Source organism: Bufo gargarizans, chromosome 8 (genome assembly GCF_014858855.1).
Source record: "Bufo gargarizans isolate SCDJY-AF-19 chromosome 8, ASM1485885v1, whole genome shotgun sequence".
Lineage (NCBI taxonomy): Eukaryota > Metazoa > Chordata > Amphibia > Anura > Bufonidae > Bufo > Bufo gargarizans.
In genome coordinates this window covers 150,743,891-150,883,802 of record NC_058087.1, presented here as the reverse complement: position 1 = coordinate 150,883,802, position 139,912 = coordinate 150,743,891, and the positions used below count along the sequence as shown (strand labels likewise).

The 139,912-nt window shown below is 44.1% G+C and overlaps 1 protein-coding gene across 2 annotated transcripts; it reads left to right on the top strand.

Annotated features, from left to right (window-relative positions):
- Positions 1 to 18,652: 18,652 nt before the first annotated feature.
- On the top strand, positions 18,653 to 88,711 carry NAGA (alpha-N-acetylgalactosaminidase). 2 transcript variants are annotated; one of them, XM_044304833.1, is made up of 8 exons: positions 18,653 to 18,736; positions 28,089 to 28,252; positions 70,678 to 70,852; positions 76,463 to 76,640; positions 83,826 to 83,920; positions 84,015 to 84,176; positions 84,545 to 84,742; positions 88,346 to 88,711. In XM_044304833.1, exons 2-8 carry the CDS (start codon positions 28,098 to 28,100, stop codon positions 88,622 to 88,624), a joined length of 1,242 nt encoding a protein of 413 aa, XP_044160768.1. In that variant the 5' UTR covers positions 18,653 to 18,736; positions 28,089 to 28,097; the 3' UTR covers positions 88,625 to 88,711. The 2 variants fall into 2 exon arrangements, with proteins under 2 accessions (XP_044160768.1, XP_044160769.1); XM_044304834.1 differs by lacking the exon at positions 18,653 to 18,736 and adding an exon at positions 18,754 to 18,774.
- Positions 88,712 to 139,912: the final 51,201 nt, after the last annotated feature.

The window sequence follows — 139,912 nt, the reverse complement described above, 5'->3', positions numbered from 1 at the left end:
CGGATCCGATCCATGTATCCATGGATCCGTAAAAATCATACGGACGTCTGAATGGAGCCTTACAGGGGGGTGATCAATGACAGGGGGGTGATCACCCTGATCACCCCCTGTCATTGATAACCCCCCTGTAAGGCTCCATTCAGACGTCCGCATGTGTTTTGCGGATCCGATCCATGTATCCATGGATCCGTAAAAATCATGCGGACGTCTGAATGGAGCCTTACAGGGGGGGTGATCACCCTGATCACCCCCTGTCATTGATCACCCCCCTGTAAGGCTCCATTCAGACGTCCGCATGTGTTTTGCGGATCCGATCCATGTATCCGTAAAAATCATACGGACGTCTGAATGGAGCCTTACAGGGGGGTGATCAATGACAGGGGGGTGATCAGGGAGTCTATATGGGTGATCACCCCCCTGTCATTGATCACCCCCCTGTCATTGATCACCCCCCTGTAAGGCTCCATTCAGACGTCCGCATGTGTTTTGCGGATCCGATCCATGGATCCGTAAAAATTATACGGACGTCTGAATGGAGCCTTACCAGGGGGGTGATCAATGACAGGGGGGTGATCAGGGAGTCTATATGGGTGATCACCCCCCTGTCATTGATCACCCCCCGTCATTGATCACCCCCCTGTAAGGCTCCATTCAGACATTTTTTTTGGCACAAGTTAGCGGAAATTTTTTGTTTGTTTTTGTGTTTGTTTTTTCTTACTAAGTCTCATATTCCACTAACTTGTGTCAAAAAATTAAATCTCACATGATCTCACCATACCCCTCACGGAATCCAAATGCGTAAACATTTTTAGACATTTATATTCCAGACTTCTTCTCACGCTTTAGGGCCCCTAAAAAGCCAGGGCAGTATAAATACCCCACATGTGACCCCATTTCGGAAAGAAGACACCCTGAAGTATTCCGTGAGGGGCATATTGAGTCCATGAAAGATTGAAATTTTTGTCCTAAGTTAGCGGAAAGTCAGACTTTGTGAGAAAAAAACAAAAAAAAATCAATATCCGCTAACTTATGCAAAAAATAAAAAATTTCTAGGAACTCGCCAGGCCCCTCATTGAATACCTTGGGGTGTCTTCTTTCCAAAGTGGGGTCACATGTGGGGTATTTATACTGCCCTGGCTTTTTAGGGGCCCGAAAGTGTGAGAAGAAGTCTGGGATCCAAATGTCTAAAAATGCCCTCCTAAAAGGAATTTGGGCCCCTTTGCGCATCTAGGCTGCAAAAAAGTGTCACATGTGGTATCGCCGTACTCAGGAGAAGTTGGGCAATGTGTTTTGGGGTGTAATTTTACATTTACCCATGCTGGGTGAGAAAAATATCTTGGTCAAATGCCAACTTTGTATAAAAAAATGGGAAAAGTTATCTTTTGCCAAGATATTTCTCTCACCCAGCATGGTTATATGTAAAATGACCCCCCAAAACACATTCCCCAACTTCTCCTGAGTACGGCGATACCACATGTGTGACACTTTTTTGCAGCCAAGGTGGGCAAAGGGGCACACATTCCAAAGTGCACCTTTCGGATTTCACAGGCCATTTTTTTACAGATTTTGATTGCAAGGTACTTCTTACACATTTGGGCCCCTAAATTGCCAGGGCAGTATAACTACCCCACAAGTGACCCCATTTTGGAAAGAAGACACCCCAAGGTATTCCGTGAGGGGCACGGCGAGTTCCTAGAATATTTTATTTTTTGTCACAAGTTAGCGGAAAATGATGATTTTTCTTTTTTTTTCTTTTTTCCTTACAAAGTCTCATATTCCACTAACTTGCGACAAAAAATAAAAAATTCTAGGAACTCGCCGTGCCCCTCACGGAATACCTTGGGGTGTCTTCTTTCCAAAATGGGGTCACTTGTGGGGTAGTTATACTGCCCTGGCAATTTAGGGGCCCAAATGTGTGAGAAGAACTTTGCAATCGAAATGTGTAAAAAATGACCGGTGAAATCCGAAAGGTGCACTTTGGAATATGTGCCCCTTTGCCCACCTTGGCTGCAAAAAAGTGTCACACATGTGGTATCGCCGTACTCAGCAGAAGTTGGGGAATGTGTTTTGGGGTGTCATTTTACATATACCCATGCTGGGTGAGAAAAATATCTTGGTCAAATGCCAACTTTGTATAAAAAAATTGGAAAAGTTGTCTTTTGCCAAGATATTTCTCTCACCCAGCATGGGTATATGTAAAATGACACCCCAAAACACATTACCCAACTTCTCCTGAGTACGGCGATACCAGATGTGTGACACTTTTTTGCAGCCAAGGTGGGCAAAGGGGCACATATTCCAAAGTGCACCTTTCGGATTTCACTGGTCATTTTTTACACATTTCGATTGCAAAGTTCTTCTCACACATTTGGGCCCCTAAATTGCCAGGGCAGTATAACTACCCCACAAGTGACCCAATTTTGGAAAGAAGACACCCCAAGGTATTCCGTGAGGGGCATGGCGAGTTCCTAGAATTTTTTATTTTATGTTGCAAGTTAGTGGAATATGAGACTTTGTAAGAAAAAAATAAAAATAAAAAATCATCATCATTTTCCGCTAACTTGTGACAAAAAATAAAAAGTTCTATGAACTCACTATGCCCATCAGCGAATACCTTAGGGTGTCTACTTTCCGAAATGGGGTCATTTGTGGGGGTTTTCTACAGTTTGGGCATTGTAGAACCTCAGGAATCATGACAGGTGCTCAGAAAGTCAGAGCTGCTTCAAAAAGCGGAAATTCACATTTTTGTACCATAGTTTGTAAACGCTATAACTTTTACCCAAACCATTTTTTTTTGCCCAAACATTTTTCTTTTTATCAAAGACATGTAGAACTATAAATTTAGCGAAAAATTTATATATGGATGTTGTTTTTTTTGCAAAATTTTACAGCTGAAAGTGAAAAATGTCATTTTTTTGCAAAAAAATCGTTAAATTTCGATTAATAACAAAAAAAGTTAAAATGTCAGCAGCAATAAAATACCACCAAATGAAAGCTCCATTAGTGAGAAGAAAAGGAGGTAAAATTCATTTGGGTGGTAAGTTGCATGACCGAGCGATAAACGGTGAAAGGAGTGTAGTGCCGAAGTGTAAAAAGTGCTCTGGTCATGAAGGGGGTTTCAGCTAGCGGGGCTGAAGTGGTTAGAAAGGATCGCCAAAACCGGAGAGGGGGAGGGGTCTGCCTTTATGTAAAGTTCTGCTTAAAGCCCACACGCCCACACAAGATATAAGTGAGGGACATGAACATGTGGAGTCACTGTGGGTAGAAATACATGGAGGCAAAAACAATAATAAATTACCAATAGGAGTTTATTATAAACCTAATATACCAGAGTCCACAGAAAATCTACTACTAAACGAGATAGACGAGGCGGCAAATTATAATGAGGTGGTTATTATAGGGTTCTTCAATCACACAGATATAGACTGGAAAACTGAAACTTGTATATCTCATAAGGGAAACAGGTTACCTTTCCCAACTGGTTCAGGACCCGACTAGAGGGACGGCCATACTGGACTTAGTATTAACCAATAGGCCTGACAGAATAACAGATGTGCAGGTTTGGGGACACCTGGGAAATAGTGAAAATAAAGTAATAACCTTCCAATTATCATTCAAAAGAGTATTTTTTCAGGGTGGAAAATACTAAACTTCAAAAAAGCTAAATTTAACCAACTAAGAGAGGCCAAAGACCTAACTACTGGGACAAAGTCCTCAAAAATAAAAATACAACCACAAAATGGGATATTTTTAAACGCATCCTAAAATCAAATTGTGAGCGGTACATACCTTATGGAAATAAAAGGTTAACTAACAAGAAAAAAACAATGTGGATAAATAGAACTGTAAAGAAATAAATAAATGACAAAAAGAAAGCATTTAAATCACTAAAACAGGAGGGTAGAGAGGAAGCACTGAAAAACTATGAGGAAAAAAATTAAATAATATAAAAACTAATAAATAAATAAAAGCAGCCAAACTAGAGACCGAGAGATTAATTGCCAAAGAGAGCAAAACTAACCCTAAAATGTTCTTCAATTATATAAATGGTAAAAAGTATAAATCTGAAGGTGTCAGCCCTCTACAGAGTCAGTAGAGGGGAGTTGCAGAGAGCGATGAGGCGAAAGAAAAGCTATTAAATATTTATTTTCTCCACTGTATTCACTAAAGAAAATAAACTGTAGTAATGCAGAAAGTAGAAGTAAATTCCCCATTAAAAGTGCCCTGTCTGACCCAGGAAGAAATGCAGTGGCATCTTAAAAAGATTAAAACAGACAAATCTTCAGGACCAGATGGCATACACCCCCGTATCCTAAGAGAATTAAGTAATGTCATAGCCAGACCCTTATTTCTGATATTTAAGGACTCTATACTGACAGGGAGTGTTCCACAGGATTGGCACATAGCAAATGTAGTGCCAATATTTAAAAAAGGCCCGGAAACTATAGGACGGTAAGTTTAACATATGTCGTGGGTAAAATGTTTGAAGGTTTTCTAAGAGATGCTATCTTGGAGTACCTCAATGAAAATAAGCAAATAACGCCATATCAGCATGGCTTCATGAGGGATTGGTCATGTCAAACTAATTTAATCAGTTTCTATGAGGAGGTAAGTTCTAGACTTGACAGCGGCAAATCAATGGATGTCGTGTATCTGGACTTCTCCAAAGCATTTGACACTGTACCACATAAAAGGTTAGTATATAAAATGAGAATGCTTGGACTGGGAGAAAACGTCTGTATGTGGGTAAGTAACTGGCTGAGGGATAGAAAACAGAGGGTGGTTATTACCGGTACACACTCAGATCACTGTCACTAGTGGAGTACCTCAGGGGTCAGTATTGGGCCCTATTCTCTTCAATATATTTATTAAAGGGGTTGTCCATGTTATATTTATTGATGACCTATCCTCAGGATAGGTCATCAATATCAGATCGGCTGGGGTCCGACACCCTGGCAACCCCACTGATCAGCTGTTTGAAGAGAAGGCGTGCGTCGTGCCAGCGCCGCCTCCTCTTCACTGTTTACCTTCTTGCCGTTGCATCTGCAGCGGTGAGCAGGTGTAATTACACCTAACAGTCCCATTCATTTCAATGGGACGGATCGTTCCCATACACTTGTATAGGAGCGATCCGTACCATTGAAATGAATGGGACGGCTTGGGTGTAATTACACCTGCTCACCGCTGCAGATGCAATGGCTAGAAGGTAAACAGTGAAGAGGCCTCCTGGCACGGCGCGCGCCTTCTCTTCAAACAGCTGATCGGTGGGGTTGCCGGTTGTCGGACCCCAGCCGATCTGATATTGATGACCATACTCTGTATGTCTTCCGTATCCGTTACGTTTTTTGCGGAACCATCTATTGAAAATTTTATGCCCAGCCCAATTTTTTCTATGTAATTACTGTATATGCCATACGGAAAAACGGAATAAAAAAAACAGAACGGAACTGGAAACACTACTGAAAAACGCTGAAAAAGCCATATGGTCGTGTGAACGAGCCCTAAGTCTTGGAAATCCCCTTTAAATGCCTTAATACTGGAAGGCAATTTTTTAAACCAGCAGAGATAGGAAAAAAATTGTAATTCCAAATGATAACATTCCAGTCATTGAAGAGAGTACTCAGCCTGGCACCTGGATTTATGAGCCACCATATGGGCCCCCTCCAGACTGACTCCAAATCACCTTAATAAATCTTAACCCCTATGGCCTGTCCTTCTGTAACAGTCAGCACAGTTTTATTGCTCTCTTATCTTGATGATGTGTCACCCCATGTACAAATATCTGTAACATCTCTTATGTGTTCTGCCTTTCACACAGTCCTCCATTGTATACTGACTGACGAAGGAGCCTCCGTGCTCTGAAAGTTTGCAAACAGATAAAAAAAAGTTTTTGGGTTAGCCAGTAAAGGTATCACTGCTATAATACTTTGGTCTTTTTTAAAACAAAAGTATTTAAAGGGTTATCTAAAGTCTAACACATGCCCGCCCAATGCTTGGGCCTCTCATATAGATTATACTTACCCTGCTCCCTGACACCCGCGTCACTCCTAACCCCCTGCACTGCTGCCACTGCATCTCACCATCGCGCGGATCAAAACATCCTGTGACGGAGGGGACAGCCAATCGAAGGCTGCGATGGGGACGAGCCTCTCTAGTGTCACCCGTGATGCTAGGGAGGCTCATCTCCATCCCGGCAGCTGTGCGGGGATCAGGAGTGACGTGGGTGCAGGGGCGTGGGGTAAGTGTCATCTATATGAGGGGCCTGGGCATGCTTTAGACTTTGAATAACCCCTTTACCATTACATAGATCTTTCTGGCTAACACTATTTTGGCTATTTATCATTCTGACACAGGTAAATACAATGGCCCCACATCCACAACAGGTTACTGATGCTAACTCCACAACAAATGGTGATAAAATGAGAGAAATACAATAAAATTAAAGCTAAAATGGAGTCCCTGGAAAGGACCTTAAAGAGGACCTTTCACCGCTCCTGACACACCTGTTTTATTAGCTTCATGCATTCCCCATGTAATAACAATTCTGGAACATCTATTCATATGGCAGTATGTTGTCCCATTGCATTATTATTTCTACTTGAAGTTATGAATGAACTACTAGCAGTCTGCAGTAAGGGTACAGAGGGGTGGTAACCACTTTGGGTGTGTACCTGCAAAGCCTCACTCTATCCAATCAGTGCTGCCATTTTCAGACTGTACAGGTACACCCCCCCAACTTATTACCGGTCCGATGCTCTTATGCTCATATCGCAGGGACTGCGGGGGTGAAAATTTGATTATGTCCAGGTTCAGCTCAGAACTCGGACAACCCCTTTAAATGGTGCTTTAGAAACCAAACCTAGACAGATGTTAGTTTGATCCACCGCCAGCTTAGGGGTTTAGTAAGACCGGCGTCTGAAATGCCTGTATTACTAAATGTGCCCCTGTGTCTGGGGGCGTCAGACCAACCTAGAGTTAAAGGCCAAACCTCATGACAGCCAACACACTGCCCATTCAATTGCAAGTTCGCTTGTCTGCCAAAACAGAGCATGGATCTCTGCCGAACCCCATCATACTTAATGGGACTGGCGGGCATTCCGTTTGTATCCAGCAGCGCTGGATCCGGAGGATACTGGCAGGCTGTTCTTTGCTGGAACAGCCTGCAGGAATTTACAATGAAGATGTGAAAATGTCCTAAGTTCTCCCGTTCAGCTTTATAATGTAATTGCAGCTGAACAGGAACACTTAGGAGCACATCTGTAGTGTTCTATTCCAGGTGGATGGGAACACTCCAAAATTGTTTGTGCCATCCTATGTCATTTTGCACTATTTATTGTATTTTCCTTTGTCAATGCTGTTAAATTCCCATTTCAGACTGGTTCAATGCACTACACATATCTACCTCTATGTGTCACTGTAATACCATTTATATAGGTCAGACACAGGAAGTTAGAGATAGTAGGAGTGAGGAGTTAGGAGAGGAGCCAGACTTTGCTCTGCCCTCCTGGGCCTAGCCTAGGGAGTGAAGCTACTTCAACCTTTGTAGTCCAAGACTAGGACTGATCGGTCCATTACTGTAATACCCCTTCCAGGGACCCTTCCGGGGACTAAGAGCGTAATTGCTGTATATTACGCAACCTTTTCAAAGAATGGAGCAGAGAGTTTGCCTGCCATGAGGGAGACCGCCCTTAGGTTGCTGAATTACTGAAGCACTGAATATTGCTGAATTGCTAAGTTCAGAATAGAACTTACAGAGGATCCAAAGTATTACTGAAAGGCTGAGTAACCAGAGCAAGATCAGGAACCAAGTACAATTAAGATCATCACTTCTATACAGTTGAGCTGAAACCTACATACACCACCTCACTGAGCCTGTTATTGGGATTTACAGCTTTACCATCTGTATTTATGACAAAGTGCTGCTACAGGATGATACTTATTGCAAGACTACAATTTACAAGTAAAGTTCCTGTTTGGTTCAACTACTGCCTCTCTCATCATTCAACTCTATCTCCTAATTGCACATTACGGTGCTGGCGTCATGAACAACACAGGGGCCCAGCGACCAAAGCACCCTAAGCATACTCATTACCATCAAGGGCACCTCAACCTCCATCTGGCTGGTGTTCCCTGCACTAGAGTGCCCCGGAGGATTTAGTGCTGTCTTCCCTTCCACTGCATGCCGACCCAGGGAGCTAAAATTGGTGCAGTTAAAGTCGAGAAGTGGGGTAATGAACTGCCTGCAGTAGTTCACAAAGCCTATAAACACTGGATAGCATGCTGGGCTGGTAGGTCATAACCAGTTTAACACAGCGGACAACTTCTCGGGATCCATTTGTAAGCATTGATCAGATATTATATAAACCAGGAAATCGTTTTTTTTCGAAGACACATTTTTCAAATTTAGTATAGAGTATTCTCGAACTAACACTGAAGTACAGTGCGAACATGTCTTCAATGGGTGACCAAGTCTGGCGAGAATATCAAGATGTACACAACATAGGTATAGAGGAGATCGCGGAAAATGTTTACATAAAATCCTGGAAAACTGCTTAAGCATTGCAGAAAGTTCCTGGATGCTTGAGCGAGATTCTGCTGGAGAAGTGCAGTGTAAGGAAAAGTGCTTTAAAGAGGACCTTTCATGGGTTTGCAGTAAGTGAGATAAGTATTAAGTACTTGTGTGAAACTAGCCTTAAACAAATGCGCTTTCCACATTTTCTACCAATGCGCTTTTTTTCCCTGGCTCTAACGCTCTGCGTGGCGATTGGACAGCGCTACAGCCAGGGAGAAGGAGAAGCCGACAGAGAAAGACTGCGTCTCCTCCTAATTGCTCCGATGCTCAGTATTAGCATACTAAGCGCAAAATTTGCGGGGGGCCATAACAGGGTGCAGGAGCGCTATTTTAAATAACCAGGCAGGGTGGCAGCATCAGTGGGGGGTACCCCGCAGGCACAGATATTTATCTCACTTACTACAAACCCATACAAGTACAACTACTGCACCCATTCGGAACACCACCATTCTCACTCACTCACTCACTACACCCCTGTGGACCGGTCGTTGCACATCCAGTTAGGACGTCAGAGGAAGAGCCTGCAGTCAGTCATGAGATGTGTACAGGCACTGTGTCTCTCACACTGCTGCTGTTATGGATCTGGAGGCCCAGACCAGTTGTACCTCCCCTGCCCTATCTACAGGGGGCCGGCTGCCAGAATTCCGTCTGTTCCATTACAGGCTGTATCCTGCACTTCTCAGCCAGGTCCTCTCAGTCTGCCCATAGGGAGCGCATGTGCTCCCCAGCTCTTAAATGGTTAGTAATCCCTAAATCTTCCCCAGCCTACAGCTGCCCACCTCAGGGGTTTTAAGGCACCTTCCCCTAGAACAGGGTGCTTGAGCTTTAGGTTTTCTAGCTTGCTAGTTCCCTGCAAAGGTGTGCTGCTCTGTTTGTTTGCTTGTGTACCAACCCCTGCCCGTTTACCAACTGCACGACCTGACCATTGTTTGTTCACAATATTGACCTTTGCTGCCGGCCGTGACCTTAGACTACTGGTAGTTCACCGATTTGCATGTGCCCAGGAGAGGATAGGAGTGTCAGTAGAAAGAATGTGGTAGCGGTGGTTACTTACTCTAATACTCCCCTGGGCTGTGCAGTGATGGGAAGGGTGCACCTATCCTTCCATTCAGGGCACACTCTGGACTTGGGGTTCCTGCCTGATGTAGGTTGGGGTGACCTTGGTGTTAGTGGTTTTGAGTTGTAAAGCAGCATTGATGGAGGCAATAATGGGACAGTTTTGCACTACAACAGTTCTTTACTGAAGAATTAAGTTCAGACACATTAGTTACAGTTCTCAGCATACAATGGACAAGCAGATTTTCAGCTGGTTTCACACTAGTGTGTAATATCCGGAAAGCTGTTCCAGCGGGGAACAGCTTGCCGATTCTCTGCATATTTGCCGGGTTGCGGCCAGATCTCCACCAGTCTTCATTATAGTTGATGGGGCTTGACAGCGACGCTTTAGTTTCTGGAAATGCCGGAATGCAAAGAGATCCAGAAAGCTGTTCCCTGCCAGAACAGCCTGCTGGATATTAAGTACTAGTGTGAAACTAGCCTTACACAAATGCGCTTTCCACATTTTCTACAGGTTACATGGCTTCAAAGTTAGTCAATAGGCCAAAATGTTTCCTTAAAGAGGACCTTGTATGGGTTTGTGTCTGTACCTGCGGGGTACCCCCCACTGATGCTGCCATCCTGCCTGGTTATTTAAAATAATGCTCCTGCGCTCCGTTATGGCCCCCCGCAAATTTTGCGCTTAGTATGCTAATACTGAGCATCGGAGCAATGAGGAGGAGACGCAGTCTTTCTCTGTGGGCGTCTCCTTCTCCCTGGCTGTAGCGCTGTCCAATCACCACGCAGAGCGTTAGAGCCAGGGAAAAAAAGCGCATTGGTAGAAAATGTGGAAAGCGCATTTGTTTAAGGCTAGTTTCACACAAGTACTTAATACTTATCTCACTTACTGCAAACCCATGAAAGGTCCTCTTTAAAGCACTTTTCCTTACACTGCACTTCTCCAGCAGAATATCGCTCAAGCATCCAGGAACTTTCTGCAATGCTTAAGCAGTTTTCCAGGATTTTATGAAAACTTTTTCCACGATCTCCTCTATACCTATGTTGTGTACATCTTGATATTCTCGCCAGACTTGGTCACCCATTGAAGACATGTTCGCCCTGTACTTCAGTGTTTCTGGTTTATATAATATCCGATTAATGCTTACAAATGGATCCCGAGAAGTTGTCCGCTGTGTTAAACTGGTTATGACCTACCAGCCCGCATGCTATCCAATGTTTAATAGGCTTTGTGAACTACTACAGACAGTTCATTACCCCACTTCTCGACTTTAACTGCACCAATTTCCGCTCTGACCCTGACCTGTCAATAGGGTGAAAGCCAAGAAGTGAGAGGTCGAATCCGCCTTCCAGACCCTAAAGCGGGTCTTCTTCTCCCCACCTGTCATTCATCGCCCTGATGGATCTAAAAAGGCATTTTCGAGACAGATGCGTCCTCTATTGAAGCAAGAGTTGTTCTAATTCAGTAGGACACTTCCAGCAAGATGATTACCTGTCACTTCTATTCCAAACATTTCTGCAGCAGAGCAGCATTAGGCTATCGGTGACAGAGTTACTGGCCATCAAGCTCTAGAGGAGTGGCATCATTTATTGGAGGGTGCCAATCACCTAATTATTATCTACAATGATCATAAGAATTTGACTTATCTCCTGTTCGCCCCAACAACTCAACCCTCATCGGGCCCGATTGTCCTTGTTTTTTTTTGCTTGTTTCAATTTTATGTTACATTTTCCTTCTAGAGACAGGAATATTAAAGAGGACCTGTCACTAGTGTGGGGCGAGCATGCTCGGTCGAACACCATTTTGACTCGAGCTCAAGCCGGTGTGACGTCATTGTGATGCCTATATACTGGCACAATATGGAGGGGCACTATGGAGAAGAGGGGAAGCACTATAGGGGCCACTATGGAGAAGAGGGGAGGCACTATGGAGGTCCTATATACTGGCACAATATGGTGGGGCACTATGGAGAAGAGGTGAAGCACTATGGGGGCCCTATATACTGCCACAATATGGGGGGGCACTATGGAGGCCACTATGGAGAAGAGGGGAAGCACTATGGGGGCCCTATATATTGGCACATTATGGGGGTCTCTATGAGGGCCCTATATACTGGCACATTATGTGGGGCACTATGGAGAAGAGGGGAAGGAGCACTATGGGGGCATCTACTGGGGGCCCTATGTACTGGCACGCATTATTGGGGGCTCTATGGAGAAGTGGGAGGGAAAGGAGCACTATGGGGGCATCTACTGGAGGCCTTATATACTGGCACTCATTATGGGGGGCTCTATGGAGAAGTGGGGGGTAAAAGAGCACTATGGGGGCATTTACTGAGGGCCCTATTGACTGGTACGCATTATGGGGGGGCACTATGGAGAAGTGGGGGAGAAGAGCACTATGGGGGCATTTAATACTGGCACCCATTTTGGTGCCACTATGGGGAAGGGGAAGAGGAACATTATGTGGGGCAGTCTATAGGCGCATTTTATACTGGTACATTATGGAGGACACTATGGGGACTGGGGAGAAGCACTATGGGGCATCTTCTGGGGGCACTATATAGGAGTATTATATACTGGCACAAATTATAGGGGCACTATGGGCACCTAAGCTCAACTGGGGGCACTTTCTAGTGGCACACAGTACGGGTCATTGGAACACATATGGGCACTCTGGGGACATTGGCTCTACTGGGGGCACTAAAAGATGTATTTTTTTTTGTTTTTTTTTACTGACACACAACAGGACATATTTTGCACTGGCGCACATTATAAAGAGAATTATTACTACCAAGGGCATTATGGTGGGCTTTATTACAACTGGGGGACTATAGGAGCATTATTACCGTACTTCTGGGACACAATTACTGTTGGGAGCACTGAAGAGGCACTATTACTACTAAGTGCACTCTGGAACAGAATTATTACTATTGTTGGGATTTTGGGGAGCACTATTACTGTGGGGGCACCCTGGCACAGTATCAGCTTAGCACACTTATTTTGGGGGACATTATGGTTACACTATTAGTGTCAGGGACACTATTTGCTGGGTGCAGTTACTTTTTAGAGCATTGTGTTCCAATAATTATTGAAGGGGGCGCTATCTGTGTGTAACTAGTGTTTTCAGGGGGTTTATTAGTTTATGCAGTATAGTTTTGGGGGTGCATGATGGGATGTTGAGAAGGTGGGAGGATGATGGAAAAGTAGGAAGCTAAGATGTCTGTCAAACTCTGCAAAGAGAAGAGATGGCTGAAAGAAATCATCATGGCGGTCTGGTCTGAATGGAGAAGATAAAGAAAGAGAACATCTACATCAAAGGAGACATCACTGGATGTATGTGGGGCTGTATTAGGCTACTTTCACATCTGCGTTAGTGATTCTGGCAGGCTGTTACAGCAGAGAATTCACTGGATCTGGCACTGCAGAAAAATTTCATGATTTTCCTATTCCATGACATAAAGTCATGATTTTATTAAAGACACGGAGGCGAGTATTGCATCAACTCCTTTTTACTGATACCATAGCAGCAAAGAATGAACAATTAATCATAAAGAGAAAACCTTAGCAACCAACTCCTCCCCTCCATCCCAGTATATCATGGCTCAACCTCTGGGATCTTCCTCTTTCTTTGTACAGCTACTCCAAACTGCAGAACATTCCGAAACTGGTCACTCCGGCTTGGACCCCACAACATTAGAAAACCTCAGGCAACTGAACCCTCAACGGAAGGGGAACACCAACTGGCGTTGAAAACGAACTTGGATGTGCGTCTGGACGTGAATCCTCACCCGAACCGACATCTCAACCTGTGGAGTAGAAAAGGAAATCCAGAAATAGAGAACAATAGATTGTACAAGGTGTTCATGAGTGCTAAAGAGACATATGAACTCTTAGACAAATACATATGAAAAACAAAAGATGAAGAAGATAAAATCCTACAATACATCTATAATATGGACTTAAAAGCAAAGGGGGGGGGGGGAAGGGAGGGCAATACTCGCCTCCGTGTCTTCAATAAAATCATGACTTTACGACATGGAATAGGAAAATCATGAAATTTTATAACAAGACACGGAGGCTCCTATTGCAAGTTTAAAGCTGAGAAACAACAGAAGCAAAAGCATGCGACAGGGGACGAAAATAGAATTCCCGAAAAGTGGATACTCTAGACCAATCCGCTAAGCGCATGACATCCTCCAGGCGCGCCCCAGAGACAGCCATGGAAGTAGCTGAAGCACTGCGGACCGAGTGAGCTGTGAAAAATACCCGTGTCAATGCCCGCCTGGTCGAGAATCCACTTAACCCAGCGCGACAGAGTTACACTGGAGACGGGTCTGTAGGGTCTACGAAAAGAGATAAACAAATGAGGAAATTCAGGGGAACGCAGAGCAGCAGTACGGGAACTCATACTCCTGTAAGCAAGCCACCGGACAAAGTTGAGGCGAGTGTTGGAAATAAGGGTAAGCCACTGAGCGGATATTGGTTTTTGTCCGCCTAGAGATGTTGAATTGGACTCCCTCCGGGGTGAACGAGCGTGCATCGTAATCTAGGGCCCGAACGTCCGAGACCCTCTTACAAGAAATTAGACACAACAATGTCACCAGCTTCACCGATAATTGGCAGTAGGGATAGTTGTGAGTTAGGGGACCAAGTAGAAATAAAATTTAACACTAACCCGACATCCCAGGTAGTAGAAAAACGCGGTCTGGGAGGTCGAGACAGACGAGATCCTTTAAGCAAACGACACACAAGGGAATGTTGGCCCGCCGGGCAACCCTCAAAACCCTCGTGCCTAGATGAGATCGCCGACCTGTAAAGATTGATCGTACGATATGCCTTCCCCGCGTGGTAGAGGGAAGACAAAAAAGACAAAACCACGGTTACAGGGGCACGAAAGGGATCTAGAGTGCGCTCTCCACACCAACGAGCCCAAGCGTCCCAGACGGCTCTATAAGCACGTCTGGTGCCAGGGGCCCATGCGCTTTCCAGTATGAAAGCAGTTGTCTGCGAAACTTCTGATACCGTGCCGGAACTCCCGAGATCCTGCATGCTAGAAGGCGCAGCAACCCCGCCAGCAGCAGAGGATGAGATTCCCCTGACGGGCCCTGGAGCAGAGAGAGATAGTCTGGAAGGAGAAGTGGAAAATCCACTAACAGTTCCAGTACCTGCGGGAACCAAGGCTGTGACCTCCAGAGGGGCAGGACCAAGACTAGTTCCGCTGATTGACGCTGAACTTGTAGGAGAACCCGAGGGATCAGAGCAAATGGGGGAAATGCGTACATCAACGCTCCTCCCCACTGCTGTAGGAACGCGTCCACCTGCCTCCGCCAGAGGGTCCGGTTGCCAGCTGAAGAATATGGGTAGCTGGGTGTTCAAACGGGTCGCGAACAAATCTATAGAGGGTGGACCCCAGTGTGATGACAAACTTAGGAACACTCTCTCGTCTAGCTTCCAGTCGCTGGAATCCGAGATATAGCGCGAATTCCAGTCCGCCACATTGTGGAGGCCAGGGAGATGTTCCGCTATTACCACAATACCCCTGGCGAGACAGAACTCCCAAAAATCCTTCGCCAGATAGGTCAGAACTGAAGAACGTGTTCCGCCCATACCGTTGACGTATCGGACCGCAGAGATGTTGTCAATCCGCAGTCTGATACAAGTTGTGACCGTGCCATTGGTGAAACTGCGTATCGCCAGTGACCCTGCCAAAAACTCCAGGCCATTGATATGGAGGTGAGCCTCTTCTGGGGACCAAGGACCTCCTGTGGACACCCCATTGCAGTGTGCCCCCCCAGCCGTGTAAAAGGGTTAAAAGGCTCGGGGAGGCTACTAAGTCTATTGTGAAACCCCTGACAATGTTCAACACCCACAGGTCTGAGGTGATTTCGGACCAGGCATGAAAAAAGAAATGGAGCCTTCCCCCGACACAACTTGTTGAAAAAGGTAAAGGAGGAACAGGGTAGGGACTTACTGACTGGTCGTCTAAAGGTGGGAGCCCCGCGAAAACCTCTGGAACGTCCTGAACGTCCTGGGGTGCCTCTTGAGGGAAAGAAGGAAGGCTGGTGTCTGGGATCCTGAAGTGAGGATCTGTAGGTGTAGGAGCCTCTCCCCGTGCCGCGGGGATGGAAGTTAGAACAGCCAGACAGGCGGCCCCTTGAGCTGCCAGCCCTACTGGGGAAACGGTTTTGAAAGACCTTTCTCATGGACGTCTGGGCTTTGTCCAGTGCTGTAAAGCCCCGACATATTTGCCCAATTCTTTTTATAAATGATTCCTCAAACAAAAGGCCTTGGGCATCTTTGCCCGCCTCAGATAAGGCCAGGTTGAACAGTTTGGGTTCCACTTTCATTAAAATGGCCTTGCGTCTTTCTATGGCCAGGGAGGTGTTCACATTCCCTGTAATGCAAATGGCCCTCTGGATCCACCCTCCTAATTCTATGGGATCCGCTGATTTACCTTCTGCTTTGGTGGACTCCGCCATATCAAATATTCTGGCAAGAGGGCCTGTAATGTCTAGGAGCTTGTCTAACCCTTTTTTGGGGTTGAAACCCGTTTTGGACAGAAACTGTACAATTTTTGGGTCCACTGTGGGTGTTTCAAACACCTTGTGAGGGATAAGTGGGCGTGGGCACTCTGCTCGTAACTTGTTACGCGACTCCTTGCTTAGAGGAGTGCGGATCTTAGATTCTAAATACCGAGCCATGTGAGTGGCCGGGAGCCATTCCGCAGAGCGGGGGTGATGAAGTTCGTCGGGGTTGAACAAGGGTTCCCCCAATGGGTCAATCAAAAGGTCTTCCTGCATTGTCTGTCCCTCCAGAGGAGTGGCCGCAGTTCTAGAGGCTATGGGGTTTGCTACCAAGCCTGGGGGGTCAACTGTAACGTCTGCCAGCTCCTCTTCTGAGTCATAATTAGACTCGTCCGGTGCCTCCTCTATAGATTCCCTTTCTGAATCAGACAGTGTGGCTCAGGCTGGGTCCTGGCCGTCTTCCAAGCGCAAGATTTTTCTGCCTGTCGCGGGCAGGCTCTTTTACGCGGGACAACCGCGTGATCATGCGATGGAATTTGACCATCAGTCATAGATGTTCTGGAGGCTGAGGGCATATTAATATCAATACCTAAACCCTGAGTAGACATGCCTGACTGAGAACACAGAACCTGGGAGATGGAATGTGTCAGGGCTGAGGACATAGAGCCCATAGCCGAAATGATAGCGTTAGAAATGGATTGATGCAGTGAGGCATTCTGCATGTCAGTTGGAGGGACATTTGTTCTGCTATCTAAAGTAGGGGAAACCTGAACAGTAGAGGGGTTATTCTGTCTAGGGGTAGTACTAGTGCTATGGACAGACATGATGAATTGTGGCAGGAGTAATTCACCCCAGACCACAAGAGCACAGTGCAGGGAAGGAACAAAAGAACCTGAAAGGCAAAGGAGAAGAGAAAAACTAATGAGGAACTATACCAAAAAATATAAGAGAGCAATAAGGAAGAAAATGAAAGGTGGACTCACCAAGGAGCACAACGGAGAATCGATCGGTACTCCTGAGGTAAATGTGACCGGAGTACGATCACAGAGGAAAATGGCGCCGAGATTTAGCGAGATCTCGGCTTATAACGATGGCCGCCGCAATACCGCGAATTCTCGCGATACCCCGGTCGGATCAAGAAGGAGACCTAAGATGGCGCCCGAAGAGCTCGGGCAGGGAAGAAGATGAAGCGCGGGACAGGCGGACCCTCACAGGAGAAAGCCGGACAATGGCCGGTAAGCTCAAAAGGTAACGGAAAGCGCGACAGGGGTGAAGGTGATAAGGTGATGGCACAAAACGCCGCACCCAAAACGGAAATCGCGAAAAAGCGCTCTGGAAATATAGGATAGGAATAATAGCCCGGCCAGAAGGGGGGCAAGGTAATTAGTTAATAAGAAAAACACCAGGGTAATTTTAACCTCGAGGTCGGAAAGAAATAGGTGAATGCATACGTCATACAGATACAATCTAAGAACAAGAGTACTTATCTGCCATGGTAGCAGCAAAGAAAGAGGAAGATCCCAGGGGTTGAGCCATGATATACTGGGATGGAGGGGAGGAGTTGGATGCTATGGTTTTCTCTTTATGATTGATTGTTCATTCTTTGCTGCTATGGTATCAGTAAAGAGGAGTTGATGCAATAGGAGCCTCCGTGTCTTGTTATAAAATCATACAGTTATGTTCTGCTGACAACCAATCAGATTCCAACTTTCATTTTTCAGAGCTCCTTTGGAAAATAAAAGGTGGAATCTGATTGGTTGTTCTGGGCAGCAAAGCTACTTTTCCTTTACACCAGTTTTGATAATTTTTTCCGAAGGGGTCACTTACTAATTCCAGTTTGCAGAGTTAAAAAAAAGTTGCAAGACCCCTTTTTGTGGCGTTTTAAACGCCTGTGTAACAATTTTTCTGACGCACAGGAGTGTTTATTACCCAGTCCTTGAGAGTTGTGGGGGCTGAGCCAGGGCCAGGACAGCGCTCCCTGCAAATTCACTAGCATAAAAAAAAAGTATTTGATAAATGCATCTGTTCTGTGTTTTTGACCCGCACCTGATAACTGATGGAAACACTGAAGTGTGAACTACCCTTAGTAAATCTGCCCCCCCAGGCCCCAACCCAGTCTTTACGGATCCATTCACACAACTGTATTCATGGGTCGGCATTCGTTTCAGTGGGGTCACAAAAGATGCGGACAGCACACTGTGTGCTGTCTGCATCCGTACTTCCATTTCGCAGCCCAGCAAAAAAATAAAAATAGAGCATGTCCTATTCGTTGTTTTGGATGCGGATCCATTCACTTTAATGGGGCTGCAAAAGATGGTATCTGTGTTTGTGGTATCTGTGTTTTGTGGATCCGCATTTTGCAGAATGCAAAACACATACTGTCCTGTGAATGAACTGTAAGAACTGCCTATCTAGACGTTATGACATGAGATGCACAGCAGATGGCGCTAATGATCCACCGTTTGATATCAGGCAGGACATGTGTGACTAGGAAGTGCCCGGCAGTCTTGTGATCAGTTCCTACTTCCTGCTAATTGTTTGTATCTCTTGGACTTGCAGGGGCAGCGCAGAGCACTGGACACAGGTAGGTCTTGTTGCCATACACCTGAGCACTGGACACAGGTAGGTCTTGGTGCCATACACCTGTATTAGGCTTTGCATTTATTATTCTACGCATTCTGTGATGTGTGGACTGAGAATGATTAGTTATGCATAACAGGCAGGTATTGTACCATTCAAAATGATGTCATGCTATGTGGTTATTATTCAGGACACAGCCCTTCCTTTTTATGTCAGTAAGGCTATGTTCACATTGACGCTTTTTATTTCCATTGGTTGCAGAACAACGGAAGTAATGAAAGCGTAAGCGTTGTTTCTGTCAGACTGATGGACGCCATTGACTATAACGAGATCCGGGTTGCTTTGCCCAGCAGTTCTAACAGACCCTCGGACGCCGTTGTGAACATGGCTTTATATGCTTATGTGGCTGAGCACGTATAATAGACTGCAGTGCACTGATTTGGGGGACTGTGGTTGCATTTATTTCACATCTGTATAGCTGGATATGTGTATGTATATTTGAATACTATACAGTATGCATAGAGTGATGAGCATTTGGAGAGCGAATCCAGATGATATGTGCTACATTAGCCATCTTAACTTCCATACAGATGCATCTGTGTTCTCACTTGTGAACATTGCAGATGCAAATCCGTAGGGTTGTACAGCAGCAGCGAAGATCTCATCCACGCGCTGCGGAGAGTGTCTGCACGTAACTTGGCCTGCCGTGCGGATTTTAAATCTGCAGGATGTCAACAGCTGGAGTGCCGAAGATTGCTGACCACTGATGTAGGAACATACCTTAACCACCTCCGGACCGCCTAACGCAGATTCACGTTCCGGAGGTGGCAGCCCTGCGCACAGTCACGCATATATGCGTCATCTCGCGAGACGCGAGATTTCCTGTGAACGTGCGCACACAGGAACGGAAGGTAAGCGAGTGGATCTCCAGCCTGCCAGCGGCGATCGTTCGCTGGCAGGCTGGAGATCTGATTTTTTTAACCCCTAACAGGTATATTAGACGCTGTTTTGATAACAGCGTCTAATATACCTGCTACCTGGTCCTCTGGTGGTCCCTTTTGTTAGGATCGACCACCAGAGGACTCAGGTAGCTCAGTACAGTCGCACCAAACACCACACTACACTACACCCCCCCCCCGTCACTTATTAACCCCTTATAAACCCCTGATCACCCATGATCACCCCATATAAACTCCCTGATCACCCCCCTGTCATTGATCACCCCCCTGTCAGGCTCCGTTCAGACGTCCGTATGATTTTTACGGATCCACGGATACATGGATCGGATCCGCAAAACACATGCGGACCTCTGAATGGAGCCTTACAGGGGGGTGATCAATGACAAGGGGGTGATCACGCATATAGACCTCCTGATCACTTCCCTGTCATTGATCACCCCTCTGTCATTGATCACCCCCCTGTAAGGCTCCATTCAGACATCCGTATGATTTTTACGGATACATGGATCGGATCCGCAAAACGCATACGGACGTCTGAATGGAGCCTTACAGGGGGGTGATCAATGACAAGTGGGTGATCACGCATATAGACTTCCTGATCACTTCCCTGTCATTGATCACCCCTCTGTCATTGATCACCCCCCTGTAAGCCTCCATTCAGACGTCCGCATGATTTTTACGGATCCACTGATACATGGATCGGATCCGCAAAACACATACGGACGTCTGAATGGCGCCTTACAGGGGGGTGATCAATGACAGGCGGGTGATCACCCATATAGATTCCCTGATCACCCCCTGCATTGATCACCCCTCTGTCATTGATCACCCCCCTGTAAGCCTCCATTCAGACGTCCGCATGATTTTTACGGATCCACTGATACATGGATCGGATCCGCAAAACACATGCGGACGTCTGAATGGAGCCTTACAGGGGGGTGATCAATGACAGGGGGTTGATCACCCCATATAGACTCCCTGATCACCCCCCTGTCATTGATCACCCCCCTGTAAGGCTCCATTCAGACGTCCGCATGTGTTTTGCGGATCCGATCCATGTATCCGTGGATCCGTAAAAAATCATACGGACGTCTTAATGGAGCCTTACAGGGGGGTGATCAGGGAGTCTATATGGGTGATCACCCCTCTGTCATTGATCACCCCCCCCTGTAAGGCTCCATTCAGACGTCCGCATGTGTTTTGCGGATCCGATCCATGGATCCGTAATAATCATACGGGCGTCTGAATGGAGCCTTACCAGGGGGGTGATCAGTGACAGGGGGGTGATCAGGGAGTCTATATGGGTGATCACCCCCCTGTCATTGATCACCCCCCTGTCATTGATCACTCCCCCTGTAAGGCTCCATTCAGACATTTTTTTGGCCCAAGTTAGCGGCAATTTTTTGTTTGTTTTTGTTTTTTCTTACAAAGTCTCATATTCCACTAACTTGTGTCAAAAAATAAAATCTCACATGAACTCACCATACCCCTCACGGAATCCAAATGCGTAAACATTTTTAGACATTTATATTCCAGACTTCTTCTCACGCTTTAGGGCCCCTAAAAAGCCAGGGCAGTATAAATACCCCACATGTGACCCCATTTCGGAAAGAAGACACCCCAAGGTATTCCGTGAGGGGCATATTGAGTCCATGAAAGATTGAAATTTTTGTCCTAAGTTAGCGGAAAGTGAGACTTTGTGAGAAAAAAACAAAAAAAATCAATTTCCGCTAACTTATGCAAAAAAAATAAAAAATTTCTATGAACTCGCCAGGCCCCTCATTGAATACCTTGGGGTGTCTTCTTTCCAAAGTGGGGTCACATGTGGGGTATTTATACTGCCCTGGCTTTTTAGGGGCCCGAAAGTGTGAGAAGAAGTCTGGGATCCAAATGTCTAAAAATGCCCTCCTAACCCTGGGTTCACACCTGAGCGTTTTACAGCGCGTTCAAACGCGCTGTAAAACGCTTAAGACATGAAAACCAATGCTTCCCTATGGGAAGGGTTCACACCTGGGCGTTTTACAGCGCGTATGAACGCGCTGTAAAACGCCCGACGCTCAAACAAGTACTTGAGCTTCTTTGGGGCGTTTTGACGCGCGTTTGTGGCCATAGGACACTGCAGTCAATGACACAAACGCGCGTCAAACGCGCGTTTACTATTACAAAAAACGCGCATAAAAACGCGCGACAAAAACGCGCGTAAAACGCGCGTTTGAGGAACGCTCAGGTGTGAATCCAGGGTAAAAGGAATTTGGGCACCTTTGCGCATCTAGGCTGCAAAAAAGTGTCACACATCTGGTATCGCCGTACTCAGGAGAAGTTGGGGAATGTGTTTTGGGGTGTCATTTTACATATACCCATGTTGGGTGAGAAAAATATCTTGGTCAAATGCCAACTTTGTATAAAAAAATGGGAAAAGTTGTCTTTTGCCAAGATATTTCTCTCACCCAGCATGGGTATATGTAAAATGACACCCCAAAACACATTCCCCAACTTCTCCTGAGTACGGCGATACCAGATGTGTGACACTTTTTTGCAGCCAAGGTGGGCAAAGGGGCACATATTCCAAAGTGCACCTTTCGGATTTCACAGGCTATTTTTTACAGATTTTGATTGCAAAGTACTTCTTACACATTTGGGCCCCTAAATTGCCAGGGCAGTATAACTACGCCACAAGTGACCCCATTTTGGAAAGAAGACACCCCAAGGTATTCCGTGAGGGGCATGGCGAGTTCCTAGAATTTTTTATTTTTTGTCACAAGTTAGCGGAAAATGATGATTTTTCTTTTTTTTTTTCTTTTTTCCTTACAAAGTCTCATATTACACTAACTTGCGACAAAAAATTCTAGGAACTCGCCATGCCCCTCACGGAATACCTTGGGGTGTCTTCTTTCCAAAATGGGGTCACTTGTGGCGTAGTTATACTGCCCTGGCAATTTAGGGGCCCAAATGTGTAAGAAGTACTTTGCAATCAAAATCTGTAAAAAATAGCCTGTGAAATCCGAAAGGTGCTCTTTGGAATATGTGCCCCTTTGCCCACCTTGGCTGCAAAAAAAGTGTCACACATCTGGTATCGCCGTACTCAGGAGAAGTTGGGGAATGTGTTTTGGGGTGTCATTTTACATATACCCATGCTGGGTGAGAAAAATATCTTGGTCAAATGCCAACTTTGTATAAAAAAATGGGAAAAGTTGTCTTTTGCCAAGATATTTCTCTCACCCAGCATGGGTATATGTAAAATGACACCCCAAAACACATTCCCCAACTTCTCCTGAGTACGGCGATACCAGATGTGTGACACTTTTTTGATGCCAAGGTGGGCAAAGGGGCACATATTCCAAAGAGCACCTTTCGGATTTCACCGGTCATTTTTTACACATTTTGATTGCAAAGTTCTTCTCACACATTAGGGCCCCTAAATTGCCAGGGCAGTATAACTACCCCACAAGTGACCCCATTTTGGAAAGAAGACACCGCAAGGTATTCTGTGAGGGGCATGGTGAGTTCCTAGAATTTTTTATTTTTTGTCGCAAGTTAGTGGAATATGGAACTTTATAAGAAAAAAAAAAAAAGAAAAAATCATCATCATTTTCCGCTAACTTGTGACAAAAAATAAAAAGTTCTATGAACTCACTATGCCCATCAGCGAATACCTTAGGGTGTCTACTTTCTGAAATGGGGTCATTTGTGGGGTTTTTCTACTGTTTGGGCATTGTAGATCCTCAGGAATCATGACAGGTGCTCAGAAAATCAGAGCCGTTTCAAAAAGCGGAAATTCACATTTTTGTACCATAGTGTGTAAACACTATAACTTTTACCCAAACCATTTTTTTTTTTTGCCCAAACATTTTTTTTTTATCAAAGACATGTAGAACAATAAATTTGGCGAAAAATTTATATATGGATGTCGTTTTTTTTGCAAAATTTTACAGCTGAAAGTGAAAAATGTCATTTTTTTGCAAAAAAATCGTTACATTTTGATTAATAACAAAAAAAGTAAAAATGTCAGCAGCAATAAAATACCACCAAATGAAAGCTCTATTAGTGAGAAGAAAAGGAGGTAAAATTCATTTGGGTGGTAAGTTGCATGACCGAGCGATAAACGGTGAAAGGAGTGTAGTGCAGAAGTGTAAAAAGTGCTCTGGTCATGAAGGGGGTTTCAGCTAGCGGGGCTGAAGTGGTTAAAGGGGGTAGCCCCGTTTAATGGACACTAAGGCTGGGTTCACACTTGAGCGTTGCGCAAACGCGCGTTTTTGACGCGCATTTTTATGCGCGTTTTTGTAATAGTAAACGCGCGTTTGACGCGCGTTTGTGTGATTCACTACAGTGTCCTATGGCCACAAACGCCCCAAAAGTCGCTCATGTACTTTTTGGAGCGTCGGGCGTTTTACAGCGCGATCGTACGCGCTGTAAAACGCCCAAGTGTGAACCATTCCCATAGGGAATCATTGGTTTCTCCTTGTTGAGCGTTTTACAGCGCGTAGGAACGCGCTGTAAAACGCTCAGGTGTGAACCCAGCCTAAAGAAGGAGTCCTTTCCATGAAAAGTGAGCTGCTGGAAAAGTCACTTCAGCTATTTAAATGGGCCTCATGTAATACTACATTTCTCCTGTAGTGGGCACCAGCAGCTCCCCTCCGTCATCATTGAGGGTTTGATTAAAGGGATTATCCAGTAATTAAAGGGGTTGTTACTATTTTACGATCAGCTGTATGAGGAGACGGCGTGCGCACGTGCTGTCTCCCTTCTTTCTTCCTGTTCACCGATGCTTTGTTATAGACAGCAGCGGTGAACGAGAAGGGAGACGGCACATGCGCACAGTGCGAGCCATCTCCTCATACAGCTGATCGGCGGGGGTGCCGGGTGTTGGACACCTGCGGATCTGATATTGATGACCTATCCTGAAGGTAGATCATCATTAGTGAAAGCCTGGACAACCCCTTTAATATTGATGGCCTATCCTCTGGTCCTCCCAGGACCCCCACCAGTCAGTTGTTAGAAGAGAATGCAGCAGCCTCTTCCTAGGCCATGTGATGTCCCCGTACATCGGTTACGTGGACAAATTGCAGCTTAGTCCCATTGAAGTGAATGGGGTTGAGCTGCAATACCAAGCACAGTCTCTGTACAATGTAGGGCGCTGTGCTTGGAGAGCTGCCGGGAGCCCATTGCATTCACCAGAGCTCAGGGAAGTGCACTGGTTCCCAGTAACAGCTGATTGGTGGGGGTACCGGGACTTGGAGCCCGCCGAACTGATGAGAATGACCGATCCTGAGGATAGGTCATCATTATTCATTACTGGATAACCCCTTTATAATGTACTGCATGTACTTTTTCAATGTTCTAGGGAAAGAATTTGGGAATGTTTGTGCTTCTTTTTAGAAAGTGAGTTGGATTATCCCATCCATCTTTTATCTCCTATGAACCAAATTTTTTCATGCTGTTAATTTTGTATTAGTTGCTAATTTATGGTCGGTGCTTGTTTGTCCTTGTTGTTATTATTAGAGAATCTTGAGTAATTTTGAAACATTGCTTCTATTACTGTAGTAACCTATGATGCTGTGTGCTCCCGTGTACACGATATATGCCGCTCCGGGACATATGGCCCGCTCACGGACCGTATTTCTCGGAAGGCATATGGTCGTGTGCATGAGCCCTAAGGATGAGCGAACTTTGTATTTTCAAGTTCGGTGTACAAGGTTCGGGATATCTAAGAACTCCGTTATGGATTCCGCTACCACGGACTATAATTTATAGTCCGTTGCAGTAGAATCCATAACGGAATTCTTAGATAACCCGAACCTTGTACGCAGAACTTGAAAACAGAAGTTCGCTCATCCCTACACGCAATTATTTTAGAGCTGTGGTTTGTCTGTAAACTCACAGCCAAGTTACAGGCGCGTTGCAGTCGTGACATCATTCATGATCATTAGATCCAATGTTGTGTGAATTCAATGTCCTGTGACACTTTACCTTGTAGCCCCAGCCTTAAAAGTGTTGACCATGAATAACATTTATTGACAATCCCCTGGATAGGTGATAAATATGTGATGGCTGGTGGTCCCTACCTATCATGAGTATAAGGGTACGGCTACACGACGATATTTATCTGCAACATTTGACATACTGCGATGCAAAAGTCACACAAAACTCCAACTTGGATAGATTTTTGTGCAACTCTCGCATCGCATTCGCTGCATGTCGCAATGTTATGTGACACCATTGACTATCATTATAGAAAAATTTGCGCAACATTACTGCAGCAAATGTCATTGTGTAGCCTTAGCCTAAGGTTCTCGGAGTCCCCTGTGGGAAAGGAGGGGTAGTACACATGCATGACCAGCGCTACATTCGCTGTCTATGACACTGTCGAGTATAGAAAGTTGCTGTCTCTATCAGTCTCACATACAGTATACGGAGGTAGAGTAAAAGCACCATGCACTGCAATGGCCAGCCATATACAGCTCAATACAAGACTCTGCCATAATACAGCTGTTTGCGCAAAGCCTTAAAGGTGTTGTCCTGGTTCAGAGCTGAACCCGGACATATCCCCATCTTCACCCCTCCGGCCCCCCGATATGAGCATCGGAGCATTTCATGCTCCAATGCAGGGCCATTTTTTTATATTTTTTTTTTTTTATATTGGCACACTGCTAGGCGGAGGCTTCTGCCTAACAGTGTTCCCTGCTCTGATTGGCAGGCTTTAGTGCTGCCCTAGCCGTTTTACAGGCAGGAAGCCTCTGCTTAGCAGTCCCGATGGAGAGCCCAGTATGTCACCGAATCTCAAAAAATGCCTTTGTCTTGCGCGATTCAGCGCAGGGCAAGGGAGGGCATCAAAGCATGAAATGCTCTGATGCTCATATCAGGGGGGCCGGAGGGGCAGAAGATGGAGATATGTCCGCGTTCAGCTCTGAACCCAGACAACTTCTTTAAACAAGCGCTGGAGGAAGCCTTGTCTACAGTATTAGTCCAGATCACTATTCTTTATTTTCCTACTGCCCCCCGTTCATCCAGTCAGCGCTCAGAGGTGCATTGAAATGCATTGTCAGGACTGCTGTGCATGTGCGCGAGTCCTCTCCATTATGTTAGAACAGCGCAGCAGTCCTTACTGTGTATTTCAGAGAAGCTTTGAGAGCTGGGGGTAGTAGGAAAATACTGTAGATAATAGTCCAAAATCGGGGGGTGACAGATTCCCTTTAACAAGCGGATATTAAAAGTGCATCAGCAATTTGTTAATTTTTCTTTTTGTACAAAAAGTAAGAGCAACTGAAAAATAAGCGAAAGCAGCACAAATCCAAGCTATGGAGATGCTAAATTTAATTTAACTACATCGCTATTATGCAAAAGGTAAAGCAGATTTCCACGTGCCACACCTTGTGCACAGCCGGACAGAGCTCAGTCAACATCCGACAAGTCAGGAACATGTGATCATTCATCTCGTGACTGTTTTAGCAGCTGTATTAGTAAATGGCGATGTCGCCACTAATCACCTAATTCTCCATGAAAAACCTGTAAATCAGGCTTTTCTACAAACAGCCATAGCGCTAAATTTTACTAAGCCTGGAGGATATTTGATATAGCGAAAAGCCTATTGTTCTAAACAGATTGAAGTGCTGAAAATTGCTATGCAATATTTGTCGCGATTGACTTGCATTGATTGCAGATATCTCCATGTTTGGCAGAAAAAACAACACTGCTGGAAATAGTCAGCTCTCAGTTATTATTAGAGCTCCCTGGAGAGAGGCCGTGCTGCAGCAGTTTTTGTCCAGCCGAATCACAACATATTTGCCAGGTGGTGGCGAGATCTCTGCTGGACCCCATTATAGTCAATGAGTCCAGTGGGCATTGCGGTAACATGTAGCAATGCCGGATCCAGAGAGACGTATTTGTGAGTTATCCCCTCACTTCTGACACAGCTGGGGATCAGAAGGGAGGTTATAACTCACAACTACAGTCGCTTTATCCCCTCACTTCTGACACAGCTGGCGATCAGAAGGGAGGTTATAACTCACAACTACAGTCGCTAGAAAGATTCTGTTCGCTACAGTTTATATTGTGTACCTTTCTAACAGGTCAGAGAATAAAATTTTTAGTGGGAGTGGTACTTTAGGAGAACGTCGATGTAAAGGAAGCCTAAAATGATTATTCCTTGTTAAATTTCAACCAATGACCATTTGTTTTGGTTGAAATAATCCATTTTGATCAACTTGCCAACCTTAGTCATGAAGGGTCTGTTGGTCAATCTTGCAGAGCACTGTGTAGTAAATGGAAGCCACCATGCAGATGTGAATAGAGCCTAAAGACTCACATCAAGAATTCTGGACAGCTAAAGTAGTTTTGATCTTGTAGACAATATGATATAAAATACATCATGACTTTATAATCATTTTCTCACTTTTAAAGGTAGGCAAAATGCACCTGGTGTCTGTGGGCATAGTCCTTGCCCTGTCAACTATCTGCTCGTCCTTGGACAATGGATTGGTCAGGACACCTCCCATGGGCTGGATGACTTGGGAGCGCTACAGATGCAACATTGATTGTAAAACTGACCCAGAAAATTGTATAGGGTAAGTCTTATTGTGAAGAGCATGTGATTTATATTTTTGCTTTATTGCAGCTACTGTATTATCAGAGGGAACCTGCCAGCAAGTACCTGACTGCAGATCTAGATCACATCATAGCGAAGGGTATATCCAGGACAATCACAATCTAAGGGTACTTTCACACTAGCGTTTTTGTTTTCCGGTATTGAGTTTCGTCACAGGGGCTCAATACCGGAAAGAAAACTGATCAGTTTTTTATCCTAATGCATTCTGAATAGAGAGCAATCCGTTCAGGATGCATCAGTTCAGTCCGTCTTAAGTTTTTTGTCCGGAGAAAATACTGCAGCATGCTGCAGTTTTCTCTCCGGCCAAAAATCCTGAACACTTGCATTAATTTCCATTGAAACGCATTAATGTCGGATCCAGCCCCAAGTGTTCCGGCAAAATGGATCAGTTCTTTCCGTCTGCGCATGCTTAAACCATTAAATCTGTGAAAAAAATAAAATAAATACCGGATCCGTTTTTCCGGATGACAACCGGAAAGACTGATCCGTTATTGCAATGCATTTGTGAGTTGGCAGCATACCTCACCCTCCACGCAATGTTTCGGGGGCAACACCCCCCAACCCCTTTGTCGAGAAGGGAGCCGTCCCATTGAAGTGATTTGGATGGAGGAACTGATCGCTGAGAGTCCTGGCAATCAAACGCCCGGCGATCTGATATTGATGACCTATCCTGAGGATAGGTCATCAATAAAACAAAAGCAGAGAACCCCTTTAATAGTGAACATTGTAACTCTGTCATAAAAGAAGACAATTGTGCACCATCCTATGAGTGGTAAGAAAATATGTTTATAACATTTTTGTCCCCGAGATGCAAGATGAGTCCTTTTTTTTTATTTGGTAACATTGCCTTTGTGGTCTTTGTTACATCGGGCAAACATCAAGGTCTATGAAGATAAGAGTAATATGAACATAAATCCTCTATTAGGTTATATAAGCATAAAAAGAGAAAAGAAGATCTTTTGGAACATGCTGAGAAATAAGGTGAAACCGGTGTCGCTAGACATTCTTTGGAGATGCAATATAATGTCAGGGTATTGAGATGGCAGATACTTTAATATGTAGAGAGTAATGGAGGAGTTAATTCTAAGAGGCTGCTGCAGAGGTCGGTGTATTGGAACCGGCCGTCTTGAGAAGCTGAGTCCAAAGGACCTGAATGAACTTTGTAATTTCAGTGTGGTTTTTATAACTAATTAGTCAAAGATTAACTGATGTGTTTTTACATGTATATTATTGTTTTGAGAATATCTGTTATTACGGTATAGTCAGGTGACCTGGCATTTAAATGTTTGATCAGACCTAATGATGACGTATGCTTGACAAAGGGGGCGTGCCCCCGAGACTTTTGCGTGGCGTGTGCAGTGTTCTGCTGATGGATGCTTAGGAGGCCACCATCTGAGAAAACGCAAGCGATCCTGAATAGGATGAATTGTTGCAGAACACATGGGGCGTTATATTCATGCTCATTTGTGTTTTAGAGTGCGATTAGATTGGCGCAAGACTCGCACAGGAGATGATGAATGAGGCGAGGCGTATTTGTCAGGGCACAGGTGAATCAGACTACTTGTTATTAGGTGCAAAAGTGCAGCAAAAAAGTTGCATATTAGATATCAAAAGCTGCAGCCATGTACACTTGCATTGTGTTTAACAGGCGCACGTCTACCAGAAGGCGCAAAATTGCACGGCCCCACACAAAGCAGACGAATAGAATGACGCCAACCCTGGAGCCGAGTAAAAATTAGAATGTTTGAGCACTAATTAATGCGTAGAAAAAAAATCTGTCTACTGAAAATTGTCGAACGAGGTGGAAATGCCTCTAGACGCACTTCATTAGTAAATGCGCCTAAAAAAAACGGTCTAAAATACCACCAATTACTCTAAAATAGGCACAAAACACTTTACTACTCATACTCATTTTTAATTTTTTTTACACATTTCATATGAGAAGTTATTCAATATATTTATGAGAAGTTTGACACCTTCTGAGGCAATTTTTGATTGCATTTTACTCATTTTTGCATAAAAATTGTATTTTCAATTGGCCTTTATTAAAAATATTGAATCTTTTTAGCTCAAAATAAGTACAATGCAATAATTTTAAAAAATTGCCACCAAAAGTGTACATAGCCTTTACCTTGTGATTGTCCTACACTTTGCTGTGCTGTGATTACGGAGGAGTGGCGCTCCTTGTGTATTTGGCCACAAGCCTGACTGCGATTGCATAGTGACAGCGCCTAGTGGATGATGCTGGTTTTGCAGCGTTGTGCCATTAGAGGTTGTTGCTGGAAGTACTGCAAAACGACAGATCGAGGGGGTGCAGGGTGTCCGACCCCACTGATCAGATATCGATAGGTCATCGATATAAAAGTACCAGAAAACCACTTCTAGTTCCCGACTCGGGGTGACGTGTCCAAGGGGCTGCTCTTTTCTGCCCGCCTCAGCTTTGACAGGTCTCTCTACCTTTTTTCTGTAGAATCAGGGAACCTGTCATTAAATCATGCTGGGCCCAGCCATGGCAGAATATACTTGCTGACAGGTTCCCTTAGCTGTATGATGATTAAAGGATAACTGTCACATTTAGACCCTAATTTCAATTTTCATATATGTAGTTACTAATAACATGATATTCTAGAATCAGTTACTATTAGACTGACTTACCCCATATTTAATAAGATTCCGCCCTTAGCAACCAGTCTGCATAAAACTGCAATTTCACTATTCAGTTAAGATGGCCGCCACTGCCCTCACCCTGAGGCTAATCCCGCCTGCCCTCACTAGCCAGTAACCATAGCCCCCCAAAAAGTGTCAGTAACCAGAGCCCTCCCCCCTAAAGGGTTAATCTCCTGCAGCACAAAGGGGTCCTCTTACCACATGTTGCTTTCATTTACAGGTCCTTCTAAAAAAATTAGCATATTGTGATAAAGTTCATTATTTTCTGTAATGTACTGATAAACATTAGACTTTCATATATTTTAGATTCATTACACACAACTGAAGTAGTTCAAGCCTTTTATTGTTTTAATATTGATGATTTTGGCATACAGCTCATGAAAACCCCAAATTCCTATCTAAAAATATTAGCATATTTCATCCGACCAATAAAAGAAAAGTGTTTTTAATACAAAAAAAGTCAACCTTCAAATAATTATGTTCAGTTATGCACTCAATACTTGGTCGGGAATCCTTTTGCAGAAATGACTGCTTCAATGCGGCGTGGCATGGAGGCAATCAGCCTGTGGCACTGCTGAGGTGTTATGGAGGCCCAGGATGCTTCCATAGCGGCCTTAAGCTCATCCAGAGTGTTGGGTCTTGCGTCTCTCAACTTTCTCTTCCCAATAGCCCACAGATTCTCTATGGGGTTCAGGTCAGGAGAGTTGGCAGGCCAATTGAGCACAGTAATACCATGGTCAGTAAACCATTTACAAGTGGTGTTGGCACTGTGAGCAGGTGCCAGGTCGTGCTGAAAAATGAAATCTTCATCTCCATAAAGCTTTTCAGCAGATGGAAGCATGAAGTGCTCCGAAATCTCCTGATAGCTAGCTGCATTGACCCTGCCCTTTATCAAACACAGTGGACCAACACCAGCAGCTGACATGGCACCCCAGACCATCACTGACTGTGGGTACTTGGCACTGGACTTCAGGCATTTTGGCATTTCCCTCTCCCCAGTCTTCCTCCAGACTCTGGCACCTTGATTTCCGAATGACATGCAACAGTCCAGTGCTGCTTCTCTGTAGCCCAGGTCAGGCGCTTCTGCCGCTGTTTCTGGTTCAAAAGTGGCTTGACCTGAGGAATGCGGCACCTGTAGCCCATTTCCTGCACACGCCTGTACACGGTGGCTCTGGATGTTTCTACTCCAGACTCAGTCCACTGCTTCCGCAGGTCCCCCAAGGTCCGGAATCGGTCCTTCTCCACAATCTTCCTCAGGGTCCGGTCACCTCTTCTCGTTGTGCAGCGTTTTCTGCCACACTTTTTCCTTCCCACAGACTTCCCACTGAGGTGTCTTGACACAGCACTCTGGGAACAGCCTATTCGTTCAGAAATTTCTTTCTGTGTCTTACCCTCTTGCTTGAGGGTGTCAATGATGGCCTTCTGGACAGCAGTCAGGTCGGCAGTCTTACCCATGATTGCGGTTTTGAGTAATGAACCAGGCTGGGAGTTTTTAAAAGCCTCAGGAATCTTTTGCAGGTGTTGAGTTAATTAGTTGATTCAGATGATTAGGTTAATAGCTCGTTTAGAGAACCTTTTCATGATATGCTAGTTTTTTTAGATAGGAATTTGGGGTTTTCATGAGCTGTATGCCAAAATCATCAATATTAAAACAATAAAAGGCTTGAACTACTTCAGTTGTGTGTAATGAATCTAAAATATATGAAAGTCTAATGTTTATCAGTACATTACAGAAAATAATTAACTTTATCACAATATGCAATTTTTTTTAGAAGGACTTGTATACACTGAGCAGACGGCAGATCTCCCTTCCCTGGTTTGCGCTGCTCCAATTCTGCCTTCTCCTGCTCTGCTGAGTGAGGGAGCGTCTGCCAAGTGCAGGGACAGGGAGAAGTGCACACAGCCCAGGCACTGTTATCAGCTGCTGGGGAGGACCTGGCTTTAATCATTTACTTACAGTCCCTGGCTGTCTGTAATGTGACCTTGCACACAGCCTGCTTCTGCGTGCTCCGTCCTTCAACAAATAGACGGACCCTGCCTAGCAACCCTATTTTTAGCACAGGTAAAAGCAGGCAGTACAGGGAACAAAAATGTGGAATTAAGGGGTAATTGAATACACAGTGAAAAGTTGAAATAGGGCCACCAAGGAGATCTTAATCACCACAATCCAATACTCCAAAAAAAAACACGACAGTTATCTTTTAAGGAATAGTTTGTTTTTGATGACGGTTAGAGATGGACTACAAGTATCAGAAAGATAATGAGAATAACCAACAGAAGGTCTGTACGTTAGCGTGACCGTTATAGACGGTTTAACATGTTATCAAAGGGGTTATCCCTTTTCCACAGAAAAAACTAAGATAAAAACATCCTGCACGATATGATATACAAATGTGCGGATGTCACTGGCCATATTATTGAAGAAAACCACAGAAATAAGATAATTAATGCACTTAGTAAAGTAGATGCAGGCATTATATATGGACAACGTCCTCACTCTGATATGATAATATCTGAGACACTTAGTCGATATTGGCTAAGTGTCTCAGATATTATCATATCAGAGGGAGGACCTTGTCCATATATAATGCTTGCATCTACTTTACTAAGTGCATTATTATCTTATTTCTGGGGTTATCGGAGTTATGGAAACAATTTTTTTTTTTATAAAACTCATCAACACATACATATACATTAGTTAAGCTTGATTTTCTTAAGAGAAAAACCCACACCTTTTGCATAGTTCTGTTATTGGTGCTTTGTTTACGTGCTGCAGCAAAGCTGTGGGGACGTGGAACAACAATGACCGAGCTCTGCCTCATGAATATTTGTGGGTGCGAATAATCTGCCCTTATTCATGACTTCATGCTCTCCTGCCCACCTGCTGATGGCTGACAGACTTCTACCTAGTTTTCTCCCTTTCTCTCTAGGAGGGAACTGCCAATCATCAGCAGATGGGTGAGAGAGCATGGGTGGCAGAGGACACATTTTACTGAAAACTTATAACTTTACCAATTAAATAATTAAACACGCAACAAATCAGTTTGGGATAAATAGGCCGTGTTGCTTTATTTGGGGTTTACCAATTTATCATACCAAATTAACCAAATATTGAATCAATAAATACCAATAAATAAACCAACCATAAAATATAAATAATTGAATAAATACTTAAAAACTCATTAACTCTTTATGGACCATTAAGTCCACCCAGCACGAGCTGGGTGACCGATCACCCCCAAAATATGCAACACGACAATAAAAGGGGAGGGAGGGCGGGGCGCTGCTCCTTTCAGGTTGCTCCACTTGAACTGACAGCTGGGCACCTGTGCGCTGTCATTTTATCCACGCTGCCAATCAGCTGTTCAGCATTTCCCGCCGGAGAGAAAAACCCACCAAAACACCATCTTTTTAACCCAAAACCTTAAATTTTAATAAAATGACTCCAGTGCCCCTGCCACCATGTGCCCCCCAAGCTATACGCTCTGGAGGGGCCCCTTCAGGAGATTATGTATAACCAGGACTCTTCTCAAGTAGATTTGACTCTTCTCAAGGCCTGAGCTGCAATGATTATGATGCTGGTTCTCGGCAACCACTTACTTTTAGCTCATGAGCGACACACCACTGAAATCAGCATTTCTGTCGCTATTTTATGCTGCCCTTAGTGAGGTCAGCATACGGTTGATGACAGTTTCCCTCTAGGCATATTTGCTGAATGTTATTTGCTAGTGTCACATGTTTTCTTAGTGCTATCAGGTGGTACCATATAGGTTGTCTTCCACATGCTGTGTATATAGAGTCACATGGGGTTCATGCTGGTGTCCTGTATGACCCCCATCTAGCGCTTTTCTCTCCTCTTGTTAGTATTTCCAGACGTAAGGCTGTTCTGGGGGGTTAGAATACAGAATAAGTGTCTCATCAGTGAGGGGACCTACTACTTTGACCCCCACTGATCATGAGAAAGAGGGTCCTGTGTCTCCCCACATGGCATGGCACAGTGCAGCCCCATTCATCCTTCCGGGTAGGTCATCAATATCTGATCGGTGAGGGTCTGACTCTTGGCACCCTGCTGATCAACTTTTTGAAGGGACAGTGATGCGCAGTTGAATGCTACGACCTCTTTCTTGGTCACATGACCTTTGTGCAGCTCCGTCCCATTTAAATGAATAGGATTGAGCTGGAATACCAAGCACAGCCACTATACAACGTACGGCGAGGAGGCTGCACTGCCCACCCACCACTGTGGCCCTTCAAACAGCTGATCCTCGTGAGTAGGGAGGAGCGAATAGACTTTGGCTGCTTCATCCAAAATTGATTTGTGTAAAACTTCGTTGTAATACTGTACGGAGCAGGAGCTTGGTACAGTATTAGAATGTATTGGCTCAGATGAGCCAAAGTTATTACTGCTCCAGTGCATCTAAAAAAGGTCTTGATTAAAGGGCATCTGTCAGTAGCTTTGTACCTATGACACTGGCTGACCTGTTGCAAGCCCTCTCCTGTATTAGGCTTCATTCACACGATCGTGGAACACAATCTGTGAGATACCGGACTGGCATCCTGATAGTGTAGAAGCGCGCGGCGTCATTAATTGCTATGACGCCGTGCGCTTTGTGCTGCCGCCACAATACAGTAATACACTCAAATGATCTATAGGAGTGTATTACTGTACTGCGACAGCAGCACAAAGCGCATGGCTACATAACAACCAACGACTCCGCGCGCGCCAGCGCTAAGCAGAATGCTAGTTCGGTATCTTACAGACCGTGTTCCACGGACGTTTGAATGAAGCCTTACACAGATGTATTGTAATGCATTGCAGAGGGGATTAAACCCCCAAAGGTTGAGGTCCCAGAGTGGGACCGAAATGAAGTAAAAAAAAAAAAAAAAGTTTAAAAAAAAAGTTTTTTAAAATAAAAAATAATTTCAACTAAAAAACAATACCTTTTTCTCCTGATTTTATAATAAAAAAAATAGAAAATAAAACACATATTAGGTATTGCCGCGTCTATACCGACCAGCTCTATAACTATATCACATAATCTAACCCGTCAGATAAATACCGTAAAAAAAATATTAAAGTGCAAAAAAGCCATTTTTTGATCACCTTACATCACAGAAAGTGTAATACCAAGCGATCAAAAAGTCATATGCACCCCAAACTAGTACCAATCAAACCACCACTTCATCTCGTAAAGAATGAGCCCCTACATTAGACAATCAGCCAAAAAATAAAAAAAACTATGGCTCTCAGACTATGGAGATACTAAAATATGTTGTGTTTTTGTTTTGTTTGTTTGTTTCAAAAATGCTTTTATTGTGTAAAACTTAAAGGGACTCTGTCACCACTTTCTAACCCCCACTTTTTTAACTATCGTTTTATTCATGGTGCCCTTCTGATTACAGTTGTCATCTTATATGTTAGATCTGCGGTGCCGTTTAGGTAAAAAATCGATTTATATCACCTGTCAATCAGCTAGATAAGGTGCCCAGGGCGTTCCTCTCCTCTTGAATCTGCCGCCTGCCGCCGCCGCCGTTGGTGCCCAGCTCCTCCCCCGGTCTCGTCAGCGCTGCCTCAAACAACACAGATCCGCCTCCGGCTCTCCCTCAATGCCCCCTCCTTTTTTTCGGAAATCTCGCCCGTGCGTACGCATCCTTTCGGCATCATCGCTCTAAGTTCGCGTTATGCGCATGCGCGAGAAAAGGATGCGTACGCACGGGCGCAGGCCTGTGCGCACACGCGAGATTTCCGAAAAAAAGGAGGGGGCATTGAGGGAGAGCCGGAGGCGGATCTGTGTTGTTTGAGGCAGCGCTGACGAGACCGGGGGAGGAGCTGGGCACCAACAGCGGCGGCGGCAGGCGGCAGATTCAAGAGGAGAGGAACGCCCTGGGCACCTTATCTAGCTTATTGACAGGTGATATAAATCGATTTTTTACCTAAACGGCACCGCAGATCTAACATATAAGATGACAACTGTAATCAGAAGGGCACCATGAATAAAACGATAGTTAAAAAAGTGGGGGTTAGAAAGTGGTGACAGAGTCCCTTTAAATAAGAAAACATATACATATTATGTATTGCCACATCCGTAACAACCAGCTCTATAAAAAATATTACGTGACCTACCCCCTCAGGTGAATGCTTTAAAAAATAAACGGTTCCGAAACAACCAATTTTTTTGGTCACCTTGCCGCATAAAGTGTAATATTAAATGATTAAAAAATCATATGTACCCAAAAATGGTACCAATAAAAACTTTTACTGCAAAAACTGAGCCCCTTTATTTTTGTTTATTTCAGTTTCATATAATAAAAGCATATTTTTTTATTTTATTATGTTTTTGTGTCTCCATTTTCTGAATGCCATATATATATATAATTTTTTCCGCCGATCAAGACGATCGGCTGAAAAAATTATATATATATATGGCATTCAGAAAATGGAGACACAAAAACATAATTAAAAAAAAATGCTTTTATTATATGAAACTGAAATAAACAAAAATAAATAGACCCTGCTCTATAAAAATAGCACATGATCTAACCTATTAGATGAACATTGTAAAAAAACTAGTTTTTTGGTTACCTTGCCTCACAAAAAAATTTAATATTGAGCGATAAATCACATATACCTTAAAGTAATACCAATAAAACTGTCAGCTTACCTCGTAGTTTCCAAAATGGGGTCACTTTGAGAGTTTCTACTGTAGGGGTGCATCATGGGACATGGTGTCTAAAAAACAGTCTAGCAAAATCTGCCTTCCAAAAACCATACGAAAACCAAACGCCTTTTCTTCTGCGCCCTTACAACAGTTTACCACCACATGTGCAGTGTTTCTGTAGACTGCAGAATCAGGGTAATAGATGTAGAATTTTGTTTGGCTGTTAACCCTTGATGTTTTACAGGAAAAATTGGACTAAAATGGAAAATCTGCCAAAAAAGTGAAATTTAGAAATTTCATCTCCATTTTCCTTTACTTCTTGTGGAATATCTAAAGGGTTAACAAAGTTTGTAAAAATCTGTTTTAAATAACTTGAGAGGTGTTGTTTCTAAAATGGCGTAATTTATGGGTGACTTCATAACTGAACTAGTCCTTTTAAAAAGTGGGTTTTTAGTAATTTTCTTAAATATTTATTCAAAAATTATAGGCCTTCTAACTTCCTAAAAAAATAAAATGACATTTACAAAATGATGCCAACATAAAGCAGACATATTGGGAATGTTAGGTATCACTTTCTGTTTAAAAAAAGAAAGCAAATTTTTCCCAATTTTTATTTTTTCATAAATAAAGGTGAAATATATTAACTGACATGAAGTACAATGTGTCATGAGAAAACAATTTCAGAATGGCTTGGATAAGTAAAAGTGTTCAACAGTTATTACCACATAAAGTGATTTGCAAAAAAAATGGCCTGGGCAGGAGGGTGAAAACTGGCTCGGGGTAGAAGGGGTTAACCACAATTTAGGGAACTTTTTTTTTTTTTTTTTTTTTTTTGTGGGGGGGGAGAGGCTTATATAGGAAAAGAAAATAGAGAGATGTGGTGAAGCACGATTATGAAATCCTCAGCAGTCTGTACAAAAAGTTGCTGACGGAATCATTTTTTTTCTCACAGTAAGGCCTAGTTCACACGAACGTTTTTTTTGCGGGTGTACGGGCCGTTTTTTTGTGTTCCGTATACGGTCCGTATACGGAACCATTCATTTCAATGGTTCCGCAAAAAAAACGGAATGTGTTCCGTATGCTTTCCGTTTTTCCGTTTTTCCGTTCCGTTGAAAGATAGAGCTTGTCCTATATTTGGCCGTAAATCACGGGTCGTGGCTCCATTCAAGTCAATGGATCCGCAAAAAAAACGGAACACATCCGGAAATGCATCCGTATGTCTTCCGTTTCCGTTCCGTTTTTTCGGAACCATCTATTGAAAATGTTATGGCCAGCCCAATTTTTCCTATGTAATTACTGTAAACTGTACATGGCATACGGAAAAACGGAACGGAAACGGAAACACAACGGAACTCAAAAACGGAACAACGGATCCGTGAAAAACGGACCGCAAAAAACTATAAAAGCCATACGTTCGTGTGAACTAGGCCTAAGGGTGCATTCACACGACCGCGCCGTGTCTTGCAGATTTGCAACGGGCGGCCTATAATAAAAATACACTTACGGGTGGGCTCCGGCTTTTCCCAGCACTTCAGATGAATCCTGACCATGGCATCTGAATACTGAAAACCCGGAACTGCGTGCTTGGGCCCCTTTCACACGAGTGAGTTTTTCGCGCGGGTACAATGCGTGACGTGAACGCATAGCACCCGCATTAAATCCTGACCCATTCATTCAATGTGTCTGTGTACATGTGTTGTTTTTTTTTTTTTTTTTTTCACGCATCAGTTCAGCTTTGCGTGAAAAACGCAGCATGTTCTATATTCTGCGTTTTTCACGCAACCATAGAAGTGAATAGAGCTTCAGTGAAAAATGCATTGCATCCGGAAGCAAGTGTGGATGCAATGCATTTTTCACTGATGGTTGCTAGGAGATGTTGTTTGTAAACCTTCCGTTTTTTATCACGCCCGTGAAAAACGCATTTCGCCCATGCGGAAAAAGCTGAACGCAATCGCAGACAAAACTGACTGAACTTGCTTGCAAAATGGTGCGAATTTCACTGAACGCATCCGGACCTAATCCGTCATGCTCGTGTGAAAGGGGCCTTACGGGTGTGCTCTGGCTCCCCCCACCTGTGCGACAGGAGGCTGCTGCTAAGTCATTTCTATGGCGCCCCTGCAGGTAGCAGGGCTCCATAGAAATACAGTCAAATCCTCATAGACTCCAATGCTAATGCATTGGAGTCTATGAGGAAAGCAATCCAATGATTGCTATTTATAGTTCCCTATGTAAATAAGTGTAAGACATTTTTTTTTTTCTAAATTAAATAAAAAAAAATATTTAAAAATTCAAATTGCCCCTCCTTTCCCCAAAATAAAAATAGGTGTCCCAGATTGCAAAAATGCTATATGTAAGAAGGACATATGTATGTTCCATGATCACTCAAAAACGCAACTATTCATTTCAATGAAACTTGGTATACACGCCCCTTGCTACCTGGAAAGAAATCTTGTGGGGGTCACAGCTTTCTAGAACTTACCATTCCTGAGATATTCCCAAAAAATTATCTGCATTAGCCAATACAAGCCTGCAAGTCTATCTCTTCATATCCCAACTGCCATACACAAGGTCACGTGTCCCTTATCAGCCAATAGAAGCTCGCAGGCCCTGAGGCTCCACATACACACAGTTTTACTCCAGGTTTCCATAACAACCCAGCCATTTTTCTTCACTGCTGTAGGTCAGCTTTAGGATACGGCTGCACGACACACGGGGCACAACTACACTGCTACATCCATCCATCTTGGATGGATTTTTTTTTATTGTTGTGTCGTAGTCGCAGCATGTCGCAGTGCGGCACCATAGCCTATCATTATAAAAATTATTGCACGACATTGGTACGACAAAATGTCGCGCAAAACATGTTGTCATGTAGCCCTAGCCTTAAAGGGGCAGGGCACTGTGAAAATCACTGTTAAGGGCGCAGGGGCCACTATTAAAGGGGCAGCTGCTGTGGAGGTCGCTGTTAATGGGGCAGGGCCACTATTAAAGGGGCGGGCACTGTGGAGGTCACTGTCAAGGGAGTGGGGTGCCGTGAAACTCGCTGCTAAAGGGGCGGGCTGCTGTGAAGGTCCCATTTTAAGAAGGCTGGGCACTGTGTGGGGGGGGTCGGTGTTAAGCGGTGGAGGGGCTGGGAGTTCGCTGTTATGGGGGATACTGTCAATATCATTTAACAACACACACAAACATTAAGTGAACTAGATGAAATATACCCGTGAGAAGCCAGGTCCTTCAGCTAGTTAAAATATAATTTTTTTTAATCCCCTACAGAAAAAATGGCCTATTCGTTGTTTGCAATAAAAAATATACGGTTGTGGTATTGCCAGATTCTTGCTGACCTGGAGAATGAAAGTAACTGGTCAGTTTTATGATCTAGGGAACGCCGTAAAAACAAAACCCCAAAAAACTGTTCTGGAATTGGTGTTCCCCCCCACTTCACACCACATTGTATGCAACCGTCAATAGTGCCATTAGGGCATCGTGTCCCACAAAAAAAACAAGCCCTCATACAACCCCTTAAAGTGGTTGACTTTTATATTGATGGACTAGCCTTAGGTATGGGTCGTCAATATCCAACTCCGAGCAACCCCACTGCTTTGCAGTTCTGCAGTAGCTTTGGTACCAGAATTGCACAGCTCCAGCCATTGTGCAGTGGATGATGCTGGTTTTGCAGCGTTGCGCCTTTTAGAGGTTGTTGCTGGAATTACTGCAAAACGGCAGATCGAGGGGGTGCAGGGTGTCCGACCCCACTGATCAGATATTGATAGGTCATCTATTATAAAAGTACCAGTAAGGCCTCTTGCACACGACCATATGGCTTTTTCAGTATTTTGCAGTCCGCAAAAAATACGCATGACGTCCGTGTGCATTCAGTTTTTTGCAAAACGGAACAGCTGGCCCCTGATAGAACAGTACTATCCTTGTCCGTTATGCGTACAATAATAGGACATGTTCTATCTTTGAACGGAAATACGGAAACGGAAGGTGTACAGCGTACCTTCCTTTTTTTTTTTTTTTTTGATGTTCCATTGAAAGGAATGGATCCGTATACGGAACGCAAAAAACGGAACGTAAACGGGGAAAAAAAGTAACGCCCCTAGGAGCAATGGGGGCGTTACTGTTACCCCTAGTGGCTCTGCTCTCTCTGCAACTGCCGCACCCTATCCAATTTTATTGACCGGGCCAGGTGCAAAAACATAATAACCCCAGGTCCTCTCAATCAAAGTGCAGAGGGCGCGGCAGTTGCAGAGAGAGCAGAGCCTCTAGGTGTAATGGCAACAGAAGGATGTTTTCAGTCAAGACTATTTGCAAAGTTACTTCATTTTGTTATTTTAGATTCATTGTAACAATCAAATTACTTGCAAAGATGGGCATAGCTGCATAGTCTTTAAAGGGAGTCTTTCACCTAATCTGAGTGTTTTAGACCGCTCATATCAGGTTATAGACTCTTTGACCCTTATTATAATGGTACCTTTGTTTTCCATAGCATCATCACGACGGCATGCAAGGAGATTGACCCCTGACCTTTGTAGGGACAGGAACAGAGAAAGGTTAAATACCCCCCTCCCACCAACAACACCAGTGTTTCCGGTCGCTACAGAGGACAGGGCAGAGAAAGGTCTCCCTGTATGCAGGGAGATGAAGCTAGGAACTACAATGATTTCTTTATTACCTGACAAAATCGCTGGCATCCTGCCATGGCGTCCCCCTCCCCTCCCGCAGGGACTGACGCACGCTCTCCTAAGGAGACCGAACTGCCGCCATCCGTGTCCAAGGAGACTCAAAAATGGTCAAGAGATCCTTCAGATGTATCTCCTGTAATGGCAAACTTCCAGACAATTATCACAAGAAGCTTTGCAAAAGTTTTATATCAAATATTGTACGTGACGAAGCACCCTCTCTGAAAGAGGAGCTTAAATCTATGATGCAGGATGAAATTCGATCATCTCTGGCCCACTAATCCCTCTGATTTACCGCAAGCCAAGAGGAAGCGTGCTAGGTCACCTTCGTCTTCTGACTCTGAGGCCATAGCGGACGAGAGCGTCCATTCGTCCAAGTTATGGGAAGAGGGGGAACGAGTCTCCGATTCGGACTCTGTGGACAGTGGCTGCTGATTCTATTTCTCTATGGAAGATATGTCCGACCTACTCAGAGCAGTCAGATCCACAATGGGTGTGGAGGAAGTACAACGCACCCACTCCATACAGGAAGAAATGTTTGGAGGGTTAAGAGTTAAAAAAACACGTGTGTTTCCCATAAACGAGAACATTAGGGACATGGTTTTGGAGGAATGGGCAGACCCTGAAAGACGACTGGGAGTCTCTACTTCCTTTAAGAACAGGTTACTATTTGATCCCGAAGAATCCAAGATCTTCAATGAGATTCCTAAAATGTTCAGGTTGCTAAGGTGAACAAAAATACATCCCTCCCATTTGAGGATGCCTCCCAGCTCAAGGATTACATGGATCGTAAAGCCGATAGCCTCCTCAGGAAATCTTGGGAGGCTGCTATGTTTAATATTAAGACTAACATTGCGGCTACTTCCGTCGCTAGATCCATGTTTCTTTGGCTGGGAGAATTAGAGGATCATATAAAGAAAAAAATGTCTAGATAAGAAATCCTCATATCCCTTCCTCTCTTAAAATATGCTACTGCCTTCCTGGCGGACGCCTCGGCTAAGTCGGTCCGATTCTCCACCAGAGATGCGGTGCTTTCCAACTCAGCCAGACGGGCACTTTGGATGAAGTGCTGGTCCGGGGACAAGACTTCAAAATTTAAAACTTTAATCAATAGCCTTTTCCAGGAAGTATGTTTTCGGCCTAGTCCTGGACAAAATTTTAGAAAAAGCCGCTGGCAAAAAGGAATAGTTTCCGGGGGATCGTCCCTTCAGGCGCCGATTTCCCTTTTGCTCTTCCTCCGGTCAAGAGAAAAGCTACAGGGGGAAAGGGAAGTAGGGGCGCTGGAGTTACCACAAAGGGGGAAGAGGGAAAGGTCAATCCTCTTCCCACCAGAAACCATCCGGCAAGCAATGATGCCGGAGTGGGGGGAAGACTCTCAAGTTTCCTGGCGGAATGGGAATCTATTTCCCCAAATCCCTGGGTCTCCAGAATAATCAGAACAGGTTTTCAAATAGAGTGGTCTTCAAAACCCCCAAACAAATTTTCGCTAAGGGCTGTTTCACACGAGCGGATGCCGTGCGTGACATCCGCTCCGTGAATGACAGCCAAGACCCGATGCAGACTGCAGCGGCACGGAGCATTAACATGATTGATAATGCTCCGTGCCTCTCTGTGATCTCTTTACTACGAAATCACAGTGAGATAAAGTTGTCACTGTGATTTCGTAGTAAAGAGGTCACAGAGAGGCACGGAGCATTATCAATCATGTTAATGCTCCGTGCCTCTGCAGTCTACATCGGGTCTTGGCTGTCATTCATGGAGCGGATGTCACGCACGGCATCGGCTCGTGTAAAACAGCCCTAACCCGATTTCAAACCAACCTTTGGCAGGGAGTCCAAAATCTTCTTCTGATGAATGTAATCGCCCCAGTTCCACTTCCAGAAAGGGGCCAGGGATACTATTCAACATTACTCCTAGTCAGGAAAAAAAGTTGGCACATTTCGAGCAATCATAAACCTGAAACCTTTAAACAAATGTATTCTTTACCGGAAACTCAGGATGAAAACCCTTGCATCTACGATACCGCTCCTAAACAAAGATGTCTTCATGTGTACAATAGACCTGCGAGACGCCTACTACCATATTCCTATTCACATCGACTCCCAGAGTTTTCTCCTGTTCGCAATCCAGGATGTAACGGGAAAAATTCATCATTATCAGTTCAAAGCCCTCCCCTTCATCTCATCGGCCCCGAGGATCTTTACCAAAGTGGTGGAAGAGATGATTGCTTTAATCAGGAGAAAGGGACTTATGGTGGTACCCTACTTGGATGACTTTCTCCTGATCAGCGAAGATCTCTATCAGATCAACTGGGATCTGAAATATTTTCTCTCCATCCTAAACGACCTCGGGTGGATTATAATTATAAACGAAAACAAGTACGTCCTTACCCCCTCAAGAAAAGTCAGTTTTCTAGGCATGACCTTGGACTCCCGAAGGCAAGCAGTATTCCTACCTCAAGACAAGATCTCGACTATTCAGCAAAAAATCTAATCCTTTCAGAAGAAAAGATCATGCTCAGAGAAGCAATGAGTCTGCTAGGTCTGTTAACATCCTGTATCCCGGCAGTTCCCTGATGCCAGATTCACTTCAGACCTCTTCAGTCTTGGATCCTGGGCGTCTGGAACAGGTGTCAATCCTCTCTGGATCATCGAGTAATCCTACCAATTCGGGTACTTCAGTCCCTAAACTGGTGGAAGAACCACAAGAACTTATCCAAGGGGACTCCCTGGCAGAAAACTCCCCTAATACAAGTAGTAACGGACGCAAGTCTGTCCACCTGGCCACAATCAATCAAATCACAGTCGTCAAACTTCAGGGAACTCAGAGCAGTCTGGGAGGCATTGAAGGCAGCAGAGGGAATACTACGTCTTCACCATAAAGAGTGCTATCAGACAACACTACTGCCATCGCTTACCTCTCCCATCAAGGGGGAATGCGATCAGCAACTCTTAGAACGTTGACAACGAAAAAAAAATCATGGGCAGAGCAGAAAGTGGCCTCCATCTCTGCAATTTATCTGAAGGGAACGCTGAACCTGGAAGCGTATTTCCTCAGCCGCCACAGGATCAATCATACGGAATGGTCCCTAAGCTCAGAGACATTCAGGTTGGTGGTAGACAAGTGGGGGATGCCCGATGTGGACCTATTCGCCACCAGGGTACAAACTCAAAGGTGGAGACATTCTGTTCCTTAAACCCCAGGGACAGACCTCACGCCTTGGACGCCTTCGCCAACCGCTGGCATTGGAAGCTATGCCTTCCCTCCGTTTCTTTTAATTCCGAAGGTAATCCAGAAAATTTGCCAGGACAAGGCCACAGTAGTCGTGATCGCTCCCCTATGGCCGAAGAGGAGCTTGTTCGCATCTCTCCAGAGATACTCCCTCCAGAATCCCTGGCCCCTTCCTATACGGGGGACCTACTCAATCAGGGTCCGGTTCTACACCCAAATCCACAGCTTCTGAAACTAGCAGCATGGATCCTGAGACCCAGACTCTAAAACGACAGGGCTTATCAGATAAGGTTATAACTACCTTGAAAGCCTCCAGGAAAAAAGTAACATCCGCAATCTACCGTAAAATCTGGAAGCGCTTCTGCTCCTGGAGTGGCGAAAAATCTCCACACCTGCATAGACCCAACATTCAAAGAATCCTGGATTTCCTGCAAAAGGGTCTCGACCTGGGGCTTAGACCCTCTACCCTGAAGGTCCAAATCTCAGCCCTAAGTTGTTTTTTTGACCAAGATATAGCTAGTCATTGTTGGGTCAGAAGGTTCATTAGAGCAGCTACCAGACTTTGTCCAACAATCACCTCCCATGTCCCCTCCTGGGATTTAAATACTGTGCTTACGGGTCTCACTCTACAATCATTTGAACCCATTGCCGATTGTCCAATAAAATTATTGTCCCTAAAAACCGCCTTCCTAGTTGCAATAACCCCGGGCCGCAGATTAGGCGAGTTACAGGCTCTATCCGTTAGGGAACCCTACCTTCGTGTCCTGGATGATAGGATCATTCTCCGACTCGACCCAGGCTTTCTCCCTAAAGTTGTATCCAGCTTTCATTGGAGCCAGGAAATTACCCTGCCTTCCTTTTGTCAACACCCCTCTAATGACAGAGAGTCTTCCTTCCACTCTCTGGACGTTAGTCTTCCTTCCACTCTCTGTGTGATTTTGGAAGCACTGGTGTTGGTGGTGGGAGGGGGGTATTTAACCTTTCTCTGTTCCTGCCCCTACTCAGGTCAGGGGTCAATCTCCTTGTATGCCGTCGTGATGATCTCATGGAAACTGAATTACTGGTAAGTCTAATTCCGGTCTTTGTGTCCCTCGTCCAGATCATGAAAAAAAAAACCTTTTTAAACGTATTCAAATGAGCTTCTGAAGGCGCCCAGGGGTGGCGTTACTGGGCGATGTGCCCAGAAAAAACACACCCTCTGGCCCGCCCTTCTGTCCTATTATTACCTCCTCCTCTGCCTCCAGCCAGCGGATGTCTCAAGCGGCAAGAGAAGTTAGGCTGGGAACTGGCCCGCACCTGCGCACTGCTCTGCCCATTATGGGCAGAGGAACAGCTTTTCATATTGCACATGCATGGGCCGGCTGTCTTTAGTTGGCTGACCCATGCACAATAGGAAAAGCTGTTCCTCTCCTCATAATGGGCAAAACAGTGCGCAGGTGTGGGCCAGTTCCCAGCCTGACTTCTCTTGCCGCTCGAGACGTCTGCCGGCTGGAGGCAGAGGAGAAGGTAATAATAGGACAGAAGGGCGGGCCAGAGGGATGAAAGAGGTGTGTTTTTATGGGCACATCGCCCAGTAAAGCCACCCCTGGGCAACTTCAGGAGCTCATTTGCATATGTTTAAAAAGTAGTTTTTTTTCATGATCTGGACGAGGGACACAGAAGACAAAGGTACCATTGTAATGAGGGTCAAAGAGTCTATAACCTGATCTGAGCGGTCTAAAATGCTCAGATTAGGTGAAAGACTCTTTAACTCCTTAAGGACCAGGCCATTTTTTGAAGATCTGACCAGTGTCACTTTGTGTGTTGATAACTTTAAAACGCTTTGACTTATCCAGGCCATTCTGAGAGAGTTTTTTTTTTTCATCACATATTGTACTTCATGACACTGGTAAAATGGAGTCAAAAAATTCATTTTTATTTATAAAAAAAAATACCAAATTTACCCAAAATCTTGGAAAATTGCAAATTTCCAAGTATCAATTTCTCTACTTCTATAATACATAGTAATACCTACAAAAATAGTTATTACTTTACATTCCCCATATGTCTATTTCATGTTTGGTTCATTTTGGGAATGACATTTTATTTTTGGGGGATGTTACAAGGCTTAGAAGTTTAGAAGCAAATTTTGAATTTTTTCAGAAATTTTCAAAAATCCGCTTTTTAAGGACCAGTTCAGGTCCGAAGTTACTTTGTGAGGCTTACATAATTGAAACCACTAAGAAATGACCCCATTCTAGAAACTACACCCCTCAAGGTATTCAAAACTGATTTTGCAAACTTTGTTAACCCTTTGTGTTCCGCAAGAATTAATGGAAAATAGAAATAAAATTTCACTTTTTTTGGCAGATTTTCCATTTTAATTATATATTTTTTTTTTCCAGTTACAAAGCAAGGGTTAACAGACAAACAAAACTCAATATTTAAAGGAATGCAATACTGTTTTTGGAAGGCAGATTTTGCTGGACTGGTTTTTTGACACCATGTCCCATTTGAAGCCCCCCTGATGCACCGCTAGAGTAGAAACTCCAAAAAAGGGACCCCATTTTAGAAACTACGGGATAGGGTGGCAGTTTTGTTGGTACTATTTTAGGGTACATACTTCTGTATTGTAATGCATTGGCTATATGAGTAATACAGTGTGTATTACTCATACAGCTTCCTGCCTGTGAGATCTAGGGGGCTGGATCTCACAGGCTCTTCACCAGAAGGCAGCGCCGATGCCTAAGGAAGGCATCGCACTGCCTTCCACCCCATCTGGTCCCCATTACCGCACGGGCACTCGATGGCACCACCAATCCCCACCGGAACGACCCATAAACGCTGCAAACTGCAGGACCCAGGGTGCCTGCTGATTGATTTCAGCAGGCACCCAGTTCCGATCACCTGCGCGGCGGTGATCTGAACTACACATGACGTACCGGTACGTCCTATGTCCCTAAGAGGTTAAAGAGGTTGTCCAGGACTGGTTGGCTGCAGCTGGTCTTGCAGCTCATCCATAGTAAAGTGAATGGCACAGCACTGAGACAGTCCATGGACAGATGCAGTGCTGCTTCTGGGGGGAAAGAACTGGGGGGAAAGAGAAATCAGATCTTTTCTTTTATCCTGAACAAACCCTTTAGGGTACTTTCACACTAGCGTTTTTGTTTTCCGGTATTGAGTTTAGTCACAGGGGCTCTATACCAGAAAGAAAACTGATCAGTTTTATTGTAATGCATTCTGAATGGAGAGCAATCCATTCAGGATGCATCAGTTCAGCCCCTCTTAAGTTTTCTGGCCAGAGAAAATACTGCAGCATGCTGCAGTTTTCTCTCTGGCCAAAAATCCTGAACACATGCCAGATCCGGCATTAATTTCCATTGAAATGCATTAATGCCGGATCCGGCACCAAGTGTTCCAGCAAAACGCATCCGGTTTTGTGGTCAGCGCATGCGCAGACCTTTAAAAATGAGAAAATAAATAACAGATCAGTTTTTCCGGATGACAATCGGAAATATAGATCTGGTATTGCAATGCATTTGTGAGACGGATCCGCATCCGGATCTGTCTCACAAATGCATCAGTTTCCATCTGGATTGCCGGATTCGGCAGGCAGAATCCTCTGCCGCAAGTGTAAAAGTACCCTAAGTCAGAATAGCAAGGATAGCTGTTGATCAAGTATGTTGTGAAAAGAATAGACTGATTATTCCCTATAACATATTAAAAGTGGTTTTCCAGGAGTAAGTTGTTGTCTGATTGATGCGGGTCCAACTATTGGCACCCCCACCGATGGGTCCACAGTGTTGCAGTGACCACCGCAGCCTCCTGACAGCATGCCAAGCACAGCGCCGTAAATTTGGTAGTGGCTGTGCTTGGTATTGCAACCCAGGCCCAATCACTAGAATGGGACTGAGCTGCACATAGGCCAGAAGCTGGACACCCACCAACCAGATATTGATGACCCATCGGGAGGATAGGCCTCCAATATTGTACTCCCAGAAATCCCCTTTAACTTTCGTCTCTGCAAGAAGAGGCACACTGACATAATTACAAATTTTTGTAATTTTCCAGCTTTACTTTCCTATATACTGATTCTTTAACCACAGTTTAGGGAAACATTTTTCTTTTTAGTTTATGTGAAAAAAAAATATATAGAGAATTGGTGAAGCACGATTAAGAAATCCCCAGCAGTCTGTACAAAAAGCTGCTGACTGAATAATTTTTTTTTCTTACAATAAGGGCGCATTCACACGACCGCGCCGTGTTTTGCAGTCCGCAAATTGCAGATCCGGAAAACACAGATGCTGCCTGTGTGCAATGGGTGGCCCATTATAGAAATGCCTATTCTTGTCCGCGGATTGCGGACAAGAATAGGAGATGCTCTATATTTTTTGCAGGACCGCGGAACGTAAAACAACGGATGCGGACAGCACACGGTGTGCTGTCCACATCTTTTGCAGCCCCATTGAAATGAATGGGTCCACACCTGTTCCACAAAAGCGGAACAGAAGTGGACTCATTCACATGGTCGTCTGAATGAGCCCTAACACGATAGAAAATTTTTGCACCAAAATACTAGATTATTTTTTACAGGAAATATGATAAAGTCTAATACAATTGCAAATGTTCTTACAATTGGCAATGTTACATGCATGGGCCTTTGATGGCTGCACACACACTCCTCATTTACCATATTTTTCGCCCTTTAAAAGACATAAGGCACACCTAAGTTTTAGAGGGGAAATTATTATTTTTTCATTAGACCTCAGCTCAGAGCCCCAATCAGACCCTAGTGTTAACCCCTTCCCGACTGCCATATGGCTGCCCGCTCCTGAGCGTAGCAGGCACTATAGCCATGGGTTGCTAATATCCATAAACGTTGGTAATGCCGGTCACGGATATTCAACACTTCAGATGCTGTGGTCAATCCTGACCATGGCATCTGAATACTGAAAACCCAGACAGGAGGCTACTTAGTAATTTCTATGGAGCCCCTGAAGCTACTGCATTGGAGCCTATGAGAAAAGCAATCCAATAATTGCTTGTTATAGTTTCCTATGGGAACTGTAAAAATAAGTGTAAAAAAAAAAAGTTTTTCAAAATTTTTAAAAAAATAAACAAATATAAAAATTCTAATAACCCCCCTTTCCTCAAAAAATAAAAATAAAAAAATTAGGTACCCAAGCTTGCAAAAATGCAATACTAATAAAATGAAATATAAAAAATTTCATCCCCTACGGAAAGCGGCAAAACAGAAAAAAAATAATCAAAATGACCGATTCGTTGTTTTTCGGTCTTCACATAGGTCCGCATACATAAATACAAAAACGTTATAGGGGTCAGAATATGGAGATTAAAAACGAAATTAAAAAAAATATACAAATGTGGTATTGCCGGATTCGTACTGACCTGGAGAATGAAAGCAACTAGACAGTTTTATGATATGGGGAACACCGTAAAAACAAACCCAAACCTGTTCTGAAATTGTGTTGTTTTTTTTTTTTGTTTTGTTTTTTCAATTTCACCCCATTTATAATTTTATTTCCCGCTTCCCACCACATTTTATGAAATTGTCAATAGTGCCATTTAGGGCATCTTGTCCCGCAAAAAAAACAAGCACTAATACAACTTACCGTAAGTAAACAGAATAATAAAAAAGTTATGGCTTTAGGAGGGCTGGGAGTAAAAAAAAAAAAAAACTAAAAAAAATAGGAAATCGCCTGGTCATGAAAGGGTTAATCAAACCTCAGCTCAGTCCCCCAGTGTTAATAAAAACCCCAATTGGAACTCAGCCCAGACCTCCAATGTTAATAAGACCCTATTCAGACCTCAGATCAGATCCATATTAATAAGACCCCCATGTTAATCAGACCTCAAATCGGACAACAACAAAAAAAAATCCATTCGCTCTCCTGTTCCAGACGCCGATGCTCCTGAGATTCAGCACTTTTCCTCTTCCACTCTGTGCTGTGACCCGACGTCGCGCATTGTGAGGTCACAGATTGCACCGACGTCCTTTCTGTACTGTGCGCAGGTCACAGCACTACGTGCAGAGCCCCGCAGGAGAAGATCAGGAAGCGGTGAGCACAGAGCGCTGCATTCACAAAACACACTGACATTTTTCCCCCACTTTAGAGGGGGGGGGGGGGGGGAGTGCATCTTATACGGTAATCCACAGACATTAGAGGAAGGCCTATGAACATTGGGAATTGAAATAAGAGGACACGCTGGAGTGGTGAGCGGAGTATTAACACTAAGAGGGAAATTTATCATTTCCCCCTGTGCTATTTTTCTGATGTAAAAATAAAAATAAAAAAATTACCCACCTTGTGGTTTTGACTTTTTAAACACCACTGGGACAAAATATTGTCGCAAGAGGTGTTTCTACACCAGCCTTGCCATGTTCCTGAAAATGGATGGGCCCAACATTCTTCGCTCATTTGTCTTAATTTACGCCAGTTTCCTGGCGTAAATGAAGTCTGAAAACTACAGCAGCTCAGAGCTGGCGTTGATTTCTGTTCTGGTGCCCACACTGCCTGAAGATGCGCCTTGTCATAAATTATATTGTACAAAGTCCCTTTTAGAGACCCTCGGGATATTTGTATTAGGGCAATAATGGTCTTGGAGACCTAGAATCCCTATAGGGGTCCCTAACTAATGTTAAAATTATATCTTTATTGGTTACTTCTTAAAATATAGTGAACACACATTCTAAAGAAGGAAACTTGTTAAAATTATCAGTGTCAAGTGTCTTCTGGGATAGTTACAGTTGGAGTTTGTGTTGTAACAGTCTCAATTGGTTTGTGAAAGTCCCTTGGTTGGTGTGTCTCATCCAACCTTTTTCTTATGGGACGGTGCTCACACTGATAGTATGTTTGTATTAATTTTGTATCGTGTAATCACATACGGAGCACCAGTGGATGTGTCACTCCTGCAGAGATATTCCACTGTCTGTCCCCTATGAATAGGGTGACAATACAACTGACAATGTTGCTACCATTAAATGGTTGCCACTGCTTATCTCCACCGCAGGTTGCCCTCTCTCCACTGGGGCTACACAGAATCCTCTATTATTGATAGAGGTCTAATTGAAACCGTAAACACCTGTTAGCCTCACTCTAACACTCTCCTATTTGATGTGCTGCTGCAGCGCGCTCTAAACAATTGCTCCCTGCCACTGAACACTGTATAAAATGTAGCCACACTATACCACCCCTCCCGACATGTTTCGCCACATACTGTGGCTTCGTCAGGGGATGTGGGGTATATGTGTGCGCGCGCTCTCTACGACCTTCCTTTATGCTTTTGTAGGTCCCGCCCTCCTGTCCAAGCCGTCACTTGCGGCCAATCACAACCACTTCCTCCGAACGGCTCCACCATACGCAAACAGGACCCGTCTGCCGACGCATATCCTGTGCGCTCCCCTATTCCACCTCGTCACTCGTGCCGCCAGGTAAACAACGCATCTCACATGAATGGGGGGGGGGGGGGTTTAATCTGTCTATGATGGATGTAATCGTCACTATTCTCCACCCCTATTGTCTATCATATCCCCTCCTACTCAATCGAGCATTAACCCGTTCATACCTGTCTGTCACCTTCACCTGCACGTATTGTACTTTGTTACTCAGACTAAGTTATCACTTGCCATTCTTAGTCGCCTACTATCGCTCCAATTCCAGAGGGATTTGCATATTACAATTGATGAGGTGTCAGATTGAGACTGTCATTCACCTGCGGGCAAAGATATATTTACGATGGGGCTTGTATTGTCACCTGATGGTTGGGGAGAGGTCCGAATTTCTATCGGAGTTGTCACACTGCAGTCCATCCTCCATACTTTATATCATTCTATGGAGGTGACACTGTGACTGGCCTGAATGATCTACTGTTGGTACATATGACTGTCCTACAGTTATTGGGCGGTGCCAATCTATAAATATGCTGAGGTCTATAGTGATATTCCTCCTAGTTTGTTATTTAACTGTAATGTTTTTTTGCTTTTTATACTTTTTTTGTTGTGCTATATTCAATTTAAATGAAGGCCGTATATGAAAAGCCTTCATTTAGGCCTCCTGGGCTCAGGGTCTGTAATTTGTGTATCTATCTGGCCTCTTCCTGCAGAAGTTTTGTATCCAAATTACCTCTTCTTGGTCCCAGAGTTTTTTTCATCAGTCCCCAAAATCTTAGGACCTCCGGATTACCACCATGGGCATATGTAATATGCCTATATAGTAACGTGTCTTTGCCCGTATTTATGGCACTTATATGGCCAGATATTCTCCACCTCAGCTCCTGTGTGGTTTTACCCACATACAATTTGGGACAATTGCAAGAGGCGATGTAAATAATGCCACTACTCCGGCAGTTGAAGAACTCTCTAATCATGTACTCACGTCCATCTATGGGGTTTTTGATTTTTTTTTTTTTTTTACTCTAGGTAGATATTTACAAAAGGTACAGCTTCCGCAAGGAAAGGAGCCAGTAATACTGGATTTTAACCAATTTGTATTTGTCATCTGTCTTTCAGGAAGGAAGCTATGAACAAGCTTATCCCTAAGGTTTGGCCCTCTCCTATATGTCACACTGGGATATGATGGTAGTACAGCTCTCAATTGTTCATCACTGGTAAGTACCTTCCAATGCTTCTTTAGGATCTTCATCATCTGCTGATTGCCACAATCATAGGTCCCTATGCACCTAATCCTTTTTTCCTCTTTCCTCTGATTTACTCCACAATCCTGAGATATTAAATCTTCCCTATTTATGCTTTTGACACGATTAAATGCCTTTTTGATGCATTTTCGTGGGTAACCCCTACTCCTGAACAGATTGTAGAGCTCATCAGCCTCTTTCTTAAATGTCTCTTCCGTGGTGCAGTTCCTTCTGGCTCTCAAGTACTGCCCTACTGGTATTCCTTTCCTCAATGCCACTGGATGCCAGCTTGTCCAGTGGAGGAGACTGTTCGTTGAGGTAGGTTTTCGAAATATTTCCGTAAGGATCTGCCTATCCATGTCTTTGTGGATCAGCAGATCCAAAAAGCATATTTGACTAGGGTGGATTTCGAAGGTGAAGTGCATACCTATTTCATTGTGGTTTAACCTATCAACAAAGGTGGCGAACTCCCGTTCCTCCCCCTCCCAAAATAACAAAACATAGTCGATGAATCGACCCCAAAATAAAATGTGACTGGTGAATTGTGTCATGCTGTCATTAAAAACAATAGTGTCTTCCCACCACCCCAAAAAACACAAATTTGCAAAAGTCGGTGCACAAATTAGGGGGGCAACTAAAAGAAAGGTGCGATATAACAGATTCAGAAACCAGAAAAAAACTGGTAATCCAACAAATAATATATCGGAATGTACTCAGCCCCAAACAAGTGGGGCACCTTCCTTCTTGGGTGGTTTTGCATTCTCTAATACAAATATGGGAGCCCAGAACAAGACAGACCAGGTGGTCTCAGTGAGGTCAAAAATACCTTCCGCCACACCGACCCCCTTGGAAAAACCATCATCAGTACCTACATATGCAAGCATGAGTGGTACAAATGCAGTGACATCACAAAATCAAGGCCCAATTATGCCAGGGCAATCAAACCTCTTTGGCACACCACCCATAGCCCCTCTTTTTTTAGGACAGAGCAATGTCCAGTTGAGGGACAGGGACAAGTGGGGATACAACACGAAATAGCTCAGAATGGAAATGTTGAATCCACCCAAATTATAAATCTCTCATCACTGCCTCTCACAAAAGCACAAGTCACCTTCAGTTACCGAATTTTGACAAATTCAACTGGATAAAAGATATAAATCTTTTTGCACGTAAATTAGCACTGCACAAGCAATTTTACAGTACAAATACAGAAACTGGAAAACTTATCCAGAAAGAGCAACAAGCACTAGACATATTGGAGAGCCTACATTTGGAGAGTGAGGGCTATAGTTTAGAGATCATACCTCCACTAACAGACCTCAAACCAAGGTCCAAGTGGACCCCCCCCCTTCTCACAGTTTCAAAAGATTGACACCTTCGTACAGTTGGTATCTCAGGACATCAATAAAGTTAGAATAAACAAGGACTTGATCCCTGGGAATTTGACAAAGGAGGAACTTGGGTCATTGGATGAACTGAGAACCAACAAAGATATAATAGTGAAACCAAGTGACAAGGGGGGTAACATAGTGATCTTGGATAGGGACGACTATGAAGATATGGTAAACAGGTTATTGAGGGATAAAGAAGTCTATCAGATCCTACAGGAAAACCCAACCAGAAGATACCTGGAGGACCTCAAAGGGATTTTGGGAACAGCCAGAAATAATAACCGCCTATCTAAAGATGAGTTGGACTTTCTTTATAACAAAAGCCCCACGATCCCTACCTTCTATGCGCTACCGAAGATGCATAAGAGGAAGCACCCAATACCTGGGCACCCGATAGTTTCGGGGAATGACTCTCTAAGCCAACCTGCCAGTGAATATGTGGATGAGATACTGAGGCCTTTTGTGTCATCTCTCCCTTCGTTCGTTTATTAGAGATACGACTGATGTACTAACAAAAATTAGGCGGAATCTCTATATCTTCATCCACATTCCTGGCAAGTTTGGATGTGGAAGCCCTCTATAGCAATATAGATCATGAGATGGGCATTCAGGCTACAAGGCACTTTCTGGACACTAAGAGCACCAATTTTCACGAGCACAATGAGTTTATTTTATCTTTAAGATTTATCCTAACTCACAATTATTTCCTCTGTAACGGTACCTTCCATCAACAGATGAAGGGTACCGCGATGGGGACTCCTTGTGCACCGACTTTTGCAAATTTGTTTTTGGGGTGGTGGGAAGACACAAATTTTTTTTTTTTCATGACAGCATGACACAATTCACCAGTCACATTTTATTTTGGGGTCGATTCATCGACGATGTTTTGTTATTTTGGGAGGGGGAGGAACGGGAGTTTGCCACCTTTGTTGATAGGTTAAACCACAATGAAATAGGTATGCACTTCACCTTCGAAATCCACCCTAGTCAAATATGCTTTTTGGATCTGCTGATCCACAAAGACATGGATAGGCAGATCCTTACGGAAATATTTCAAAAACCTACCTCAACGAACAGTCTCCTCCACTGGACAAGCTTGCATCCAGTGGCATTGAGGAAAGGAATACCAGTAGGGCAGTACTTGAGAGCCAGAAGGAACTGCACCACGGAAGAGACATTTAAGAAAGAGGCTGATGAGCTCTACAATCTGTTCAGGAGTAGGGGTTACCCACGAAAATGCATCAAAAAGGCATTTAATCGTGTCAAAAGCATAAATAGGGAAGATTTAATATCTCAGGATTGTGGAGTAAATCAGAGGAAAGAGGAAAAAAGGATTAGGTGCATAGGGACCTATGATTGTGGCAATCAGCAGGTGATGAAGATCCTAAAGAAGCATTGGAAGGTACTTACCAGTGATTAACAATTGAGAGCTGTACTACCATCATATCCCAGTGTGACATATAGGAGAGGGCCAAACCTTAGGGATAAGCTTGTTCATAGCTTCCTTCCTGAAAGACAGATGACAAATACAAATTGGTTAAAATCCAGTATTACTGGCTCCTTTCCTTGCGGAAGCTGTACCTTTTTGTAAATATCTACCTAGAGTAAAAAAAAAATTCAAAAACCCCATAGATGGACGTGAGTACATGATTAGAGAGTTCTTCAACTGCCGGAGTAGTGGCATTATTTACATCGCCTCTTGCAATTGTCCCAAATTGTATGTGGGTAAAACCACACAGGAGCTGAGGCGGAGAATATCTGGCCATATAAGTGCCATAAATACGGGCAAAGACACGTCACTATATAGGCATATTACATATGCCCATGGTGGTAATCCGGAGGTCCTAAGATTTTGGGGACTGAGGAAAAAAACTCTGGGACCAAGAAGAGGTAATTTGGATACAAAACTTCTGCAGGAAGAGGCCAGATAGATACACAAATTACAGACCCTGAGCCCAGGAGGCCTAAATGAAGGCTTTTCATATACGGCCTTCATTTAAATTGAATATAGCACAACAAAAAAGTATAAAAAGCAAAAAAACAACATTACAGTTAAATAACAAACTAGGAGGAATATCACTATAGACCTCAGCTTATTTATAGATTGGCACCGCCCAATAACTGTAGGACAGTCATATGTACCAACAGTAGATCATTCAGGCCAGTCACAGTGTCACCTCCATAGAATGATATAAAGTATGGAGGATGGACTGCAGTGTGACAACTCCGATAGAAATTCGGACCCCTCCCCAACCATCAGGTGACAATACAAGCCCCATCGTAAATATATCTTTGCCCGCAGGTGAATGACAGTCTCAATCTGACACCTCATCAATTGTAATATGCAAATCCCTCTGGAATTGGAGCGATAGTAGGCGACTAAGAATGGCAAGTGATAACTTAGTCTGAGTAACAAAGTACAATACGTGCAGGTGAAGGTGACAGACAGGTATGAACGGGTTAATGCTCGATTGAGTAGGAGGGGATATGATAGACAATAGGGGTGGAGAATATAGACGATTACATCCATCATAGACAGATTAAACCCCCCCCCATTCATGTGAGATACGTTGTTTACCTGGCGGCACGAGTGACTAGGTGGAATAGGGGAGCGCACAGGATATGCGTCGGCAGACGGGTCCTGTTTGCGTATGGTGGAGCCGTTCGGAGGAAGTGGTTGTGATTGGCCGCAAGTGACGGCTTGGACAGGAGGGCGGGACCTACAAAAGCATAAAGGAAGGTCGTAGAGAGCGCGCGCACACATATACCCCACATCCCCTGACGAAGCCACAGTATGTGGCGAAACATGTCGGGAGGGGTGGTATAGTGTGGCTACATTTTATACAGTGTTCAGTGGCAGGGAGCAATTGTTTAGAGCGCGCTGCAGCAGCACATCAAATAGGACAGTGTTAGAGTGAGGCTAACAGGCGTTTACGGGTTCAATTAGACCTCTATCAATAATAGAGGATTCTGTGTAGCCCCAGTGGAGAGAGGGCAACCTGCGGTGGAGATGAGCAGTGGCAACCATTTAATGGTAGCAACATTGTCAGTTGTATTGTCACCCTATTCATAGGGGACAGACAGTGGAATATCTCTGCAGGAGTGACACATCCACTGGTGCTCCGTATGTGATTACACGATACAAAATTAATACAAACATACTATCAGTGTGAGCACTGTCCCATAAGAAAAAGGTTGGATGAGACACACCAACCAAGGGACTTTCACAAACCAATTGAGACTGTTACAACACAAACTCCAACTGTAACTATCCCAGAAGACACTTGACACTGAAAGTTTCCTTCTTTAGAATGTGTGTTCACTATATTTTAAGAAGTAACCAATAAAGATATAATTTTAACATTAGTTAGGGACCCCTATAGGGATTCTAGGTCTTCAAGACCATTATTGCACTAATTGTCATAAATTAGGTTTATTCTCTGGCCGCACAGGGGATATCGTAGACCAGCGTGATCTTTAATAAATCTCCCACTAAGGGCTGTTTCACACGAGCGAATGCCGTGCGTGACATCCGCTGCGTGAATGACAGCCAAGACCCGCTGCGGACAGCAGAAGCACGGAGCAGTAACATGATTGATAATGCTCCGTGCCTCTCTGTGACCTCTTTACTACGAAATCACAGTGAGATAAAGTTGTCGTGTGAAACAGCCCTAAGTCTTTTCTTATTAAAGACATGCTGGATATGAATTTTGCACACAACTGTATTTTTTCCTCATCTGATCTGCATTTTTTGCAGATTGGATGTGGACCCAATCGTTTTAACTGGGCCGCAAAAAATGCAGACTGCATGTGCTATCCGCATGTCTGTCCCGCAAAACAATAGAAAATATCCTATAGGCATTTTGACAATATGGCTTGCAGACATTGCGGGATGCACACGGACAGTATCTGTATTTTGCGGACTGCAAAATACATACAGTTGTGTGCATGAGGCTTAGCTGTGTTTATCACCTGGAAGCCTGACTATAAGGGCTCATTCAGACGGCCGTATGCTGTCCGCACAAATGCAGATCAGTTTTTTTGTGGATTAGATGCTGTCCCATTCAGTTCTATGGGGTCCTTTTCTTCCATTGCACGGCTCAGCAAAAAAAAACATGAAACATGTCCTATACTTGTCAGTAATAATCAGGACATGGCCCTATTATAGTCTATAAATCAGCATAAAAACTGAATGCAATCCGTTTTTTGCGGCCATTTTTGTGGACAGCATACGGGGAATGAGCCTTAAACTTTATAATTTATTATAATGCACTCATAAAAATATATCTTTATTGTCTTTTAGTCCTTTTTACTTATCATACCTAGGGCAAGGGAGCTGATGTGCTTTCAGGTCACCATCCATTTATGACAATTGTATAGTGAGCGACTGGATTTAATTTCTCATTTAAAGGGGTTGTCCTACTAAAAATATTTAATGTTTTTCAAATCAGCATCTGGATCTAAATACTTTTGTAACTGCATGTAATTAAAAATTTTGTATAGCCACTGTTATTCAATAAATTGTATCTGTATAGCGCCACCTGCTGTTTGTCCTTTTCCTCATCTCTGTCCACCTCCTGAGGTGGGTGCACATGCTTAGTTCGTCACAAGGAAAGAAAAGTCCAGATTCTTGATAAAATAGGTAGAAATCTTCATAAAATCTGTAACGCAAAAACAGGAACCCAACCATCAGGTCTGTGCGTTTTTTTTTCCCCATTAAGGTTATGAATAATGATTCAGGAATCTAAAAGGCTTAGACGTGACGGTGGGGTTCAGGGGCTGACTGGCAACTTTTGGCCTAGGGGGCAAGTAACACCCAGAGGCCCACTGACCCCCCCCCCCCCCCTTGCCACTTTCGTCAGCCATGTAAATTACAACACAGGAAAACTAAATAAACTAGGGATGCTCCGATATATCAGCCGCCGAAACATATCAGCCGAAAATGGCATTTTTGGTATAATGCCGAAAGTGTCATTGTATGGCTGATACAGTGTTGCATCCGTGTATTCTCTCCTCCCCCCTGGGCGCTGCTCTGTGTCCGAGCAGGGGGGGGGGGGAGACTGTGTCAGCCGTCCGAGCCAGGGCCGGATTAAGAGCATCATGGGCCTGGTGCTGAGGATTTTGCTGGGCCTTTTTATGGAAATATATACATAATATATAAAATCATAAATAACATAACACATTAAAGGGATACCGTCACCAGGTTTCACCCCTGTCAGCTAAAAATATGCTGATGTTCAGGGCGTCTTCACGATTCCTAATGTGGGCTTATAAATGTCATATGTGGGCTTATTTAGCTAAAAAACAGCTTTTACTAACCTGTCAGTCAAACAAATAAGGTGCCCGAGGGGATGTTAATGGATGCAAGGTGCCGTCTGCACCCGCCGCCGTTCGTGCCAGACTTCTGCGCCGCCTCCCGCCCTCCCCCTCCTGCTGTAAGATCTCGCGCATACAAGGGTTGAGCGAAGTGCCGGCGCATGAGCACTTTGCTGTAAGAAGCCAAATGGAGAAGTCCGCACGGCGCATCAGGCAGAGCCCTGTGCGCAAAATCTTACAGCAGAAGAAGGGGGAGGGAGGGAGGCTGTGACGTATATCCGGTGGCAGTGGCAGGACGTGAGAGCAGCTGGTGCTGTTCCTGTAATGACGCGGCCCGCCAGATATGAACTCAGTGCGCCCGCGATTATCCCTCCTGCACCATGCGGATGCGATGCGCTGTGTACAAATCGGCAAAAGGCCGCTCCCGACGGCCTTTTGCCTGGCACGGATGGGCCTATTTTATGGTAGGGGCCTGGAGCTGCAGCTCCATCAGCCCCTACGTTAATCCGGCCCTGGTCCGAGCGCTACAGGAGGAGAGCGCAGTGAGTGGCCGACGTCTCCTCTCCACAATGCTCAGCCTCCTGTCTCAGATTGGCAGAGTGGTGTGTGGGCAGAGACAGCTTGCAGTGCTGTCCCAGGAGGTTGAGCTCTCCTCTCCGCACCGCCTGCTCAGCCTCCCGTGACATTGTGTCAGGAAGCAGAGTGAGGCACAAACACGCAGTGATCAGCGATCACTGAGTGTTTGTAAATAATTGAGAACCTAACATGTTTACTGTGTTCCCAATTATGAATAAAAAGAAAGTGATATACAGGTGTGTTCATTCATAGTTGTAATTATAGTAAACACACTCTGTCCTCATGTTCTGAATGAACAGAAACTCTCAATATAGAGGGTTCCTGTTCATTTGTAACAGGGGATACAGAAATAGAGATTGAGGACTTTGTGTCCTCAATTGCTTTTTCTATTTTAAAAGGGAAATATCAGGCGTCTGTTTAGACCCCTAATATTTCCCCGAAGCCCCTAAAAGTAAAGTAAAAAAAATCTAATTATTTAATAAAAAATGAATGAAATTAAAAGTTTATGATGAAAAATGTAAATTTAAAAAAATGTTCTGTTTCGGCTTGACTATTTTTGTTTCGTTTTGAAATTTGCTTTTTGGTGCACTTCTAAACAAGTCACACTGTAAGACTTTAAAATAAATAGAGAACTTTAATCCGATATACAGAAGCAAAACATAAATTAAAAGGACATGCATTTCTTGAATAGTTTTTTTTTTTTTTTCACACTAGCAAACAAACATGAGAACATATTTTTTTTCAAATAGTTAAGTGCATATTACAACTGCTTAGTGCAGAACATATTATGATGTATTGCATACACCATACTAACATTTGGAGAGGTATGTTTTTCTCAAAAATTTCAAACCGTTAGCAAAGACCTCATCAAAGGAGAGGTCTTCCGAATTTTTTCAAGAACATCTGGAAATTGAACAAGTTCCAAAAGATCTCTTTCAACTGACATTATCATAAGTGCATCAAGAAGTTCTTGCCCCATGGTGGCTCTTAGGCGAGTCTTTATAAGTTTTAACTTACTAAATGCTCTTTCACATGCCACTTGAGTATATGATAGTGTTAGCAGGTATTCATAAACTACAGAGAGATTTTCATAAGCAGTTGAAAAAAGATTATATTTTACAAGAAATCGGTGACAGCAAAGAAAACATTTGTTACAGGACTTGCATTTTGTTTCTTGTTCCATGGTATCAACTTTACAGGAGCCCCAGTCCTCATCATCAGCATCAGTATTAACAGGATTATTATCCAGATAATCATCATCATCATCATCATCATCATCATCTTCTTGCTGAGAGCTAATAGGAACTATGTTTACCTTCCCGCTCTCATGTTCTCTAAGATGTGGGAACAAGTTGGCAAAACTCTGTAGCTCAGTTTTCAGACCCGATTCATCCACGTTTGCCAATTGAGAAATTCTTTGTAGTGCTCCTGCCTCTAACACATTTGGATCTTTTCTGATTTTGTCAAAGAAACGAGGATCCAAGTATTGGGAGTCCTGAACTAATTGTTTGTTTTCAGAAAATCGCTCATCCAGGCTTCCAATAATCTGATCCAGAATTGGTCTAAAAACTTCAACTCGAAAACGTTGGGTTTCACTAATAGGACGTTCATCAATTGAGGATTCGCCAGGCATACGCTTTTTTCGCCCAATTCTTCTCTCTTGTAGCTCTGACTCAACTTCCAGGGAATCAAGGCCCTCTCTTTCTATGATTAGGTAATTTATTTTTTTTGCAAACTGCTTTGCTTTCTCTTTTATAGAAGAAAACTCAATTTTTTTTAGTTGGTCAACTGTACTTTCCACCATTCTCCATGCAACCATATAGTCAAGACCACTTGTTTGAAGATATCTTGAAACAGGGCCAATAACATCAAAAATAGCCAAAAATAGATGTGCAGTTAAAATGGTCTTAAACAAACATAGGTTTTCTGACAGAGAAGAAGCCTCTGAAGTAGTCTTTGAATCAGACTGTTTGAACTGTGAAATCAACAATAACACTTCTAAAGTGTCCAAAAATAGTGAGTGTTTTTCTCCAAATAGCCAGTGGAGGGCTTTATCTTTGGCCCACCATCTTGTCTCCCCAATTTTTTGCAACCTGAGAAGTTTCTCATGCCCACATCTCTTATCAAGCTGATCCCTCCAGACATTCATTCTCTTGTGAGAGTCCCCAATAAATGTTGCTAGGCGATGTAGAAGACCAAAAAAAGTTTTTGCCTCTAAAACATCACAGCAGTCAGATATGCACAGGTTTAAAATGTGACTATAGCACCAAATGTAGACAGCATTAGGCACTTCCTTTGCAATCTGAGCACGCAACCCCACATAAGCACTTTTCATGTTTGCTGCTCCATCAAAAGACTCTCCTGCTATTTTTTTGTAATCCAGTCCAAGAATTTTAAAACTTGACATTAAAAGTTCATTGAGTCCTCTTCCAGATGTATCTTTTACCGGTAAAACAGAGATGAGACGTTCCTTAACAAATTCCTCTTTTACATATCTAACAACCACAGTAGCTTGGTCAACTACTCCAACATCTTGTGTAGAATCTACTTGGATGCTAAATCTCTTTTCACCAATTTCAGACACTATTGATGACTTCATGGTCTGAACGATTGCCATAATAACTTTTTTTACTGTGTTATATGACAAAAATGTCACAAGTGATCCACGGCCAGCTGTCTGTTTTCCCAGGAGTCTTCTCTGTTTTTTACTCTTTTCACTTTCAGAAATGCATTTCCGAATGTGATTTTTAAGCGGAACGTCATAATTCGAGAGAAATAAAACCATTTCTAGAAAGTTTCCATGGTTAATTTCAGCATTATTCAAATTATATAATGATTCATTAGTTCCATGGGCACGAAAAGGTAATCCTTGTTTTGCTAGCAGTTTAACAATATCAAAGATTCGTTTCATTACTTCTATGTTTTGAAGTATCTCCTTCTTTCTTTTTGAAGCATGTGCCTGGTTTATCAATGTATCAATGCCTTTGCTCTTTGTTATAGTAAAATATGTGTTCACAGCTTCACGGTGAGTTTTTGATATCTCATGTTTGTTAGTAACCTGATAACAATGCCTAAAATTTGTACACCCACTAGTGAACGATGAAGTGGAATTTGAAAATGCTATGCAGATACTGCAAAAAAAAGCTTCAAGCTTTCTATTGTTTACTCTGCAAGTGAGCCATGAACGCCTAATAAGATCTCCATTTGGATTTCTACGGAAATAAAAATCGATTTCTTTAAAGGGAAGGCCTTCACAATCGGTAGTGCTTGGTTGCACTGGATGCATTTGCACAAATGTAATTTTTTCTGCCATGGAACATGTAGAAGGAAGACTAAAGAGAGTTTTGGTGGTGTCAAACTGAACATCAGAAGATGCAGACTCTTCTTCTGTTCTACCGCTTTCTAAATCATGAAAGCTTGTAGCTTCAGAGCAAGGAATGGGTGATTGTTCTATAATAGTCATTTCAGAACTGCTTTCAAAGTCCAACTCCTTCTCTATTAAGCTACTTGGACTTTGTGTTCTCAACTCCTCTTCAACTAGCACATCTTGCCTCACTGGAAGCCTATCTTGGTCTGTGCAAACCTCTGTTGGTCTTTCTTTGGGTACTGTTGCACCATGACCCTACAAAAAGTCATATAAAAATTATGAACATTATGAGCAGTGCAGAAGGCTGCCTACCCCTGCTTTACAACTTCTAAACTTTCAACTCACCACTGCAAATGATAATTTCATTTGCTTAGGATCCTTTCCTGCTATGTCAAGCTCTTTAGCCCTTTTCTCGCGTATTTTTTGAGCTCCATTTTTTTCCTTGCTTTTTGATGGTATGCTCTCCATATTTATCAATAAGGAATGAACTAAACTGTTTGCTGGACATCAAACAAATAAAAGGGAGTAACAATTAGGACAGGAATAAGGGCTTTATAGTACATATCCAAAATACAAATTAAAGCTTCATATATGCCAATCATCTAAGGTGACCCGAAGGTGAGGGCATGCCATGCCAGTGTGCTCCCACAGGTGTAAGGGCACCACCGCACAAGCATTACTTACTGGAGCGTTGGGCATCCAGAGCAGGCCTTTGCAATGGAACCCTAAAGCTCAACACACACCTTACAATCTGATTGTACAATTTCCTTTAGATCTACTAACAACAAAGTTTGCAAACTAATGTGGCATACAATGTGCGATGTCACTAAAAAACATACGGGGTTCACTAAGGAGCCAAAGGATTAAGCTGAACATTCGGCTGTTCACTTTCTGCTGTTTGGCCCCTGAGAGAATAGCCCGTACAAAAGTGAATAAACTGACGAATGTTTGCCTCAGCAGACCCAGATGTTGGATCGGCTGAGCTAACCAGAATACTCCCTTTGGTTCAGCCAAAAGTCCTGAGGCTGTTCAGCTTAACTAAAGGGGAAGTGAAGGGAGACAAAGCGATAAAATTAGCCGTACAGGTCTGAAGTGAATAGTCGAAGAAGCTTCAGCTCCCTTCATTTCGGGACAGGTATTTATTTTGCAGCTTATTAAATAACACCCTCAGTGATAAAGGAGTATGATGTAAGTCATGTGGGGATAAAACAAAAAATTAACTCCTTAGGGTGCAAAACAAATCTGCACCTCAGTTGCAGATAATCACCATAAAGGGTTAATTTGTATAGTAATCTACTTTATTTGATTTTGTTTTTCTACATTTTAAAAATACCTCTCTGTCAGTGTTGACCGGAAGAAGGGGTAATGGTAGGGGTGGGCGATATAGACGATACATCGTCAGTAAATACATCACCAATTAATAAAGTTACTGATTAGTTTATAAATGTATAAACGTCGGGGGAAGGGGGGGGGGAATCTGTGGATGGCACCGTTTAGGGGGGGGGGGGAAATCTGTGGATGGCACCGTTTAGGGGGGGGGGGGGGGATCTGTGGATGGCACCGTTTAGGGGAGGGGGATCTGTGGATGGCACTGTTTAGGGGAGGGGACTCATCTCCCTGCTGTTGCGTACACAAAGCACAGGGCAGCAGGGAGAGTGTAAAGTCATATTCACGCTAATAGAGCTCTATTAGGGTGAATATGACAAGGGTTCTAGCCCTTAAGGAGGCTAATAGTTATTAAATAAAAAGTAAAAAAAAAAAAAAATAAGTTTAAACACGCCCCCCAAATATAGAAAACAATATATCGCGATATATATCGCACATGCTTAAAATTAAATCGCAATATAGATTTTAGGCCAAATCGCCCACCCCTAGGTAATGGCATGTCAGAGTTTTAACTAGAGGTGCACCGAAATAAAAATTTCAAAACCGAACAGAGGTGTGACGTAGAGATCAGTAAGAAAGTCCAAAGGTCATAGTTACTGTTACTCCTTTTCTTTCTTCATTCAGGTGTTGTTCCCTCTTGTCTTTCTCTCCTGATAGTTGTGGCCTGGGGGTCAGATGAATGCTTCAGCAGCCTCTAGCCGCCGAGATAAATGCTCCTGCAGCTTCCTGTGGTGTCACTGTCTCCTCCCTTCAGGTCCCCGTATCACTTCAAAGCCTGCCAATGTGGGCAGTCTCCCTCCCAGCCAATAGTAGCAGAAGTGGGCGGAGGGAGCTGCCGTGGCCGCAAAGGAGCCCGATCAGAGACACGCGCATTTGGGAAGGCAGCATGTTCTCGCCAGCCGCTGAAGTAGCAGAGCGGCCGAGAGGAGCTGGGTGACACTAGTGTTTGCACCGACGGGGGCCATTTATAGAGGCAACAGTAGGGTGAGCACATTTCCTAACTGCCATTCAGGGACACTTATTTTCACAAGTGCACGGTCACGCAAGGCAGGGGAGGAGCCACACACAGGACAGTACTATGCAATGCCGATCTGATTCGGAGATCGCATGGTATAAAGATCGCATAGTATAAAGAAGTGACTATCACCAGGGCCGATTCTAGGTTAACTGGGGCCGTGGGGTAAAAAACAATAAGGGGGCCCCCACATGACACTTGACGTTTGCAGAAGAAACGGTATATTGTGTTGCACGGTATATGCATGAAAACTTACAATTACTTGGCTTGACCCTTCGGGATCTTGGACACCTCGACACTTTGGCCGCGGCTCGGCGGAGCTGATGTGTTTTATCCTAATGAGAAAAATTTCATAATGAGGATTTGGAGAAGAGGCAGAGGGATAGCAGAGCAGGGAGAGGCCGGTGCTGCTACTAGGTGGGTCATACCATGGGGGAGTAATAAAGCCCACCATAATGCCCCCTCCCCAGTAGTAATAATTCTCCTTATAATAGACAGTGCAAAAAATACCCCCTTGTAATGTCCCCAGTTGAGCCAATGTCCCCATAGTGCCCCCTATAATGTGCCAGTAGCCATAGGCCCCCCTATATTGTGCCAGTAGCCATAGGCCCCCCTATATTGTGCCAGTAGCCATAGGCCCCCCCTATAATGTGCCAGTAGCCATAGGCCCCCCCTATAATGTGCCAGTAGCCATAGGCCCCCCCTATAATGTGCCAGTAGCCATAGGCCCCCCCTATAATGTGCCAGTCGCCATAGGCCCCCCATATAATGTGCCAGTAGCCATAGGCCCCCCTATATTGTGCCAGTAGCCCATAGGCCCCCCTATATTGTGCCAGTAGCCCATAGGCCCCACTATATTGTGCCAGTAGCCCATAGGCCCCCTATAATCTGCCAGTAGACCATAGGCCCCCTATAATCTGCCAGTAGCCCATAGGCCCCCTATAATCTGCCAGTAGCCCATAGGCCCCCCTATAATCTGCCAGTAGCCATAGGCCCCCCTATAATCTGCCAGTAGCCACATAGGGCCCCCCTATAATGTGCCAGTAGCCACATAGGGCCCCCCTATAATGTGCCAGTAGCCACATAGGGCCCCCCTATAATGTGCCAGTAGCCACATAGGGCCCCCCTATAATGTGCCTGTAGCCATATGCCCCCCATAATGTGCCAGTAGCCATAGGTCCCCTATAATCTGCCAGTAGCCATAGGTCCCCTATAATCTGCCAGTAGCCATAGCCCCCCTATAATCTGCCAGTAGCCATAGCCCCCCCTATAATCTGCCAGTAGCCATAGGCCCCCCCTATAATGTGCCAGTCGCCATAGGCCCCCCATATAATGTGCCAGTAGCCATAGGCCCCCCTATATTGTGCCAGTAGCCCATAGGCCCCACTATATTGTGCCAGTAGCCCAAAGGCCCCCTATAATCTGCCAGTAGCCCATAGGCCCCCTATAATCTGCCAGTAGCCCATAGGCCCCCTATAATCTGCCAGTAGCCCATAGGCCCCCCTATAATCTGCCAGTAGCCATAGGCCCCCCTATAATCTGCCAGTAGCCACATAGGGCCCCCCTATAATGTGCCAGTAGCCACATAGGGCCCCCCTATAATGTGCCTGTAGCCATATGCCCCCCCATAATGTGCCAGTAGCCATAGGCCCCCCCTATAATGTGCCAGTCGCCATAGGCCCCCCATATTGTGCCCCCGTGCCCCCCTGCCCCCCACCCCCCTCATAAAGTGCCAGCCCAGTAGACTACTGGGCTGGCACTTTATGAGGGGGGTGGGGGGCAGGGGGCACAATCTGGCTAGTGGTGGCTACTCCTGGCACATTATAGGGGGCCCCCCCCCAATCTGGCTACTACTGGCAGTAGTAGCCAGATTAGGGGGGGGGGCCCCCTATAATGTGCCAGGAGTAGCCACCACTAGCCAGATTGTGCCCCCTGCCCCCCACCCCCCTCAAAGTGCCAGCCCAGTAGTAGCCAGATAGGGACAGAAATAAAGAAAAAAAAAAAAAGTCAGTCAGACATACTTACCTCCCTGCTTCTCTGGACTCCCGCCTCCAGCCAGCACAGAGATGCAATCACTATCACTTTACGGCAGCGGCTCAGTTAGGCCGCAGGACCGGCGCAGGTGGCGCGATGACGTCATCGCGCCGATGACGTCATCGCGCCGCCTGCGCCGCTCCGGCGCACTGCTCCCCTGCTCCCCGTCTCGTCCCTGGCATAAAGCGGCTGTTTATTCCGGCCCGGCCGGCCGGGACAGCAAGCCAGGGAGGCCCGGGGGGCAATTGCCCCCCTGCCCCCCGGCCCAGTCCGCCCATGGTGGGGTTCCTGTTTTTCTGTTATGGATTTTATGAAGATTAAAAAACATATTTATGAATCTGGATTTGGTTCTGGTCATTTCTCTTCTTGTGATGTTCTGTTGGATCGATTTTCCATGGGTCCAAGCACAGTTTGGACACAGATGGTGAGATGATTATTGTATTGTCTTTTTAACCACATGCTTAGTTACATCCTTCAACTGCCAACAGCCCTTACATCTGTTAGAAGCTGCGAGAAATGCAGAGAAAGGAAGCACTCTCTGACCTGTGCTAGGGAGAGAGCTGCAGCAGAAAGGACATGGCCCCTTAGGAAGGACACCCACCCCTGAGCTGTGATAGGGAGAGAGCTGCAGCAGAAAGGACATGGCCCCTTAGAAAGGACACCCACCCCTGAGCTGTGCTAGGGAGAGAGCTGCTGCAGAATGGACATGGCCCCTTAGGAAGGACACCCACCCCTGACCTGTGATAGGGAGAGAGCTGCAGCAGAAGTTGCATTCCCTCTGAGAAATGACACCTCCCCTCTTCAGTGAGAAACCTTGCTCCCCCAAGCTAGATCTAAGTAGCTCAGGGGGGTGGGTGGGTTATGTTTCTCATTGAAGAGACACACCGATGTATGAGAAACATAAATTTCACCTATACTGCGTCTAAGGCATGTCATCCAGCTAACCTGTACCCTGCCCTGTACTGGTGGGCGGCAAGAACCCTGGAACAGTGCGGTCTACAGATGGATGTCTGGTATGAGGTAATTTTATACATTACAATTGTTGGGAAATGGCCCCAAGCAATTAATTCTTGTTCAATTCACAATACAAGTTGAAATAATGTAGAATATTATCTTGTGGTGTGTGTATGTGTATAAATAAAAAAAAAAAAAAAAAAAATTTTATATATATATATATATATAATATATATATATATTTAAAATTTTATGTTACTGTGTTGTTTTTCTTTGTATAAAAATAAAATAAAAATGGTATTATAAAAAAAGTCCTAAAATAACACCAATACTATTAAAACTAATAAGACTAGAGGCAGAGTATGTACACCACGCCATAAAAAAAAAAAACCTATAGACTTCAATAAACAATATCTGATGACACAATATACGTATACATTTTATTTATAATCCTCTTTGGTGTAATATTTTCTAGTGAATATTTAATTAAGAGTATAGCCGACAAAATGGTTGACAGTGGATGGAGGGATCTTGGTTACGTTTACATTAGCATCGACGATTGCTGGACCTTGAAGAAGAGAGATTCTAACGGACGACTCCAGCCTGACCCAGACAGGTTTCCAAATGGCATTAAGGCCCTAGCAGACTATGTGAGTAATCTATACACAGTATGCAAACACCATCAAACTACCATGTTCTGTGCTTTTCTTGTTCTGGTGAAGTTGATGTAAAATTCAAGGAATGAATCGACGTCCTGTGCAAAATAAGGTGTGTCTTTTATTAAGAAATTCGATGCACACGCTGGTCCGGTGCTGCCGCTTCTAACCTCGTTGCGTCTGCAGTGCTTATGAGCAGTTCATCATTCACGCAACTGCCACAGCAAGTCAATGTCCTCAGCAGTCGTGTGCATTAACGGCAAGTAACTGTGAGGCCAATGACTGGCTGCAGCAGTCAAATGAACGATAATTGGCACATGACCACTGCAGGCCCCGTAGAGACTTGAGCAGCGGCACATTTAAAATGTTAGTAATTTTTTTAAAATTATTTTTATACATCTCCTGCTTTCCAAAAAATAATGCAAAATCTTTGAGAAAAGCAGGGTAAAGACTATGGACATCTTTGTCCTGATTGTCCCTTTGCTTTGTAAATGCAAAATGAAGCGATGTTCTATATCGTCCCCATTAAAGATTTCCTACCATTTTGCTTTTGCAGAGTTTGTGTAAACCCTTTAACTAGCTGCTGGTGCTACTGTATCTGACAAATCTATCAGAGATTTTCTCCTGTTTCTGACTACTTTTAGTCACCCCCTCCCTTCTCTTAGTGTTAGATAGCACCAGGTAGGGAGGAGGTTGCACACGTCAGATTTGTGGAGATGGGGGAGAGGATCCAAGCATGGTCGCTCACACAGGCTGTAGATGACGAGGAAAGTGCCCACGAGGCAGTTTGCTTGGAGAAGACAGCAGCCCAGCAGCATCCTGGACACACATGTCCATCACATATTAGTAGGAAGGATTTGAGTGGTCCTCAAGAAAAGTCTGAATCTAAGAGCACATTGCAAAATGCACATCTGGGGTCTGAAATTCAATGAAGTCTGAAGGTTGATACTTAGTGCAACTTTAAAAAAATAAATAAAGATAATGACTCTTTTCCGACTTTTTTTCCCTTTCAAAGGTGTCCACCCTTTAAAAGGGTTGTGTACCTATGGTGGACTTTTCTGCCAGGCTGAACCTGTTGAGCGAAGCATACTTACCTGCTTTCTGCTGCTGGATTCTGGCTCGTTCAGTCCCCCGTTGCCAATATCTCACTCTGGTCTCCACCTGTCAATGCAGGTCACATGGCTACTGCAAGCCATGACTGGCCGCAGCCATAACTTGTGTCACTGGGTTCCGTGATGCATAGGGGACCTGTTACTGGTGTAAGCCGACTTTGGCCCCATGACCCAAACAGGATGTTGGACCAGGGAGATTGGAGGCATTGGTGGCAGGGAACCGAAGAAGCCACAACTCAGGGGGGAGCAGATAAGTATACTTCCCTCTGCAGCTCTGGCAACATAGGGGGGGGGGGGTGGGGGTTCTGGCAGAAAGGCCTCCTGAAGGTGAACACGCCCTTTAATGTTTTCTATGTTGAAAATCGCTGCATTATGAAATCACTGCATGTCTGTTTGACATCAATCTATATTCTGAGAAGACAGTTGCACATTTTAAAGTGGTTGTCACATAAAGATAACCCTGTGTGTTCGGGAACCCCCTTTATGAGCCATTGCTGGGAGGTGTCAAGCTAGAGCCGCTCACTCTCTAGATGATTCAGTCCATCAATAGACTACACAGTCATTCCTTAATTGCGTAAAATGATGCACGCAACTCAATATATTTCTGTACTTTTAAAGAGGACCTTTCAATCTTTCATCAGTTTTGACATAGGCTAATTATTGTATTACCTTGTAGGGCGGCCCCCACTGATGCCATGGGTGTTTTATTTTTTATTTTTTACAATGGGGAGGAGACGCAGTCTTCTGCTGTGGACGTCTCCTTCTAACTTATAGAAGAAAATAGTCAGCACTCACTCAATCTTGCACGTTGCACGGGATAGGAAAAAATCCACGAATATTCAAGAAAATCCCAGCAGTCGTGTCTTCTCAATCAATCGAATGTTTTTATTTCAACAAGAAAATGTCCACAATCCTGGACGCGTTTCGGCTAGCATGCCTTCATCAACAGGTACAGATATGTATAATGATCTGGTTTATATAAGAGGATACACTCCTCCCCCTATGAAAACCTCACCTACTCCCATTATCCTCACAGATGATGGGAGGGGTCCATAATTAACAAAGAAACACCCATATTAACACTTTACATGGGTCTGTGTCTCAGACTAAATTTCACAATAACATATATATCAAAAAAACAGTACAGGAAGTATAATATATTTATAGATACTTAAATGCCATATATTGCCAGGTATTAGATCCCTCACCGAATATTTGAAGTCTGAAAAAATAAAAAATGGAAATGTAAGTATAATATTAACTTACTAAATATGCATAATATCATAATCCCTATTGAGGCCTCTGGGATATAAGGTATCCAATGTATGGATCCAATATGCCTCTCTGCGCAACAGCAACTTCTTCAGATCACCTCCTCTCCTAGGTCTTTTGACCTGTTCCAGTACTTGAAACCTCAACTGTGCTATCCCATGTTTGCACTGTTCAAAATGAAATGGGATAGGTAACAATAAGTTTTTAGTACGAATAGTGGATTTATGTTTCCCAATGCGATCCCTAATTGTTTGTGTAGTCTCCCCAATATATAATAGGCCACAAGGGCATTTTATTAAATATATCACATTAGTGGATTCACATGTGAAAAAACCTTCAATCAAAAAAGGGCGTCCACTATGGGGATGAAAAAATGTAGAACCTCTTATAATATGGGAACATTGGGAACAGTGCAAACATGGGAATGTGCCTTTACGTTGTGTCGCTAATACTGATTGTTTCAGAGTCTTTTTTGTACTCCCGATATCAGAATGTACCAATTTATCCCTGTAACTAGAGTTCCTCTTGTTACATATCAATGGTAAATTTTTAAATTCATCGATGTTTCCGAATAATGTTGTCCAGTCTCTGGTTAAAGGGATGAAATTTATGTACTAGTGCTACCCTAGATAATACATCTCTAGATGGTTTATCAGATTCAGTGAGTTTCATTTGTGTTTGATTCAGGATAGAACGGGGATAACCCCTTTGTTCAAACCGCTGAGTCATCTCACTCATCCTGACAAGTTGTATGTCAGGGTCAGATACAATACGCTGCACTCGCTGATACTGAGATTTAGGAATAGCTTTTTTCAATGCTGGTGGATGAGAGCTTGTGAAATGGAGAATGCTGTTCCTATCCGTATCTTTCCTAAATAAATCTGTCGACAATTTACCATACTGATCCTTTATCACCAGTGTGTCCAAAAAGCTCACTTTTTCACGATCCTGAACCAATGTAAATTTCTTATATAAACCAGATCATTATACATATCTGTACCTGTTGATGAAGGCATGCTAGCCGAAACGCGTCCAGGATTGTGGACATTTTCTTGTTGAAATAAAAACATTCGATTGATTGAGAAGACACGACTGCTGGGATTTTCTTAAGTCTCCTTCTAACTGTCTGTGAGCGCGATCCAATCAGAGCGGACCACACACATCCAGGGAGAAGGAGCTTAAGTTCTCGCCAGATTCCTTCTCCCTGGCTGTGTGTGGTCCGCTCTGATTGGATCACGCTCACTGCGAGGGAGAAGGAGACGTCCACAGCAGAAGACTGTGTCTACTCCCCATTGCGAGTATACTGCTTATTATAATACAGTGCGCCAAATCATCGGGGGAAGGGGGGGGGGCGCACAGCGGACGAACGGGGTGGGGGCTTTTGAAGAAAAAAAAACACCCATGGCATCAGTGGGGGCAGCCCTACAAGGTAATACCATAATTGGCCTATGTCAAAACTGATGAAAGATCCTCTTTAAAATTGAGTTACACTCCTCAGCATTGAAATTTCAACACCAAGAAAGACAGCCCTTAGAGGGGTTATCCAGGAAAAGATACCTATGACTTATCCTCAGGATAGATGGTCAGTATCAGATGTTAGACGAGGCCTTGAGCTCTGCAACCTAGCTGATCGTAAGGGGTGCCAGGACTCGGACCCCCACCGATTTATGCTAATGATGACCTAGCCTAAAGATAAACTCATCATTATCTTTTCCAGAATAATCCCTTTAAGGTAATACAAATAGAGGCAATAGCAGGTGTTGCTAAAATCTGCAGATTACATTTTCAAGCACCTAGCCCCAATCTTTGGCAAGTAAAAATTACTTAACCCAGATTGAAAGCAAAAGTTTTTTTATCCACATGAAACCCTAAAAATTGGATCACATTGTGTGGGATGATTGTGTGATGCCTCCTGTTCGTCGACTTGCCATTATCTCTACTTGTCACAAACTTAGATGGACAGAATACTTGACATGAGACCTTGGATTATCACTCTGGCAGATTGCTACGTGCCTAGGCAGAGATGTCAGCACTGTTGAACATTGGATGTCCCGCTGGTTGGGAGAACAACGACAAACTGGAATGACATCAAATGGTGCACAGAGGTGTATCTCTGTATGGACGGGTTGTCTGATTAGAAGAATGGTGTGTAGTGATCCATTCTGTACTGTAAGTGAAATTGGACATCCCAAACCTAGGGTGGCAAACAGTTTCCGCACAATCGCTCAGAAGGCATTTGAACTACACTGGGATACAAGTCAGACGTCTACCACTGTCAAAGGATATCATGGTGCACAGCAAGACGTCGGTGGAGGCTGGAATAGAGGACTATCTTCAGAGATGAGGCCTGCTTTTGTCTCCGTTGCAATGATCGCTTGAGATCTGGAGTGCAACGGGTGCAATGTCACGTAGAGGAATTTACAAGAGAATGTCACACCCGCCCTACTCCCGGGATTATGGTGTGGGGTGGCATGATGTACAGTAGCCAGAGCCCTCTAGTCTTCATTTCAGGTACACTAACAGTTCAGCGTTACATTGATTTGGTTGTTCAAACAAGTGGTGTGGCCATTTCTCCCAAGTGTCCCAGGAGCCATTTTTAAACAGGACAACTATTAAAGGGGTTTTCAGGGATATTTTTATTGATGACCTATCCTCAGGATAGGTAATCAATATCAGATCGGTGGGGTCCGGCACACCCACCAATCAACTGGTTGAAGAGAAGGCCGCACACTGTGCCAGCGCAGCTTTCCCTTCATTGTTTACCTGGTCAATATCACAGCATTAAGGAGGTAGAATTACAAGCCATCCCATTTACTTCCATGGGACGACATCTTGTAATTACACCTACCCACTGCTGCGAGGTCGACAGCGAGCAGGTAAAGAAGAATGAAGAGAAGGCTGCGCTGGCACGGAACGCAGCCTTCTCTTTAACAAACTGATCGGCAGGGGTTACAGGTGACCGAGGATAGGTCATCAATAAAAATATCCCAGAAAACCCCTTTAATATACTCATTGATAATATGTCAATTATTTTTCCATTTTTATATCATTTGCATATTAAAGTGTTCATTGATCCTGTGATTTTTTATTTTATTTTATTCTTTCGCTGTTCCTTCTTGATGTTGTAATTTCAATATTAAGGCGTGGAGTTAAGATCTATTAAATCCCTTATGTTAAAATCCTACATCTGTCATGATATATTCTCTTCTTTGCTATTCAGGTTCATGCCAGAGGTCTAAAACTTGGTATATATGCTGACATGGGTAATTATACGTGTGGTGGCTATCCTGGGACAACCTTGGACACTATTACGATTGATGCGGAGACTTTTGCATCATGGGAGGTTGATATGTTAAAATTTGATGGCTGCTACTCAAACTCCTCAGAAAAGGCTCTAGGTATGTTTCCAGCTTCATAATTTTTTCTATAATAACTTTTAATTATCATTCCATAAATAACACCTTTAATCTGATATTTGCTGAAAATCGGTGCTGCCTGGCAGTCTAATTACGCCAATCCTTATTTATTATTTCCTGATAAAGGATTATCTATGCTAATAAAAGGCCTGTGTACGAGCTCAGGGCTGGTGTCCGTGCGTGTGTGCCGATTATAGAAGTGCGCATGCGCAGCGGACGGACACACACACACACACACACACACACACACACACAGGCCAATCCAGGTCGCAGAGCTGGGCTCGGGGCACATCGGCAGGACAGCAGTGCTCAGGGAGGAGGATGCCAGGAGCCGGGCACAGCGGCTTTCAGAGTTACTCTGCCCGGAGCACACGGGACAGCGCAGCCGTCACAGACCCTAGAGAGCCGGCTATCTTACCCATTATGCCGCACTGCGCATGCGCCCGCTTCCCCACACGCGCAGTGCGGCCAGACGCCGCTCCATTGGCACATACTCCACGGACACTACATGTGCAGCATCCTATTGTAATGGCAGCGGGGGGCAGTCACTGTATTGCACCGGCTCCGCTCACTTACTACATTTGTGAGGCAGGAGGCCGGGCGGGCGGCCAGGCACTGGTAGCGTAACTCACTAAGTGACGCCCCTGCTCCGCCCACTGCATGAATGCTATGTGTCATCCAAAGATACCCCATAACAGTGTCAGCCACAGACCAGCCCCCCATAACAGTGTCAGCCACAGACCAGCCCCCCATAACAGTGTCAGCCACAGACCAGCCCCCCATAACAGTGTCAGCCACAGACCAGCCCCCCATAACAGTGTCAGCCACAGACCAGCCCCCATAACAGTGTCAGCCACAGACCAGCCCCCCATAAGTGTCAGCCACAGACCAGCCCCCCATAACAGTGTCAGCCACAGACCAGCCCCCCATAACAGTGTCAGCCACAGACCAGCCCCCCATAAGTGTCAGCCACAGACCGCCCCCCATAACAGTGTCAGCCACAGACCAGCCCCCCATAACAGTGTCAGCCACAGACCAGCCCCCCATAACAGTGTCAGCCACAGACCAGCCCCCCATAACAGTGTCAGCCACAGACCAGCCCCCCATAACAGTGTCAGGCCACAGACCAGCCCCCCCCCATAACAGTGTCAGCCACAGACCAGCCCCCATAACAGTGTCAGCCACAGACCAGCCCCCCATAACAGTGTCAGCCACAGACCAGCCCCCCCATAACAGTGTCAGCCACAGACCAGCCCCCCATAACAGTGTCAGCCACAGACCAGCCCCCCATAACAGTGTCAGCCACAGACCAGCCCCCCATAACAGTGTCAGCCACAGACCAGCCCCCCATAAGTGTCAGCCACAGACCAGCCCCCCATAACAGTGTCAGCCACAGACCAGCCCCCCATAACAGTGTCAGCCACAGACCAGCCCCCCATAACAGTGTCAGCCACAGACCAGCCCCCCATAACAGTGTCAGCCACAGACCAGCCCCCCATAACAGTGTCAGCCACAGACCAGCCCCCCATAACAGTGTCAGCCACAGACCAGCCCCCCATAACAGTGTCAGCCACAGACCAGCCCCCCATAACAGTGTCAGCCACAGACCAGCCCCCCATAACAGTGTCAGCCACAGACCAGCCCCCCATAACAGTGTCAGCCACAGACCAGCCCCCATAACAGTGTCAGCCACAGACCAGCCCCCCATAACAGTGTCAGCCACAGACCAGCCCCCATAACAGTGTCAGCCACAGACCAGCCCCCCATAACAGTGTCAGCCACAGACCAGCCCCCCATAACCGTGCCAGCACTACTGTTCTAGCGCCCGTTATTGTAACGGGCTTAATGTCTAGTATTCTATATTCCCCAGACCAGAATTTTTCTGTAGGAGATGAATGGTATATGTATGTCGCTTATAAAGTGCCAATCTGTTCTGCAAAACTGTACGTAGATTATAGCTCCCATCAGTTCCTGTCCCCAATTGGGCTCACAGTCTCATTTCTCTGTCTCACTTCGGACGGTTTCATAGGAAATCGGATTAACCTAATCAGTATTAGGTTGTTTGTGGGAAGAAGCTGGAATACCTAGAGAAAACACATGCTAATATGGGGAAAACATACAAACATCAAGGAAATGTTGTTTTTAGTTAGATTTGAACCCAGGTGTAAGGGTCCCTTCACACGTCCGTGGAATGGGTCCAGATCCGTTCCGCAATGTTGCGGAACAAATCTGGACCCATTCATTCTCTATGGGGCCGGAAGAGATGCGGACAGCACACAGTGTGCTGTCCTCATTTCCAGAGCGCAGCCCTGATCTTCCAGTCTGCGGCTCCCCCCCAAAAATAGAACATGTTCTATTCTTGTCCGGACAAGAATAGTCAGTTCTATGGGGGTGCCGACCGGGTGTATTGTGGATCCGCAATACACTATGGACGTGTGAATGGACTAGGGCTGCAACGATTAATCGATGTAATCGATTATATTCGATAACTGGATTCGTTGTCGACGAATCCAGTTATCGAATAATCGCCGATTCGTTGCTATGCGGGCGGGCGGTCGCTGCATCTTTATTTTACCTTTTTACAATGACGCTCCTGTAACAGCCAGGCAGAGCGGACGGCGGCGTAACGTCACTCACTCACGTGACACGCCTGCTCCGCCTCCTTCATTCATGAGGTGGGCGGAGCAGGTGCGTCACGTGAGTGAGTGACGTTGCGCCGCCGTCCGCTCTGCCTGGCTGTTACAGGAGCGTCATTGTAAAAAGGTAAAATAAAGATGCAGTGATTAGTCCGACTTATAAGCATCGGGGCCGGGGCTGTTATGGGGAGGGGGGAGGATCTGTCTATGGCACTGCTATGGGGAGGGGGGTCTGTGTATAGCACTGCTATGGGGAGGGGGATCTGTGCACTGTTATGGGGAAAGGGATCTGTGCACTGTTATGAGAAAAGGGCATATATCCCCCTCTCCATAACAGCGCCACCCACAGATCCCCCTCTCCATAACAGCGCCACCCACAGATCCCCCTCTCCATAACTGCGCCACCCACAGATCCCCCTCTCCATAACTGCGCCACCCACAGATCCCCCTCTTCATAACTGCGCCGCCCACAGATCCCCCTCTCCATAACTGCGCCGCCCACAGATCCCCCTCTCCATAACTGCGCCGCCCACAGATCCCCCTCTCCATAACTGCGCCGCCCACAGATCCCCCTCTCCATAACTGGGCCGTCCACAGATCCCCCATAAGTGTCGCCCACAGATCCCCCATAATAGTGTCGCCCACAGATCCCCCATAATAGTGTCGCCCACAGATCCCCCATAATAGTGTCGCCCACAGATCCCCCATAATAGTGTCGCCCACAGATCCCCCATAATAGTGTCGCCCACAGATCCCCCATAATAGTGTCGCCCACAGATCCCCCATAATAGTGTCGCCCACAGATCCCCCATAATAGTGTCGCCCACAGATCCCCCATAATAGTGTCGCCCACAGATCCCCCATAATAGTGTCGTCCACAATTTGTTTTAATATGGCCTTTGAACATAATTTTTCAAGTAAGATCATATAAACCTCTGTTTTGTAATTTTGTCGTTTTTCCCGATTAATCGAAGAAATTAATCGGCAACTAATCGATTATTCAAATAATCGTTAGCTGCAGCCCTAGAATGGACCCTAACAATGATATCCAGTGAGCAACCATTAAAGGGGTTGTCCAGGTTCAGAGCTCACCGACTCTGACGTGAGGTTAGGCATCCCTGATATAAGATATCTTATTAAAGAAGTTTTCTGGGTTCAGAAGTTTTCTGGGCTCTGAACCTGGACATATCCCCTTCCCCCACTCAACTCCTCTGACAAGAGCATCGGAGCATTTCATGCTCCCATGCTCTCCCTTGCCGTGCGCTAAAGCAGGACAAGAAATTTTTCTGGAGATCTGGTGATGTATCGAGCTTTTTCTGGAGATCTGGTGCTGTATCGAACTCTCCATGGGTAAGCTAGGCGGAGGTTTCTGCCTAGCAGTGAGCCCGGTGACCTCACCGCCCCTAATGGGTGGGCTTTAGTGCTGCCCCAGCCTGTAAAACGGCCAGGGCAGAGCTAAAGCCCGCCCATCAGTGCCGGTGATATCACCTGGAACACTGCTAGGCAGAAGTGTCCTCCTAGCAGTGCAGAAATGTAAACAAAAAAGCCCTTGCCCTGTGCGATACAAGAGAGAGCATTAGAGCATGAAATGCTCTGATGCTCTTGTCAGAGGAGTTGAGTGGGGGAAGAAGGGGATATGTCCAGGTTCAGCTTTGAACCCAGTAACCCCTTTAATAAGATATCATATATCAGGGATGCCTAACCTGCGGCCCTCCAACTGTTTCAAAACTACAACTCCCAGCATGCCTGGACAGCCTACAGATATCAGGGCATGTTGGGAGTTGTAGTTTTGCAACAGCTGGAGGGCCGCAGGTGGGATATCTCTGACATATATTAATCAGAAGTGTCATTAAAATACTAATGCGTTCTTAAGCATCTGTCATTTACATGCTGGCAGATGCTATTGATGGAGGTACAGTTAGGTCCATATATATTTGGACAGATACCACATTTCTCTCATTTTTGTCCTGTACATTACCCCAATGGATTTTGAACAAAACAATTCTGATGCAAAACAATTCCGAAGAAGTACAGACTTTCAGCTTTAATTCAGTGGGTTAAACAAAATGATTGCATAAAAATGCAAGGAACTAAAGCATTTTTTTAAACTCAATCCCTTTATTTCAGGGGCTCAAAAGCAATTGGACAAATTAAATCATTGTAAATGTTAATTTCTAATACTTGGTTGAAAACCCTTTGTTGGCCTGAAGTCTTGAACTCATGGACATTACCAGAAACTCTTTCTCCTCCGTTTTAATGCTCTGCCAGGCCTTTACTGCACCTCTTTTTCAGTTGCTGTTTGTTTGTGGGCCTTTCTGTCTGAAGTTTAGTCTTTAACAAGTGAAATGCTCTATTGGGTTCAGATCAGGTGACTGACTTGGCCATTCAAGAATATTCCACTTCTTTGCTTTAAACTCCAGGGTTTGCTTTTGGCACTGTTGTATTCCGTGGGCGTCCAGGTCTTTTTACATTGTTGAGGTCACCAGTGCTTGCTTTCTTTCTCAGGATGTACCAAACTGTAGATTTTGCCACTCCTAGTAGTGTAGCAATTTCTCGAATGGGTTTTTTCTGTTTTCGCAGATAAAGGATGGCTTGTTTTACCTGCATGGAGAACTCCTTTGACTGCATGTTTACTTCTCAGCAAAATCTTCAAAATGCAAGCACCACACCTCAAATCAACTCCAGGCCTTTTATGTGCTTAATTGAGAACGATATAATAAAGGAATTGCCCACACCTGCCCATGAAACAGTCTTTGGGTCAATTGTCCAATTACATTTGGCCTTTTTAAAAACAGGGTGCCTTATGTAAAGGAGCTGAAATTTCTAAACCCTTCATCCAATTTTAATGTGGATACCCTCAAATGAAAGCTAAAAGTCTGAACTTTATGTCCATGTTAAGTATATAACTATAACTTGAATATGTTTTAGTAAACCGGTAAAAAAAAACAACAACTAAATTTGTGTCAGTGTCCAAATATATATGGACATAACTGTATTTGTTTGCAGAGAACAAACATGCAAAGAGGTGTCTCCCAGTGAAAGAACGATCTCACTAGTTCCACCTTCAAAATCCAAATCCAAACTTGTGGCTCATTAACTAACCCGAGTTCGGATTCGGATTTTAAAACATTAATGTATGCGCAGAAACTAACGGGCCAGGCATGAGACTAAACAAATCTTGCATTACTGGTGGCCATAAGAAGATTGCCTCAGCAGAGCCAATACATTGTAAGGATGTATGGAGAGCTTATTATTATTAACGAAGTTTTGGAACAAATCGGGATGGGACCAAGCAGTCCGAACCTGCTTCGCTCAACCTTACTTGGCATATGACAAGGGCAAATAGCCAAGCCAGATATCATCGGCAGACAGGTGTTTTGGTGTGCTTGCCACTCGTCAGTACAGAGTAGTAGGATTCTGGCTGGAAGAGGTTTTCACAATCCTTGGACCGTATTAAAAAGTCTTTGACTCATAAAGAGCCATTTCCGGAAGGTGGCACTAGCAAGATTGCTCTCTTTCTCTGGGAGATACTTCTTTGCATATTCCTATGGAACATATATTTATTTTTTTACCCCTCAAAGCGACTTTTGATAAGCGGGTGGGAAGAAGGGTGTGGCTAGCTACTTTAATTAGTTTAATCTCAGATTTATCATTGCAACTTTAAAAAAAGAGTTGCTAACAAAAGTTGTAAAAAAGCGTAGTAGTATTTCTAGGCAAAAAGGGTAAATCTGGGTATACTGACAGCTATCTCTCCTGACTACCCATCAACTCCTCCATACACATACAGACAAACGTGCAGGTGTATTGTATAGGGAGAGCAGAGAAAGCCAATGCCTATGGCGGCTGCTTATCTCCTAGGAGAACAAAAGAATTGGGCGAAAATATATTAATTTTGTCTGATCCTTCTCTCCCCATGACATCATCTATTGGGTGAGATTCAGGAGCTCCCCACAGACATTAGAGTGTCGTCCGAACCGCTGTTCTTGGCATTGTCGTCCGACAGTACTCTAACGTGTTTGGCAGCCTTAAGGTCTAAAGGCCAACTTTATCAAACGACATTCGACATTTGGTGAATTTGGCACAAAGTACACCAAAGCATAATCCACATGCCGTCCATTTGCCCATTTGCCGTTCGGTGCCTGCACGAAATGGAAGGTACCCAGGAACAGCAAAAGGAAGTGCAGCTCATTGACGCAGGGATGATAGGTGAGTATTTATGCTTCACTCTAATTGGGGCAGCTGGGGGCCTCCATTAGGGCAGCTGGGGGGCAGTATACAGTCATGTATGCTGTATGGAGGATCCATGTTTGCATATGGCATTTTGACCAATTGCATTAATAATTGTCCAACCCCCTCCAAAGAGCTGACTTTGCAGTACCCGCTGTAGGGGAAAACAGTACTTTACTAGGAAGAATGGCTGATCTTTTATCGCAAGCACGGCTTGAGTCCACCAGAACAGGAGCCACTTGAGTATGATCTTTAATTTTAAATAAAACTCTGGATTACGTATGTTTTGTTCATTCTCCTACAGGATATCCTAAGATGAGCGCAGCTTTAAATGCAACTGGGAGGCCAATCCTGTATTCCTGCAGCTGGCCTGCATATGAAGGTGGTCTTCCTCCACAGGTGCGATTACCACACATATCTGTCTTTGCTATGGCTTGTTATGATGCCCAGTTATTTTCAGGACGTTTAAAAGCCTTCTGTTACAATTTGACAGGTGAACTACACATTATTGGGTGAAATCTGTAACATGTGGAGAAACTATGGTGATATTCAGGACTCATGGGAGAGTGTGTTGGATATCATAGAATGGTTTGCAAAGAATCAGGATGCTTTGCAACCGGTGGCAGGTCCAGGCAGGTGGAACGATCCAGATATGGTGAGAATAACATGAATAAGCTTAACTTGCAGTATTATTCTTGTGAGGACACGTACTCATAGTAGGCAAGTTCTCTGTGAAACCAAAGGCTCGACTACAGACTGCTGTAAAAAATCTGTAGGCAACAAAAATGTCCTGTTAATGGAGAGTTGACATTCTTCAGTAGAGATGTGTTTGTGCTCCTAACTATGGTTTTCATGGTCTATTATGTATTGTCTGTACAGTTTATGTCCAAAATTGGGTTACAATATGTTATAGAATTGGTTATGTTAGCCTTCACTTTATAAGGATTTACTTTTATTTCAAAGACTAGTAGTTGCTATCATCAAGTTCTAGTATTTAACATTTTTATTATTTTTCCATTGCAGCTGATTGTTGGCAATTTTGGACTCAGCTATGAACAATGTAAATCACAGCTGGCCATTTGGGCAATTCTGGCAGCCCCACTAATCATGTCCAATGACTTGAGGACCATCTCCCAAGATGCAAAGGACCTCTTACAAAATCGTCTCATGATCTATATAAACCAGGATCCCCTTGGAAAAGAGGGGAAACTAATTGGAAAGGTGTGTGTTGATTTTATAGTAGATTATTATTCTGATACACCCCTAATTGGTGTAAATGTATGCATGCTACACTGTTCAAGTCTGAGGAACCATCAAAATGGATCACGGGAAATGCAACCAACATGTGTATGTAACGGTCGTACAGAAAACCTTCAAGAGGCTGGCCTATGAGGGACATTCATGGCATATCTCTAGTATATGCCATCAATGTCAGGTAGGTGCAGGTGTCCTACCCCTGGGACTTGCTCCTATCTAGAGAACGGGGCCTTCAAAGTGAAGGAGAGCACATCACGCATGTGCAGCATTCCCTCCATTTATCACTATGGGAGTTCCAAAAATAGCCAAGCAAGTATCCTTGGCTATTTTTGGGTGTCCCCCAGCTGTGAATGGCGACTGTACCTGCCTCTTCATTCACCACTATGGGACTGCTTGACAAAAGGCGAACCATTGCTTGGCTAATTTCAGAACTCCCATAGCAGTGAACAAAGGATGGCCACACATGCGAGGTTGCCCTCTGTTCACTTAGGGGGTTCCATTCTGGATATCGTTGCGGGTCCTAGAAGTATAGACCTGCACCTATCTGACGTTGATGGCATATCCTAGTAATGTGTCATCAGTGTGCCAGATGGGAATACATGGACACCGGCTGTGTGTGTCCCGCACATGCCACCCGGTGTTGGCAATGTGTATTCTTGTCTGTTAAACAAACAAAAATAGGACACATTCTATCTTTTTAGCAAGGCCATTTAGGTCAATGGGGCTGAGCTGCTATACAATGTACAGCGCTGTGCTTGGAAAGCTCTGGTGAGCGATGTGGCTGCCTGAAACAGCTGATCGGTGGGGGTGCCAGACCCCTGCCGATGTGATTATAATGACCTATCCTGTGGATAAGGCCTCTTTCACACTACAGTATGTCCATTTCAGTGTTTTGCGGTCCGTTTTTCACGGATCCGTTGTTCCGTTTTTTTGCTTCCGTTGTGGTTCCGTTTCCGTTCCGTTGTTCCGTTCCGTTTTTCCGTATGGCATATACAGTATACAGTAATTACATAGAAAAAATTGGGCTGGGCATAACATTTTCAATAGATGGTTCCGCAAAAAACGGAACGGATACGGAAGACATACGGAAGCATTTCCGTATGTGTTCGGTTTTTTTTGCGGACCCATTGACTTGAATGGAGCCACGGACCGTGATTTGCGGCCAAATATAGGACATGTTCTATCTTTTCAACGGAAATACGGAAACGGAATGCATACGGAACACATTCCGTTTTTTTTGCGGAACCATTGAAATGAATGGTTCCGTATACGGACCGTATACGGAACGCAAAAAACGGAACGCAAAACGGAAAAAAAAAACGTTAGTGTGAAAGAGGCCTAACAATTCCTGGATAATCCCTTTAACAACATTTTAGTTAATAATGATGCTTATTTATACAGCGCCAACATATCTTGCAATACTTCATAATTAAAAGGATACGTGTACAAACCAAATTAGACAACAAAGGTGCACAATAATACACAGTTTATATAGTAAGAGTGAGGGCCCTAATCGCAAGAGCTTACAATCTAGAAGTAGTTGGTAAATTCGAGACAGGCAAGCCTTGTCCCCTGGGAACAAACCCATCCAGGCATCCCCACTTATGGGTTGTGCTTACATAAGACCCAACCAGTTTCGTCCTAGGACAGTCCCTGAAAATTCTAGATTGTTGGCAAATATGTAAGAAGAATGTAAAAGCAGAGTAAAATTAGGGGACACAATGTTGATATTTTTCAGCCTTTTAGAACATTTCTGCATTACAAAATATAGCCATTAGAAGTTACTGGGATCTCAAATAAAATAAAATATATATTTTTTTCAATTTATATACATTTCTGATTCTCCATTTAGTTTCTATTTGATAAATTTTTTAATGCCTCTAAGAAAGGAGACTGAACAGATAAAAAAATAATAATAATATTGAGGGTTTTTCACACACAGGTTTTTAATGGTGTTTTTCTGCACTTTAATGACGTTCTTACCACCAATTTTTTTCACCTGCATTTTTGTGTGTGTTTTTTTTTTGCTGTAACATGCAACCTCTAGGTGTTAGCAGAAAGTCTATGGGAAATATGAAACACAGGACACACAAGGGTTTGTTTGCTACTGATGTATTTTTTATTATTTTTTATTAGATGGTGTCTCTGATGTTTTTGAAAAATGCAGATTGCTGAAGTTTTTGGCTTTTTTTTCTGGCCTTTTTACATTTCCCTCTGTATAGGGGGAAAAATGCAAAAAAAACTAAACAGAAAAAAAAACTACTTGCACAGTTACGGTATTTAGAAAAAAAAACACTTCCTGAGTTCCTTCACTAGTCTCCTCTTCCCAGTCCCTCTGAACACAAAGATGTGACCTCTCAGCCAATTACTGAATGAGGCCGGTCAATGATGTGACCAGTGATTGGCTGACTGGTCACAGTTCCTGTGTCAGGAGGGACGTAGAGCTGGTAGATTTTTTTTTTTTTTTAAGGCATTTTGCCCTTTTTCTGGTCCATCACTTTAACCATTCAAATCCTTTTAAAATTATTATTTATTATTAAAGCACCATTCATTCCATGGCACTGTACATATGATAAGGGATGTACATACATAATACAGACAATTGCAATAAGCATGAACAAGACTAGTTATAAACTGTTACAGAAGGAGAGAGGGCCCTGCCCATGAGGGCTTACAATCTACAATCGGAGACATGTTGGGATAATTCTCCATAAACAACTGATCTTACTCCTTTCATTTAATATCATGTAAGTTGGCACCTTTAGACAACACCTATAAATGAACACTATGGGCAATATTTATACACTGTGGATTGCCTAGTCTGTGACTCGAGGAGAGAGGTCATGCACCACCCCTTCAGGCCCTGGGCTAGGCATAACAGAATGCAGCATTTTTGTCAGTACAGTTTATTTTAAAGGCTATGTACATCTTCAGGGACTTTTTTTATAATTGCATTTTACTCATTTTGGGCTAAAATATTTTTTCTATTGGTCTTTCTTTGTTACAAATGTTTTTAGCCATTTCTGACATACAAGAGTTAAAAAATCAGTCTGCAAGCTGTGACTTTATTTTTTTTATCCGGTCAGTTTCCAGCTCATGTGTAGCTCTTATCTCTGACCTAATATACTTATTTACGCTGTATTCTTATTTGTTTGATAAGAAGTGAGCTATAATGAGTGTTTGAGATAAGAGCTAAACATGAGCAGTCAGCTGAAGGGCTTCAGAGAAAACAGGAGACAGCTTTCAAACAGACTGATTATTATTATTAATATATATATATATATATTATTTTTTTTTTACTTTTTTAACTCTTGTATCTCAGAAATGGCTAAACATTTTATTAAAGACCAATTGAAAAAAATAGTTTTAGCCCAGAATGAATGAAAAAATGTCCCTGAAGGTGTACATAGTCTTTAAGAATGTGGGGGCCAAATGATATAGTCTTCTATTTGGTATTGTGACTCAAGTGTTGATTCAGAAGCCATAATAACCATTCCTTTTTAGATACACGATCTTGTTGAAGCTCCATGATTGTTCTTACTAAGCATCTGTATGTACTTTGTTCAGGCTGGCTCCTTGGAGGTGTGGGTGAGAGAGCTGGTGGAGGAACAGTACGCCGTGGCTGTGCTGAATAAAGGAACAGATGGTCTGCCGAGACGTTTCACTACAAGCCTTTCCCAGCTGAACATAACCAAGAGCACCTTTGGCTATAAACTTTATGATGTTTTTGAAAAAGAATTCTTAGGGACTTTTAAACCAGAAGCAGCTTTTCAGATGAGCGTCAACCCCTCCGGTGTGGTCATGTTGTTCATTCGCCCGGCCGCCATGCGCAATCACTTTTTATAATGACAACTTGGATTACAGTGCTATTTGAAAATGTATTAAAAGTGAAGCCGGTGCCACTGGAAGTCGCATTGCTTTATACTAATGTTTTATGTGCCTTTTTTGTACTTGAAATCACTGGCGGGAAAAGGGAATGCAGTGCTTCCTGGAATCAAGGGGTAACCAAGGCCACCTTTTTGTTTTGTAAATGATATAAATGCACTATGTTTTTTCTTAAAGGGAGTCTTTCACCTAAACTGACCATTATAGAACACTAACCATGATCTGCATTATAGTCCCCATATTGGAATGCTACTTACCGTATAGTTGTCCGTCGCTTATTTTCACGAAAAAACACTTTTATTTAATATGTTAATTAGGTTCTGAAGGTGCCCAGGGGCGGCGTTCAAGCGGCCAGTGCCCAGGCCCCTCGTCGCTTTTCATATGAAACCCCTCCCCTTTCACCCCTCTGGCCCGCCCTAGGTTCTTCAGAAATACAGCTCCAGCACCGTTCACCAGATTCGTCGCACCTGCGTACTTCATTCCCCATTATGGGCAGAGGCACAAGGCCGGCTAGATGTACGGGCCGGCACATGCGCTTTAAAGGCTCTTGTGCCTCTGCCCATAATGGGGAATGAAGTGCGCAGGCGCGGAAAATCTTGTGAATGGTGCTGGCGCTGGATTTCTGAAGAACCTAGGGTGGGACAGAGGGGTGAAGGGAGGGGTTAGTGTTCTATAATGGTCAGTTTATGTGAAAGACTCCCTTTTTAATGTTTTGCACCTCCGATTGAATCTGTAAAAGGATTGTTGTGAAATCAGTTGTCTTAGCACAAAGGTTATGTCAGTGTAGTCCATTATCTTTACTTTTGTATTGTGCCTTTTCAATGAACTAAAATGCCATTTGACCTAAGCTGGCTGAACACATTAGGTGTATATCGGACAAATCTGCCAATTTCGACAGGGCTAGACAACCATCTAATGCATATAGTGCTCTCCAGCATCTTAGATGTCAGGGAGATGACAGTTGGGCTTTACGCTGGGTTCAGACCTGAGCGTTCGCGATGGAGCGCTCTGTATGCGCGATTGTACGGGCGTTTGCAATCGCGCATACAGAGACAAGCGAACGCCCATTGTCGCGCGTTCCCGCTAAAGTCTATGTACGGGAACGCGCGACAAGACGCCCCAAAGAAGCTCATGTACTTCTTGGGGCATCGGGCGATCGTACGCGCTGTAAAAAGCTCAGGTGTGAACCCAGCCTTAGGATTTCAACACACCCGATACTTTTGTTCTCAGAGAGATAAGTCGCTGCCAGACAGGTGTATAACTCCCCTTTCCATGTTCAGAACACATATACGTGTGGACGTGTGTGGGGGTTGACTGAGATAGCTGTCAGCTGAAGCAGTATTACATTTGTATGGCTAGACTTACTTTTAAAGGCTATGTACACCTTTGGGGGCAATTTTTATCATTATTGCATTGTACTTATTTTTAACTAAAAATATTTTTTTTCATTTGATCTTTATTAACAATATGGAATCCTTTTTTCTGTACAGAGCTGACATTCTCTACAAGCTGCCTGTGGATTTTTATGTCTTTTCCGTCATCTGGGGAGAAGACGGCATCCTTATCTCTGCTCTCTGACCTTTTTATAAACACTCATTATAGCTCAGTCTTAAATAAGTGTCTATGACGTCTTAGTAGTTTAGAGATAAGGGTAATTAGATGACTGGCACAAAACGAAAGCGAAAGTACTAGTCGCACAGCTAGAAAAACGGTTAACCCTTTATGACAGAATGGCTCAATGTTTTTAATAAAGGCCAATTTAAAATATGATTTTTACAAAAAAAATTAGTAAAATGCAGTCATAAACAAAAATTGCTTCCAAAGGTGTACATAGCCTTTAAGTACTGGGTAAGGGTATGTTCACACAACAGATTTTGGATGTGGACAACATATTCTGTGGCAGATGCCGGCGTGGTTTCTGCTGCATTTTTCACTTTGACTTTCAAGGATCCACTGGCGGTTTAGACCCATTGAATGGAACTAAACCACGACTGGACAACTGCTGCAGCTTCCAGCGGAGTCTGTCCAGACACTGCTGTAAGAATTGGCGTGTCCTGTCTTGGCGTGGTCTCTGCTTTAGACCACCGGCCACAAAGACGGCAGTGCTGCCTCCCATTGCAAGAAAAATAAGGTGGACACCATGTGGCTGTTGGTGGAATCTTGATGCAGAACTTTCAAAAATTCTACCGTGTGAATGGACCCTAAGTCTTCACGTATGATGCACAATTCTATAATGAATACAGTATTTGCAGCCACTGGGGACTGAATGTTTACTCAGCCAACATCTTTTCCTCCTGATTCCCCCATGGCTCCTCTGACAACGGTTTATCTCTTGTAGCAAGACACACAACTTTCTGATGAACTTTTATTAACTCTTTCTGGGAGGGAGATGGGAAAACAGCAATACTGCCACTGCGTTTTTGCCTAATAAATTTTACGGCGTTCATTTTTCTGTATAAATAACATGTCTATTCTCTGGGTCAGTATGATTGCAGTGATACCAAATACATATATTTTTTATTTTTTTGTTTGTTTTTACATTTTACTACTTTTTTGCAATAAAACCCCTTTTTTTTAAAAGAAAAAAATGTTTTTGCATTGCCGCTTCCAACCAAAGACCTATAACTTTTTTTTTTTTTTTTTTTTTAAGTTGTGTGAGGGCTTGATTTTTGTGGGACAACTTGTATTTTTCATTGGTATCATTTTGGAGTAAATGGCGCTTTTTGATTGCTTGTTATTACATTTTCTCGATGGCAACTAAGAATTTTTAGTTGCCACTTTTTTTTAACCACTTAATAGTCCCACAAGCGGACTATAACAGGCAGCTTTTTGATTGCTTTTAAAATGCAATGCACTATCCCTAACATTGACCAGCAGGCTGCGCCAGAGAGGCTCAGCTTGCTGGAAATTACTGAAGGCTGGTGTGGGGCCTACATCAGACCCCAGGCAGACTTCACACACATCGGCACCCCGCAATCGCATTTGTGGGGTGCCGATGGGAGACAGAGGGAGTCTCTGCTCCCTCTGTCAGGACTTTACATGCGGCGGGCGCCATTGCCCGCGGCATGTAAAGTATTAAACAGCCTGGATCGGCACTCCTGCTCGGTTCGGGCTGTTAGAGCAGGGCCCCAGCTCTCATGTGAAAGCCAGGTTCTCCCTCGTAAAAAAGCGGCGGCCCAGCCTAAGGCCCTTAGTGACCGCCCTAAAAACACGTATGGGTGGTCACTAAGGGGTTAATTCAGTTGTCCAGGACCAGAGAAAATGTCTTTTATTCTAGAAACAGCACCACTCATTTCCATGGTGCCACAGTTCAGCTCCATTTACTGGAATTGGGGGCTGTGTTCAGAAGAACGAGAAGGAAGATTTTCTTTTTCGTAATCCTAGTCGATCTTTTCAGGCTGAAATAACACATGCGGTTTCAAGCGTTGACCATCCGCACGCCCTTCCTGGCGCGGTCCTGTCATTTAACCGCTGGGGTGCAGACTTCAGCGCTGCCTCCCTTTAAAAACTGTTGGAATGTTTGCACAGTTTTCATACCAAAATCCGCTGTATGAAGAGCCCCTTAAACTTACTTTCACATGGAGAGTAAATGCTGTAGGTTTGCTGCAGCATTTTACAGCACAAGCAGTGCAGCTGAGGTTTTAATCTCATTCACAACTGCAAAAAAAACTGCATAAATTGACGTGTGTGGATTTTTTTTATCCACAGCATGTCAAAGCTGTTGTTCCAAGTATGAGTTATTACCTATCCATAGGAATGGGCATTACTGACTGATCGGTTGGGGTCTGACTGCTGCGAAACCCACTGATCCTGAGAACGAGCGTCCTATTCCCCCATCCTGAGGGAGTCGCAGACCAAGCCTGTGCTTTGCCACTCCGTTCATTCTCTATGGGACTGCCAAAAACAGCTGAGCTCTGTACTTGGCTATCTCCAGCAGACCCATAGAGATTGAATGGAGCCGCAGGGGGCATGCTTGGCCTGCCACTCCAACGTCACGAGAACCCCATTGTCTGGATCAGTGGGGGCCCCAGCGGTTGGACTCCCACGTTCAGTTAATTATCCTTTATCCTATGGATAGGGGATAACTTTCATACTTGGCACAACCCTTTTTTTTATTTATGCTGCTGTTTTCCAATGCTGTTTACACACTCTGCAAATCCACTGCAAAATCTGTGATTCTGCTGCAGAAAATCCACACAGTGTGGTCTTACCTTAAGGCCTCTTTCACACGACCGTTTTTTTTTTCCGTTTTGCGGGCCGTTTTTTGCGGTCCGTATACGGTCCGTATACGGAACCATTCATTTCAATGGTTCCGCAAAAAAAACTGAATGTACTCCGTGTGCATTCCGTTTCCGTATTTCCGTTTTTCCGTTCCGTTTAAAGATAGAACATGTCCTATATTTGGCCGCAAATCACGTTCCGTGGCTCCATTAAAGTCTATGGGTCCGCAAAAAAAACGGAATGCATACGGAAATGCATCCGTATGTCTTCCGTATCCATTCCGTTTTTTGCGGAACCATCTATTGAAAATGTTATGCCCAGCCCAATTTTTTATATGAAATTACTGTATACTGTATTTGCCATACGGAAAAACGGAACGGAACAACGGAACGGAAACGGAACCACAACGGAAGCAAAAAACGGAACAACGGATCCGTGAAAAACGGACCGCAAAACACTGAAATGGACATACTGTCGTGTGAAAGAGGCCTAAGGGTGAGATGTTTTGCAAATTAAAAAAAAAAACTATATTTGTAAATCATTAAAATGTAATGAATTTTCAGTTTTTGCCTAGGTTCAGTCTTCCACCACAAAACTGGTTTTACACTTAAAGGGAACCTGTCATCAACTTTATGCTGACCTCACTGAGGACAGCAGAAATGCGGATTTCATTGGTGTCACTTATGACCTACTAATAAGTGGTTACCGAGAACCAGCTTTATAATCATTACAGCCCAGGTCTTGAAAAGAGTGAAATCTACCTGAGAAGAGTCCTGGTTACTCTTGACTTCGTGCTCTCTCGCCCACCTGCTGATGACTGACAGTCTTCTACCTAGTTTTCTCCCTTACTCTGCCAGTCATCAGATGGGCGGGGAGAGCAGGAGATTATGAATAACCAGGACTCTTCTCAGGTAGATTTGACTCTTTTCAAGGCCTCGGTTGTAATGATTATGATGCTGGTTCTCGGCAACCACTTATTAGCTCATGAGTGACACACCGCTGACATCAGCATTTCTGTCACTATTTTATACTGCCCTCAGTGAGGTCAGCATAAAGTTGATGACAGGTTCCCTTTAAAGGTGGCAGTAGACATTAGTCTGAAGTAAAAAAAAGAATGGACAATTTCTGCTAAAACTAATGTTCATCAGGTGACATTTAACATCAAACAATAATTTTTTAGCCGACCTATGACCAACCAATATCGCCTGAAAAAAAGTTGCTGTGTTTTGATATTCTCTGATAGATAGATCGTTCTTTAAAATGACGTTCCCAGAAAGATCTTATGTCCATCGCCTGGTTCCATTAAACATGTATAAGCAGTTTGAACAAATGTTATGGTCAGTATGGACTAAAACAGGCATCCTCAAACTGCGGCCCTCCAGCTGTTGTAAAACTACAACTCCCACAATGCCCTGCTGTAGGATGATTCCTGTAGGCTGTTCGGGCATGCTTGGAGTTGCAGTTTTGCAACAGCTGGAGGGCCGCAGTTTGAGGATGCCTGGACTAAAATATGTATAATGTTGTGTGTGAAAGGAACGTTCACCCGATGATTGATTGTTCAACCAACTTCTATCTAATGTGTATGGCCACGTGTGGTCTCACTTACTTATTAGGTATATATAGCAAAGAATGTTCCGAATTTAGCCAGATGTCTAGTTGCTGTGATGTAATGCGGAAGTATCAAATATAAACTGTGTCCATACTGTATTCTTCATAAATAATCTGTGTCCATTTTGTTATGAACAAAGCTGCTTACACACGTGGCTAAAATTGTTGGTACCCTTCCGTTAAAGAAAGAAAAAACCCACAAATGGTACTGAAATAACTTGAAACTGACAAGATTAAATGGGGTTGTCTCGCCTCATTAGTCAATAGTAATTCTGTTCCTTGCAGCGTGATGATTGATTTTGCCATTTACTTCTGTTTTCCATTTTCCCTCTGTAAACTTTTTCCCCACCTAAGACCCCCAAATTGCCTGCTTGTTTCTAGAATTGTGGCATTGGCCATAACCCCTATCAGCGGTGGCCGCGCATGGAAAAAGATTTGGCCAGCTGCTCTGGTGGACGGGATTTGCAGGAGCGAGCGCGCACATATTCATGCGCATGTACAGTGACTCCCATTCACCTGCAGCTTGTAGGATCTATAACACTGGACCGTGCACACACAGGCAGGGGGTGGGATTGCATTATCCATGCCCTGCTCGTCTGTGGCTTCGATCAAACATATCCGCACCGCCCCCAGCAGGCTAGGAATCAAGGCCCTGAGAGGCGTGTGGAAGCCAGGAAAGACCGAGGTGAGACAACCCCTTTTAATATTAAAAAAAATAACTGAAAATCAGATGTTGCTTTTGAATTATGGTTCAACAGAATAATAAAAAAATAATAATAATGAAACTGACCTGGACAAAAATAATGGTACCCTTAACTTAATATTTTGTTGCACAACCTTTTGAGGCAATCACTGCACCTGTCTAGGTATTTTGACCCACTGCTCGTGAGCAGACAGCATGCTTCAGCTCCTTCCACAAATGTTTAATAGGAGTATCTCAGAAATCTGGCAGTATTTTTGTTCTACTGATAGGTTAAAGGGGTTTTCCAGCCTTTACTAATTAATTGCCTATCCTCAGGTCGGTCAGCTTTTCGGGTGTAGCTTCCCAGCACAGTCAAACATGTAGCAAAAAAAAAAAAGATGGATCCAGCACCAAGAGGATGTTTGTGAGTTATTTGTTTCTTTATTCAGCGATAAAATTCATGTAGCGTCTACATCAGTCTTGTAATCAACCAGATCTACGCGTTTCGAACAAAACTGTTCTTACGCAGGACAAACAGGAGATGCCCGACAGTCAAACGTGAATCATCTAGCGATGGCCTATTCTAAGGACAGGCCATCACTTAGAAAAGGCTGGACAACCGCTTTAAGTACATAACAATCATGAAGGTCACAGCTGTATTAAATATGATTTATTCCACAAACCAATGTATTTCTGTACTGATTTACCAAAGCGTAATCCATGTACAATACACTCAAAAATGTGAAATTCAATTCACTGAAATCTGTCATCTGTGATATCATTAAAGTGTATGATTGATTAAGGTTTTCAACACAATTGTGATAAGTTGGTAAGGCTGATTAGTCAGCCTGCATTTGTGGGAGGGGCGGAGGCTCTTCATATACGAGCCACACCCTCACTCACAGGTGTGTGTTTTCAGGTGCCCTATGGCTTCGGGGGCCGACGACTGCTTCGGCCCCATGGCTTCGATGGCCCGACGACTGCTTCGGCCCCATGGCCCCTATGTATCGCATACATACCTGCTTCCCTAATAATCCACGTTGATCGCTCATTTTATGTTTTGACCGCAAACTGGTCCGGTTCGCCCTACAGCATTATTGTCATGTCTTACGCAGATATTTCTTTCTTTAATTGTTCATGCTTTCGTTCAGGTCCTGCCAGAGGAAGAACAAGTAGGGCAATTCGCTCTAGCATTTCAGTCTCTGATTGTAGTCGATCATATCTTGTCAACCAGGTCCCCACGCAAAGTCTTTGCCTTTTTACCACGACCAGGAATTCATTTTCGCCAGTAGCTTCATTGCATTGCATGGGAGGGCATAGACAGAATCTTGTATATTATGGCTTCATAGCTTCTTGCCGCACTAACCTCCGACTCCCTACAACCACGCTGAATCGGATTTTGGACAAGGTCCAGCATTTTCTCACGGTAGAAGATTCAGATAGTAGGTCGGTCTTCACGTCTCAAGCATAAAAACAATTCTCAGGGGCGCACAGTAGAACAAAGCGCGGATAGCTGTTGTCTGGGTAACTATTCAAGGATTCTCTTCCTATCTACATGGTTCTTTTTGGCCCTCATTCCTGCATAGTCTAGGCAATTAGGTTTTGGTCCCATGATCTCCTGACGCTAGGGCATTGCCAGTACTCACACTAGAACCAAACTTTACAAGTTTCAGTTGGTTTTTATGATCCATTTCACAACGTTTTCTCGGTCCTCCATTCCGCTTTTGTGCAATATCCGCAATATTGAGCATCATGTCTCTGGCCTTGTCATCCACAAGATGGGTTGTAGGTTTCCTACTGGTCTTGCCTCACATACCCCGAATTTTCGCTCTAGATCCCGGATGCCTTGCAGTTGGCTTGGGGATTAGTTTGTACATGCCATTCAAATTCCTCTTCTACCCTACTTGGCTTGGTTTTTGCCCACTTATAGGCCTACCCACGATCATGGCTTAGAGCACACAACAAGCCATTTAGTGAGGTCAGCTAAGACACGCCTAGCTGGGTTAGGTTGTTCCCGTTGTTTTCTCCCTAGGGTTTTCCGGATACCTCTTGGCCGTAGCCATGACCACAAGTTGGTAAGGCTGATTAGTCAGCCTGCATTTGTGGGAGGGGCGGAGGCTCTTCATATACGAGCCACACCCTCACTCACAGGTGTGTGTTTTCAGGTGCCCCACCCTCCCTCCCTTATCTTCTCATTTCCACAGGGTATGCCCACTTATAGGCCTACCCACGATCATGGCTTAGGGCACACAACAAGCCATTTAGTGAGGTCAGCTAAGACACGCCTAGCTGGGTTAGGTTGTTCCCGTTGTTTTCTCCCTAGGGTTTTCCGGATACCTCTTGGCCGTAGCCATGACCACAAATAAATGGATATCATAAAATAGTTGACTCTGATATGTTGAAGTTAAAGCCTACTGCGAACAGTTCTTTTAATTGCGCCTTAATAAAAAAAAAAATCTGCTTTTTAATCTTCGATACAAAGGGATTGTCTGGGATCTTAAGGAACTAAAAAAAAATAACCTATATTCACTTGTTAAATCCCCTGCCACGCCAATGCTGGTGGTCCCAATGGGTCCTGCAGCAATCACTAGCCTCAGTGGTCCCTTGTCAAACATGGAAGCATAACCACTGAGGCCAAGAAGTGGCTGCAGCAGTCACATGAATGTTGTATGTGACCTCATTACTGCAGGACTGGAGAGGACCTCCAAAACAGGAGGGGATTGAATGGGAGAGTGTATGTTATTTCTTTATTTTATACAATTTCTTGCATTTCCTCAAGTTTCTTAACCGCTACAGGACCGCCGGATCGCGTCCTGGCGGCGGCCCTGTAATTCCTCCTGGACGCGCCGGCGGGTGCTCTCGCGAGACGCGAGATTTCGGTCAAAGTATCAGTGTAAACTGTCACTTATTTTTTTTTCACTGGTATTGACTGATAGTTTTAGGATAGTTTGGGCCTCTTGGTTAGGTAGTTTAGCGATCGTTTAGCGCCCAGCCCACCGCACCGCAGTCACTGATTCGCTGATTAGCTTATCGCTTATCAGCATTTGTACTTTTATAATATCTGTAAGTGATCAGAACTGATCACAGTCAGATCTATAATAGTATTAGTGTCACCTTAGCTCATCCTCCACCTAAAACGCAGTGTTTGCCTGATCGGTCGCCCACACGTGCGTTCACCCACGCCCGCCCCGCCGCAGTGACAAAAAATATATTTTTTTTTGATCCCTGCACAATCACTTTACAAGTGCTGCGGCGATAAAAAAAAATCAGTTTTGATATTTTTTATCAATCGCAGCGGCCTCCGGTACTTCGCTAGCCTCCCATTTGTAAGACAGGCTTGCTTTTTTTCTTGGGTAGTCTCAGGGAATACCCCTAAATTTAGTAGTCCAAATGTCAAACAGGGGGTATTCTTCTGAAGAGGCCTACAGGCTTCTGACCCAGGCGGATGAGGAATGGGAACCCTCATCTGATGAATCTAGCGGGTCAGAATATGAACCTGTAGAAAGCAGTGGCAGTCTGACCCAAAGTTCGGACGAGGAGGTTGAGGTCCCTGATAGCACCAGGCGTACCGGGCCCCGTGTCGCTAGACCACAGGTTGTGCAGGATCCGCTTCAAGGGCAGCAGAGTGGGGCTGGCGCTGTCGGATTACGTGGTGAGGCATACACCAGTAGCGCAGCCCATCCTGGACCTAGTACCAGCACTGCCGTACAACATGGTGAAGTGGCGAGCACCAGAAGGGCAGTTGAAGCTGGTACGGTGGCACATGCAATAGTTACCCCGTCGCAGCCACCGCACAGACAGGCCCGTAGAGTCCCTGAGGGGCTGGCAAACCCTGATTGGCAGTCCCCAACTTCAGCCGCACCATTAGTTCCCCCTTTCACCGCCCAGTCTGGAGTTCGGGTTGAGACAGCTCAGATTGGTTCGGCCCTGGGATTTTTTGAGCTGTTCTTGACTGCGGAGCTCTTGGACTTAGTTGTGGCTGAAACAAATCGGTTTGCCACTCAATTTATATCCGCCAACCCGGGAAGCTATTATGCCCAGTCTTTCCGGTGGAAACCCGTCCAGGTTTCCGAATTAAAAAAATTTCTGGGCTTTCTCCTCAACATGGGTCTAACCAAAAAGCATGAATTGCGGTCATATTGGTCCACGAACCCAATTCATCACATGCCCGTGTTCTCTGCTGCCATGTCAGGACACGATTTGAGACCATCCTGCGTTTCCTGCACTTTAGTGACAATAGCACCTCTCGTCCCAGAGGCCATCCAGCCTTTGACCGGCTCCACAAAATTCGGCCCCTCATAGACCAATTCAACCAGAAATTTGCATATTTGTATACCCCTGAGCAAAACATCTGCGTAGACGAGTCCCTTATACATTTTACCGGGCACCTTGGCTTCAAACAATACATCCCAAGCAAGCGTGCCCGGTGTGGGGTCAAATTGTATAAGCTCTGTGAAAGGGCCACAGGCTATACCCACAAATTTCAGATCTATGAGGGAAAAGATCAGACCCTGGAGCCGGTCCGTTGCCCTGACTACCTGGGGAGCAGTGGGAAGACAGTCTGGGACTTGGTGTCATCCTTATTTGGCAAGGGGTACCATCTTTATGTGGACAATTTCTACACAAGTGTGCCCCTCTTCAGGCATTTGTTCCTAGAACAGATTGGCTGCTTTGGCACCGCGCGACCTAGTCACCGGGGCTTCCCCCAACGGCTCGTTACCACCCGTCTTGCAAGGGGGGAGAGGGCTGCCTTGTGTAACCAAGAACTGCTCGCGGTGAAATGGAGAGACAAGCGTGACGTTTACATGCTCTCCTCCATTCACGCAGACACGACAATCCAAATTGAATGAGCAACCAGTGTCATTGAAAAGCCCCTCTGTGTCCACGACTATAATTTGCTCATGGGAGGGGTGGACTTCAATAACCAGATGTTGGCTCCTTATCTCCTTTCCCGCAGTACCAGACGCTGGTATAAGAAGGTGTCTGTATATTTAATTCAATTGGCTGCATATAATAGTTTTGTTCTCTACAGTAAGGCTGGGAGAACAGAATCCTTCCCCAGTGTAGTGAGCCGTCTACACGAGCAACATTTCCCCAGTGTCGTTGCTGGTACCTCAAATCGACCATCACCCCGAAAAAAATGTCGTGTCTGTAGCAGGAGTGGAATAAGGCGTGACACCCGCTATTTCTGTCCTGACTGCCCTGACCACCCTGCCCTATGCTTAGGGGAGTGTTTCCGGAAGTACCACACACAGGTACACTTAGCATAGGGATTGCATCTCACAGGACAGGCACACAGGGCTATTAGGGCCCATTCACACACAGCTGCTGCAAACCTTCTTTCACCTGGGACAAAGTGCATAATGTACTTCGCCATATCTTTGGGCGATTTGCGCTTTGCACATTGTCCCATGGGGAAGGAGAGGTTTGTCCTATAAAAAAAAAAAAATCAGTAAGCAAAAAAGTTAATGTTCAAAAAGTTTAATAAAGTTTATATGTTCTGTTCAAATGTTATTATAAAGTTAATAAAATGTATTGCGTTGCGGCCTGTTTTTTTCTTTTTTTTTACCTTCCAGGTGGACTAACCGATCGACTAGCTGCAACACTGATGTGCATTCTGACAGAAGCATTGCGCTGCTGTCAGATTACACAAAAGTCGGTGTATGCGGCGCTGCAAGACGAGATTTCTCCTCTGCAGTAAAAGATACGTTTGCCGAGACATATGAGCTGAGGAGGTGGCGGTGTTCATATGCTTTGGCAAACACTTTGTATATAAATTTTTTTTTTTAATTCCCGGCAATGATTTATTCATCCACATCGATTGATGTGAATGGAGAAATCGGGTTTGCCAGGGCATACGAGCTAAAAGTGGGTATGGATGTTGGGCGGAGCTCCTATGTCCTGGCAGATGCCTTTCCCCTCCTTTTTTTTTTTGGCAGAGATTTTTTCATCCACATTGATCGATGTGAATGAAGAAATCTGTGCCGTTAATTTTTTCTTTCAGCCCAGAGGCTGAACGGAAAAAAAAAAATCTCATTACCTGTATGCTCAATATAAGGAGAATAGCAGAAACACCTAATGCTGGCCATACATGTAATGATTGCGGAGACCCTCAAATGCCAGGGCAGTACAAACACCCCACCATGACACCATTTTGGAAAGAAGACACCCCAAGGTATTCGCTGAGGGGCATATTGAGTCCATGAAAGATTGACATTTTTGTCCCAAGTTAGCGGAAAGTGAGACTTTGTGAGAAAAAACTAAAAAAAAATCTATTTCCGCTAACTTGTGCCAAAAGAAAATTTCTATGAACTCACCAGGCCCCTCATTGAATACCTTGGGGTGTCTTCTTTCCAAAATGGGGTCACATGTGGGGTATTTATACTGCCCTGGCTTTTTAGGGGCCCTAAAGCGTGAGAAGAAGTCTGGGATCCAAATGTCTAAAAATTCCCTCCTAAAAGGAATTGGGCCCACATTCCAAAGAGCACCGTTCGGATTTCACAGGGCAGTTTTTACATATTTTGATTTCAAACTACTTCTCACGCATCTGGGCCCCTAAAATGCCAGGGCAGTATAAATGCCATGTGAAATCCGAAAGGTGCTCTTTGGAATGTGGGCCCATTTGCCCACCTAGGCTGCAAAAAAGTGTCACACATGTGGTATCGCCGTACTCAGGAGAAGTTGGGGAATGTGTTTTGGGGTGTCATTTTACATATACCCATGCTGGGTGAGATAAATATCTTGGTCAAATGCCAACTTTGTATAAAAAAAATGGGAAAAGTTGTCTTTTGCTGAGATATTTCTCTCACCCAGCATGGGTATATGTAAAATGACACCCCAAAACACATTCCCCAACTTCTCCTGAGTACGGCGATACCACATGTGTGACACTTTTTTGCAGCCTAGGTGGGCAAAGGGGCCCACATTCCAAAGAGCACCTTTCGGATTTCACAGGGCATTTTTTACAGATTTTGATTTCAAACTACTTCGCACGCATTTGGGCCCCTAAAATGCCAGGGCAGTATAACTACCCCACAAGTGACCCCATTTTGGTAAGAAGACACCCCAAGGCATAGTGAGTTAATGGAAGTTTTTATTTTTTGTCACAAGTTAGTGGAATATGAGACTTTGTAAGGAAAAAAAAAACGGAAAAAAAACCATTTTCCGCTAACTTGTGACAAAAAATAAAAAGTTCTATGAACTAACTATGCCCATCAGCGAATACCTTAGGGTGCCTACTTTCCGAAATGGGGTCATTTGTGGGGTTTTTCTACTGTCTGTAGAACCTCCGGAAACATGACAGGTGCTCAGAAAGTCAGAGCTGCTTCAAAAAGCGGAAATTCACATTTTTGTACCATAGTTTGTAAACGCTATAACTTTTACCCAAACCATTTTTTTTAACCCAAACATTTTTTTTTTATCAAAGACATGTAGAACAATTAATTTAGCGAAAAATGTATATATGGATGTCGTTTTAAAAAAAAAAAATTTACAACTGAAAGTGAAAAATGGCATATTTTGAAAAATTTTTTTGTTAAATTTCGATTAATAACAAAAAAAAGTAAAAATGTCAGCAGCAATGAAATACCACCAAATGAAAGCTCTATTAGTGAGAAGAAAAGGAGGTCAAATTCATTTGGGTGGTAAGTTGCATGACCGAGCAATAAACGGTGAAAGTAGTGTAGTGCAGAATTGTAAAAAGTCGTCTGGTCATTAAGGGTGTTTAAGCTAGGGGGGCTGAGGTGGTTAAAATCCTGGACTTTAACCAGCTCCCGACCGCCTAACGCAGGGATGCATCCTCCGGGCGGCCGGGTTATTCCTTGTTGACGCATCGTCGCGTCATCTCGCGAGATGCTACATTTCCAGGATCGTAAGGTAAACGAGTTGATCTACAGCCTGCCAGCGGCGATCATTCGCTGGCAGGCTGTAGATGCGATTTTTTTTCAACCCTTGAAAGGTATATCAGACGCTGTTTTGCTATGAGCGTCTGATATATCTGCTGCCTGGTCCTCTGGTGGCCCCTTTTGCTTGGATTGACCACCAGAGGACACAGGCAGCTCTGTAAGTAGCACCAAGCACCACACTACACCCCCCGTCACTTATTAACCCCTTATTAACACCTGATCACCCCATATGTACTCCCTGATCACCCCCCTGTCATTGATCACCCCCCTGTAATGCTCCATTCAGACATCCGTATGTGTTTTGCGGATCCACGGATCCGCAAAATACGGACACCGGCAATGTGCTTTGCGCATTGCCAGAACTATATAGAAAATGCCTTTTCTTGTCCGCAATTGCGGACAAGAATAGGACATGTTCTATAGGCTCTACAAAAAACGCAGTGTTCGCCCGATCAGGCCTGATCTTGTGCGCACACTTGCGTTCAGTCCGCCCCACCGCAGTGACAGAATTATTTTTTTCTGATCACTGCAAAAACACAGTAAAATCGCTGCGGCGCTATAAAGATCACTTTTGAGGGGCATGGCAAGTTAGCGGAAATTGATTTTTATATTTTTTTTTTCTTACAAAGTCTCATATTCCACTAACTTGGGACAAAAAATAAAATGTCACATGAACTCGCCATACCCCTCATGGAATCCAAATGCTTAAACATTTTTAGACATTTATATTCCAGACTTCTTCTCACGCTTTAGGTCCCCTAAAATGCCAGGGCATTTACCCCACAAGTGACCCCATTTTGGAAAGGAGACACGCCAAGGTATTTCATGAGGGGCATGGCGAGTTCATGTAAAATTTTATTTTTTGTCACAAGTTAGTGGAATATGAGACTTTGTAAGAGAAAAAAAACAAATTATCATTTTCCGCTAACTTGTGACAAAAAATGAAAACTTCCATGAACTCACTATGCCCATCAGCGAATACCTTAGGGTGTCTACTTTCCAAAATGGGGTCATTTGTGGGGTGTTTCTATTGTCTGGGCATTGTAGAACCTCAGGAAACATGACCGGTGCTCAGAAAGTCAAAGTGCGTAAATTCACATTTTTGCATCATAGTTTGTAAACGCTATAACTTTTACCCAAACCAATAAATATACACTTATTGCTTTTTTTTTTAATCAAAGACATGTAGAACAATAAATTTAGAGAAAAATGTATATAGAAATATAGTTTTATTTGAAAAAACAGAAAGTGAAAAATGTCATTTTTTGGCAAAAATTTTGGTCAATTTTGATTAATATAAAAAAAAGTTAAAAATGTCAGCAGCAATGAAATACCACCAAATGAAAGCTCTATTAGTGAGAAGAAAAGGAGGTCAAATTCATTTGGGTGGTAAGTTGTATGACCGAGAAATAAACGGTGAAAGTAGTGTAGTGCAGAATTGTAAAAAGTGGTCTGGTCATTAAGGGGGTTTAAGCTAGGGGCGCTGAGGTGGTTAACTACAAACATTGGGTCAGATTTACTAATCCTTTCTAACATGTAGATAAGCCCCAGTACACACTAGTGTAAGCCGAACCTGCTGTTCTTAATCTAATGTGTATGGAGAGCCATTGCCCAACCAATTGTGTATGTGGGAGATGCAACAATTTTAGCATCGTGGCCCAGGCTAGATGACAGATCTGTTGGACATTTCCTGTCACAATTTACACCAACTATTGGTGTATTATGGTGCCCATTGTCGCATCTTACTGTAAACCACTTCTATCATTGAGCAAGGCACAGTGGATTATTTTTTGGGCATGTTTGCATCGTAAATAGTCTTCATACAACATAATGCACCAAATTCTAGGCGCAATCATGTGCTTCTCACATTATCCCCCCTTGCTAACCTACTGCCTGTGGACTAGCAAGAAACTGTAACCTCAGGTATTCAGCTGTCATTTTAGGAAACTTTTGACTAATCAAAACTTTTGACATGTCATTATGTTATGAGGGAGCTGAGCACTGAGACGCTCACCGATCAATAAAATAAGAAGGCAGAAGAGTTCAGCTGAGGGCTGTCCCATCTCGCTAGTTAGAGCCAGTCTTTAGCTAGTGAGGAGAGCTCCCTTGAGTTAGTCATCTGTAGGGGTCTCATTAACTGGACCCCCACAAATTAAAACTTATGACATGTCACTAAGGCTACTTTCACACTAGCGTTCGATCGGATCCGTTCTGAACGGATCCGATCATAATAATGCAGACGGAGGCTCCGTTCAGAACGGATCCGTCTGCATTATTTTAGCATATAACAGCTAAGTGTGAAAATAGCCTCGTACGGATCCGTCCAGACTTTCAATGTAAAGTCAATGGGGGACAGATCCGCCTGAAGATTGAGCCATATTGTGGCATCTTCAAACGGATCCGTCCCCATTGACTTACATTGTAAGTCTGGACGGATCCGCACGCCTCCGCACGGCCAGGCGGACACCCGAACGCTGCAAGCAGCGTTCAGCTGTCCGCCTGTCCGTGCGGAGGCGAGCGGAGCGGAGGCTGAACGCCGCCAGACTGATGCAGTCTGAGCGGATCCGCTCCATTCAGACTGCATCAGGGCTGGACGGCTGCGTTCGGGTCCGCTCGTGAGCCCCTTCAAACGGAGCTCACGAGCGGACCGACGAACGCTAGTGTGAAAGTAGCCTAAGACACATCAAATATTTTTTAAATACAATGTATGGCGCTGTGCTTGGTAAGCTTCTGGGATAGTTAGTAATGATGAAAATAATGTGAAGTGCCCCTCAGGACAATTTCACACAAGTAGCACTCCCTTCACTGGGGGGTAGTCATCAGGATAAGCACATGACACCTGTGACTTGAACCCCCACTTCACGTTATTTTCATCATTACTAACTATACCATTAATATTATTATTATTTTTATATGGTTTTAGTCGTGTTTTTTCTCTATAGCTGTGTCTGTTCATGGTTCTCTATCCTGAGTACTTACCATCTGTACTTTACGCTATTGTCTTATGATACATTCAGTGTCATATAGTCGCCATCACTGCGAGTGGTGCTTCCTACTTCCTTTACATTTGTGCTCTAGAACGGGGTTTGGTGCTCTCTTTCCCTTATTTCATCTTTGGGGTCTATATTGCAAGTGATTGACTATGCTCAACACTGTAGATATATCACCCTGCACACTTATATACCATTCATAGAGGATCTCATTCATAAATCTTCTTAGGTCCATCATAAAATGCAGGGAAACCTCACATGGTGCCCAACAAGCAGTCCTGATTGGCCAGTGGCGATTTATATCACCAACCACTCACGCATCAGCATATGTAGCAGTAAAGTTCTGAATCGCCCCTATTCAACCATGCACGGCTTCAGCTCAAACGCCACGTTGAGTCCCTGCGGCTGGATCGTATCTAACTCATATATCCATTTTACTTCTCGTCGGTCTATCTTTGCAACTACATCACCTCCCCACCAATCTCCTTTTACTACTTCCATTCCAGAGAAAATAAGTCTTCTAGGATTTTTCTGATGGACATTCTTAAAGTGCAAGGAAACTCCATGCGGATCCCCTGAGGAAGCTAAAAAGTGAAACGTACTTCGGAGTGGAGGCACATTGGTCTGTATTTACTACTATATAGGGTTATACTTGGTCTTCCTGATATCTGCAATTACTTTGATTCTTTATATCAGGGGTACTCAAGTACTTTTTGTAAAGGTCAACATACCCGAGTCTGCTGTAGGGTGAAGGTCCGAGCTGCAAAACAAAAATATATATAAGGAGGGACAACACCATTGGCGTGTAGTGCTGCATTATTATTTTTTTTTTTACAATAATCCACACCTCCAAGCCCACCTAATCTCCTTTCTGTCGACCAAAAAGTAAGAATATCCTTTTAGTGCCCCCTAACAATAATGATGCCCCTTTAATGCCCTTTAGATGGTATGATATCCTTTTAGTGCTCCACAGAGTATGATACCCCTAAGTGCACCCTTACAGCAGGGTGATCCCTTGGTGCACCCACACATTGCGACACCTCCTTAGTTCCTCCCCACAGAGTATGAATACCCTAAGTGCACCATCATAATAGTAATTCCTTCTCTTTGCCCCTTTCACAATAGTAATGCCCAATATGTGCCCCTTCATACTAATAATCCCTATTGTGCCTCCTTCACAGTATTAATGCCCCTTAATAGTAGTACTGCCCATTGTACCCGTTCAAAGTAATAATGCCCATTGTGCCCCTTCAGAGTAATAATGCCCTCTGTGCCCTCTTAATAGTAGTAATGCCCTCTGTGCCCCCTTAATAGTAGTAATGCCCTCTATGCTAGTAATGCCCATTGTGCCCCCTTCACAGTAACAATGCCCTCTATGCCCCCTTCATAGTAGTAATGCCCTCTGTGCACTGTGCCCCCTTTAGAGCTTTCATCCTAAGCCACTGAAACAAGGCATCCCAAAGGGGCAATTTCTGAGAGTCCGCTGAAATTGCCCGGAGCAGACTGATTTTAGCAGACAAGCCTCAGCGTTATTCCATCGTTTTAGGCCTCATGCACACGATCGTTTTTTTTTAAGGTCCTCAAAAATGGGGTCCGTAGGTCCGTGATCCGTGACCGTTTTTTTGTCCGTGGGTCTTCCTTGTTTTTTGGAGGATCCACGGACATGAAAAATGAAAAAAAACATCTAAGTCAAGTTTGCCATTGAAATGATAGGTAAAAACAGACACGGATCACGGACGCGGATGATAATCTTGTGTGCATCCGTGATTTTTCACGGACCCATTGACTTGAATGGGTCCGTGAACCGTTGGCCGTGAAAAAAATAGGACAGGTCCTATTTTTTTCACGGCCAGGAAACACGGATCACGGATGCGGCTGCCAAATGGTGCATTTTCCGATTTTTCCATGGACCCATTGAAAGTCAATGAGTCCGCGAAAAAAAACTGAAAACTGCACAACGGCCACGGATGCACACAACGGTTGTGTGCATGAGGCCTTAAGCAGAGAGGATATTCCGACTCATGTTTATATAAGGTCTGGAGCCATGCAGAATCTATTCTCACCAAGTCCGGGAAATCCTGGGACGCTATTGGTCTTTATTAAAATATGATCCAGACCTGACTAATCTCCCTGAGCGTCCGTCCATAACCTTCAGGCAGAGACGCAGCATGGGAGACACACTGATACACAGTCACTTTGAAGCACCCGCCGCACCCACGACTTGGTTGACAGATAGGAGATGTGGTACCCACAAATGTGGTAGATGCAAAGCCTGCTTGCTTGTGGATGTGGGTGACACCTTCTCAAGTAACAATCAGGAATATATATATACAGCCCGCACATTTGCAAATTGCAATACTGTAGTACTGTAGGCCTGGTATATTTGGCACAATGCGGGTGCAGCATCCAATATGTCCGGAAAACCTGCAGAGCTTTCAAGAAAAGGATATTGGAACACGTTGGCGACATTCGTCACAAACGTGACAAACCACTGTCTAGACATGTGGTGCTCCTTCATGGGGGCAACCCTAATAAACTACACTTCTCGATGATAGAAACAATTAAACATTCTATCAGGGGAGGCGATATTGATAATATCTTAAAGCAAAAAGAATCCAAATGGATTTTCATGTTGAATACCATGTCACCATCAGGATTGAACGAGAATATCGATTTCTCATGCTTTTTATAGCCGGCCATCATTTTATTCTATTGAAGAGACAGTGGATATCTGACCATGGTCCTACACTTTGGTAGGGAGGTACTGTGGCCACCCCCAATACTGGTTCTCTCCACTTTCTCTCCTTTTCTTTTCCCACTTTTACCTTGTATATTAATGAGGTGCACAACTGCGATGTACCTAGTCTGACAGGGGCCTAGTATTTTGCCCCCCCCCTCCACCTTCCGCCCCCTAAATATGGACCCTTATGTCACCCCTGGTATATGTTCCCAGTATAAAGGGAATGATATATGTAAAAACACAAATGCAATCGCACTCTGCAACCAGCACTCTGCCCTGCCTCTATGCTGGATGTTGAATGAGGCATTGGTGTACATTTTGGCCAAAGCGTAATAAGCCACTCACCACGTCAAGGTCGTCTTCATGAGTGGTCCCTAACACTAGTTCCTACTTGTTATGGGCCATGACAGCCACACAAAGTCCAGGGAGTGCAGGTACAGCATGCACGCCAGGCACACTCTGCTTTTAACCCCGTCTGGTGCCATTACAGCTTTCATCGGATCCAGGGATGCAAGTACCAACATGCATGCTGAGCCCACTATATACTTCTCCTGGAGCCAAATGGCTACTGGTAGGTGCTATGAAAGCAGACTCAGTTTTATACTGACTTTAAAACCAGCCTCCAGGGCAGACCAACTGGTCAGGTGTGCATGACTGCTTTGAGATCGCGACTGACATATTAATAGGGTGCAATATCATTTATGCACCACATTTCCCTGAAGTCTATGTGAACCTTATTCACCAATATTGTTGTGGAGGGGCGTGTCATGGTCCATATGTCAGACTAGATTTATGGTTTATTGTTATAATTGTTTACTGAAAATGACAAATCTATCATTGTCATCAGTGGGATGATTGATTTTTATCTATACATGATGCCTATTGGGACACTGTATTAGGTGTCCCCTGAAGAGCCCAAATTATTGTTGTGGGGGATTAGGGGGCCTAAAGCGTGGTGTTACCAACTGTAATGGCTTAGGTGCCCATATTATTGAATCTAAACTGGCGAACAGTGTACTTGGGATCCTTTGGATATATTTTCTATCGCATACTTCAATATTGTATTAATTAGTAGAACGATATTATGTACTCAGCATTTATTTAATATCTAGAATGATAACCGTGTGTACTGAGCATCATTATTTTTGTATTTAGAAGAACGACATTGTGTACTCAGCATTTATTTAATATCTATTATAATAACTGTGTGTACTGAGCATTTATTTTTTTGTACCTAGAATAGGCCACAGTATATTAATATTGGGCATACTATATGGCTCTGTCTGTGTCACCTGTCTTCAGAGACATCCTAGGGCATACAGGAGGTTCCTGAATACGGATCACCCCTAATGGGGCGGCCATTCTGTTATTTAGGCAGGGATTATCTAGCATAGGGTGAGCATTAGGGACAGGTCTCAAATCGAATGCCATAACCCTGCCTGAAGAACAGCCCCCTCCAGTATCTTGGAGGACTCAGGACCACCTTGACCATACCGTATTTATGACTATTTGTCCAAGTGCACTTGCTGCTCTTTTTTTATTTTTATGTTTTTTTGTGGGGTTGTTTTTATACAAAATATAATAAAGGCTATGTTTTATAATAGGTGGTACTCTGTGAAAACTATTGTTGTTTATATCCCGCCCGAAAATATCTTCCCTCTGACGGGCAATTGTCTTAGCTGTGAATTCAATATTTCTGGAGTGTAATAATATTATAGGTTATAGTTACCAGATTTCTGGAGAGGATGGTGATCCAGGGAGTTATTCTGATTTCCTGATTGGAGTCAGGAATGAATTTCTTCCCCTAAACAATTTGGAAACTTGGTCCCCCCCCCCTCTATTATTATTTTTTTGCAGTCCTGTGAATCAACTTGCAGGATAACAGGCTAAACTGGATGGACTGGTGTCTTTTTTCAGCCTTATGAACTACAGTCAGGTCCATAAATATTGGGACATCGACACAATTGTAACATTTTGGGCTCTATACACCACCACAATGGATTTGAAATGAAACGAACAATATGTGCTTTAACTGCAGACTGTCAGCCTTAAATTGGAGGTATTTACATCCAAATCAGGTGAACGGTGTAGGAATTACAACAGTTTGCATAAGTGCCTCCCACTTGTTAAGGAACCAAAAGTAATGGGACAATTGGCTTCTCATGGCCAGGTGTGTGTTATTCCCTCATTATCCCAATTACAATGAGCAGATAAAAGGTCCAGAGTTCATTTCAAGTCTGCTATTTGCATTTGGAATCTGTTGCTGTCAACTCTAAAGATGAGATCCAAATAGCTGTCACTATTAGTGAAGCAAGCCATCATTAGGCTGAAAAAACAAAACAAACCCATCAGAGAGATAGCAAAAACATTAGGCGTGGCCAAAACAACTGTTTGGAACATTCTTAAAAAGAAGGAACGCACCGGTGAGCTCAGCAACACCAAAAGACCCGGAGACCACGGAAAACAACTGTGGTGGATGACCGAAGAATTCTTTCCCTGGTGAAGAAAACACCCTTCACGACAGTTGGCCAGATCAAGAACACTCTCCAGGAGGTACAGTACAGACCAAAAGTTTGGACACGCCTTCTCATTCGAAGGGTTTTCTTTATTTTCATGACTATGAAAATTGTAGATCCACACTGACGGCATCAAAACTATGAATTAACACATGTGGAATTATATACATAACAAAAAAGTGTGAAACTGAAAATATGTCATATTCTAGGTTCTTCAAATTAGCCACCTTTTGCTTTGATTACTGCTTTGCACACTCTTGGCATTCTCTTAATGAGCTTCAAGAGGTAGTCACCTGAAATGGTTTTCCAACAGTCTTGAAGGAGTTCCCAGAGATGCTTAGCACTTGTTGGCCCTTTTGCCTTCACTCTGCGGTCCAGCTCACCCCAAACCATCTTGATTGGGTTCAGCTCCGGTGACTGTGGAGGCCAGGTCATCTGGCGCAGCACCCCATCACTCTCCTTCATGGTCAAATAGCCCTTACACAGCCTGGGGGTGTGTTTGGGGTCATTGTCCTGTTGAAAAAGAAATGATGGTCCAACTAAACGCAAACCGGATGGAATAGCATGCCGCTGCAAGATGCTGTGGTGGCCATGCTGGTTCAGTATGCCTTCAATTTTGAATAAATCCCCAACAGTATCACCAGCAAAGCACCCCCACACCATCACACCTCCTCCTCTATGCTTCACGTGGGAACCAGGCATGTAGAGTCCATCCGTTCACCTTTTCTGCGTCGCACAAAGACACGGTGGTTGGAACCAAAGATCTCAAATTTGGACTCGTCAGACCAAAGCACAGATTTCCACAGGTCTAATGTCCATTCCTTGTGTTCTTTAGCCCAAACAAGTCTCTTCTGCTTGTTGCCTGTCCTTAGCAGTGGTTTCCTAGCAGATAGTCTACCATGAAGGCCTGATTCACTTAGTCTCCTCTTAACAGTTGTTCTAGAGATGTGTCTGCTGCTAGAACTCTGTGTGGCATTGACCTGGTCTCTAATCTGAGCTGCTGTTAAACTATGATTTCTGAGGCTGGTGACTCGGATGAACTTATCCTCCACAGCAGAGGTGACTCTTGGTCTTCCTTTCCTGGGGTGGTCCGCATGTGAGCCAGTTTCTTTGTAGTGCTTGATGGTTTTTGTGACTGCACTTGGGGACACTTTCAAAGTTTTCCCGATTTTTCGGACTGACTGACCTTCATTTCTTAAAGTAATGATGGCCACTCTTTTTCTTTACTTAGCTGCTTTTTTCTTGCCATAATACAAATTCTAACAGTCTATTTAGTAGGACTATCAGCTGTGTATCCACCTGACTTCTCCACAACGCAACTGATGGTCCCAACCCCATTTAAAAGGCAAGAAATCCCACTTATTAAACCTGACAGGGCACACCTGTGAAGTGAAAACCATTTCAGGTGACTACCTCTTGAAGCTCATCAAGAGAATGCAAAGAGTGTGCAAAGCGGTAATAAAAGCAAAAGGTGGCTACTTTAAAGAACCTAGAATATGACATATTCTCAGTTGTTTCATACTTTTTTGCTATGTATATAATTCCACATGTGTTAATTCATAGTTTTGATGCCTTCAGTGTGAATCTACAATTTTCATAGTCATGAAAATAAAGAAAACTCTTTGAATGAGAAGGTGTGTCCAAACTTTTGGTCTGTACTGTAGGTGTAAGTGTGTCAAAGTCAACTATCAAGAGAAGACTTCACCAGAGTGAATACAGAGGGTTCACCACAAGATGTAAACCATTGGTGAGCCTCAAAAACAGGAAGGCCAGATTAGAGTTTGCCAAATGACATCTAAAAAAGCCTTCACAGTTCTGGAACAACATCCTATGGGCAGATGAGACCAAGAACAACTTGTACCAGAGTGATGGGAAGAAAAGAGTATGGAGAAGGAAAGGAACTGCTCATGATCCTAAGCATACCACCTCATCAGTGTAGCATAGTGGTGGTAGTGTCATGGCGTGGGCATGTATGGCTGCTAGTGGAACTGGTTCTCTTGTATTTATTGATGATGTGACTGCTGACAAAAGCAGCAGGATGAATTCTGAAGAGTTTCGGGCAATATTATCTGCTCATATTCAGCCAAATGCTTCAGAACTCATTGGACAGCACTTCACAGTGCAGATGGACAATGACCCAAAGCATACTGCAAAAGCAACCAAACAGTTTTTTAAGGGAAAGAAGTGGAATGTTATGCAATGGCCAAGTCAATCACCTGACCTGAAGCCGATTGAGCATGTATTTCACTTGCTGAAGACAAAACTCAATGGAAAATGCCCCAAGAACAAGCAGGAACTGAAGACAGTTGCAGTAGAGTACTGGCAGAGCGTCACCAGGGATGAAACCCAGCGTCTGGTGATGTTTATGCATTACAGACTTCAAGCTGTAATTGACTGCAAAGGATTTGCAACGAAGTGTTAAAATGGGAAAGTTAGGGGGGCGCATGCGCGCGGCTCACGAGGAGGTCATGCTTCAGTGAGCTCCGCTCCGCACTTCGAGATTGCCCTGCTTTTAGCGCCTATTAACAGGCTCCATCACGCCTAACATCTGATGCAGGGGTCCCCGAAGATGACCCGCACGAAGGGGAAAGCAAGAATCCCGGGCACCCCGGTCCCGTCGCAGACCTTGCCGGAGATTTTCCGACAGACCAGGCAGACTGTCATGGCGGACGTGCCAGCGACTCCCGCCAGCCCAGCTTCCTCAGATGGCGGGGATCCGCCTCAAGAAACCACAGATTCTCGGGTGGGTTCGGACGACTTATACAAGAACATTGCAGCACTTTTTAAAACCGAGTTGTCCCAAGCAGTCTCGGACTTTACGCGCCAAATACAGGACCTCGGTAACAGAGTCTCGGACTTAGAGACAAGAACAGACGACCTGTCTGACGCCCTGGGCCGCGATCGAGAGGACATTGACTCCCACGATAATCAACTGGCAGAGTTGGAGCTTAAAATCGAGGATCTCGAGAACAGGTCCCGGAGGGGAAACCTGAGAGTTAGAGGTCTGCCAGAATTATTTACCGATTTATCATCCACTCTGTCGGCCCTGTTCACGGCCCTGCTTCCTCAAGCAGAACCACATTTTCTTAAGATGGACCGTGTCCACCGGTCTTTGGGGAAACCCAGGACCCCAGATATCCCCAGAGATGTCATTCTGAAATTCCACCATCCCGATACTAGGGACAAAGTTCTTGCTGCAGCAAGGGACAACCCGGACCTACCTGGACTCCCGCAATCAGTCCACCTCTACGCTGACCTAGCGCCCTCCACGCTCCGTAGGCGCAGAGAATTGAGGCCGGTCACAGAAGGCCAACGTTAGATACAGGTGGGGATTTCCCTTCAACCTATCGTTCCAGCTGAATTCGCGCCCCTATACTATCCGGTCTGTGGCAGAAGGCCTGGAGGCACTGAAGAGGGCTGGGATCCAGTTTGACCATCAGGACTTACCGTCTGCATCACCGAAGCCACAGAGGCCGGCAAGAGTCTGGACAACTGTCCCGTCAGCCTCCGGAGGTCCGTCCAGGCTGAGAAACACCTGACTTTTCATCTTTCCTCGACTTGAGAGTGGTAACAGTACTGTTTGTTTACACGGGCCTACTTCGGGGCCTCTAGTTTTATCCCCGTAACTGATGTGTCGGGCCAGTTCTCTTAATATAGGGCCTCGAAAATGCGGACTTTCATGTTGTCCCAGACATGGGATGTTGTGGGAGGGAGCTGTTGGCCGTTACCGGGCTAAGCTCTCTTTCCTATTTCCCGCCACTCTTTTTTCATATGTTGGGGCTATGTAGTCCCACTCTATGTTGCCTGTTTACTCAGGCTGTTATTATGTTCCGTTGTATTGATGTTGTGCTCTTGGGGAATGCTGTTAGACTAATCAATGTATGTCTGGAGGTGAGGGGGGGGGCCGGGGTGGGGGTGCTTTGGGATGCAGGCGATGGCGACTGGCACTACTATACGGATTTTGTCATATACCGCCATGATGTGTAAGCTATTGACCCACAATGTACGGGGTTTCAATTCCCCTAGAAAAAGAAAGACCGCCTTTGCAATTTATCTTAAACACACTCCTGACGTCATTTGTCTTCAGGAGACGCATTTTACGCCGTCGTCTCACCCGAAGTACTTTCACCCACAATAGTCCAGCTTCCACTCCTCCACTTTTGCATCTAAGTGTAGGGGGGTTGTGACGTTATTAAGAAATTCATTTTCTTATACTGTAACTCAGTCATGTATAGACCCTAACGGGAGATATGTGATACTAGTTGGAACCCACCAAGAAGAAACTCTCTGTATTGTCAACTCGTATGCACCCACAGAGAATCCCACCAGTTTTTTTGAAGCGGTCAGTAAAATAATTGGGAAGCTCACGTTTCAGAAACTGATATGGTGCGGGGATTTTAACTTTACAGTCCATCCAGTTCTGGATCACTCTGTCCCTCCCACAACATCACGCCCGGCAACTCATACTAAACTGATCGCTCAGGTTATGCAATCATTGGCGATTGCCGACACATGGAGGGAACACAATGGCCCCCAGAGGGGCTATACATACTACTCGCCAGCCCACCAGATCTACACACGCATTGATATGATTTTGGCTTCCACTTCTCTTTTGCCGTATATGTCCTACTCCAGACATGTGATGTCATCATGGTCGGACCATGATTTGGTTGTTGCGGAATTTATGGCTCCGCAGCGGGGCGCTACACCCTACCATTGGAGGTTAAATGAATCTCTTCTGACTAACCCATCCATCATTTCACAGTTGCAGGAAGACCTTTCTAACTTTTTCTCTGATAATGATAATTCTGAGGTTAACCCTATGACACTATGGCTGACCCACAAGGCCTTTATGAGGGGTAGGTTGATAGGAATTGCTTCCAAGAGGAAAAGGGAAAGGACTCAGGCCCAGTCAGGATTAGACGCCAAACTGAACAGACTGGTCTGGGCACACCAAAGGGCCCCCTCCTTGTATCTTCTTAGGGCAATAAAGGAAGTGAAGCAGCAATTGAATATAATCCTTTCAAACAATACGGAGAAAGCGCTTAGGTGGACTAACTCCTTTTATTATAGGTATGCTAACAAACCTGACAAGTTGCTGGCTAGCCAGCTCAGATCCAAACAAAGGACCAATCAGGTTTTCCAAATACGTACAAGGACGGGACAGACCACCTCAAATCCAGACGCCATATATGCGACCTTCCAAAGATTCTATAAATCCCTCTATTCTGCCCCTGTAGGTGACCCTAGCACCAAAATCGATAGTTTCCTGGCTTCCATAAGACTTCCTACATTGACTCCTGAAGCTCAATCGGAGCTTAGTAATCCTATCACCAAGGAAGAAGCGACATTTGCCATTAATTCCCTGAAATTAGGTAAGGCCCCAGGCCCAGACGGGTACTCTGCATTGTATTATACAAAATTTAGCACTGCCATTATTCCCCACATAACAAACTACTGTAACTTTTTAATGCAAGGGACTGCTCCTCCAAAGGAGTTCCTGAGAGCGTCCATCACGGTTATTCCCAAGCCCAATAGAGACCCATTGCTTCCGTCCAATTACCGGCCAATCTCCCTACTAAACCTCGATAATAAAATTTTCACCTCCATATTGGCGAATAGGCTCAAAAATTATCTCCCGTCGCTGGTCCACAAAGATCAAGTCGGGTTTATACCAAATAGGGAAGCCCCTGATAATATTAGGAAAATTTTAAATATTATACAATCCTCTAACAAATTGAAGACCCCGTTAGCACTTCTGGCCTTGGACATTGAAAAGGCCTTCGACACTGTTACTTGGTCTTATCTTTATAAGGTTCTCTCTAAGATGGGTATTAATGGCCCTTTCCTAGCAGCTAGCCAAACCCTCTACTCTGGACCAGAGGCCTCCCTCAAGCTCCCCACTACGAAACCCCTCCCCATTGCCATTGAAAGGGGTACTAGGCAAGGTTGCCCCCTTTCCCCGGCTTTGTTTGCCCTAGCTATGGAACCACTGGCTACTCATATCAGGGCCCACCCTGACATCAAGGGATATACCATGGGGGGTACGGAATGCAAGTTGAGCCTATTTGCAGACGATCTGTTATTAACCATCACTAACCCCGTTGTTTCTTTTCCCTCCCTTCTGAAGCTCCTGGACGCTTTCACCAAAGCCTCGGGCCTGGCGATCAACCAATCCAAATCTGAGCTACTCCTATGCAATACACCTGCCTCTACTACATCAACATTGTTGGACAGTTTCCCCTTCCAGCACAGACCTCAGCACATCTCTTATTTAGGGGTCCAGATGCCGAACAGCCTTGACTCTGTCTACAAATTGAATTTCTTACCTATTTACCGTAAGATCCGTCAGGATTTAACGTCGTGGCAGACTTTACAGGCGTCTTGGATAGGCAGAATAAACATTATTAAAATGGTGGTTCTCCCTCGGCTTCTATACCTATTTAGGACCCTGCCGATACCGGTCCCTATGGGGGATCTGAGATCCTTGCAGAGGGATGTGCTGAGGTTTATTTGGGCAAACAAACGTCACCGCATAGCTAGGGTAACTATGTGTAGACACAGGTCGCAGGGGGGCTTATCCGTACCTGATTTTGTCAAATATTATAGGGCAGCGAGATTGGCCCAGATGTTTTTGACACATCTTGACCCGAACATGCATCCTCTTTGGGTCGGGATGGAGCTGAACAGTTTTAAACCCTTCACTTGGAGGGCACTGATATGGTCTACCTCTCCCACCCCTCAGACTTTACGCAACGACTCCATATTGTCATATTACTCAATACTGCTGTGGAGGTCGGTCAGGTTTAAGTCCGCTCTGCAGAGTAAGCCCTCACCACTAGAATACCTTGTGGGTAACCCTGCTTTCCTGCCGGGCATTCAGTCCTGCAATATGGACTGGTGGGTGAGGAATAATTTGTGCTCACTGTTTAAGTTCATGTCTAAAGGCAAACTGATTCCCATTGCGGATTTTAAGGAACGGTTCTCCCCTCCCATTAGAGAATACCTCACCATGAACCAGATTTTTTCCTTTTTTAGGGCGGTTCTTCCTCCTGACCGGCCTGTGGAGCTTACGGCGTTTGAGCGTACAATAAACTTTTCGCTATATAAACAGGGGTTGTTATCCAGGATATATGGGACGCTCAACTCGGTCCCCCCTGATCGCAAACTACCCTACATGAGAGCTTGGGAGGCGGATATGGGTCGGGAACTTACGCCCTCCAAATGGTCAGATTGCTCAATTGTTCTCACGAAGGGTTCATGGCAAATCACTTTAGCCGAGACTTCTATTAAAGTGCTTCATAGGACTTACCTGGTTCCTGCACGCCTACACGATATATATCCGGAGGTCTCTCCACTTTGTTTTAGAGGCTGCGGCGAGGTGGGTACTATGATTCACACATGGTGGTCATGCCATGTAGTTAAGAGATTCTGGGATAGGGTAATCCATTTGATTTCCTCAGTCTTAGACTGTAATTGCCCCAAGACGGTGCCCTTCTGTTTGTTAGGTGACAAGCCGCATAGGATTCCCTATGCCAAGTTCAAGCTTGCCCAATTTATTCTTCTGGCGGCGAGGATTCACATTGCCTTTAAATGGCGCTCTGACTCGTTATCCTTCCCGGCTGTTGTAGATAGGGTCAAAAAAATATTGATATTTGAAAAGCTGTCGGCTATTCGCACCGATGTGTATGCTGCCTTTGAGAGGGTGTGGGAACCCTGGATTGCTTCTCCTCACTCTCCAGACATCAGATACAGTATTTCCCTATAAACTAAGCTTCTGTATGTCAGATTGATATATTCTTGTATGATCTGCCATAACATGCATTGCTTATTGTACCATGCTTTATGTGCAAACCCAAGAGACGTACTTGTATTATGTCACCTATTAGGTGAAATCTTTTCATGTAATTGCATTCCTTTTTCACTATGTACTAAACCCAAATAAATGGTTTTTGAAACTAAAACGGGAAAGTTAGATTTATGATTATTCTGTCCCATTACTTTTGGTCCCTTAACAAGTGGGAGGCACATATACAAACTGTTGTAATTCCTACACCGTTCACCTGATTTGGATGTCAATACCCTCAAAGTAAAGCTGACAGTCTGCAGTTAAAGCACATCTTGTTTGTTTAATTTCAAATCTATTGTGGCGGTGTATAGAGCCAAAAATGTTAGAACTATGTCAATGTCCCAATATTTATGGACCTGGCTGTATGTTACAATATTATATATTGTTTGCTATGTCCAGCTAAGCCAATTTTCCTTGGCACTAGCTTTGATAAATCTCACCCTACTGTATGTAGCCTTTGAATAGAGTTGAGGTGAGCTTAGTGACCATTGTACTCAAACAGAGGACACCAGATCTGTGTTCTCTTGATCGGTGGGGTCCTAGTGGTAAAACCCCCCTTTGATCTGACATCACCTATCAGTTGTCATTCTGAGACAACCCCTTTAATGACTGCTTAGTTTTATTGGTGAATTACAGTCCACCAGAGCAACTGGTACAACATCTGCCCGCACAGATACAAGACAGATACATGATGGCATGTGATATAGCCTGGTGTAAAATCGTTATTAAAGAATTAATGAGTTTCTCTGAAATTTACATATTGAGGACCTATTCTCGGGATAGGACATGAATATAAGATTGGCGGGGATCCAACTCCCGGCACCCCACCTCCCCCTCCCCAATCAGCTGTTTGAGAAATTGCAGCCAAGCCCCATTCACTTGAATGGGGCTGCGTTGCACATAGGCCATGTGAGAGAAGAACATGACGTCACATGACCTTAGTACACCTGATCTGCGGATGTCCCAGGAGTCAGACCCACACCTCATTGCAGAAAAGGACCTCTAAAGTGAGTCGAGAGCAGCTGCACATGCCTGACCATTCCATTCATTTCTATGGGACTGACAAAAATAAGAGTGCTGGCTTGGCTATCCCTAGCAGTAAGTTATAAGATAACTTGAGTGGTGAATGCGCTTGCACAGAAATCTCTCTATTAATTTCAGTAGGACTCCCGAAAATGGCTAAGCTCTCAATTACTTTCAGGGGCCCAACCTATCTGATATTGATGATATCTATGCCAATTATATGCCATGAAAGTCTGAGATGACACAACCCCTTTAAACACATGACATTTCTGGGCCAAGAGCCAGGAAGAGACCAAGGCAACCTGTAATAGAACGTATAGGGAAGTCAGGAGGTATCTCAGCATGTTTAAAAGGCACCTCAAGAATAATAAGTATACTTATAGAGAACTTCAGAGATACAACATCACACCACAGCTCCTTCAATGGAACTTAAAGTCTTTCTCATATTTTTCCTGTGTAGCTGTGAGTAATATTTGTCCATATTTTACAGATTTTGTTAGATGTTGCTTATAAGTAGAGTTGAGCAAATAGAATCCAACTCGATCCGAATGTCAGGATTAATTTGATTTGCCAGGAATCAGAATTTCCTTGTGCTTTCTGGTAGCAAATCTTTTTAACCCTTTCAGGACCAAGCCATTTTTCACCTTAAGGACCAGGTCATTTTTAGCAAATCTGACTTGTCACTTTATGTGGTAATAACTTTAAAACACTTTTGCTTATCCAGGCCATTCTGAAACAGTTTTCTCGTCACATATTGTACTTCATTACAGTGGTAAAATTGAGTAAAAAAAATGTCAATTTTATTTATAAAAAATACTAAATTTACCAAAAGTTTAGAAAAATTAGCTAATTTCTATTTATCTACCTTTATAATAGATAGTAATAACTCCAAAACTAGTTATTACTTTACATTCCCCATATGTCTACTTCATGTTTGGATCATTTTGTGAATGCCATTTTATTTTTGGGGATGTTAGAAGGCTTGGAAGTATAGAAGCAAATCTTGAAATTTTTCAGAAAATTTCCAAAACCCCCTTTTTAACCACTTCAGCCCCGCTAGGTGAAACCCCCTTCATGACCAGAGCACTTTTTACACTTCGGCACAACACTACTTTCACCGTTTATTGCTCGGTCATGCAACTTACCACCCAAATGAATTTTACCTCCTTTTCTTCTCACTAATAGAGCTTTCATTGGGTGGTATTTCATTGCTGCTGGCATTTTTACTTTTTTTGTTATTAATCAAAATGTAACGATTTTTTTGCAAAAAAATGACATTTTTCACTTTCAGCTGAAAAATTTTGCAAAAAAAACGACATCCATATATAAATTTTTCGCCAAATTTATTGTTCTACATGTCTTTGATAAAAAAAAAATGTTTGGGCAAAAAAAAAATGGTTTGGGTAAAAGTTATAGCATTTACAAACTATGGTACAAAAATGTGAATTTCCGCTTTTTGAAAAAGCTCTGACTTTCTGAGCACCTGTCATGATTCCTGAGGTTCTACAATGCCCAAACAGTAGAAAACCCCCACAAATGACCCCATTTCGGAAAGTAGACACCCTAAGGTATTCGCTGATGGGCATAGTGAGTTAATAGAACTTTTTATTTTTTGTCACAAGTTAACGGAACATGATGATGATTTTATTTTTTTTATTTTTTCTTACAAAGTCTCATATTCCACTAACTTGCGACAAAAAATAAAAAATTCTAGGAACTCACCATGCCCCTCACAGAATATCTTGGGGTGTCTTCTTTCCAAAATGGGGTCACTTGTGGGGTAGTTATACTGCCCTGGCAATTTAGGGGCCCAAATGTGTGAGAAGAACTTTGCAATCAAAATGTGTAAAAAATGACCGGTGAAATCCAAAAGGTGCACTTTGGAATATGTGCCCCTTTGCCCACCTTGGCAGCAAAAAAGTGTGACACATCTGGTATCGCCGTACTCAGGAGAAGTTGGGGAATGTGTTTTGGGGTGTCATTTTACATATACCCATGCTGGGTGAGAAAAATATCTTGGTCAAATGCCAACTTTGTATAAAAAAATGGGAAAAGTTGTCTTTTGCCAAGATATTTCTCTCATCCAGCATGGGTATATGTAAAATGACACCCCAAAACACATTCCCCAACTTCTCCTGAGTACGGCGATACCAGATGTGTCACACTTTTTTGCTGCCAAGGTGGGCAAAGGGGCACATATTCCAAAGTGCACCTTTCAGATTTTGCAGGCCATTTTTTACACATTTTGATTGCAAGGTACTTCTCACACATTTGGGCCCCTAAATTGCCAGGGCAGTATAACTACGCCACAAGTGACCCCATTTTGGAAAGAAGACACCCCAAGGTATTCCGTGAGGGGCACGGCGAGTTCCTAGAATTTTTTATTTTTTGTCACAAGTTAGCGGAACATGATGATGATTTTATTTTTTTTCTTTTTTCTTACAAAGTCTCATATTCCACTAACTTGCGACAAAAAATAAAAAATTCTAGGAACTCACCATGCCCCTCACAGAATACCTTGGGGTGTCTTCTTTCCAAAATGGGGTCACTTGTGGGGTAGTTATACTGCCCTGGCAATTTAGGGGCCCAAATGTGTGAGAAGAACTTTGCAATCAAAATGTGTAAAAAATGACCGGTGAAATCCAAAAGGTGCACTTTGGAATATGTGCCCCTTTGCCCACCTTGGCAGCAAAAAAGTGTGACACATCTGGTATCGCCGTACTCAGGAGAAGTTGGGGAATGTGTTTTGGGGTGTCATTTTACATATACCCATGCTGGGTGAGAGAAATATCTTGGCAAAAGACAACTTTTCCCATTTTTTTATACAAAGTTGGCATTTGACCAAGATATTTTTCTCACCCAGCATGGGTATATGTAAAATGACACCCCAAAACACATTGCCCAACTTCTCCTGAGTACGGCGATACCAGATGTGTCACACTTTTTTGCTGCCAAGGTGGGCAAAGGGGCACATATTCCAAAGTGCACCTTTCGGATTTTGCAGGGCATTTTCTACACATTTTGATTGCAAAGTTCTTCTCACACATTTGGGCCCCTAAATTGCCAGGGCAGTATAACTACGCCACAAGTGACCCCATTTTGGAAAGAAGACACCCCAAGGTATTCCGTGAGGGGCATGGCGAGTTCCTAGAATTTTTTATTTTTTGTCGCAAGTTAGTGGAATATGAGACTTTGTAAGGAAAAAAGAAAAAAAAAGAAAAATCATCATTTTCCGCTAACTTGTGACAAAAAATAAAAAATTCTAGGAACTCGCCGTGCCCCTCACGGAATACCTTGGGGTGTCTTCTTTCCAAAATGGGGTCACTTGTGGCGTAGTTATACTGCCCTGGCAATTTAGGGGCCCAAATGTGTAAGAAGTACCTTGCAATCAAAATGTGTAAAAAATGGCCTGCGAAATCCGAAAGGTGCACTTTGGAATATGTGCCCCTTTGCCCACCTTGGCTGCAAAAAAGTGTCACACATGTGGTATCGCCGTACTCAGGAGAAGTTGGGTAATGTGTTTTGGGGGGTCATTTTACATATACCCATGCTGGGTGAGAGAAATATCTTGGCAAAAGACAACTTTTCCCATTTTTTTACACAAAGTTGGCATTTGACCAATATATTTTTCTCACCCAGCATGGGTATATGTAAAATGACACCCCAAAACACATTCCCCAACTTCTCCTGAGTACGGCGATACCACATGTGTGACACTTTTTTGCAGCCAAGGTGGGCAAAGGGGCCCAAATTCCTTTTAGGAGGGCATTTTTAGACATTTGGATCCCAGACTTCTTCTCACACTTTCGGGCCCCTAAAAAGCCAGGGCAGTATAAATACCCCACATGTGACCCCACAGGAAATCTCGGCTCTCGCGGGAGGACGCGTATATGCGTCCACCCAGAAGAGCAGGACCGCCGGCAGGACGCAATCCTGCGTACGGCGGTCCTGAGGTGGTTAAGGACCAGTCCAGGTCTGAAGTCACTTTGTGAGGCTTACATTTTAGAAACCACCCAAACATGACCCCATTTAAGAAACTGCACCCCTCAAGGTATTTAAAACTGATTTTACAAACTTTGTGGTGTTCCGCAAGAATAATAGAAAATGGAGCTGAAAATTCAGAATTTCACTTGTTTGGCAGATTTTTCATTTCAAATTTTTTTTTCCAGCTAACTAAGCAAGGGTTAACAGCCAAGCAAAACTCAATATTTATTGCCCTGAATCTGTAGTTTACAGAAACACCCCAAATGTGGTCGTAAACTGCTGTACGGGCACATGGCAGGGCGCAGATGGAAAGGAACTCCATGTGGTTTTTGGAAGGCAGATTTCGCTGGGATAATTTTAAGCTGCCATGTCACATTTGAAGACCCCCTGATGCACCCCTAGAGTAGAAACTCCAAAAAAGTGACCCCATTTTAGAAACTACACCCCTCATGGTATTTAAAACTGATTTTACAAACTTTGTTAACCCTTTAGGTGTTCCACAAGAATTAATAGAAAAAATGGAGATAACATTTCAGAATTTCAAATTTTTGACAGATTTTCAATTTTAATCCATTTTTTTCCAGTAACATAGCAAGGACGTGGCAATACCTAATATGTATACTTTATTTATTTATGTAAGTTTTACACAATTATATCATTTTTGAAACAAAAAAAAAATCATGTTTTAGTGCCTCCATAGTCTGAGAGCCATAGTTTTATTTTATTTTATAAGCAATTGTCTTAGGTAGAGTCTAATTTTTTACGGGATGAGATGACTGATTAGTATGATTTTGGGTACGTATGTCTTTTTGATCACTTGGTGTTGCAATTTTAGTGATGTAAGGTGACCCCAATTTTTTTTTTTAGCACAGTTTTTATTATTATTTTTTTTATAGTGTTCACCTGAGGGGTTAGGTCATGTGGTATTTTTATAGAGCAGGTCGTTAAAGACGTGGCAATACGTAATATGTATACTTTTTTTATTTATTTAAGTTTTACACAACAATATCATTGGGATTGGACTTTTTGTGATGTAAGGTGACAAAAAATGGCTTTTGGACACCATTTAAATTTTTTTTTTTATGGTGTTCATCTGAGGAGTTAGGTCATGTGGTATTTTTATAGAGCAGGTTGTTACGGATGCAGCAATACCTAATATGTCAACTTTTTTTTTTTTTTACATTTACCACAATAAAAGCAATTTTGAAACAAACAAAATCATGTTTTAGTGTCTCCATAGTCTGAGAGCCATAGTTTTTTTATTTTTTTGGGCGATTGTCTTAGGTAGGGTATCATTTTTTGCAGGATGAGTTGAGGGTTAGATTGGAATGATTTTGGGGGGCATACGCCTTTTTTAATCGCTTGGTGTTGCACTTTTAGTGATGTAAGATGACAAAAAAAATATTTTTTTAGCATTACTTTTTACAGTGTTCACCTGAGGGGTTAGGTCATGTGGTATTTTTATAGAGCAGGTCGTTCCGGATGTGGCAATACGTAATATGTATACTTTTTTAATTTATTTAAGTTTTACACAACAATATTTTGGGCAATTGTCTTAGGGTATAATTTTTTGCGGGATGAGGTGACATTTAGATTGGTATGATTTTGGGGGGCATACTCTTTTTTGATCGCTTGGTGTTGCGCTTTTAGTGATGTAAGGTGACAAAATATGCGATACCTAATATGTCTACTTTTCTTTTTTTACAATATTTTTTACAGTTTTTTTTACTTTATTTGGGGAAAATGTCGCTTTTTTGTTGTTGCTTGAAACACTTTATTTTGTTTGTAAGACTTTATTTTTTTACTTCTTTTTTCACTTTATTTTTTGTCCCACTCTGGGACTTCAACTTTTGGGGGTGTGATCCCCTTTACAATGCTTTACAATACTTCTGTATTGTAAAGCATTGGCTGTAAGTGTATTACTGAATGTAATACACTTAGGCCCCTTTCAAAAGGGCGAGAATTCCATGCGGGTGCAATGCGTGAGGTGAACGCATTGCACCCGCACTGAATCCGGACCGATTCACTCCAATGGGGCTGTGCACATGAGCAGTGATTTTCACGCATCACTGGTGCGTTCCATTAAAATCGCTGCAAGCTCTATATTGTACATTTTTCACGCAACGCAGGCCCCATAGAAGTGAATTGGGCTGCGTAAAAATTGCAAGCATCTGCAAGCAAGTGCGGATGCGGTGTGATTTTCACGCATGGTTGCTAGGAGACGATTGGGATGGGGACCTGATCTTTATTAATTTCCCTTATAACATGGTTATAAGGGAAATTAATAGCATTATTAATACAGAATGCTTAGTAAAATAGTAATGGAGGAGTTAAAAAATAAAAAAACAATTAATAAACTCACCTTAATCCACTTGAACGCTCAGCTTGGCATGTCTTCTTTCATTTTTGATGAAAAGGACCTGTGGTGACGTCACTGAGCTCATCACAATGTCCATCACCATGGTGATGGACCATGTGATGGACCAAGTGATTTGTGCGGTGACGTCACCAAAGTTCCTTTAGACAGGTTCTGGGTACCAAACATGCCGATTTTTCTCACGCGCATGCAAAACGCATTAAAAGACTTTGCACTCGCGTGGAAAAAAAAAAAAATCGCACATTTTCCCGCAACGCACCCGCATCTTGTCTGGCCCTCAAATGCGACGCCTGTGTGAAAGAGGCCTTACAGCTTCCTGCTTGTGAGATCCATGGGGCTGGATCTCACAGGTTGTCACAGAAGGCAGCCGCGATGCATAGGGCTGCTTTCCCTGCCATCGGTACCCATCACAGGAGAGCGGGGACCCGATGGCAGCTCCGATACCCGAAAGGACATTTCACGTGCCGCAGTCAGAGCTGACCGCGGCACATTAAGGGTTAATGCACCGGCATCGCTGTTTTCACCAATGACAGCGCATACAGCAGGGATCCAGCTATCAGTGACTGCTGGACTCCTGCCGCGGATCGGGCAGGCGCAGTTCCTGATCAGCGTGCCATACGGCGGTGGGCATTAAGTCACTTCCGGTTGTGCCGTACATTTACGGCGCTGGTCGTTAAGGGGTTAACCTGAAATAGTGTAAAAAAATATATTTAAATCATACTTACAGTACCTCCTCCATTTGCTCGCGACAGGCCAGCCACTGCCATCTTGATTAAAGATCTCAGCCGAAATCCCATGCTTGGTGACGTATGGCAGGTGTGAAACGTCATCTCGGACCATGCAAGATTTCACGCCAGATCTTCAAGCAAGATGGCGGTGTTAATTTTACACAGTTTTTACTCTCTGATGCGGCAATCATGTATGTTGCCGCTTCCTGTCATTGCACCTGCTACTTACAAAAAAATGCACTTTGTGATGAAGTAATTCATCACAAAGCAAATTCTTTTATAAAATTCTGCAAAACAGCCGAATTGACGTTTCAAAAACTTCACTCATCTCTACTTATAAGGTTGCCTTTGGGGGATCCAAATAATTCTTTTCCCAGGGACCTCCACCTGAAACTGTACCAAACTGCACTGTGTGAACTAGGTATGGGATTTCACTGAAAATGCATGTGCTGCTTCTCAATGACGTTTCATAAAACTCCTTTCACTTGCACTGCACTTTACATTTACCATATCGCATATATTTTCTATAATATAGTTCTGAATATATATATAAAAAATTATAAAAAATACATAATAAAACAATTCTTCAAAAAAGTTATGTCATTGCTTAACCTAAACACAATGCTGTGACCTAAGATGGTACCAATGTGGGCACAAGGGGGACAAAATGACTTGTTCTTATCCTGAATGGTATATAAAAACAATGGTCAGTGCTATTTGTCTTTTAGTACATAGAACGATGACAGGTACCTTCAGAGTTAAACTTCTAGCCGATAGGATATGGGCACTGCCAACTTGGCACATAGATGTCTGCTGGCCGAGCGCGTAACACATTGAGAAAGTCCAGCGGGCGCCTCACCCCAGGGCCCTGTAAGAGGAAAAAAGTGCTTGTGTTCGTGCCACCAGTTGCAGTGAAGCAACAAGGTCACAGGGCCCCTTTTAGTGATACTGGGGACGATAGTACCCAGGTGTAGGAATGCCAGAGTGGTGTAGGGTAGTCTATAAAGTCCCTTAATGTTTCCTGCACGTGTCACGGTGCTCCTAGCTGGATACGCTGGACCCTAGGCGTTGGCTCCGAAGCAATGAAAAGGGGGGTTGTTGATGAACGGAATGAAGAAATGAATTGAGTCCAGACCTTGTGATGAAGTTCAATAACCGCTTTGCTTGAATAAACTCCTCTCTGCTACATCTGTTGCTCTCTGACTCTGCTGTGCTGTCAGGGTAGCTGAATAACTTAGCTTTAGCTGTATTCTGCAACTTCTCTGTTGTAGTCTGACTCTAGATTTGTCCAGGGAAATCTTTCTCCTTCTGGCGTCTGAGGTTTCAAGCTGTGGCCTCTCTATCCAGCAGAGCTGAAGGTGCTCTAGCTGGTCTAGACAGGGCTTATCCACGTGCACCTGCTTCCTTCCCCTAGCAGGGGGTACTCTCCACTGATGTCTAAGTAGAACTCCACCCTCCCTGCAGCAAGTGGGACACACCAACCACACCACAGAGGGGGTGCTCAAATGGAATGGAAAGCTCCATTCTATGTAAGATAGCTCTGCCACATATGCTGCCATCTGCTATTGACCCAGGCATATAACATGGGAACATAACAGTTACATGGAAAGGCATATGCACATTATACATTACCTGGAATTAGATATACAGATATTAGGTTAACTATAGGAGACAGTAGCGGGGTGCAGAAGTGGTAATGCCACTCTGGGGCTTTACAAAAGCAGACAGGAAAATGTGGCTGGCGTGCCATTCAATAAGAAAGGGATCTAGCGTTGTATCACAGAAACAAGATTCATCTTTGTCTCCCTATTGAGCTATTCAATACAGTACCTTGATTTCCACCGGAAGCTACACACGAGTAGACATTCACACAAAGGAGAAGCGGTGGTCCAAATTAAGCCCCCTGAAAAGACAGAAAAGATGCCGCCACAATATCTACTTCCTGGCCTGACTGAACTGCATGACAGAAGATGTGTAGCAACACTGTATTCAAAAAATCCAGAATTATTTAGAGTAGTTCAATTTCAAGGATTAGAAAAGGAGAATGAAGACCATATTAAAGGGAAATGAGAAAAAAGTATTAAAAGCCTCCGCTGTAAATGTAACATGTGGGTGGGCATACCAAAATGGGCTCCTCATTAGAGATGGCCTTGCCAAACATGCGAACATATGGCGATGTTCACATGCACCATATTATTTTGCATTGTCGCCGAACTTTGACTCATGACACATCCATCAGGTGGGACAGGACAGCCAATTGAGACGTTTCAGCACAAGGACACACCCCCACCCTATAACAGAACCCGATCTGGCAGCCATTTTACATTCTGTGTTTTGCCAGTGTAGGAAGAGGTTGCTTTGTGGAGCAGGGACAGACTGTTAGGGACACCAAACGCTAGCTAATAGGGCCACATAAGTCCTTTTAAGAACTGGTATAGGTGTGCTATCAATAGGTGTGATATACTGAGGGGTGTAATATACTTATAATATGCTTTCTAACATAAAAAAGTATATTATAGTGCATTTGTATTGTGCAGCAGTTGTGTGCGGTTCTGCTGCGATACCGCAGGTATATAGAGGGACAAGAGCTATTGGAACAACTATTTGCAACGAGTGTGATAACCTGTTGCCCCCCAAAAAACTGATTGAAGGGTGCAATATGCCTGCTTCCACCAAATATTGATTAAGGGGTCCTATTTACCTGCTTCCACAAAATACTGATTGAGGGGTGCGATATACCTGCTTCCACCAAATATTGATTAGGGGTTCTATTTACCTGCTTCCACAAAATACAGATTGAGGGGTGCGATATACCAGCTTCCACAAAATACTGATTAAGGGGATTGATGTACCTCCTTTCACCAAATACTGATTAAGGGGTTTGATAAACCTGCTTCCACAAACTACAGATTGAGGGGTGCTATATTACCTGCTTCCACCAAATATTGATTGAGGCCTGCGATATACCTGCTTCCACAAAATGCTGATTAAGGGGATTGATATACCAGCTTCCACCAAATACTGATTGAGGCCTTTGATATACCTTCTTCCACAAATACTGCTCTTCTCTAGGGACTTTGGCACAGGGTTATTTTGAAAATAACAGGCAGAGGAAGAGGCAGACCAATCCGTGGGGGGGTTAGGGGTTGGGCAGGTGCACCAGGTCAGAGCCTAAGTGGGAAGTTGGAGAAGGTGCATGGGATTACGTCAAAGGATGCACCAGAGTTGGTTGAGTGGCTCACTCAGCCTTCTGCTTATGCACCCTCCTCATCCTCTGTATCTGCACCCTTCTCACTCTCTGCTGTGTGCACCCCCAAAGACACCACCACCACCACCATATCCCCTCCACTTGAGTCAGAGAAATTATTTTCCCATTCAGTCCCAGACCTTACCGATGCGCAGCCATTCCTGGCATCGGATTAGGAAGAGGAGGTAGCAATGGCCGCCACCCAGCGGTCTGACGACAGTACCCAGAACAGCCCAAGGATGGTGGTCCCCGCTGTTGCTGCCTACTCCGAGATCTCTAATGTCAGTGGTGGTGAAGGTGATGATGGTGACGTGTCGATGGAAGTCACATGGGTGCCCACAAGAAAGAAAGAGGAGGGGAGTTCAGAGGGAGAATCGGAGCAGCAGAGAGGGAGGAGAAGGAGGAGAAGCAGGCAGAACTTACAGTGCACAGGAGGCAAAAAGCAGACTGCTAATGTATCTGGAACGAGCCATCCACCATGCACGGTCACATCATGCACTACCAAGATGACGGCACATGGCTCCACAGTGTGGGCTTTTTTTAATGTGTCCGCTGCTGACAATGGTGTTGCCATCTGCAGCCTGTGCTGTCAACGCATAAGTCGCGGTAAGCCCAACACTCACCTAGGGACGACCGCCTTAAGAAGGCACCTGGCCTCCCATCACCGAGCCCAGTGGGAGCCACGCCGTCAGAACCCACAAAGCCACACTCCCGGCACTCCACGTCCCGCCTCTTCTCCTTCTCCTCTCTCCTCCCTTTTGTCCTCCACTCCAACTTCCACCGTGCCGTAGTCGCGTTTATCTGGCAGAAGTCAGGCTTCCGTTGCCCAAATGTAAAAAGTTGATGATGCCGGATAATCCTCTTGCCCAATGGCTGACCGCTGGCTTGTTGGAACTGCTAGCTTACCAACTACTGCCATATAAACTGGTGGACGTGGAGGCCTCTAGAAAATTTGTGGCCATTGGCACACCGCAATGGAAAGTCCCCGGAAGGAAATATTTCTCCCAGAAGGGCATCCCAGAGCTATATGGCCACGTTAAGCTGCAAGTAAATATATCTCTGGCACACAGTGTCGGTGCCAAGATACATCTGACCACAGACACGTAGTCTAGCAAACACGGGCAGGGAAGGTACATAACTTTTAATGCCCACTGGGTGAACATTCAAATGGCTGTTCAAGCATGTAATCCGTGGCACCCTTGTGGATTTGGTGTTACCGACACGGATTGCATGCAGGCCTGCATCTTCTAAAGGGGCACCGATTTGGGTAGTTCCTGTGCGCTCTCATACGTGAATTTGCTCCTGGGCTGGTGGGAGGAATCGGTTGTCTTCGGTGAATCCTCAGGGTGGTTCATCGACTACATTGCTCTCTGGTTCCGCTATATCGATGATATTTTCCTATTGTGGAGCGGACCAGAGAGCAAATTCGATAGACTTGTCTCTGAGTTGAATGAGAATAACTTGAACCTGAGGTTCACTTCAGTCATTGTTGAAGACTACCTTCCCTTTCTGGATGTTTTCATTTCCAGGGATGGCAAGGGAGGCTAGTGCACATCCATTTATAGAAAGCCAACATCAACCAATTCCCTCTTTAGGTGGGACAGTTGCCACCCTGTCCCTCTTAAGAGAGGGATACCCACTGGTCAATACCTCAGAATGAAACGTAACTGTTCAGGAGAAGCTGACTTTAAACGTCAAGCCAAGGACTTAAGACATAGGTTCCAGGAAAGGGGGTATCCTGACAAGACCCTGAGATCAGCTTATCAACGTACATAGGGAATCACACGTACCGAATTGCTTCATCCTACGACATGTGTAGCAACATAATCACAAGACTCTATTTGAATCATAGGAACATATGATGCGGCTGCATCTCAAGTTAAAAGGGTCCTGAAACGGCACTGGGATACACTACTGATGGACCCAGATCTGGCAGAGGTCCTCAGTCCCTTTGTCTCAGTGACCTTCAGGAGGGGCCATAATCTAACGGACAGATTGGTGCACAGCCATTTTAATCCCCCAGAGAGACCCCGTACATGGCTGGATGTGCCACTGACAGGCTGTTACAGATGCGGCCATTGCAACTTCTGTGACTACCTTTCACAGGGTAAATCTTTCAGAGGTGATCCTAATGACACGGTTTATCATATACGAGATTTTATTAATTGCCGTACAACTGGCGTTATCTATCTACTCACATGTGTTTGTGGTCTGCGTTATGTTGGCAAGACCTTTAGGGAACTGCGAAAGCGTATGTGCGAATACATTAGTGACATATGCAACAACAGGGACACACCATAGCGTAACACATACAGGCTGTTCATAACGGCCGTACTTCATCGGTTCAGCTTTATGGCCATTGAACATATCAGAAAGCCTCAACAAGGAGGGAACTTGGACAAGCATATCCTCCAAAAAGAATGTTGGTGGACTTTCACTCTAAGGCCGAATGCACACGGCCGTTGTTCACGGCCGTGAGCGGTCCGTGGAACCGCGGCCTGGATTCCTCCTGAGAGCAGGAGCGCACGGCGTCATTGGTTGCTATGACGCCGTGCGCTCCCTGCTGCCGCCACAGTACAGTAATACACTGGTATAGATCATACCAGTGTATCACTGTATTGCGGCGGCAGCAGGGGGCGCACAGCGTCATAGCAACCAATGACGCCGTGCGCTCCTGCTCTCAGGAGAAATCCAGGCCGCGGTTCCACGGACCGCTCACGGCCGTGTGCATTCGGCCTAAATACGACTACCCCCTATGGCCTTAACGAGCAATTAAACTTTGGTTGCTTTTTATGATCGCCCCCGCATGGCCTCTTACGTGTGACCATACATTCTGGCCACATACCGGTTGTTCCGGGTGCTTCTGTTCTGCCCTCTGGTCCATTGTTCTGCCAATCATGACCTCTTTTTTATGGTCTGCTTGGAAGGACATTATTTATACCTTTGTCCCTCAGCATATTTGGGGTTGGAGGGTTGGAGTTTATGTCTCCTAAATTTATTGTGAGGCAGTCTGTCTTCCACCCCCCACCCCCTATTGCGAATACAGGGTTTTTGTCCTTCTTCTGGTCACATATTTTGTAGGTGACCTTTGGGGGACACCATCTGTACTGTGCCATATTGTACATTTTGTTATCAGTCCTATGGCATAAAATATGCCCCGGACGTTTTACCTGGGTCTGGTGTTGATACCAGCCTCTAAGTATCGACGCCGCATTAAAGCACATGCGCGGTCACGTGACCACTGGATTTCTGGTCACGTGACCGCGTGAGCGCCGTCGCATCCACTGACGTCATCAGCTGCCGTCCGGTCACATGACGCGGACGCCGCTGTAGGTATGCGTCTCATCGGGCCCCTCTGTTTTATCAATGGGCCTGTCGCATTGTGCGCACGCGCGGTCACGTGGCTGCTATTCTCTTGGTCACGTGACCGCGGGAGCGGTGTCGCAACCGCTGACATCATCAGCCGGCGTCCGGTCACATGACGCGGATGCCGCCACAGGTATGCACTCCATTAGGCCCCTCTGCCTATTTAATGGTACTGAACGGCCTCAGATGCCCCTGGACTGCACATCTAAGAGGTCACCACCACTTTCTAAAGGCAGCCACCAAACAGTAAGTTGCCATCTCCCCCATCGTCTTCTTTATACATGATTGTGGGTTTTGGTCATTATTTTTATGTGGTCTTTTCTGTTATGTTTTAGGCTACCCCTTACTGTTAAGCCATATGCCAGCTGCGGGTCCTATCAACATGCCCCGTGTCCCCTGAAGAATCTAGGGGCTTATATCGAGGAAATGCGTCGGGACACCATTTTTTCATATCTTTAAACCTCACGTTACAAGCTATCTAGGGGGACTTTAAACTTTTCTGGGATCCCTGGTGTTGCCTGTGGCTGGGGGAAGGAGACCGAGGACGACAGTCTCCTGTGCGATGAGCAGGAGCCAGGGCGCTCCACCGCTTCCAATTTAGTGCAAATGGGGGCCTTCATGCTCCAGTTTTTGAAGAGGGACCCCCATATAAAAAGCATAAAGGGCAAGGACCGTTCTTAGACCCTCGATACAAACACAAAATGGCGGATATGTTACCAGCATCACAGAGGGCTGGCAGAATGCAGCATTTCCAGGCCTTGCTGCGAGAGATGCTGCATCCTGCTGTTGCTGGTGCTGGAAGAAGAATTTCTACCAACAGTGGAACAGGTGCGGGTTCCAATCCTACTGCGCCTGCAAGAAGAGTGCGGTTAGAAGATGTATTGGTCACTTTGAATATAAGATCATTCTTGCACCCAACCCATCAACAGCCGCCCTCCGGATCCAGCCTCAGGGAACGTCTAGACCGACAGGTGTCCGACTACATCGGGTTAACGGCCGATGTGGATGCTCTGAGAAGTAAGGAACCCCTGGACTACTGGGTGTGCAGACTTGACCTGTGGCCAGAGCTGTGTCCTGTCCGAAAGGACATTCAGCGCAGCAGGGGGGATCGTGACCGATAAGCGCACTCGCTTAGCTCATGACAGTGTGGACTACCTAATTTCTAAAAATGAATGAGGCTTGGATCTCGGAGGCAAAATTCACTGAAAAAAATGCACCAAAATGATACGCAACAGACGATACTAGCTAATTCCTCAAGCCGATGTTAAAAGCTGAGAACTTTGCCAATATCTTCCAGTCAGGAACATATTGGAGCCCCTCATGCACCACATCATGGTATCTCAGCACGCATGGGGTCCTACCACTAAACTGATCGTGAATTCAACACCTGTGAAGACCACGTGTAATTGAATTTCCTCATGCCAGCCCACACATATCTGCCATCACCCAAAACAAAGAATGGTCCTTATCTTATGTATATACAGCGGCATAAAAGTCCTTTGCCTAATTTTTGGGGCCTATACTCTATTGGCCTACAGTAAAATTGTTATTTAGTGACCGCCTAATGTACCTCCAGCCACATAATCACTTGTTCTTTTCTGTCAGGTGAATGCCAAATTTTGGGGCTTGTTCTGACCTACAGTAAAATTGTTATCCAGTGACTGTCTAATATACCTCCAGCCACATAATCACTTGTTCTTTTCTGTCAGGTGAAAGCCTAATTTTCGGGGCCTGTACTCCACAGGCCTACAGTAAAATTGTTATTCAGTGACCGCCTAATGTATCTCCAGCCACATAATCACTTGTTCTTTTCTGTCAGGTTAATGCCTAATTTTTGGGGCCTGTACTGGCCTACAGTAAAATTGTTATCCAGTGACCATCTAATATAACTCCAGCCACATAATTACTTGTTCTTTTCTGTCAGGTGAATGCCAAATTTTAGGGCTTGTACTGGCTTACAGTAACATTGTTATCCAGTGACTGTCTAATATACCTCCAGCAACATAATCACTTGTTATTTTCTGTCAGGTGAATGCCTAATTTTTGGGGCCTGTACTCCACTGGCCTACAGTAAAATTGTTATTCAGTCACCGCCTAATGTATCTCCAGCCACATAATCACTTGTTATTTTCTGTGAGGTGAATGCCTAATTTTTTGGGACCTGTACTCCACTGGCCTACAGTGAAATTATTATTCAGTGACCGCCTAATGTACCTCCAGCCACATAATCACTTGTTCTTTTCTGTCAGGTGAATGCCTAATTTCTGGGGCCTGTACTCCCGTGGCCTAAAATACAAATTTTCTAGGCTTCAGTTGGGCACATTTTTTTGAGTTTCCCTTTAAGACGCATAAAACTGGCCCCTGATTAATATTTAAAAAAAAATTGTGGGAATTTTTGCCATTGATCTCCCTCTGGTATGTCACTGTCCATGTTGTGGGACTATTTGTGCACTTCTAGTAAGTATTTGGTGGCTGCAAGTTTTTCAGGGTCACCTGCCATTAATGTGAATGTTCGTCTATCACTACTCCCCTAATGTTCCTTTCCCCCACCATACTTTGATGACATAATCGCGCTCACCACGCGGTCCTTCTGAATAAAGAAGCTGCGTACAAATCTGAGTAACGCAACGCAATCGCAGTCAAAACTGACTGAAATTGCATACGCACTCACACGATCTTCTATCTTCATTCAGCAGAACCTGCACTGACGTCAATGATTACGTCATCAAAGGTCCTTTGACAGGTCCTGGAAGAAGAAGAAAGAAGAAATGCTGGCTGCGCGAATAAGCAGATGAGGTGAGTTAATTATGATTTTTTTAACCCCTCAAACCACATTTTCGTAAGCATTCTGCATTTAGAATATGTACTAAATAATGCAGAAAATTGACTTTAATGGGGTTGCTCATCCCTATCAGCTCCTAGCAACCATGCGTGAAAATCGCACCACATCTGCACTTGCTTGCGGATGCTTGTGATTTTGACGCATTCCCATTCATTTCTATGGGGCCTGTGTTGCGTGAAAAATGCAGAATATAGAACATGCTGCGATTTTAATGCAACACACAAGTGATACGCGAAAATCAATGCTCACCTAAACAGCCCCATTGAAGTGAATGGGTCTGGATTCAGTGCCGATGCAATGTGTTCACCTCACGCATTGCACCTGCACGGTATTCTCGCCCATGTGAAAGTGGCCTAAGGATATCGGAGGTTTGCATGTTGTTATGTATCCATTTTTTTTCCCTGTCTTACTTGAACCATAACTTTTTTTTATTTTTCCGTTCACATATCCGTATGGGGGCTTGTTTTTTGTGGGAGAAGTTGTACTTTATAATGCCACCGTTTAAGATGGCATACAATGTTGTGGGAAGCAGGAAAAAAATTCTAAATGGTGTGGAATTGGGAAAAAAATGCAATTCCTCCACAGTTTTACAGGCTTTGCCCCTACGGCGTTCCCTTTTTGGCAAAACTGATCAGTGCCCTTCATGCTCTGGGTCAGTACGATTACAATACCACATATGTATAGGTTTTTATGTCTAAATAATGAAAATAATAAAAAAAATTACATCACCGTATTCTGACCCCCATAACTTTTTTTTATAGTTATGTCTACTGAGCTGTGTGGGGGCTCATTTTTTAGGTTATCTGTAGTTTTTATTGATACAATTTTGGATACAAATTTGGAGTGATACAAATTTGATCACATTTTATAAAAAAAATGTCGGTAAGAGAAGCATTGAAAAAAATGGCAAATCAGTGATTTTGATACTTTCTTCCATTTTTTTTATTTTTTATATTTAATCTTTTTAACTTTTTTCACTTTAAAATGACAACATTAGGGCTATATGCCCCGTGTTTGACAAAGTATACAAGACATATTGCAATTGTGACTGCATGTTATATAAAAGGGTACGCAGACTCTATTCACATTTGCTAAGAATCACAATGTTTAACGAAAACATTTTAACATTTCAAAACAATCAATAAGATACCACTGCATACATCCTAAAGCGAGCTAACAAGATATATTCCTGATATACTGTATTGCTACAAGAAAATAAAATGTATTCACCTGTGATTTAAGGAATGACTTCTACTGGAGATCATATCAATGGTCAAGTCAACCTCTCACTCCCCTCCTGGACCTGTAATCTACCCAGACTCCCCCGCAGCTGCTCCAGCAAGTACCACTCTGTCATAGTAAATGGTTGCACAATAGCCTGTAATTCGACATCAGACATATTTTTGACAATATAGCACCTCCACTTCTGGAACAATTTCTTTGCATGTTTTTCTTTAGTATGAAAAGTCGCCAGTTTCTCCAGATCTTCAGAGAGACCCAGCCTATTAGAATTAATGACTGGCATCCCCGATTGCCGCACAGGGATGCTGGTTTTAACCCGGAAGCGCTGGGTTCTGGGTTTTCCACCTTTTAGATGCTGCGATCACATTTGATCATGGCATCTAAAGGCTGTAATGTCTGCAATCGGCATTATTTCTGGTAGCAAACATTAGCCGTGGACCTCTGCTTTTTGAAACAGCAGAGACACGCCAACTATGGCGCCCGCTGCAAATGCCACTGGGCAACTTTTTAAACACAACGCTCCAGTGCTGCACATGTAGAGAGCTTCTAACGAAAGGCTTAATCATATCCTATAATGTATCCCAATATTATACTGTCATACAATACCTCAAAGATATGAGAGCTCAGTCCAGCACTTATTACCATTACAAAAGTTCTCAATTAACATAGAATTACCCTGCTCTGTCGGATGGACGCTCATGCTAAGATATGTACCTTCGGCAAATGGAACATAGTTGATAGAGATGAGCAAATTTCATATTTTGAAATTCGTTCACGCTTCGTTTACTAGTAAAAGGTGAATTGCGTTATGGATTCCGTTACCACGGACAATAGCGCAATTCTACGACGGAATGCATGACGGAATGCCTTTAGAGGAATTCCATTATTCATTCCGTCATAATAGAAGTCTAAGGGCTGCAAAACGGATCGGTTGTGTTTCTGTTATGCAGGAGAGGACTTCCCTGCATAACGTAAACAGGGCGGATCCGTTTTGCAGCCCATAGGCTTCTATTATGGCGAAATGAATAACGGAATGCCTCTACAGGCATACCGTTATGCATTCGGTCATAGAATTGCATTAGGGCCCGTGGTAACGGAATCCATAACGCTATTCTCCCTTTACCAGTAAACGAAGCGTGAACGAATTTCAAAATATGAAATTCTCTCATCTCTAATACTATCTTGTGATACTTTCGGATATTGAACATTAATAATTGATATCACGAGGCAGTATAAATTAATTTATGAATATGCTAGGAAAAAAATATACTATCAATATGGCTGCACATCTGGCTATAGGACTCTCTGCAAGCCACATGTAAAAAGTGGAGAGATTAATCAGAGACTTAGTAATGTATAAAAAAATGTAAACTAGAACAGTGATACAAAGCTTTACTGATAAATAAATGGGCAAACAATGGTCTCTAGTGTAGAAGAAAATGCATGGTTTCAGACATGATAGTACCTCCATTGTAGGTGTGAAATATTGTAGGTTATAAATTTGATGACTAAATTTCTGGTCTCATATTACCTGTTCTCAACTAATATGATTACACTGACCCTCCTGGGCTGTGTAAAGGTGGCTATTCACATGAGATGGAAGCTGTGACGTACACAGAAATCAGAAATAACGGTCTGCTAAATAGATATATAGATAGATAGGTGGGAGAATAAAAAAAACTACCGGTTTACCACCATATCAAACAAGACAGAAATGATTCACTGCATAGAGACCGTCTACTGAGGATACTGTGTTATCTAAGTATATCCTGAGAAAGAAATATTGCACTCCTTAGGCTGGGAAAGGAAAGATTGCACTATTGGAGTAACAAGGGGATGAGAGTAGCCCTTCATACGCAGCTTTAGGAACGGCACATACTAAATGTGAAAGCTGCATTAGATGAACATGTGCCTTTATGACTTATCCATT

Excerpts from the sequence above, each read along its gene's own strand:
- NAGA (XM_044304833.1), top strand. The coding sequence starts at position 28,098 with ATGCACCTGGTGTCTGTGGGCATAGTCCTTGCCCTGTCAACTATCTGC. Across the intron at positions 70,853-76,462 it reads TTAAGGCCCTAGCAGACTAT|GTTCATGCCAGAGGTCTAAA; the intron begins GTGAGTAATCTA and ends TTTGCTATTCAG. Across the intron at positions 84,743-88,345 it reads AGGGGAAACTAATTGGAAAG|GCTGGCTCCTTGGAGGTGTG; the intron begins GTGTGTGTTGAT and ends TACTTTGTTCAG.